Source organism: Mustela putorius, unplaced genomic scaffold (assembly GCF_011764305.1).
Source record: "Mustela putorius furo isolate JIRA1106 unplaced genomic scaffold, ASM1176430v1.1 tig00003834_pilon_pilon_pilon, whole genome shotgun sequence".
NCBI classification, from domain to species: Eukaryota; Metazoa; Chordata; class Mammalia; order Carnivora; family Mustelidae; genus Mustela; species Mustela putorius.
The window spans coordinates 91,185,287-91,308,850 of record NW_025421987.1 but is presented as its reverse complement, the minus strand read 5'-3'; the positions used below and the strand labels follow the sequence as shown (position 1 = coordinate 91,308,850).

The 123,564-nt window shown below is 34.6% G+C and overlaps 2 protein-coding genes and 1 pseudogene across 2 annotated transcripts; 2 read left to right on the top strand and 1 right to left on the bottom strand.

The window, feature by feature from the left end:
* Positions 1-3,076: 3,076 nt before the first annotated feature.
* LOC101671175 lies at positions 3,077-3,884 on the top strand (annotated as a pseudogene).
* A 1,805-nt stretch (positions 3,885-5,689) lies between these two features.
* On the top strand, positions 5,690-23,368 carry UTS2B (urotensin 2B). Its single transcript, XM_004745267.1, has 5 exons — positions 5,690-5,792; positions 10,708-10,806; positions 12,451-12,488; positions 13,760-13,853; positions 23,343-23,368. The coding sequence occupies exons 1-5, from the start codon at positions 5,690-5,692 to the stop codon at positions 23,366-23,368; spliced, it is 360 nt and encodes a 119-aa protein (XP_004745324.1).
* A 1,197-nt stretch (positions 23,369-24,565) lies between these two features.
* On the bottom strand, positions 24,566-66,235 carry OSTN (osteocrin). The gene is made up of 5 exons (XM_004745266.3): positions 66,125-66,235; positions 53,824-53,922; positions 51,350-51,564; positions 30,552-30,663; positions 24,566-26,670 (listed from the first exon to the last, which is right to left on the bottom strand). The coding sequence occupies exons 2-4, from the start codon at positions 53,920-53,922 to the stop codon at positions 30,579-30,581; spliced, it is 399 nt and encodes a 132-aa protein (XP_004745323.1). The 5' UTR covers positions 66,125-66,235; the 3' UTR covers positions 24,566-26,670; positions 30,552-30,578.
* Positions 66,236-123,564: the final 57,329 nt, after the last annotated feature.

Here is a 123,564-nt window from a genome sequence, read left to right as displayed (position 1 = left end):
ACAATGAAAATATAGAAAGAGAAATTAGAGAATTGATTCTGTTTACTATAGCACCAAGAACCATAAGATACCTGGGAATAAACCTAACCAAAGAGGTAAAGGATCTGTACTCTAGGAACTACAGAACACTCATGAAAGAAACTGAAGAAGACCCATAAAGATGGAAGACCATTCCATGCTGATGGATCAGAAGAATAAACATTGTTAAAATGTCTATACTGTCTAGAGCAATCTATATTTTCCTCTCTTTCTGTTCCCATGGACTGTGGTTTTTTTCACTTCGGTTACATTTTTTAAAGATGTTCTGTTTTGTATCATGTGTTGCAAGGGAAGAACTTTATATTTAAACCTTGATTTTTAAGCCTCCATTCTGACCAGAATCTAAACCTCTATTCACTTTTACTAAGAAACCTTCTATGCTTTCAACTATTATCAAAAGTGCTACGTGAAAACACACTAAACTCCTATATTATAGTATGTCTATGCCTGGAAATTTCTGTTGCCTTGCCCATCTACTGGTGTAAAGCCCTTTCTGTATGTTAACTCTTACTGGTGTTCAATATTAGGCGTATATGTTATTAGGATTATTACTCTTCCCTGGATTCTGCCAGAGATGTCTTTATTTCTCATGGTCCTTAGTAAAGAAGTGACAAAATATCTCAGTGTTTTATTTCTATAGCAAATAATAAATAAACAAATTCCATGGGTTGGCAATATTACTTGTTTACTAAAAACTATAAAACAGTTTTGAAAGAAATTAAACACATAAACAGAAGGACTATGTTCATGGATTGGAAGAGTTAATATTTTTAAGGTTGTAATATTTCCCAAATTGATCTAAAATTTAATGTAATCCCTATCAAAATCCCAGTTGCCCTTTGTATAGAAATTGATAAGCTCATTATAAAATTAATATGAAAATGAAAGAGATCCAGAAAAAAGGACAAAGTTGGAAGTCTCACATGTCCTGATTTCAAGGCTTACTACAGAGCTACATTAATCAAGATAATATGGTAGGGGCACCTAGCTAGCTTAGTTAGTAGAACATACAACTCTTGATCTCAGGGTTGTAAGTTCAAGTCCCAAGTTGGGTATAGAGATTACTTAAAAATAAAATATATTTTTTTAAAAAGGTAACATGGTGACATAAGGATAGACAGACTGATCAATGGAAAGAAATTGAGAGTCCAGAAATAAAACCACATATCAACGAAAGGTGATGGGACAATTAGATACCCACATTTAAAAGAATAAAGTAGGACCCATGTGGCACACCATATATTAAATTTAGTGCAAAATGTGTCAAAGTCCTACATTTTAAAGCTAAAGGCATAAAACTCTAAAAGAAAATGCAGTCGTGAGTCTTCATGACTTTGAATTAGGTAATGATTTTTAGATATACTAAAAATACACACACACAAAGAAAAGAAAATAAACAAATTGCAGTTTATCCAAATAAAAACCGTGCTTCAGAGGCCATATCAAGAAAGGGAAAAGACAGCCTATAGAATGTGGAAATATATTTGCAAATTTTATACTTAATAAGGGACTGGCATCCAGAATATAAGGAACTCTTACAACTAATAACAAAAAAAATAATAATCCAATTTAAAAAGTAATAAAGCTATTGGAATAGACATCTCTACTTTATTTTGACAAATAAAGTCTTTCTGAACTCTTTAAAATGAAAAAAAAAATCAATGCACACACTTATCACAGCCTCTACTTTTGCCTTCTTTCTTCTGTCTGCTGTTTTCTTTCACTCATTTAACTGTATGTTAGGAATTCTACTAAGAAATAATGGGGTCAGAGGAGGGTCAAAATAAAATTGTTTAATTTTTTTACTCACTGGAAAAAAAGCCCAACTGTTTAATAGAGTCAGAAAGTAATTATTCAAATGTATTTGAGTCACCATATGGACTCTGATTATCTGTGCTTTTCCTGTCACTCATTATGAGAATAGTTAAGATGTAAATGAATCTTAGAGTTATCTATACATTGTAATATAATGACAGTGTCTTCATTGACAAAATAGAAATGTTATTTAGAAGTAATGACTGAGATACAGACTAAGTGATCAAGAGGATTGCTTTTGAAAATTTGAAGCAAATTATTCGTGGAGCATAACCAATAGCATGGAGGACATGGGGAGTTAGAGAGGAGAAGGGAGTTGGGGGAAATTGCAAGGGGAGGTGAACCACGAGAGATTATGGACTCTGAAAAACAATCTGAGGGTTTTCAAGGGGTGGGGGAGGTGGGAGGTTGGAGTACCAGGTGGTGGGTATTATAGAGGGCACGGATTACATGGAGCACTGGTTGTGGTGAAAAATAATGAATATTGTTATGCTGAAAATAAATTTAAAAAAAGGGAAAAAAAGAAAATTTGAAGCAAAATGTTGTAAATTTCCTTTAAAATTTGGGATCTCTCTGATTGGAATGACCAATCACTTTCCATTTCTAGGTTTTCTCAGTTGTGGACAAGAGACAACGTGGATAAGGGTATGACTCTGAGGTAGATCTAGGTTTCCTTTTGGCTCCATTACTTTCTTCCTTTGCTGTAAAAGGTGAAAAATCAAAACAACTTTATAATTTTTGAGGCACTACTGTAAGAATTAAAAAAATAAATATGTGAAATGTTTAGAACAGAGCCTGGCTTAGATGATTGCTCAATTAGTGGCAACAATAACCTTGCTATGTACTATTACTGTGTATACTAATGACTCCAGAAACAAATATTCTAATTTCATTTATCTGTTTAATACAATCAATCTTGAAAATTTGTTTTCATTTAAACAACAAATTAGATTATATACTTAGCAGAGTTTAGTAAAGTATTTTGATTATTAAGAGAGAATGATTTAGTTAAGGATCTCTGTAGGCTTTTTTCCCAAAGTGGATAGAATGGTCACAGATAAGGAAGTTATTTTTCATCACTTCCTCAATATCAGATAAAATATGACAGGAGATTCAGGAGGTTACATGAGATTTCCTGATGCAAATGTTTGGGGAGCAAAAGTCATACATAAGATTTTGTTTAGAAATGAATCATCAGAGCTCTCTCTTCCAGCCATCTGAGATGCTGAAAGGACAGAAGACTAAGAGGAAGAAGCTGGCTCAAGCCCCTGCTATTGTAAAGAAGCAGGAGACCAAGAAGATGGTCAATCCCTTGTCTGAGATAAGACCCAAGAATTTTAGCATCAGACAGAACATCCTGCCCAAAAGAGACCTCATTTGACAAATAGTCCTACTACATCCGGCTGCAACGGCAAAGGGTTATTTTCTATAAATGTCTAAAAGTGCCTCTCATGATTAACCAGTTCACCCAGGCCTTGGATCACCAACAGCTACTCAGCTGCCTAAACTGGCCCACATATACAGACCAGAGACAAAGCAAAAGAAGAAGCAGAGATTGTGGTTCTGGGCTGAGAAGAAAGCTGCTGGCAAAGGGGATATCCCCACTAAAAGGCCTCCTGCCCTTCAAGCTGGAGTTAATCTTGTCACCACCTTGGTGGGAAACAAGAAGTCTCAGCTGGTAGTGATTACACATGATGTGGATCCCATTGAACTGGTTGTCTTCCTGCCTGCACTGTGTCCTAAGCTGTGGGCTTCCCTACGCATTACCAAGGGGAAGGCTAGGCTGGGGCATCTGGTTCATGGGAAGACCTGCACCACTGTTGCCTTCTCACAGGTTAATTCAGAAGACAGGGGAGCTCTGGCTAAGCTGGTAGAAGCCACCAGGACCAAGTACAATGACAGATATGATGAGATCCACCATCACGGTGGTGGGGGGAGAGAGGAGCAATGTCCTGTGTCCAAAGTCTGTGGCTCACATTGCCAAGTTGGAGAAGACAAAGGCTAAAGAACTACCCACCAAACTGGCCTGAGTGGATGCTGTTGAATTTTCTTTACAGAAAAGTAATAAAAAGTTCTCTTTCAGTCACTTAAAAAAAAAAAAAGGAAATGAGTCATCAGTACCCAACCTTATCACAGAAGGCAGTTAAATTAAGTTGCCTCTTTTAAGAAGCAAACCCTATGGGAATTGGGTTCCTTGTGCTGCTATTTAACATCAAATTTTTTAAAAATCCAAACAATCTTTTTTTATATTTAAAAACTTTTTTTTTTAAGTTAGGGAGCCATGATCTGAACATGTTTTTAATATTGACTCATATTTAACTTGCATTTTATTTGTTATTTTTTGCCATGCCTTCATTTTGGATTATTAGATTTATTATCCACATATTTTATATACAATTGATCAGATTTATTATCAGTGAATTTTATACTTTGTTTTTACTTTTTTCTTTACTAATTATTTGCAATTATACTATTTTTCATCATGGTTGTATATTCTTTGTCTACTAAGTAATACTCATTTGCTATTTTCCATATTGACATACTATAAAAATAATAGAGTTTAAAAACCTAATACAAATAACTTATTAAATAAGTAATGATGGTTTCGAGGTATGTTTGAATGATGGAATGTTTTGAAATACTGTGGTAGGATGAACTTTAAGGATCAACTTGCAAAGACACTGTTCTTGAATTTTTAGTCTCAGGAGAAAACACACTTAAGGAGGTGCAATTATTCTTTCCATTCACTTAGCTTGATATCCAAATATAAAGTCTAAAAACATTACTTGGGAATGTGTCAGGGACACTCTGAAGTGAGGAAGTGCAAGGCATGTCCAGGAATTGAAAGCCTATTGTGATTGGTGCAGAAGAACATGCAGTGGCAATGAGCCTGTGGAGGAAAAACAAGCCTGAATACCAAACTAAGTAGTTGAGACTTTATTCAGGGAATTTATTAAAGCAATGGGTTCGTGAAAAGTTGGATAATCGCATTTCTTTCACATTATCACGTGCTGCCCTTTATGCATGGGGAACTGAGTCAGTTTTAGAGCGAATGCATGGAATGTTCTTCTGACAGAGAAGTAAATGCCAAGGCCAGAGGTCATTAGCACATCTTCAGAGCCATAAAATTGGAATTGTGGATCTACTGAAAGACTTTGACTTAAAAAGAAAGCAGTTACAATTAAAGCAAGTATTAAAGAGTGTAATTGACGGGACATTTGCCAACTTTGAATTAATTAGATTTAGCTTTAATCTCTAGAAGTGCTGGTTGCAGCAAAATGAAACCATCCTTCTTCAATGTTGTAAGACATTAATGTTCCCATTATGATTCATTTACAGATTGAGCTCTTCCCAACTCTAATCTATCTGGTTGGTTAAAAATGAAGCGGTGGTTGCAAATAACCTGGGCTATTAGGAAGACCTCCATGGGATTCTAAATTAGTCAAGTGAAAGGCATTGCTCCCATTTCACTGTTACGAAAATGTAACCAACAAGTTCTACATTGCCAGGTTTTGCTCTGTGCTTGTGCATGGGTCTGAGTGCGTGAACATGCATAGGAATGCGTGCTTTTAGTGAAATGGGCAGGTATGAGATGTATTGATTGGGTTCTTCCTGTAATTGACTGAGTAGCAAACCTGTCACTTCTCCAAGTAGTGAATCATGTTGACAGAATTCATTACATTTTATAAGTTTTTGTCTTTGTCCACATCATTTGTAGTTGAAGCACATTTGGCATCTTTTAAAAGTGATCTCTGCAGCATTCCAGAGCCACTGAAGTATTTATCTTGACTTGGATAGTCCAGTTTCTCTGCTAGCACAGAAGAAGATTTTTAACATGAACAAGGTCCTTTCAACCACTCTTTGCTTTGGACTCCTAACTTTGTTAACTGTAATGATTTTTTTCGAATTGGTGCATGGACAGCCATATCTTACCCAAGGTATGTACAGATGAATCTAAAATCCTATAGATGGGTAAATAATCCCTATCTTCCTGTTTGCATTGTCTTAATTTTTCTGACATTATTAAAATAATGCTGTAAGGCATTACTATGATGTAATCATTAAACATCCCTTCAAAAGCTACTGTTTTAAATTAAATGTAATCTGTGGTGTTGTTCTGCTCAAGTAAATTAATTGTAACCACCACCGTACTAAATTTATTTTGATTACATTGTATTATTTTTTTTTCTAATCATGGGGCACCTTTTTCTTACATCTACTCTATGACCAAAGGTAGTGAATGTATAAATATTAACACAATCAATTAACTAACATGTGCATATTTTTAAAATACATTTGGGGAAAGAAAAATAATAGTTTTACCCAATAAGACTATAAATAAGTTACTTGTGAAAGAAGAACGGCTCAGAGAAGAACTCATTAAGGTGGAAATTTGTGTTTGCAGAGATTTGGAAGTAATAATGCACGGGGAAATCTACACAGTATTTTCAGGAGGATGATGCTAACACCTACATTATGCATTGACTGTATTTATCAGATTTCTAACATATTTAGGGTACTTACGTTAAATGAAATAATGTAATCTATGACATCTACAAATATTTACCATGTAAAGTTGGAGAAAATAAGTTCCTGCTTTTGTAGTATTGTAACTTATACTGATCTTTCTTTAAAATTTTCAATGCATTTTGTAGTGGAAATAACTCTTCATCTGAGAATCAGTAAAGCTAAATTTAATGTTGATTCATTAGGCAAACAACCTCATTGAAACTTTTACATAATTCTTTATGTTTGAAAAATAGTAACTTAAAATAGTGCTCTCTATTTTCCCTTCCAGCTTGGGATTTTGAGGTTACTGTCATCTAACTGACCCTCTTGATGGGCTGGAAAGAGCCTTTTGTCCTACTGGGTGTGCAACCAAATCAGAACATTATACATTTGGTTTATATAATATTGGACTGAGAAGGGGGCTCAAGTTTCTCTCCCTTTCAGAAGGAATTCAATTGTATTTGACCATGTTGCTTCAAATGCAGTTTTAAAAGTCAATGAAAAAGCAGTTCTTTTGGTAAAGAAACTAAAATTGCATAAATCCTTGTTATTTATTTATAGGGATTTTTCCATTGAAAAAAAAAATTGTCCCAGAGACATAAACAGAAACTTGGGAATCAAAAAGACTAGATTTTATCCATGGCTCACAGTTTGTCTTTGGCAGGTCAAAATCATTACACTTGGTAGGCCTCTATTGCTCTTCCTGTGAAATAATGAAATTTTCAATGTTCTTATCATAGCACAAACGTGTGGAAAAATGAGACCATTCATGAGGACTTTGCAAAATTAGGATGTTAGTGGTAAATGTACCTTCTGATTTCATATGCACGTGGGATACAGCAGAATCCAACTCTAAAGCATTTTTCTAGATTAAAATTGCATAACACCTCTGACCCCAGAATACCACACATTGATGTCCTTCTATCACTGGCAGCGCATTGGAAAGGTTTCTCTCTGGGACTCCCTTGGATCTGTTGCCTTGTATGTAAATGGAAAAGATGAAATTACTAGTAAGGTTATTTTCTGAACTAAATTGTATGTGATTAGAGTATGCCTCTCTCCATGCCCACATTTGTCAAAGCAGCCAAACATTTGACTTATTGTGGTTTTTTGACACATTTTTCAAATAAGCATTTGTCCACTGACAGAGAACAAAGTTGGGATTAATCATCTCTTGCTCTGTGTTAGACAATATTCAAGACAAATGTCACGGTCTGCCAGCTTTAATTTGGTGGGGGTTACAGAAAAGCCTGGCTCCATGGGTAAACCTGACAATGAGCAAACTACCTACCACAAAAGATGGAAGAGTGACTACCATGACCCGGAAGACTATGGAAAATTTATGAATTTTTGGTATTATCATTATGGGGGGGGGGGTTCAGGTTTCTTTCTGGTAAAAATTTCTCATCTGTCTCCACTAAAATGCTTCAAATTTGAACAAAAAGCAAGGAGACAACAAAATCTTTTAAGTCTATCTTAAGTAGTAATGAATCAATATTATCTGTGTCTTTGCAAAAGCATTTACTCAGTCACGTCTGGGTAACTTTGCCATCCTTTGTGCTAAGGGTGCATCTACACTCAGGGAGTTTTTATTCAAACATTTCCTTTATCAATATTAACCTTTATAATTCATTTTTTTAAAAATAACTGTAGCTCAAAGACAGAAACATAGTCAAAATATGTGTTTTTTTTTTCTTTTAAAACTGTAGCTGTTTTAAAACTAAAAATGAAAACTGCTGATTTCCTAACAGTGAACGGGAGAATAATGAGGCACAAAAAAGTCAGCAGTAAGAGAGAGGGGAGCAGAGGACCACAGCTGAAAGGACTGTCACGGGAACAACTTCTCAGTCCTGTATTTATTAGATACAAGATAGCAACAAAGGAGAAGAAAATAAGGCTATACAATAGCCATACGTCTAGTAGGTAAACAAGAAGGAATGTGAGTCACAAGTTGGTCCCAAGTCTTAGAGGTAAATGAGGTAGACAAGAAGAGGAGTAAGGTGTGTGGGGTCCAGCAGCAGGGAATTGTAGTTGAGCAAGTGCACTTAAAGGGATTGCCTTAACAGCAGGCTTTCTCTGAGGCAGGGGAGACCAGGAAACAGGGAAGCAGGCAGCCATTCCACCCTGAGTGGGCCTGGCATTCCCAGCTGCCCCGCTTCCATGAAGCAGGCGATGTCCCACTCTGGGTGAGCCAGGCATCCCCAGCTGCTCGGCTTCAAGGACATTTATCATCCCCTCCACCAGAGGCCTGCTGCTAGTACATGTTTTTCTCAAGGTCATCTTGGGCATGCTTGTGTGACCAGTACAACTCCTCATTAGTTGTTATATTTTAAGCAGTATCTTATTCTGAGGGATGGTTACAGAAAACAAGAATAAAAAAGGTTCATTTCCTATTATATATCTTAGACAATACTTTCTTAACTTTAAGAATAAAAAATATTAAAAAAAATTTTTTTTAAAGATTTTATTTATTTACTTGACAGAGATCACAAGTAGGCAGAGAGGCCGGCAGAGAGAGAAAGGAGGAAGCAGGCTCCCCACAGAGCAGAGAGCCCAATGTGGGGCTCGATCCCAGGACCCTGGGATCATGACCTGAGCCGAAGGCAGAGGCTTTTAACCCACTGAGTCACCCAGGCGCCCCTATTTTAAAAAATTTTTGAGAAAACTTTTTTCTTCAGAGAGTCCTGTAAACAGTGGTTGCCTTAACAGGTAGTGACAAGACTTTTTGAGGACACTTATGCAAGTGTAGTTACCGCAAGCAAAAGTGGTAAAGAAAGGCAAATAGGTTAATTTTCTTTTGTGAAAAATGTTCCACTTAAATATGCAGAAGTGGATTGTGAATTAAGCATATAAAATCTTCAGCTCTACTTTTCCTCCTTACTTCCTTCTTGTCTTATACTTTCTCTAGTTAAGGCAATGAAACAGTTGCTCTTATCACAGTTCTCTGACACAAGTAACCATTATCATCTGGCTATAAAATGTACCTTATGTCTTTTTCAAACAGAAACATTTTAAAGTTTATTATTTAATGTTTTCATAAACAACTGTAGTAACAATTATTGTATTGCATGGCCACGTCTTAAACTAAACTCTCTCTGAGGGTCTTCATTTAATTAATAGTAAGCAAAATTTCCATTGGTATTTTATTAGTGTTTTAATTAATCAATAGAAAAAACCCACAATGTCACAGATAATTTCCATGTTTATGATGTAAAGAAAATTGAAGAGCTGAGCACCAATGATCTATGTTTGGTCAGTGTGGAAACAATGCTGTCACTTGCCCCAAGTCATCCATTTGCTTCCTCACCAAGGCTTTTTATTTCCTTCATTAGCCTCTCAGTCCTTTGAGTTCATCAATAAACATTTTCTAGACACAGAAAAGGCAGATGGTTTTATGGAATAATATAGTCAAGTCATGAGCCATTTCTGTAGCTAAAACCACAATACTCTCGCTTCTAAACTTCAAACTTACAAATCTAGCTTCTGCTCACACTGTCAGCTTGTCTGAGGAAATAAAAAGTAGAGAAAAATGATCCAAATAAGTTCTATGATAAAGGTTTGATTTTTTATGCCACCTCACAAAAGTTTATTTTATTTGTAATACACTAGTTATTATTTCAATTGTGTTATTTGTTCATAGCTATCTTATTGGGTCTACGTGTTTTATAACTTGAGTAAAGGTTATTGTCCTGATTAAAAATATTTAATAAAATAAAAATATTTACAAAAAATTGGGTGATATTTCTGTTTTTAAGGTGCTGAAAGAGTTGGGCATCTGGTCAGTGAATGGAATGGGAGGGAAACTGACAAAGATAGAGGATGTCAATAGGGAGAAAATAGACATCATGCAACCTCATCCACAGGGTTCCTTAGATAATTTAAATGCAATCTCCAGAACACAAAATGGCTCATATTTTAATGTGTATAGCTCATAAAAATCTTAAAATTAAAAAAATATATAGATTTTTTCTTTAAAAACATACCTTTTATGTTTTTCATATTAAATACAAGAGTAGAAAATTTCAATAATGCAGGTAAAAAATAAGAAATTTACCTGTAATTCTACTACCTAGGAATGAAGGCAGGTAAATTTTAGGATTTCACCTTTCAGACATACTCTCTGTCTTTCCTTCTCCCTCTCTCACAGTCTGTCTTTGAGTGCTCCAATTCATTCATTGATTTTTTTTAACAGCCTGTTTTTTTTGATTACACACCTTTCTCCACATGCCTTTTAATGATGACTATATGCATTGATAGTTACCAGTAAAATGTATTTAATTAGAAATACTTCCAGTGATACAGATAGAAAATGGGAGTTTTATTACATTAAGGTGATTATTACAGGAAATGAACTATTTCCAGATAAGGAAGATACAAATCATGAGGAACTACTGCTGGCTCTACTAAATAAACATTTTGATTTCCAAAGACCTTCCAACATTGGTGAGTCAAGAATTTATTCTGTCTACTAGAACTAGAGGGTATCATGCTTAGCAAAATAAGTCAATTGGAGAAAGGCAACTATCATATGATCTCCCTGATATGAGGAAGTGGAGAAGCAGCATGAAGGGTTAAGGGGGTAGGAGAAGAATAAATGAAACAAGATGGGATTGGGAGGGAGACAAACCATAAGTGACTCTTAATCTCACAAAACAAACTGAGGGCTGCTGGGGGGACTGGGGTTGGGAGAAGGGGGTGGAGTTATGGACATTGAGGGGGGGTATGTGCTATGGTGAGTTATGTGAAATGTGTAAACCTCACAATTCACAGACCTGTACCCCTGAGGATAAAAAATATATGTTTATAAAAAATAAAAATAAAAAAATCATACAAAAAGAATTTATTCTGTCTTCTGATCTTTCTTTCTAAATATTTATTTATATTAAATAAAATAATAACTACTCCCTTTTATGCTGCACTGATGGCTTAAGTGTTTTTATTATTTCATATTCATGTAAAAGCAATGGCATTATTAACAAATATTAAAATCCTATTTTCTTCAATTAGAAGGTCCTAGTGGTATCGGTAACCATGTAGTTACACCATAGTGATCTTTACTCATATTTTCATATCTATGCAACTTCTTATTGGTATAGTTTATACACACACACACACACACTACACAGATATATATATATATATATATATATATATATACACACACATACACACACACATACACAGATATATATATATATATGTGTATATATATATATATATATTTTAGCTAAATGCTTCACATCCATTCATAGGTTTCCATTAGAAATTTCACAAATTAACAGAAGTCTCATAGCAGTTAAGTTAGCATATTTTGCAATCAAATTCTCCCAGTGTGAGAAATGGTTAAAGTAGAGACCATTGGGAAGTTTAGTCTACACCAACTGAGATTTTTTCTTTCTTTAAAGAACAGAAGAATCTAATTTATGTATCAGAATGTTCTCCAAGAAATGACAAATACTGTCAGAAACTTGGTAAGTCTAGCCTGAGAGAAAATGTGACAATATGTCAATGTGGTATACTCTCAGAAAACATCTGGTCTTCTAAAGAAAATGTCTATTCATGGGACAATGTGCTGACTACAACAATATTTTAATAAATATTTTTAAAATACAAGGTTTTAAAATTAGAAGTAAGATATTCTCTTTGAAAAAATGAATGAAATTATACAAGAGAAAAACTTATACTCAAATTTTAACGGGGGGAGTTATTATTCATATTTTAGGTGTTTATCAGTTGAATTACATAGATGCTTGTGTCCTGCTCTTTTTGCTTAAAATTGTTTTCTAAGATTTCCTCATATCAGTAAAATAGTTTATTTCTAAATAATAGCACGTGTTAGAACTATGGTCTTTTTTAGAAAGCTTTATGTTTATTACTAGAAATCAGATATTTTCTCATTACATAACTGGTTACAAGTCAATGTTATAGACATTGAGAAAGTATTTGGGTTTTATATTAGGAATGATGGGTGGTCTTAAATCATATGAAAAAAGACTTTGCCTTCCAGATAAGATCCTAATGCGTGTCCTGAAGTGAATAAAATATTACTTGCAATGAAATTTTTCATATGAAAAATGTATCTTGCAGATAGACAACTGGCTAGCAAATTGGAAGAACTTAAGCAGGTGAGAATGTGCAATACTTACATTTCAATTTTAATAATAATTATAAGGCATTTTTTTTTGGGTACAGTTTTGAAAAATTATTAGTGCTATACTCTTAAATTTTTTTATTCCTGCTAGAGAAAAAGTGAAGTAATTCACTAGGGAAAAAATAGTCAAATTACACTTAAGCTAAAAAAGAAAAGAAAAGAAAAGAAAAGAAAACCAAAATGAAACTATAGCTGAAGAGATCTTGAGATGAAATGCATCCCAGCTCTTCAATGACCTAACTATAAGACATGGATAAATTAAAATTCTCTGGATTTAAATCTTATCTGTAAAATGGGAGGCTATACTGAGATTGGTGATTTTTAATAACATAGTTATTATTTTAAAAAGTGAAAATACTTTTTCCCAAATAAATCGGATGTGGTGCTAGTAAGTGAAGCACATGAAGGTGGAGCTCTTCTGCTTCAATCACCTGGTTGCAGGCCTGAAGTGTCACCTTCCTGACCTGCTTTCAGCCCTTCTGATTGGGAACCCCTTAGCAGCCTTATTTCTCCACTGCTTGACAGGTTGGGAAGAAAATTCGAAAATCACCAGATTAGATGATTTCAAAACTTGTCCGCATACATGCATGCAAATTCATTATTGTAAAAACTGTGTGGCTGTTTGGGAGAGAGAATTGTACCCCATCATTTTGAGCAGGCTGGACATGGACACCTTCAGTAGCCAGGCTGAACTCTATTTTGGTAGAGTTAGGTCTTCAGGGCATGGGCAATCAGAGAGCTTGCTAAAAATTAACATGGGTTGAATACCAGGTAAAAGTCCTAAGGCCTCAAAATACCTCCCCTTTCCTTCTGGAAAGGAGAAATATTTCAGGAAATTCAAACATTTACATAACTCTTTGAAACTCCTTGAAAAGGAATGCTCATTATGGGTGACATAAAATCCAGTCCAGCAACACAGGCTGTGTTTATAAGCTCCCCATTAATTAACACCTGGAGTTGACTTCCTTCACTATAAACCTGTTTTTTCCTATCTCCTGTTGAGTCATGTACCTTTCCAAACCAGTCTCTAACTACAAGTTTCCTTGGATTTTCTATTTAATTATTTTTGTTTATTTTCTTTATTATTTTTCTCCTTTTCCATTCCTTTTTTCCCTCCTTTCTTACTGCCTTCTTCCATTTTTTTCCATGCTTTTTCTTTTCTTTTTCTAATTATTCCTCTTTTTCAATAGAAAGCAGCATCATTCTCATTAAATATTTATAATTTTTATATTTGATTTTTAACAGTTGGAAAAGCTAAAAGAGCAGTTTACGGAGGCAAAAGATGTTGAGCTATCCTATGCCATAGATGGTCCATCTTCTTCCCCTCCAAGCAAGCAAGGTAAATTTTAATTTCAAAGTTCTAAAATTGGCATCTGATAGATTACTTTCACAATTATTACTAAAAGGGAAAAGAGTAACTTGTCATTTCTTAATCCTATGGTGATTATTAAGATTGAGGTTCATATTTTTTAAAAAGATGCCAATGAATATGTTCCTTTGTGAATATATCTGAGCTCTGTCATGTTTACAGAAGTGGATAGTAAGGTCATATGTAAAATAGGCCCTTATTGCTAAAAATTGTAACCTACCCTTGTTATTCTGGTTAAAGACTGGAGTTGGGAGAATCATAAATAGAAGCAATCAAGTTTTAAGTCAATTCAAATTTTAGAAGATCTTTATTGAAGTAAGGTGAACCTTCATTGCTCTAACACTTGGTTCAAGTTTTGAATCATAACATTTAATTTTAGAAAGATTTGTCTTTTATATCCTTCTTGTTTTTTCATAACATTTCTTGGGAAATTCTTGTTTCTTGCTGAATTAGTTATATTTGAAAAAACTTTGTATATATTTCTCCTTAGTCCTTCCTAAGACTCCTTTTATTTATCTACATTTCTCCCCTCCTTCCAGATTTGTCTTTAACTTGTACAAAAACCTATTTCACAATGCTAGTAAGTGGGAAGAGGATGCACTGGTATTATTTAAACACTTAACATATTCAAGACATTTTGTACTTTAATATGTCAAAATATTGTGGTTAAATACACAGGCTCTAGAGATAAACTGCCTGGGTTCAAATCAGCATTGACATTTCCTACCTGTTTGAACTTGAGCAATTATAAAACATCTTGTGCCTCATTTTCTTTCCCCCCAATTGCAAATTATAATAATAATTATCTTTATGAGATTGTCGGGAAGATTTGATAGGTAAATATAGGAAAGACATTTAGAATAACGCCTGGTATATAGTAAGTACTAAGTAAGCCTAACTTGTTTTTTATGGTTTTGATCAATACTATAATTATTATTTTATTTTCATCATAAACACCATAGGATAACTATTACTATGCTTATTTTATAGATGAGGAAATTATATCTCAGAGAGGTGAAATTACATGCCAAAAATAACCCAACTGCTAAGTGACTCAAAGGAAAGTGTAGTAGAAGATGAATTGAAGATGTAAAGGAGAGAAACTTCAGGATTTTTAAGGACTTTAGCTTTTATTGAGTATCATATGGAATATCATTGGAAACTTGTAGCAAAATAGAAATATGAGATAAGTTTTAACAGAGCCACTCTGATGCTTCGTGGAGAATACACTGCAAAAGATGGGCAAAGGCAGAAGCAGAGAAACCATTAATGAGGAAAATTTAGTCATTCAGATGGTAAGTGGTAGTAGCTTGGATTAGGGTGGCAGTAGTGAATTGGTAAGAAGGGGTCTGATTCTGGATAGAAGTTGAACAAAAAAATCAACAAAATTTGTTGTAGAATTGCATGTTTGTTTGGTTTTTTAAAGGAAGACACCAAAAGTGATTTCAAAGTTTTTTTTTAATCAACTAGGAAAAGAGGGTAATTTCTATTTATTGAGTCAGAGATCGCTGGAAGAGGAGAACGTTTGGTGGTATAGAAGCACTGGGATAGACATTTATTAGGCCTTCCCACAATTAGCATAGTTTAGGTTATCTTGTGGTATCAGTTTTAATCCAAATCTCAGAGGCTTATTTTATAATAAAGTCCAATGCATGTTGCACAGCCCACTTCTATTTTCTGGCTATATCATCTAGAAGGTTGTTATAGCTTGACTGCCCCTAATATTTCCAAGACACAGGAAAGGGATAGAGGATACATCCCAGCTCTAAATTCCCTGAGTTCAGAACTCAGTTCAGTGACAGGTATCAGTTCTCCTGAAGTCTGTTGGGTAGAATTAGTCATGTGGACTGCCACCAAAATATTGGCAAGACAGGCTGAGACATTTTAGGAAGTACGTATAATACTTGGAAAGCTCTGCCTGTACCACACGCGGTCAATCCTTTGATCTCCCCTTAACCACATAGACTATACTCAATGCCTTCCCTTTAGAGACAATCCCAGATCTCTTTCAGTGACTGAACCCAGAAGTCAGTGAACAGGCTCTCCAGGAGGAGATACGTACCAGCCTTCATCAGCTACAGTGTGGCTTCTTCTTCTTCATTCACAGACCTGTTGGCTGAAAAGACAAATCCAAAAACTGGCAGAACCAGGACAGGATAATGAGAACTGATAATCCCTTTCATAAAGGAAACCAAGAGACACACAGAATGCTATCCTCCAGCAATTCTGAAATCCCACTGGGCAAATATTATAAAGGTCTCCTACCCTGGGGTTGGAAAAAGGTGTCTTGACTGGAGCCTGTATTATCTAAGAGGAGTCATTTGCCTATTGTGATGTTTCCACTGGCTGCACTGTTTGAAATTTTTGCTTTTTCGTTTTTATCTCGGACCCATTTTATGTGCCACTCGGGGATTATTCCTTTCTCCAGATGGCACAGTTTTCTCAGGTCTCGTCCTACTTTTGCAAAGTTGGAGGCATAAGGATTATTTTGTCTTTACGTGTTGAAGATATTTTTATTTTAGGATCTATGGTTTCTTTGACATTGATGTTCCTTCAAAAATTAGAAAGCTTCTCATGTACTTGCTCCATGCACACACTTTTTAAAAAATCAATTTTAATTATTCTGCGTTCTCACCCCCAATTTAGTAGCAGTTGCCTTCAAAGTATCTGGAACATACCTTAAAGACTACATTATCAGTCTGATTTTTGTCCTGAGTTCTTTATTCCAACTGCTATTTACAGAGGCTCTATCACTTAGAGTGTTTTTAAATCTCATAGTGTTTGGGACTTAGAAGAAGTTAGTTCTTTCAACATTTTGAGATTTTGTTTTCTGGACTCTCTTTATTCCCATTGTATTTGTTGTCAAATTGTATTTGGGGATAAATTAGGCAAACTCCATTAGCAAACTAACCTTACGATTTCAGTAATGAAGCTACTTTAAGATTTATGTTTTGATTACATGAAGCCTCGCATATGTTGGTCATTTTCCTTTACTCTGTATCTACTTTATGTGTTCCCGAGGTAGAACGGGAGAGAGATGGAGGTAAACACACTCTTAACTGCTAAAATTAGGCACATGATCTTAATTTAACTGAACAGGGTCAGGAAAGCACCTGGAAAATGTAAAAAAAAAAAAAAAAAAGCACAAGGGTTATTTGGAGAATCATATTTCTACCACAGACATCTTGAGCTTGTCATTACCATGCATAACAGTATCTCGACAGTATAGTAGCCTCCTCATGCATGTTTTGTAGTTTCAGTTACCTGTGCTCAGCCATGGTTCAGAAGCAAACAATCCTCCTCTGATATGTCAGCAGCATTTTGGTCAGTAGTAGCCTGATATTATGCCATAGAGCCTGTGTCATTCACCTCACTTCATGTCATCATGTAGGCATTGTATTATCTACATCATCATCAGAAGAAGGGCGACTAGAGTATAATAAGATATTTTGAGAGAAAGAGGCCACATTCACATAACTTTTATTGCAGTGTATTGTTATAATTGTTCTAGTTATTAGTTATTAGCTATTGTTATTAATCTCATTGTGCCCAGTTTATAAACTGAACTTTATTGTAGTATATATGCTTAGCAAAAAACATAGTATTTATAGCATTCTGCAGTATAGAAACTGCAATACTATCTGCAGTTTCAGACATCCACTGGGGGTCTTGAAACATGTCTCCCACAGATAAGGGGGGACTTCTTTAGTGATCTGAGTAGACCATTGAATATATAAATTTGAAGTTTAAGGAAGCAGCTCATATTGGAGATATAAATTTGACAGTTATCAGCATATCAATATTGCTTGCTATTGTGATCAAACCATCTAAGAAATGACTCTAGGTATAAAAGAGAAGACAGGGGCGCCTGGGTGGCTCAGTGGGTTGGGCTGCTGCCTTCGGCTCAGGTCATGATCTCAGGGTCCTGGGATCGAGTCCCACATCGGGCTCTCTGCTCAGCAGGGAGCCTGCTTCCCTCTCTTTCTCTCTCTGCCTGCCTCTCCATCTACTTGTGATTTCTCTCTGTCAAATGAATAAATAAAATCTTAAAAAAAAAAAAAAAAAAGAGAAGACAGCTCAGGTGATTCCAAGGTTAGAGGTTGGGAAGAAGAGAGAATCAGCAAAGGAGGCTTAATAGAGTGGCTACCAAGGAAGAAAGTCAATAAAGAAGACTTCACAGTTTCTAGGAAGTAGTGTAAGTGTATTTAAAGCTATAATAGGCCCATTAGTTGATGACTTCAACTTTCCTTCTGAACAGCAATAAAAGATAACGGCTTTGACAAGAATTGTTTTGTGGACTTTGGCTAAAGAGAATATGATAAAGCAATATTTTTATCATTTCTCTGGTACCACTGACAATAGACACCACTTTTGAGAAATTTTGTTCTAAAGGGTATAAAAAATTAGAATATTAGCTAGAGCACTTTGAAGTCTGATCAAAGAATCTTCTTTGTTTTTAAGCAAGGATATATTAAAATATATTTGTATGTAGTAGGAATAAAATAAATATTTGTGGTGATAAACATGAAGTAGATGCCCAGGTTAAGTCACAGAAACAACCCACCTTATAGTTAAAGTGTTGTTCTATTGTGTAACTAGAAGTTGTTCTACTATGAATTCCCTTGTGTGAAGGTAAAATGGACACAGAGATCCAGCTAATGCTAAAGTAAATTATACTTACCGGGAATATTATAATTTGCTTTAATCATTTAATATATAATTGATAGACACCTGCCAAATTCACTAAGAATGGTGCTGTCTAATGTGATAAAATACAACATCTTTTCATGATAAAAACCCTTAACAATATTGGGTATTGAAGGAACATGCCTGAACTTAGTAAAGGCCATATATAACCAACCCACAGCTAATATCATATTCAATGAAGAAAAATAGAAAGGGATTTCTCTGAGTTTGAGAACAAGACAAGGTTACCCACTCTCACTACTTCTATTAGGTATAGTACTGGAAGTCCCAGCTAGAGCAATTAGAAAAGACAAAGAAATAAAAGGCATCCAAATCAGGAAGGAAGAAGTAAAACTGTCACTAATTGCTGATGGTATGATCGTATGTATATAAAATCCTAAAAAGTCAATCAAAAACTTGTTGAAATTAATTAATGATTTCAATGAAGTGGCAGATTAAAGAATCAGCTTACAGAAATCAGTGGCATCCCCTTATGCTAATGATGAAGCATTGGGAAAAAAAATCCCAATCACAATAGCATCAAAAATAATAAAATACCTAGTTAATAAAATGTTATTGAATTAGAGTTGATATACAATATTATTTTAATTTCATGTATGCAGCATTATAATACAACATTAGGAAGTGGTCACCAAAATAAATCTACCTACCATCTGTTACCATATAAAGTGTTTAAATATTTTTAACTACATTCCTTATTTTGTACACTGTATCCCCATGTCTTACTTATTTTATAACTGGAAGTTTGTACATTTTAACTCCCTTCCTCTATTTCACTCCCTCCCCTCTAACAACTGCCAGATTATTCTCTGCATCTAAGGGTCAGTTTTTGTTTTCTTTTATTTATTCATTTGTTTTATTTTTTAGAGTCTACATATAAGTAAAATCATATGGTCTTTGTCTAACTTATTTTATTTGGCATAATACCGTTTAGGTCCATCCATGTTGTCATGAATGGCAAAATTTAATTTTTAATAGATATTCCATTGTGTGTGTGTATAATCAATCTTCTTTATTTATTCATCTATTGATGGACACAGGTTGTTTCTATATCTTTGCTATTGTAAATAAGGCTACAGTCAACATAGGAATGCATGTACCTTTTCAAATTACTGCTTCCATTTTCTTCAGTTAAATACTCAGAAGTAGAATTGTTGTACCATATTGTAGTTCTATTTTTAATTTTTGAGGAACATCCATACTTTTTCAGTACTGGCTACACCATTTTGCATTCCCACCTATAATGTACAAAGATTCCTTTTTCTCCACATCTTTGCCAACAGTTGTTATTTATTTATTTATTTTGATAACAGCCATTCTGACAGGTATGAGGTGATATCTCATTGTGGTTTTGATTTGCATTTTTTGGATTATTAGTGATGTTGAACATCTCTTCATATATCTGTTGGCCATTTGTATTACTTCTTTGGAGAAATGTTTACTCAGGTCCTCTGCCCATTTACTTAGGAAAAAATTTAATCAAGGGAGTGAAGGATCTGCACAATGACAACTATAAAACTGTGCTGAAAGAAATTGAAGAAGACACAAACAAATGGGAAGAAATCTGTGCTCATGGACTGGAATAATAAATATTGTTAAAATGGCCATATTCCCCTTAGCCCTCTACAGGCTCAATGCAATTCTCACCAAAATATCAAAGGCATTCTTCGCAGAAATAGAAGAAAGAATCTAAAGTTTATGTGGAACCATAAAAGACACCAAATAGCCAAAAAATATTCTGAGCATAAAAGAACAAAACCTGATTTTAAATTAAACTGTAAAGCCATAGTAATAAAAACTATGTGGTACTGACACAAAAATATACATATAGACCAATGAAACAGAACAGAAAGCCCAGAATTAAATCTCGGTATGTACAGTCAACTAATATTCAACAAGGGAGCCATGAACACCTCTGGGGGGAAGGATAGTCCTTCCACAAATAATGCTGGGAAAAACATGCAGAACAATGAAATTGGACCCTTATATCACATCACTCACAAAAATTCACTTGAAATGGATAAAAGACTTCAACATAGACTTGATAACATAAAACTCCTAGAAGAAAATATAGATCAGAGGCTTATAAATATTGGTCTCAGTAATGACTTTTTGCACATGACACCAAAAACACAAGCAACAAAAGGAAAAATTAACAAATGGGACCACATCAAACTCAAAAGTCCCTGCACAACAAAAGAAACAATGCAATGAAATGACAAATTATAGAATGGAAGAAAATTTTATTTTCTTGCAAATATGGAAGAAATGGAAGAAAATTTTGTCAAATTGTATATTGGATAAGAGGTTAACATCCAAAAAATATAAAGAATACAACTTAATAAAAAATATAACTTAATAACAACAGAAAACCCCTAAAAGCATCTAATTGAAAAATGGACAGAACTAGATTTTTTTTCTAAAAAGGATATCAAAATACCCAAAAAAAGCACATAAAAGATGTTCAACATCACTAATCAGCAGGAAATGCAAATCAGAACCACAATGAAATGTCATCTCACACCTGTTAGTATGGCTATCGTCAAGAAGACAAGAGACACTGAGTGAAGTTGAGAACATGGTAAAAGGGAGCTCTTATACACTGTTGATAGGAATGTAAATTCATCCAACTGCTATGGAAAACAATATGAGAGTTCCTCAAAAAAGTAAAAATATATGTACCATATGATCCAGCAATTCCACTTCCAGGTGGATCAATGGATGAATGGATAAAATTTATATATATATATATATATTTTTTTTCAGCCATGAGAAAGGAGGATATCCTGTCTTCTGCAACGACACAGATGACATCTGAGCCCATTATGGTAAGCAAGATAAGTCAGACAGAGAAAGACAAGAACCGTATGATATCACGTATACGTGGATCTAAAAAGGTGAAACGCATGAAAAAATGGAGTAAAATGGTGGTAATCAGTAGATCATGGAGGCAAGGGGCTTGGATAAGATTGATGGAGTTAAAGTATACAAACTTGTAATATACAGTAAATAAGTTACAGAAATCTAATGCACAATGCAATGAAAGGGGACAATAATATTGTACTCTAATGATGTAATCTGACATAGACTACTTCAATGGCAATCATATTACAAAACATAAATTTATCAAAGTAACACACTGTATACCTGTATACCTTAAATTTATGAAATATAATGTCAAATTTATTAAATTTTTTAAAAAGGAAGAAAAAAAAGTCTCCTTAGCTCTCACTCTGGTCTATTTACTTAGTTGTACTCCTAAGGACTTTAGTTTTTTGGATTCATAAGCTGATGTAGGATAGAAGCAGCTCATTTGAAGAAACCTGGGGATGGGAGGTGAAAAATAAACATATAGCTGTCTAACACATAGCATCCTGCTGAAAACAGGGTTACAAGAGTGAACCGGAGAGACGTCAAATGACACCAGAATGCTAGCAAGAAGTTTCCTTCAAACAGACTAAATATAGAATAGATAAGCATTGAAGAATTAAGCTCTACTAGGGATATAATTCATGACACTTCCTTTCATCCAGTTCCAGAAAGTTTCCCAAACTATATTCCATTGCATACTTAATCGAGCCACTCATGAGTAATTTTTGGATATGTGTGCATTTCTATTTTCCTGACAGATACTCAATGATATCTGAAGGGCCAGAAAAGGTAGTGATGGTAACTTTCCAAAGCACACTATAAAAAGAAGATTGGATTAATGGGCCAGGCTCCTCAGTTTAATGTCTGAAAATAAACTCCTTTCATAGGATTTGAATATGGTTTCATTTAAAGGAAGCTGTGGCTCTTGTAGAAATGAAAAGTAGACTCTGAGTGCTGTCACAACACTGGATGTGTAAGGGGTGATGAGCTTGAGGGTTACAGTTTACAGAGTGAATAGAGAGGGAGGGAAACCTGGCCAGCAGACAGACTTTTACCGTTTATTTCAAAGAGGATTTCAATGAGTATCTTTTTTTTTTAAGTCTTTTTCATCAATAGTAAATCAAAAACCTGTCTCTCTGAGGTCTTAATTTTATAAACCACTTAGACTGAAGGAAATTAAAGAAATTTATAATGAGTCTATGAAGTTACTTTAAGTCAGGCGATTGGGAATAACCTACAGAAGATTTAAAATGACTCAGTCCTGCATTTGAAGATTAAAATAATGTTAGAATTGGTTTGATTTTTCTGAAGCATCATTTCTATGATCAGAATGTGAAGACTGAATGTGACAATTAAATTACTTAAATAACAAATGACCTGCAAAGTGAACTTTAAACTCTCTCCCTACTTTTCCTCCCCCAGTAAGTTGAAACATATTTATCACAGTTTTTACTCATGTGACTTCCTTTTTGGGATTTCAGTTACCCCAGATATAAAACAGAGGGTTGTATCTAATAGGACAACTGTATTACACGCATTATCTGAACTGTATTACACACATTATCATGTAGAAGAGTACTATCCAATAGAACTTTCTGTGATGAGGTGACTACTCTGTAATGCAGGGCTCATTATGGTAGTCACTGGCTACAAATTACTAATGAGTAATCTAAATGTGGCTAGTGTGATGGAGAAGGTGAATTTTCAGGTTTTATTTAATATTTATCAATTTATAGATTCCCATGAGGCTGATAACAACTGTATTGAATGTTCCTTTTACAAAACTCTCTCATGCTGAGGCACACATAACCTATTTTATTCAAATGTAATGTTTCATCAAATATCCTCCTAATAAAGAATGTATTTTGCTTTCTTTTTTAGCATGCTTTTGGAAATACTGTGTCTGAAGTTTTTTCCTCTGGATACAAAAAGAGAACACTAGAAAAAAAGAGATACAAACATTCCCTACTGCTTAAGGGTTATAGCTATTTTAAGCATAAAGAAACAGTGGCATTTATTCTGCCTGTTATATACTTGAGGTTTAAGGTGTGAACAATGACAAATCAGTTGCACTTTTGCCTGGCATGGGCTACCAAATGGCCTTGTAGCGCTCAAGTTGGCAGTGTTGTATCTATTATTGTATGCTGTCTATAGATTCATCCTCTACATCTGATTTTGTCTGGTGATAACTATGTTATTGAATGAACAAAGTATTTTAAAAAGCATCTTGGAAAATTAAAATAAATTATATTGTCTCAATTTATGGAAAAATATGCATCATTGTCCTTTCTCTTTCTTGTGATTTTGCTAGCTATTATTTCTTTTCTGTTCATTTGGACAACTGTCACTGAAACTACTACAACCAAATGAATATATTACTAGCAGGCAGTAATATATGGTTTATTGGACTCTGAGAGAAAGTAATATTAGATGTCTCAGAGATAGATATTAAGAAAACTTTCTTACAAAGCAATTTGCCTTTTCATTTCTTAATTCTCTTCTTTGCCTCCACAGCATCATGAACTATTTGAGACACAGCATGTCTGGAAGAGATGACACTCATTGTGGTAAAAAATAAAACAAAGCAAAAACTCATTGGCTTTCTCTTGATTCTTTTTTTTTTCTTCTTTTTCACATCTGTGCATCAAACTGCTCGTGCTTTCATCTGCACAAGCTTATTTAATCAACTCAAGGCTGGGAGTTCAACTTCAATCTTGTCTGTTAACTGTGATAGCACAGAAACATCGCCAAAGTAACTTGAAAGAATATTAAGGGCTAGAATAGATGGTCAGATGAGCCTATACACAGTTCCTTAATACACAGTATGGGGGAAATGCAGCTTGTCTACATAATTCTAATTTTGTGGTGCTTAAAGAGAAAACTATCTCATAAGAGAGGATGAACAATATTAAGTTAAAAAAAATAAAACAAACCAAGTTGAGTCATATCTCTATAGTGCTATTTATATACTTGTTAAGAGCCACTCAAATGTGCATAAATACCAGTTGCTCAGTAATATCTAATTATTCTTATATATTTACATTTGTTGTAAACACAAATATAATATTGTTATAAAGAAAGACAAAAACTCCTGTGTTCACCATCTCATGTTTATTAACTTTGGAACAGTTAAACAATATGCAGGCATTTTGAACCTTCAAGGGTAAGGTCACTCAAAAAAGCTTTTGCTACTTCTTCCTTTTAGAAGAATCCATTAAATCAACTTTTAATAGTTTGCTTTGAGAAACTTAATTCCCTAAAACTATCTGTAGATTAAAGGTGTTGCTAGACTTTTTGTAGTGAAGATTTTAAGACGATGTAACCAGGAAAGAAATCCCTCATGAAAAATTAGTTATGTGATTGATGCCAGAACACGGAAATCCATGTTTACAATGTGTTCTGTGAGCTTCACAAATGAATGAGATGACTCATCATATCCTTAATCGAAATTATGTTTTAATTTCTTGCAGTGTTAAAAGAATGCCTTATTTCAAACAAGGGTACTGTTGACTTATTTTCTACTTTGTATAAAGTAGTGGTAAAAATTAAAATATGAAATTAAATGGTCTTAAGGGGAGAAAACATTTTTCTCATTTTGTTCATTGGAGACTTGAGTATATATTATGAGATAAATGCGTTATAGATTAGAATAGAGTATAAATCCATATAGTGTGACCTCTGATTTTAATTAGACTGAATGCCATAACTATAACTTTATTAAAAAATAAAGATGAGAGGAAATCAATTTATTTAATTTGACTTTAAATCTTCACCATGATAAAATTTTAGGCTGAAGTAGGCTTTAATACCTTTTGTCATTGCAGGAAGCAGCAGCATCCAGTTGGATTAGAACCTTACAAATATCCAGATGGAGAAAAAGGGAAGAAAGAACTTCCAAGGAATATAACATATTTCTATAATTCAATAAAGTTTGGGGAAAAGTGTCAAGAGACATTCTAACTTCTTAAATAGTTTTCAAATAATGAGTTCTACAGGATATTTGTCCCTGTGCTCCTGCTAAGTTTATAGTTTATGAAAAACAGAATTAGTTAGCGCTCTCAAAATTCATTTCTCTTTGCTATAGCCCATCTATTACAGTTAACAGAATTGTTCATTTATTGTGTTTTTTTGTAAACTTAAATTTGAAGATTTTCAGTAGTTGGAAGAATTTTCCCCCAAACACATTATACTTTGCAATGCCTTATTAAACAGAGTATATGAAACCAATCAGTTTCTTGAGTGAGTCAGTACCATCAAGATGACGGCTTATTGTACTATACCAAAAAGTACCATGCTAAAATTATATGTATTTAATTGCGTTCCAGACTATTCTAGTGGTTTACTACTGAGTGATTCTTTGCTTTTCCCCAATAATTTTATCTGTTACTCCTGTGTTCTTTACAATCTGCTGTTCTCGTAATTAGCCGCTGCTGCTCTTAATTAACTACCAGTTGTAATTTAGAGAAAAGAAAAGTTGTTAGAGGACATGAGATCTCCAAACTTGACAAATGAATGATATCCTTCACTTCCTAATTTGGTCAATATGCTCTGACCTTCAAGTATTTTCTCAATTGTTTCAAAGAATAACATTGATGGGTTTAATTACTAGCTGGGTTTTTTTTTCCTTGCTTATAAATCATTCTTCTTTTATTTCTTGAACTGGAGCTATGTTTTATGTGCCGGAACCTCACTGAAATGTGAATATGCGAAGACAAGCCTAATTTCATAATCATTACCCAAGAGGCTCACTGACAAAGTATACAAAAGAAATCAAATATATAAGAGAACATACACAACATTGTCTTTCCTCATCTCTCAGTAATGAGCAAACAGACTGTACCTAAGTTGTACAGAAAAAAAAAATCAGTCTTCAGTTATTATTCTTCAACTGCATAAATGTAAATGGTAAATGCATATAGAAAGCATTTCATGTATAGTGTGTTTTGACTGTTTCTTAGAAAAGCAAGGTTTGGAGCTAGGGAGCCATTCCCGTTAATTAAAATATATATTTAAAAAAAATCCATGCATTGAAGTGGTCTGCATAATTTAATTGAAGTTATAACAATACTGTGATATGACTGACTGAAGTTCTGACTGTGGAAAGTTTTGCAGAAGGTCAGTTCTTTGAATGTTGAATCATTACTGAGTGTAAAGAACTTCACTGAAGCATCTTCCATGTTTCTGTGACATTTCACCGGAGAGGCTGTGTCTGTAAAAAGGAAAGTTGAAATTGTTACAGCTACGGGAAACTCCATAGATAAGGGGAATACCATCAACTTCAGTTGAGAAGAGCTGAAACTCTAAATGATGTTTCATTATAGATTTTTTTCCTGGGACATATTTTAATTGCAAAGACAATAGTGCAAAGTGATCATTTCAGATCAAAACACATTAAAAACACCATCTTCAATGTATAAGCCATTTACTATTCTCAAGCCATGGTTCCTTTCTTTGGGTAACTGCTATATTCTATTTCTTTTCAGTTTTAAATCTTGGTTCAGGGATGTTGCCATGACATAAAAAGGAAATAAAGAAAATCTAACTATTACTTTGTTTATTGCTATAACACATTGATAATTTTATATATTTTGCTCTCCTTAAAGGAACCAAGTATAATGCTGGCATTTAAACATAATTTTTTCTGCTCTTCAAGAGTTCTGTTAATATGTTTGAATGATAGTGCGTCAATATTGGTCTAAAATTTAAAAAAATTATCAGTATAATACATCAACATGTGCCTTGTATTATTAAAAATCTTAGCGCATATGGTAGCAAGAGGTAGCATAATTAGTAGTCCTATTTCTACCCAATTTCGTCAGGAAGGTATCCTGTTTTCAATTGTAGAGACTTAGAACTTGTTAACCGCGTTTAGACAAGCTGCAAAATCTTAGACAAAATCCCTCTCTGAATTTGAGTTGCTTAGAGCTGACATCTATAAAAAAACTCAAAATTGTGGTCAAATACATTAATGATTTGAGGAAGACATTGTTGTAAATACCAGGTTATCTTCTTTTCCAAAACACATATTGAGAAGAGGTTAACATTTGTTCCGAAAACGAGGTAGCATACAGCAGCTGTATCTAGATCTAAACTCAAACCACACAAAACTTCCACGATTAGAACCAGTTTCACTTTTAGTGTGAAGACTTGTGAAACCCAGAAGGTGAAAACCCACAAATAAACCTTCTTTAAAAGAGTATACATTAACTCCCACAGAAGTGGAACAAAGATTTTCACAAAGTCTGACACACTGCTTCTGTTTGTTTTAGAAATGCGTAAGCCGAGAAGTTGGCATCCAGCAATGACAACTTAACCTCCCGAAGACCTCCTAGGTCATGAAGAGAATGCTGACTTAGAAGTCCAGAGACCTGGGCTCTGGATCTTGCCTGTCTGAGAGTGTAAAATTTTGAGCAAATCGTTTTCCTCTCACAGACTCAGTGTTCTCATTTATTAAAAAACAAAACAAAACAAAAGGGTAGGATTAAATGAGACTATGTTCTTGAATCTCTTAGTGATTTTATCAGTCATTAAGAATAAAAAACAGTGTATCAGAAAATGATTTTGAAAAGTTAAATGGAAATTAGACATATTTATTTATTTATTTTTATTATTCATAAACTGAAAACCTAAAACTTCATATGAGAAAGTAAGAAAGCGTCTGAAAAACCTCGGTGACAGTGGCAGGAAATAATGACTAGAAACCTAATGGTTGATGGGTGCCCCTGCAATGATCGACAAAGGGAAAGAAAAAAATACATGGTGTTAGGTTTTATTCTAAATCTATTATGTTGTGGTATGACTATCTTGAAACTTCAGTAATAAGGACAGTGGTTGTCATCATACTTACCAAAGCCTATTAGATGAAGGATATAATATATGAATTTGGATTTTGCCCATAGTGATCCAGGAGACATTATATTAATTCAAATACCTTGCCGTAGTTCAGTGGCTATCAGGAGTTTACATGGTCTGAAACTTCATATGAAAATGTAAATGAAAAGGAGTTTCCTGCATGTATTTTTTTAAATCATAACCTGTTTTGGTTTAATTCAGAAATACTAGAATGGTGATAATCCAGGGTATCCAAGGTGGTAGAGTTCCTATGGAAACTAATCAAACCTAATTGTTTTAATCTCAGTGTCAGAATGTTCTCAACACATCAAGAAACTGGAGGATTGTGATCCTGATTTCAAGGAATTACTCAGTTTTTAATAACAATTAATTAGATCCTACTCAAATATAATGTGGTGATTTTTAACAATACTAAAGAGTAACCATACTTGGTATATCTCTAGACAAAAAGAAAGTTCAGTCCGCATTTTGAAGATGGCACTACTCAAAATACATTGTTCTTCACATACTAAGTAAGTCCTCTTATATCAGTAACTTCATAACTTCATTGATCAAGAGCTCCATGGTGAAAAAAAATTCTTCTAACTAAGTCATTCTGAGAATAAGAAAGTTGAAGTAAAATATTCACTTCTCACTGTGGTTTAGGGCATTTGATGAAGAGAACAAACAGGCATGACCTAAACTGAGAGGTTCAGGGTTAATGTGATGTTTTGGGGGACTCTGCATCCTTGGTCAAAGGATCATCTGGAGAGAAATAAAAAGCATGAAAGTCATGCTTGAAACTGTCAAAACAGTTCCCATTTGTCTCATCTGCCTGGGATGGAGGATGCATCCTCTTGTAAGCTTTACTGAGAAAAAATACATTGCCTAGAATTTATGTTTAGCATTTCATGTTTAAAATATATAATATGGGGGTGCCTGGGTGGCTCAGTGGGTTAAGCCTCTGTCTTTGGCTCAGGTCATGATCCCAGGGTCCTGAGATCGAGCCTTGCATCTGGCTCTCTGCTCAGCGGGGAGCCTGCTTCCCCCTCTCTCTCTACCTGACTCTCTGACTACTTGTGATCTCTCTCTGTGACAAATTAAAAAAAAATCTAAAATATATAATATGTATGGCTAAATATACTTTTAAAAATATAAACTCAGAATTTGACCTTTCTGGATTTAAATGCTACTTATGTCACTAGCTATATGGCATTGTGAGTTAATATATCTACGCTTTCTATTATTGTATAATACTAATATTATATAATATAGTATAATAATAATGATGATTATTGAATATTTACATGTCAGACACTATTCTAAATGTTTAATACGTATCAATGCATTTAGTTCTCTGGACAATGTAGTGTGATGGAACTTCATTATTATCATCCGTTTATGGAGGGGAATTTTAGAATTTAACCAAGGTCCCACGGCTAACAGGTAGAACAACCGGGATTTGACCCACAACACTGGCCTCTCCTGCTGTCACTTTTACCCCTTACACTGTACTACTTCTCAAGATACTGGAGACAGCAACAGGATCTACTTTAGGGAAAAGGATGATTAAATGAAGCAGTATGTACATAGCACAAAGTATAGGGCCTAGCCCAGAGTAAATTTTCAGAACTATAAATCTAAGATTACTGGCATGTCCTGTGTGCCCAATACACATCTAATTTAATTCTCACGATACTAGTGTGTTACTATTTAAATGAACAAGATGTAGAGAAATAAGATATGGAAACAAGATAATGAACAAATGAGTGACAGAGCCAGGATTTGGAGTAGGTGTTATGATTCCATGACCAATACTCTTCTTGCTACACCATTCTCTCTCCTGTGTTCTGTGTTATCATAAATCTGGGAATGTAGTTATTGGCAACAAAATGCTGTGTGACACTGAAATGTGTCTTCCTTATAATAGAGGGGTTACTACACAGTTATGTGCATGTATGAAGGTGATTAATACATCAGTTAGAATTTTAACCATTGTTCATATATTAGTATCCCCTAATTGTATAAGAATCTGTGGGGATAATTGAATCTTCTTTTTAATGGTGAAGTAGATCTAGGACATTCCTTTGCTTTTTAAATGTCATTTAAGTTACTTGCATCAATATACTAATTGAGTACAGAAAAGCTGAAACAGTGAATTTATAAGCTAGGAAATTAAAAGGGAAATTTATAAATCAAGATGGATCAATGAACTCATTGTGAAATGTTAATCAGAAGCTTGAATATACTGTTACATACCCAAATTGTACTCATGGTTAGAATCAATTAGCCTCTGGAATTTGAGAGACGGCTTCCACCAATCCGATCCACAGGAATACCAAATCGTCTTTTTGGATGATCTACTACTTTCCTGAAACAAACCAAGGAGATTATTTTTAAGCTAAACTCCAAGTTATCAATTAATGAGTTTTGCTCTTTTATTTCTTGCAGATTTAGGTGTTTTATTTGGGAGTTGGAATACACATGATAGTTTTCATTCACTACCACCCACTATGTGCCAGACAGTATCTCTTATTCTTTGGATATCGGTCAAAGTGGGTCTAACTGCCTCCATTTTATATCTGAGGAATCTGAAGCTTTGAGAAATTAAGTTACTTATCCAAAATCAAACAGTGCAGATGAAAAGCGGGGTCTTATTAGCATACCAATCTGTTAAGTGTTTAGCTTGGGTAAGTCCCTTTCTCTCTTCAAATGTTGGTGTATTCCTCTGGTGATGGATGACAACTACACTAGCTCAGTGGTTTTCCCCAATCTCTGACTCAAAATGGTTCTTCTTGGCAAGAATGGTGGTGGGGGAGGAGAAAGTGCTGATGCCAAGACTGACTGTAGACGAAGTGTGCTTCTCAGGTCTTCACTTGGATTTTACCCAGGGAAGCTTTGTACACAATGGTCTCTGTCTGTCACATATTTTCTGTGTCAAATATTATTTGGAAAAAATTAGTTTCATTATTAAGATGGGAGGATTTCTGGCTTTTATGTTTTGTAAAATCTCCCTTTAGAAAGAAGAAACATATTCTTTTGATTTGCTATTGTCATCCCTTCGTTCTACCAAGTCAAAATCCTAGTCCTCTCAGATAAGTGATGATTTGATGTAAATAGGTAGAGGGGAAAAAAGCTCTCATTTTTACTGACACCAAGTTTTTACCTTAACTACCAGGTCTAATCAGTGTTCCTCATATCACTATTAGGTAAATAATTGATTTAAAAGCTTTGAGAAATATAGAGAAAAATGGAAGCATGGAATATTTTTATTACTGTATCTTACACATAGAACATTCCATAAACACAGTTTGACTGTACTCAAACTAATAAATTTGATGGTTATTAATATTTACTTAATGCTTTATATATGCCAGGCACTGTGCTTAGTACTGTGTATACAATGATGATAAAAATAGGCAAGAACCTGATATGGAACTTATCCCTCAATGATACTGCAGGAACCAGGCACAGGGTCATGTTATGTTTTTTATTTGTTTGATTGTTTGTTTGTTTTTACTTAATTCAGCATTCTTTTCTGTTGATTCATATCCATCTGCCTTTACACGCTGGCTCTTGGTTTTGCAAGTCAATGCAGATAGCATCATATATATGATTTTATAAGGCTGTCTGTTAAACAACAGTTTGATCAATAGAGGAAAATCCAGGAAAAAAATATTTAGTGTTTATCCTTAACTTAGTCATACCTCTGCTACTCTTCACATTTCTTTTTTTTTTAATTTTTTAAAATTTATTTATTTGACAGAGAGAGATCACAAGTAGGCAGAGAGGCAGGCAGAGAGAGAGAGGAGGAAGCAGGCTCCCCGATGAGCAGAGAGCTGGATGTGGGCCTCGATTCCAGGACTCCAAGATCATGACCTGAGCGGAAGGCAGAGGCTTAACCCAGTGAGCCACCCAGGTGCTCCTACTCTTCACATTTCTGAAAAACATACCTTCTTCAGTGAGGTCCATCATTTGTACTTCTGGATTTTTGGATACGATATGCACTACAAATTTTTCAACTTGATAATCAATGGGGATTAGTAAAATTAGTGTAAAATAAATGTGTAAACCTGGTGATTCACAGACCTGTACCCCTGGGGATAAAAATATATGTTTATAAAAAATAAAAAATTAAATGTTGATGAGACAGAGGAAATATGTATATCACCAGTGCTTAAGTATGCTGATGTAATTATAAATAATTATTACTGGAAAAAGAAAAAAACTCATACTTTTTATTTTTATTCATATAATTTATAGACTTTTATTTTAAACAGTTATTTTCTTTGTGGTAGTAAGAATAAGGTCTCCTCAAGGATGTCCACACCATAATCCACAGAATCCACAAGTATGTCACTTTACACAGCAAAAGAGACTTTACCGATAGAATTAAAAAGGACCTTGAGATGAAAAGATTATGCTGGGTTGTCTAGGTAGGTCCAATCTAGTCCAGTCTCTGTAACAGTGGAAGATGACTGAAGAAGAGTGGGTTGGTTGGAGAGCTGCACTCTGAGAAGGACTTAACCCACCATCCCTGGCCTTGAGGATGAAGGAAAGAATCAAGAACCAAGGAATGGTAGGTAGGAGCGCCAGGGTGGCTCAGTCAGTTTGGCCTCTGACTCTTGATTTCTGCTCAGGTCATGATCTCAGGGTCCCTGTGTCTGTTCTGCCCTCAGTGGGCAGTTGCTTGAGAATTCTCTCTCTCCCTTTCCTTCAGCCCCTTCCCCTCTTCTTGTATATGCTCTCTCTCTCAAATAAACAAATCTTAAAAAAAAAAAAGAAAGAAATGCTGTGACTGCTAGAAGTTCTCAAAAGAGAACCAAAACAGATGGAATCCTGTCCTATAACCAAAACAGACTGAAGTCTTCCAACAACCTGAATGAGTAGGAACTGGATTCTCCTCTAGAACCTCCAAGGAGAGCAGCCCAGTGACCTCTTGACTTCTTCCATAGCTAGCTGGCAAATCAGGCAAAAGAAAGCACAGAGCAGCTAGCAGGGACAATTTTAGAGGCTACAAAGTGCCTAACAATCAATCACATGGCTGTCCCTAATTGGAAAGGAGAAAAGTTGTATAGATTAGTATATGGCGACTACCATATACCATATTGGTATATGGACGTCCAGCCTATAGAATTGTGAGACAGTATACCACATCTTCTTGATCCATTCATCTGTTGATGGTATATATACACAATGGAATACTATGCAGCCATCAAAAGAAATGAAATCTTGCCATTTGCGACAACATGAATGGAACTAGAGTGTATCATGCTTAGCGAAATAAGTCAAGCAGAGAAAGACAACTATCATATGATCTCCCTGATATGAGGAAGTGGTGAAGCAACATGGGGGCTTAAGTGGGTAGGAGAAGAATCAATGAAACAAGATGGGATTAGGAGGGAGACAAACCATAAGTGACTCTTAATCTCACAAAACAAACTGAGGGTTGCTGGGGGGAAGGGGGTTGGGAGAAGAGGGTGGGATTATGGACATTGGGGAGGGTATGTGCTTTGATGAGTGCTGTGAAGTGTGTAAACCTGGTTATTCACAGACCTGTACCCCTGGGGATAAAAATATATGTTTATAAAAAATAAAAAATTAAAAAAAAAAAAAGAATTGTGAGACAGTAAATTTGTGTTGTTCTAAGTCCAGAAGCTTAAGGTAATTTATTACCATAGCAATAACTTATGAATATATCTGTGTAATTTAGAGCTTACGTCTGAGGGTAACATTGTTGATATATATTTTTAAAAAATCAGACTTGATAGGATTTTTTATTCCTTGAACCTTTCAATTCCTATACTGACTACCTCCATCGTAAGTCCAGGAAAAGGGTAAGATAGAAGCCGCCTCAGGGTGGAGGAGAGTGCTCAGGAGAAGTTCCAGACAAGTAAGAAGAGGAAGTGAGAAACCAACCCCTTTGGGTGTTTCAAGGACTGGTGTGAAGGGGAAGGAAATGCAGCTGGGATAAAGAGTAGTGCCGCACATGTGAACTAACCTCCCAAAGCACCTGCGGGTTGGATGGTGGCAGGAACAGTCACACTTCTGCTTCTTTAGAGGAAAGTATGATGGTCTCATGCATCATTATAAATTAGAACAGAACATTTACTGGTTAAGAGTACTAATGCACACTAATGAGGTACTACATCTTGGCTAATTGAATGTAAATAAAAAAAGAGTACCAATGCATTTTTTTCAAAAATAAAGGTAAAATAAATGAAAACAGCATTTTTTCTTTCTTTTCTACAATGGATCTTTTTTGCTCAAGCAACTAAGAGGCAGCTGTAGTGGTGGAAAGCAAAATAAATTATTTTTTCCCTCATTCTATCTTCCTTCCTTCCATTGTTCCCCCTAAATTTGATTAAGAACCAGGATATGAAAGACAGATTCTACCTGATTCTTCTACTGTAAGCATTTGTAGGACTGTTGTCATTCTGATCTTCTCTTTCTTTTTTGATGAGATTTAGATAATACCTGCTCTGCCTATCTTTCAGGCCAGTTTGTTTATTTAACACATTCCTTAAGTAAATTTGATTGCTTTATGTACAATCATTGATATTTTTTCTCTGTACTGGGGATACAGTGGTGAATAAGACATACATTACCTGATAAAAGCTAATGAGGTAACACACCTGAAATCATTCTACACATTTTAACCGATTCTACTATTATTTCCTAACAGTCCTGTCCACTGGTTTTAAAACTATTTGTAGTTTATTATGTCTACAAACAAAAGCTTTATAAAAGGGTTCAGTACCTAAAATGTTCAGTGAAGAGCCGTCCCTATAAAGAAATGCCCCACCTTCTCCTATATTGTGGACTCTGTAAGAGCTTCCAAAAACACTTAAGAGTGCTTAGAGCAGAGTTTGAAAACCACTGGTCACGTGGATATGAACGTTTTTGTCCTAACCATAGATCCATAATTACTTTGATTCATTTTCTAAAATTTGGAACTGGTTTCAAATGCTCACATGTATCTTGATATCAAATAAGAAAAGTAAATAAACAAATAAATGTGAAAAGCCATTCAGTATTTAAAATATTTAGCACTAATACAAAATGAAAACAATTATTCCTGTAAAGCAGTTAAAAAAAAAAAAGACCATAGCTCTGTAAGTTAAATAATTTCTATGCAGTCTCCATCCATTTAGAAGTAAAATGGCATACTAGTACTTATCTTAAGGTTTTTGCTGATATGAAATATATATCACAGTCCTATACTCTGTAACACATACCCTTATAGGAATAAACAGTGTGTAAAACATAAATGTTAAGACAGTGAAATATTCTTAAGACCAAAGGGGAAAACTACTTTCTGACTATCTAGTCCCTCTTGTGACAAAATAATGGTATGACATGGCTTATATGATATGTCAATGTTACCTTTTACATTTTAAAAGATTCTGAAATAGGTTAAGGATACAAAATACCTGCCAAACTAATAAAGAGAATGCATTGGTTATTTCAAATACTACCTTAAACTTTCCACTTAAATACACTTCTTGTGTTGATAGGATTTTTTAAGCATTTATATCCTTTGATAACCCAGATTCTGAAAAAATTCTTACATTCTAAAACAAGAGTTAGGAAATGTGTATTTAAATGTTTTATTGAGAATCACGTCACACATACAAAATAGCCTATAGATTTATCTATGATCAGTTAAATGAAAAATGAAATGAACATTCCTTTGGCACCAGATGAATAAATAGAATATTAGCGACACTATAGAACTCTCCAGTGTTCTTGCTCCCAAATTGCATCCTTTTTATGCCTCAGTCCCAGAAGTAATCTGTAGACTGAATTCTGGTCTAATTATCTATCCCCTTGCTTTTCCTTATAATCTCTATGTATTATTCAAAACTCTCTTGTTTTAGTGTAAATGGTTCTGTAATTTTATTTTTTAAAAAACCATGTATGAATTCTTCTTGACTTCTTTCAGCAAATATTTTGTTTTGATATTTGTCCATGTTGACATATACAGTTGCATTTCTTTATTTTCTCCGCTATATGATATTTTATTGTATTTATATACAATACCTTATTTAGACATTTTGCCATAGAGGGAAATTTGAGTTATTTTCTTTTATGGTGTTAAATATTCTTCAGATGAAAATTTTCTTAGGGTTGCCTTTAGTGCACATTTAAGGATTTCTCTCAAGTGTGTTTTTAGAAGTACAATCGTCAGCTATGCCTACACTTAATTATATTACATTGTGCCAGACTGTTCCAAAGTTGTACCAATTTACATATCCAAGAGCAGAGTATGGCAGTTCCTATTGTTTCAAATCTAGGCCAGCCCTTGCAATGTGCGGTTTTTGTTTTTCCTTCCCTTCCCCTATGTTCATCTGTTTTGTTTCTTAAATTCCACAATTGTGTGAGATCATATGAAATTTGCCTTCCTCTAATTTACTTCGATTAGTGTAATACCCTCTAGGTCCAATCACATTGCTGCAAATGGCAAAATCTCAAGCATTTGTAATTTTGTCTCACTGTGGTTTTAATTTGCTGTTTCTGAATAAGTTTCTCCTCTTCTCCTTTGTTTACTGATTACTTGGATTTCTTCTTTTGGAAGTGTCTGTTCAAGTCTGTTGCCTGTTTTCTATTGTTTAGTTTTTGTGTTGTTTTGTTCTGTGCTTTGTTTTTTTAGAAGTGAGAGAGGGAGAAACATGGTGGGGGACGGCAGCAGGCAAGGAAGAGACTCTTAAGCTGCTTCCACGCCCAGGGCTCAATTTGAGGACCCTAAAATCACGACTTGAGCCAAAATCAAAATTGGGATACTTCACAAAATGAGCCACCCAGTTACCCTCGTTAGTTTATCTTTTAAATTTTGATTTGTAGGAGAGTTACAAATACTCAGAATGTTAGATTTTGTCAGTTACATGCAAATATCCTTGTCCGTTTGTGGTTACTCTTTATTGTGTCTTTTATGAAAATCTTCACTATTTTTAAATTTAGTGGTATTTTTACTTTTTGTTTATTAATGACTTCTGCTCTAATGTTATGAGGATATTCTCCTATTTCATACTAAATTCTTTTTGTAGTTTTGTTTTTCACATTTATGTTCTTAATTCTTTTGAAATTGTATTTTTATTTATGGAATGAAACAAAGGTCTTTTTTATATTCATATTCAATTATTTATAAATGTTAGATTCAGCTTATTAAGTCTCATGGAATATCCTTTTGCAATTTTACTTTGGATTGTTTTGAATCTAAGGTATAAACAGGTCTGGAGAGATTTGAAATCTTAATGCTATCGAATCTTTCTATCTAAGATCTTTTCTTTAGGTTATCTGTCATGCCTTCTCAAGAATAATTGCAATTTTCTTCATAAAGACTTTCCATAGTTTATTGGATTTGTTGTTGTTGTGACACCATTTAAAAACATGTGCTGTAGGTTTTTTAATAGGTGTCCTTTACTTGGTTAAAAAAAAAAAGTTTCCTTATATTTCTTTTATTAGTTTATCAGTGATTTTGATCATGAATAGATGCTTAATTTTATTGAGTGCTTTTTCTGCATCTATTGAGTGATGTGGCTTTATTTCTTCAATCTATTAACGTTGTTAATTGACCTTCCAAAGCAAATCAACCTTATATTGTGTTTTTGTGATGAATTGGACAGGATAATGCTGTATTCTTCTTTTAATACATTACTTGAATTGTTTTGTTAATTTTTTTTTGTAGGAATTTGTATCTGCTCTCATTAATGAAATTGTCCTATAATTTTTTTTCTTGTTCTCTCCATATACGGTTTTGGTGATCAGATAATGCATTCTCATGAAGTGAGTTGAGGATTGCACCTTCTTTTTTGGTTATCTTATTGTTATTTAATTATATCATGGTGTGAAAATATGTTGCATATGGTAACCAGAACTTTAAAAATTTTAAGGCTTATTTTGTGGACTGGAACTTCATTGATTTTAATAGTTATTTCATGTGAATGTAAATTTTTTTCCCCAATTGTTGGTTACAACTACAACTTTTACTGATCCTGCTTATGACTTTGAGTTCCAAGGAAAGAAACCTAAGAATCAGAGTGTGGAGAATGTTCCTTAAAAACAACAGTCTGATTTGCCAGTACATCTTAAATGGGCAATAAAATGCTAGGCCCTGTCAACAAGGGCCTGCCCCTCCAGCAGCTTTGAGTAATATGTGGAAAGGGAAGATACGGTAATGGTTAATAGAGGATGTTCTTTTAAGTAGTTCAGTAATTTATTTTATTTTATATTTTTAAAGATTTCATTTATTTATCTGAGAGAGAGATAGAGGGAGGACAAACTCAGGAGAAGGGCAGAGGGAGAGGGATTAGCAAGCTCCCTGCTGAGCAGGGAGCCCAACACAGGGCTTGATCCCGAGACCGTGGGATCATGAGCTGAGCTGAATGCAGATGTTTAACTGACTGAGTCACCCAAGCGCCCCTTAAATAGTTCCATAATCTAGATTAGTAAAACATATTATTAAATTATTATACTATAAGCTTAGATGAGTACAGTAGCCAGGCTCCAACACGAACCCCAATAATATCACTATAATACAGTTTCCCTCTATACCGAGCAGGGTTGACCTCTGTAGCCAGCAGTATATTGTGACTGATGTGTGACTCCAAAGCTAAGTCATGAAAATATTGTAGCTTGCCCTGCTATTTTGGATCACTTACATTAGCGAAGTCATCTGCCTTTTCCAGAAGACACTCTAAGAGCCCTATAGAGAGGTTTATGTAGCAATTAACTAAAAGCCTCCTGCCAACTGCCAGTGAAGAACTAAGACTTCCTGCCATCAGCCATGTTGAGTGGGTCATTTTGGAAATGATTAATCCAGCCCTGGTATAGCCTCCAGATGACTGCAGCCCTAGCCAGCTTCTTCACGGAAACCCTTAGAGAGACCTTTAGCCAGATGCATTCAGACAAAAGTTTTCCGGATTCTGATGCACAGAAATTATGTGAGAACATCAATGTTGATTAGTGTTTTAAGATATCTAATACTGTGAAATTCGAAATGCTCTGGAATTCCACAAGAGAAGAGATCACATCTAGTTTGGGGGTTCCTGGAAGAATTTATGGAAAATGTGGAAACAGTAAAACAAATGATGGTCCCAATCTTGGTTATTGCAATTTATAATTAAGGCATAGAATTAAGTAATGACTGAACGAGGGGGCACCTGGCTGGCTCAGTTAGAAGAACATATGACTCTAGATTTCAGCGTCTTGAGTTCAAGCCACGCACTAGAGATAGAGATTACTTAAATAAATACATAAACTTAAAAAAAAAAAAAAGAAGAAATCACTATAGGAGGACAGCTATAACTATATGAACTTGGAAAGGAGGACTGATGTATGAGGACAAGCTAAAATGAAGGACTCAGCAAAGCCCTGTAAAGAATGAAAAAGCATTATCATCAAAGTCCAAAGAGTTGTGTTTAAAACAGAAAATTAGCCTTTTAAATTCAATTCCAGAATATCAGGATGAGGGACCACAATAAGTCTGAATGATGATGTAGTTTTTAGGGGCCAATATACAATGTCCCCTCCACCACAGAGTCCACATTCAGAAACAATAAAGAAATAAGCTATGATCAATGCATGAGAATCATGATGTCATTTTTATTAGTGATCCGACTGAACATAGGATGTGGTTTTACCACTTGCATTTGAAAGGGCTTCTTTCTATTTCCTGCATGGATTAGACCAATTTATATCACTAGTCATGGTTATCATGTAGCAACAGGAAGAAAGGCAATCAATGAAATATGCTTGACTCTTCCACAATAACTTGCCTGTTAGATAAATGACTGCTTTCTCTTCCAGAAGGGAGTGAATCAAGGGTAAGACAAGAAGTTAGTCTTTCCCTACCTGGAGTTCCTGTACATGTAAATTTGTGGCTTAATAAATGGGATCTGTTTAGGAAGATGGAAGAAAGTGCTACTCTTTGCTTAGCAGAAAGTTGATGTATGACTTGGAATTCTATTTCAAAGTAGTAATTCAATTTTAAATGGATTCTGTTAAATTTATGATGATGGTGCTTACTAAGCATAATGTCACCTTCTAAAGTATTATCCCAAGGAATGGGTGGAAACAAACCATGAGCACTGGAATAAATAACGAGATTGAGGTTTTTGTAAGGTAACATAGGCATGCTTGATTTGGAAATTGCCGTAAAGCACTAGGATAAGGCGTAGGGGGTCTTCATTTGCTTGGCTCATGAACCTCTGTGGAGGTCTAATGAAACTTTCAGAACTTCTACCCAGCAAATAGATTTACACAAAAATATCTTCTAGAATCTTCTTTTGGGGATGGGAGTAGATAAGGTACACATCAAAGCCTATCCATGGAATCAATATTGCTGAGAATCAATATTGGAGAAGGTTTTAAACTCATTCAGATACTAGTTAGGGTAGGGAGCAAAGGCAAAGGGACAATCTCAGTCTGTGGTATTGAGCTGCAGTGATGAGAGGCCAGCAACAGAGAACAGTTATGAACAATGGCCCTGGATCATTATGCTTGAGAGCATCTTCTATTACATAGCCAGGCTTTTCAAGTAGGAGGAAGGAAGTAGGGAAATGACACACCATTCTTTGAATCATTTTCTTGAATTTCTTCTCTGAAATGGAGCCCATTTTGAACTATATCTTTTGGGCATCACCAAATAAGAGCTGGAAAGGAATAGCAAAAACCATAAGATTTCTAGATTGGCTTAGGTCTGTAGCATTGCTTCTCAATTAATTAGGAAGGAATGTGAAATGTTAGGATTTTTATCTTTAATCTTTGGGACTGTCATCAAGAAGGGCAATCATATCTGACATGAAACTGCATTTGCAATTCTCAACTGTACTCTGAATTTAATGTCTGGCTTAGGATAGAAACCCATCTATCATTGGTATAAATTTTCTAAAACTATTTATTTAATGCATACATTCTAAGTGAACCTTGCTGTTCCAGTTCTTGGATAGGTGCCTTTTTGATGCAGAACTTTAATTTCTTCATCAGAAGAACTATTTATCTGGAAAGTCAATGGACTTGGACTTAAACATCTAACATTCTAGCTGATAATCTCAGGAAAATCATTTTTTTCTGCCTGAAAATATGCAAATAAAATGAGGATAATAATATCTTCTTAGGGAGTTATAGGGATTAGAAAAAAAATATATACCAGGATGTTAAAATGGGATTTTTTTTTCTATCTTAGTTTTGGCTGTGACCTCAAAAAGCTGAGGAAAAACAGAAGTAGGTGGCAAGCATTTCTTCTTGCATTCCAAAGTGAAACACTAGACTCTTGCAGTTGTTGAAAAGGGGTTTCCTAAATACTGATTATCCCAAATTGAATCCAATAAGAGGATAGATGTAGATAGAGTAGGTGAAGAAGGAGAATTTCTGTGGAATGAATTATTGGAGAACAGTGATAATTTTCCTCCTCTTTCCTCTTCTAGGGTGTGGGGGAGACTTCGAAAAAACAATTTAGATGCCTTGACATATGCCCATGGAAGAGGGCAGGCCTGAAAGAACAGCGTCAGTGAAATCTCAAGGGCAAGAAGCTGTGAGAGTTCGCTCCAGACAAGAATGAAGAGATGGGAAAAAAAAAAAAAAAAAAAAGAATGAAGAGATGGTAACATAAGGAACCATTTCAGTTTGTGACTGGAACCAAAGCAGTGGGTTTTCTGTGGAGCAGAGGCAGAGCAAGCTTGTGGATAGAGTTGGCCTTATGTTCACTATAAAAAACACCTTCCCTGAGGGCCTTGCTGCCAGGGGTGATGGTGAGGTGACCTCATCAGGGTGCTGGTGGTGATGTCATTTGAAGAAGTTGGGAAGGGAAGATGAGGATGAGGGGCAAGCTGACCTACCAGGGGAGAGCATTGCAAGAAGGAAGGATATTTATATGGATGTTCCTGATGGGGGTTATGTGATGACTGCTCCTCCCCCCAAAATAGCCCATGATAAGGAATCAGCTTTGAACATTTGCTGAGGCCAGAGAGCAGTAAAGCCAGGGTATAAGTCTCATTCGAGTCAGAGTTTTCTTTACCTCTCTGCACTGCCATCCTCAAGACCAGGGAAGCAGGAGGCAGCCCACTGTCCTAGGGGAAGGGGCAAGAAGAAATTGACTACAAGCAACCCCCTTCCCATTGCAACCTCACAACTTGAATGGGGCCTAAGCAGGGAAGAAGAGAAACTTTAATTATATTTATGGTTTGGGCTAAGATGTAAGAATAGTTATTTGAATGATTGATATATGGTTGTTTTGTAATAAAAACGGCAAGAGGGGTCTTTCTTATTTCAGTGGGACCAGTGGAGCCATAGTACCTGCCCTTATTTTTATCTAAGAGGTAGGAAGCAGCTCCTACTGAATGGGTTAGAATGCATGTAGGTGGGGATTAAAACTGTTTTTCTGAGTATGTCTCATGCAGTCCTTCTCTTTGAAGTAAGTGGTTATAATAACAGTGTACTGGAGCAAAGTTTATTGACCTGAATCTGTACAATGTGCATAATTACAATGAATGTAATTACACTTCCGTCTCGCTTGCCAGAGTCAATCTCTGCCTTTTCTCATTTGACTTTTAGTCCAGGAGGCTAACCTGTTTGGAAAAGATAAAAATTCCTCTGGTCTCTGGCTTCAGTTTGGGTCAGGCAATGGGCAACCTTGGAAAGAGACTAGAAGAACAGAGGAAGTGAGATCGGGATAATTCCCCCTGCCGCCCGCCTTGCCAAGTCACGTCCCCCAGTGAAGGTCACGCCTTCTCTCAACCCATTTAACTGTTCAGGACTGTCTCTTGGACTTCTGCAAACCTCTCTTCCTTGTCTCTTTAGACCCAGGTCTCAGGCTGTTGCACCTTCTATTACAATTCCCCTCTACTCAGTCTTTTGTAAAAAATCCTGTTGTGAGCAAACTCTTCTCAAATTTTCCATTTTTAAATGTGCTGCCTGTTTCCTGCAGAAATCCTAACTGACAAAATAATGCTGACCTCAAGATATTAATGAGAGAATTCAAGCAGTAAGAGTTATGAAGATGTTTATAGTAAGTAAATACAAATAATGAGTATTGTTTTCTTTTCCACAAGGTATTCTCAGCATTGCATGAAGGAGTGAGGGAAAAAAGTTTTTAGAGAAATTCCAGGCCAGTTATTAGCATCCTCCAATATTAAAAGGCCATTCATATAGTAGATGCTATTTTGCCCAGGATATAATCAGAGCTGCTCATTTTATTTGCATAAATGAGAAAACCATTCATTAACTGCAGGCTTTAAACAAATGAACTGAATGAGGAAAATACTTTGGACTTCAAAGCATGGTTAACTTTGCCCTGAGAATTAATTTGCACATCCATTTGATTAAGAAGCTGGTGTCAAATTGAGATAGAAAAAAAGTTAAGCACCATACAAAATAGGAACCAATAGGTGGTTCCTTGCATCATTTTAATATGATCTGAAATAGACTTTGTTCTGTTTTATCTTTTTCATGATTGTTTTTGTTTTTATTTTCCCCCAACAATTCATCTTTCCATTTCCATCTCTTAGGAAGTTTTTCAAAAACAAAGTGTAAAATTTTCTTTTCTGAATACTTTACAGTAATTGAAAATAAAATAATGTGTGTCATTTGCTTGAATGTTAGAGTTTTTAAATATGGAATTGTATGCCAATATAATTCAGGGATCCATACGTGTGATGCGAAAATGTTACATCTTTGGTTTCATTACCCTCTAACTGAAATATAGCAATTCCTTCACTTATGAATGCAGGGAACAAATCACAATAATATCAGGAGTACCTAGACCTTTGTTACAAATAGAAATCACGGATATATTCAGATTTCATTTGTTGTAGATATTTTGAAATTGCTTTTATGTTCAGCACTACTTGAAATGATTGTTTTTTGGACTTGTCTCTTAGAACTTATTATTCTATGGATTAACAAGTAAGCATATATGTTATTATATACTAATTAACTTTACATTTTTTGATAATTCTATTTCTATATATTGGTAATCTTTGAATTCTTTTTTTTAATGAATATTATCCACTTAAGAACAATAATATGAGAAGTAGTCCATAGGTTTCACCAAGCTACCAAAGTGGTCCATGACCCAAAGAAGTTTATGAGTCCCTGGATTAGGGGATGGATGAAATCTTGGGGCTTCAGTATGAAAATGGATCTTGGACCTATGCTCTTCTGTGGGTGATTACGAGAAAGTAGAGAATGCATGCCTGAGAAGGATACAATTTGAAGGGATACACATGAAAACCATGGATGTTTAAAAGCCACAAAGAAAGTGTGAACACTCATGCAAACTCATGTTAAAGTAATATGATAATTCTTAATTTTGTGAAAATTCCAAAAATAAATAGGAAAGAGGTTAAAGGTCCCTGTATTAGTGGACCAAGGCAATTGTCTCAAATATGATAACAGAGCAGCAAATAACCTTACATATGACTCTCCCGAGCAAAATTGCTATAATTTTTATGCACTTTTTATAAATTGGTGCAAAACTCTAACCTATGTCTTTTTATACAAAATATGGAAAAATACATATTTTTGTCCTGTCACTTTATTATACACATTTCAATGATACAAAGATGTTTTTGTAACAGATGATTGAAATTTTAATCTTCAATCTTGAGTTATCATTATGTCTTGAAAAACCTAAAATTGTTTTCCAATTAAAACTCAAGAAGGTGTAGAGAAATATTTTATGCAAGAATATATTTATTTTCCATTATTTCCCACCTTCCTAATATACAAACCAAATTTAATATTTACTTTGAGGCCAAGAATGGAACCCTTATTAAAAAAAAAAAAATCTTGTAAAAAACTTCCCACAAGATGTGCCCTTTGAATTTAATTTGAAAGATTAAAACATGAGCTATTGAAAATAAAAATATAAAATGCAAAAGTAACATATCTACATAAGAAAATTATTAATATGTATACATCATTCTAAATAAATTCTAAATAGAACAATCCTGACATTGGAGCTCACCTTTGTTGCTATGCCAGTGAGTACAGAAAAGCCTAGTCTCTGTATTCTAATTTCAGAGGTGAAGCAAGATTAAACAGTCTAGCTTAAGGGAAATCCTCAATTTTTCAAGCTCATGGGGAAACTACTGTACAAATGTATTAGTTCTACTTAACTCATTTCTAACTTCTGGAAGTAGTCAGAAGTAAAGGTAGAACAAAAAGGTAGAACAAATTGAAAACTACGATATTTGACCTTCTAAGATCATCAGTTACTCAACTAAAATCCTTTCTTGCTTTATACACATTGGATGTAGCAGTCATTGTCTAGCTTGAGAGATACTGATCGAGTTTATATGGGTTTTCCATAGTTTTGAAATGGCAGTTTTTGAACATGGCTTTTGAACACAGCTTTCCTGTGGGACCCCAAATCTCCTTCCCAAGTTCACTTCTTATCCTGCTTCTTATCTGTATCTGATACTAAGCCCACACCATGCTATTAAGCCCTTGCAAGAATGTGCCTCACAAGAACATTCAAGCCTGTGAACCATCTCTTTGATGAGTTCCTCTCCACAGAATAGTTGTTCTTAATCCACTTAACCTTTCAAAAGCAGTACTAGTTATTTCAGTCAAAATTTATTATTATTGCTGAATATGAAAAACTATCTTTTTTTTCTTCTAGAAAATTATTGAAAAACACACATCATCTACTCAAATAGTGCTTCCCTCTGTTCTATTTGTTCCCACTGAACTTTCATTAGATTAATATATATATTATAATCTCTCATTCTGTCCTCCATCTCTTTTGATATATTCTTCTTATATGATGAATTCATTTACTGTTTGGCCAGATCTAATCTGCTATTTCTCTCATTGCATAGTGTTTTGTTTTTCTCCTTCATTTTATCATGGGATATTTCAGACATCTGCCAAATAGAATTGTATAAAAAGCTCCCAAATATCCCTCATTCTACGTCAACAGTCATCAGTTAGGCAAATCTTGCTTCCTCCTTTCCATTTTCATTCCTATACTATTTTGAAGCAAGTCCAAGGTAAATACTTTCAATTAAACTTTTAAATGAGAATCTCTCTCATTTTTAATGTGACCACAGTACCATTTTCATATTTAAAATTACACTATAATTACTTCAAGTTGTCAAATAGCCCTTCTTCACATTCACAATTGTGTCTTACAAAATTATTATTATTTTTTTAATGTGACTGGTTAATAAATGCTTTATTCTGCTTTAATCTTTAGGATGTCCTTTCCCCTCCATCCCTTTCTTTTTCTTCAAAACCTTGTAATTCATTTATTGAAGAAGCTGTATTATTCATCTTGCAATTTCGTATAGTCTGACTCTTGCTGACTCCTTACAGTGTCTCTGAAGAGAAAACGAGTGAGGGGAGGGGCGGAAGCACAAGCAGACTCCCCACTGAGTGAGGAGCCATGGTGGCTCCCTCAATCCCAGGGCCCTGAGATCCTGACTTAAGCAAAATCAGACACTTAACCAACTGAGCCGCCCAAGTGCTCCCAACTTGTCATTTGTAAATAAACATAGTTTTACTTCTTTCTTTGCAATTCTTATGTCTCCAAATGTTTTCTCCTATCTTAACGCATTTTTGAATTGTAGCAAAAATAATAGGTATGATTTTCCTATTCCTCACTTTAAACTTCCAGTATATGTCACCATTAGGTTAGACATTGGCTTTGGGTTGAGGTATACACATACACACATACACACACCATATTAAGGAACTATCCATCAGTTCTCATTTTGTGGTACTTTAAAAAATATAATAAATGTTAGATTTTGTCAAATGCCTTTTCTGCAGATTCTTTTTAGCGGATTCTGTTTATTAACTTCATATCTATAGTTTTTGCATTGATATTCATATATGAGATGAGCCTAAAATTTCATTTTTAAAATGTAATGTTGTGATTTAGGGATTAATATTATATTTATATCAGGAAATGTACTTGGAAAGTTTACTTGGTTTACTAAGATCTGAAAAGGGAAAATAACCTTAGGGGTATTTGATAACTTAAGATTTGGTAAAATTCTTCCATGGAAATATTTAGGTCTGCTTTCTCTTAGCAAGCTCTTAAAAAAAAAAAAAATCTCCATGATAATTAAGCTATTTATCTTTTTGGGAGTCAATGTTTATAAATGATATTTTTCCAAAATTTTATCCTTTTTGTCCAGGTCTTCAATTTATTTATATACAGTTGAGCAAAGTTGTTCTCTTTTTTAAAGATTCTCTATTTTGGTTTTTCCATCTTGTCATTTCTAATTTTGTGAATTTGCTTTCTACTTTTTTCTTAATTAGATTAGGTTAACTAGTGGCTTATATTTTTCTTGATTTAAGAAACATGGCTTTACATTTGATTTCTTTTATCCTGTGTTTTGCTTCACAAACTTTGATTTCAACTTTTGTCATTGTTCCTAGTTTCTGCTCTTTTTTTTTCTCCCCTGGCTTTTCTTGACTTATTTTGTTGTTCTTTCTAGATTTTTTTGTGTGTCATTTGCTTTATCTTAACTTTTTATTTTTATCGGTATAATAATGGTTTTTATCTGGTATTTTCTTTATCAGCCCCTAATGTTACATTTTCATTATTATTATTTTCAATAAAGTATGTAATTTTATTTTGTATTCTTCTTTGACTCAACCGCTATTTAACGATACAGTTTATACTTCCTAGATAAAAGCGCTTCTTGTTTTCTGGTTTTGTTACTAAGTTCTAGTTTATTATATTTCAGTTAGTGAATGATTTTTTAGTGTATCTGTTCTTTAGAATTTCTAGAAGGTTTATCATCTCAGATACAGTAAATTTTGTAAATACATCATACGTACTTGAGAAGAATCTATATTTTTTTATTATTGAAATTCAGATTTCAAAGTATATTTACAAATTCTATTTTAAGGATTACATTATATATGTCTTCTATAAATTTTAAATATATAATCTGCCTTGGATTTTAAGAAATGAATTAAGTATATTTTTAATATGTTTCTATTTTTCTAGCACTCCCTGCAGTTTCTCTTTGATAAATATTGGTGCAGTCTTTTAAATTTTTTAATTTAATTTATTGTTTATTTATAATCTATTTTAATTTAATTTTCCTGATACAATTTGTCCATTCTTTTATTGCCAGCTTTTCTAAATATCTTTATTTGTAGTTCTATATTTTAAACACAGAAAAGTGTTGGGTTTACTTTATCAGACAATCTGAAAATACTGGCATTTTAATAGGCTAGTTATATCTATTTACATTTATTAATATAATCAGTATTTTTTGGACTCTATCATATTTTAAGTGTTATATTTATATATGTTATATATATAATATGTTATATGTTATTTATATATGTTATATATATATAATATGTTATATTTATATATGCTGATATTTTATATGAAGTTTTTCATATGTCATTTTTATGCTTTTATAGGAAAGTTTTGTTTTTTGTTCTAATGATTTTTATACTGATATTTTATATGAAAACCTTGGTCTTTGTTCTTTTCAGTTGTTTTCTTTTATTCTTTAGTAAAATATTCAGTAAGTTTAGTTTGTAATCTTTTTCTTTCCTTCTTCTCCATGTCTCCAAGCAACTATTTGTAGTGATAACTATGATTCCCAGTTAGTAACCATGAAACAATCAAGACTCATTCTAAATTGTAAATGTTCTCACTATTGTTCCTTAACTGTTAGAAATTTGATGGAACTGTGTTGCCAGATGGATCTGTGTAATCATAGCATGCTGTACTCTTCTTTGCAATTGTCATTTCACTTTAATTCCTCAGTTACACTCACCCCAATTCTTATAATGGTATCTCTCCAGTCATTTCGTTCAAGAAACTCATCTAGCAGCTTTCTCAAGAAGTGCTCATGGGAACAATATTCCCTAATTTTTAAATGCTTATAACAGCTTATTCATAGCCTTTATTTGTGAAAATCTGTTTACACGGTTATTAAATGCTTGCCAATCTCCCTTTTTTCTTACAAACTGAGCTATGTCAGATAGATTATATCTCCTAATATGGTCTCCCCTTATGATTGTAAGAAGTTGTAAGGATGAAACCTCAGTGTAGATGATACGTATTTATGATATTAATGCTTGTGTACTTGGTAAATATGCTATGTATTTATGCTATTATAAATTTATATTTAAATATTTACATATAAGATCTACATGTTGACTTTTCAGTTATTTAATAGACTATGTTAGAAGACCCAGGAGTCAAAGAAATCACATTTATTAGAAGACACAATATTTTTTCCTCTAAAATTCCACTGATTCCTTGGAATTGTCTTGCCTTCTTTAGATACTGTACCTATAAACATATCTCTTCTTGCTTTGCATTATAATTCATTAAAATATTTTGATATTTCTTATTGGAGTGTGATTTCTTCGAGAGAAAGAGATTACACTTTCCTCCTGTTTTTCCACCAGAGCCCAACACAATGCCTAGATTAATAAGTGGATCTGATTTGTATGTGTTTAATTGAAACAGGGCCTGAATTTCAAAATACAGGCAAAGGATTATTTTTCAAGTATAGGTGTGATAAATTATAGTCTCCAAGTGGTGATTTTATTTCCTCAGGTAGCTTGGAGACTCTCAAAAGAGAAATCTAGCAAATTGCATCCAGTATGAGGAATCTTGGAGCCCAGAGAAGTCAAGGGACTATGAACACACCATGGCAAGTCCCAGAGCTCCAAGTAAGAGGTGAGACTGGGGCGAAGACATGGACGCAAGTGCATGACAAAATGGGGTGCCAGATGTTGGAATTCTTTGTAGGGTTTGCTGAGGAGTTTTCTTTCATCTTGTAAACAATAGGAACATTTCACCAAAAGATTATAGTGTTAAATGATCCCCCTGGTAGCAGAGCAGAGGATACATTGGTGCTAAAGAGGTAATCATGATGGTAGAAGTGGAGATGAAGAAAGACTGGATGACAAAACAAATGTGAAAAAGAAAATGTAGGCCAGAATTAGGAAAGCCTTAAAGGGAAAATATATTTTGGAGATATTTGAAATACAAAGCAAATAGGATATGAAGAATTTCATGAAAAATGGGATGTTTAAAGTAAGCAAAAGGATTCCTAGTAAATTCCTCAGATTCCTGGCCTTGGTCGTTGGGTGGTCTCTTGTGCCTTTGCTAATATCAAATGTATGGCATTAGGAACAAAGACTAAGGAGGCAGAAGATGAATCAAGATCAAAACAACTGCTTTAAGTTGCTGATAGTTACACAATGATTAAAGGGAGATTTAATTACTCTAATTCTATTATAATAACAGCTTACAAAGTACTCATTTGAGTTTTTATAGAGGTTAAATAATTATCCCCGTTTTACAGATGAATAGGCTGAGGATCACAGAGAGTAAGATTTTTATACAAGTCATATGGCTAGAAATGATCAGAAATTTGATTTAAATGCACGTTTTCTGACTCCAAGTCCTGAGAGAACTTCACTACGTCTCAGTATTTGAGAGTGGGCTCATTCACATATTTGACAGCTTTGTATCATAGGTGAAAATAGAAATGGAATTTTGGTTACCTCTGTTAAATTGAGGACTCGAGTGGCTATAACATTTATCCCATAATACACACATTTCCCCCTCATCTCCCAATGCGGTAACGTCTTATAATGACTATTTCACATTTGCATGCAATGGAAGCTTCCTTAGGAAGGTATGACAAAATATTAATGCATACTGTAGCAGTCATTTTCCTTCCTAAATCATTATTTTCAAAATCATACTTTTAAATTCACAAGTTAGCTAAAATCCTGTCAAATATGTTTACCTACAAAGTTTTCATTATATTTTTAATGTGGAATTCTGTTTCTGAAGTTATAGCAGAAGAATTAAAAAATAAAAATATTCGGGGCACCTGGGTGGCTCAGTGGGTTAAAAACCTCTGCCCTCGGGTCATGGTCCCCGGGGTCCTGGGTTCGAGCCCCATGTTGGGCTCTCTGCTCTGTGGGGAGTCTGCTTCTTCCTCTCTCTCTGCCTGCTTGTGATCTCTGTCTGTCAAATAAATAAATAAAATCTTAAAAAAATAAAAAAATAAAAAAAAATAAAAATATTCTTCATCCAAGAGTTCACTTACCTCTGTTTACCTTTATGATCGACAGAGCCAGCAGAGAGTCTGTCCAGGGGAGACCCAAAACCCGAGAAGCTCCTTTTCTTCTTTGTTTCAATTACATCATTCTCCAAAGACACAAGTTCATCAAGAAGCAAGAGTTTTGCTGCCAGATTAGTAGCTGATTTCTCTTTCCTGACTGTGGATGGTGACTGCACATTTATGACTCCAGAATCAAAAGCCTATAGGGCAAGAAAGGTGATTCCATTTGTTCAGGAAAAATCCTCAAAATGTATATCATCTGCATTTGGGTTTTGCTATCTTTAGCTGACATGCCTGTCATGAAACTTGATTTTTTGTAGATTTATGTCCCAAGAAAAAACTTCTGAGGACAAAAATGTGTTCGGATGAGGTATATCTAAACACAATTAAAACAACACACATAGACACAGATGCACACACCCACGCAAACATCCAAGAGAAAGGGAAAAACCACAGACCTGCCTCTAAAATTTAGTACATTAACTAATCATTCTTTTAGATTCTTTCCCAGTAACAGCTGCATTTTTCCTTAACATTCCCATAGCACTTTACCTCTCTTTCATCATTGTATACATTACATTTTCCCTTATATTAGATTAGTTACAATATATTTGTATTACTTATTAGATTGTGAGTAACCTGAGGGCAATACCTATGTCTAATTAATCTTTTAAGCCAGTATTTTGCTCACAGTTAGTACTCAGTAAATTTCTGAATATTTACTGAATGAATTTTGAAAATGCAAATGTCAGTTATCTTTCACCAGTAATTCACACCTTATTGATTCAAGCCATTAAGTACCCACTGTGTACCAGGTTCTGCATTAGACCTGAGGGATACAAAAATGAACAAAATCCAGGCTCTGCCCTTAGGAAGCTTACCATCTCTCCATGTGATGTATTACCAAACGTTAATGAGTGTCTACAGTGAGTCAGAACTATCCCAACGACTGTCCTCCCACATAAAATTTCTTGTTTGTTACAGATATTGCCACTTCGCACTTCATTCAGGACATAAAAGTGTAGGTGTCACTTATGAAGTCTGTTTTTTTCCTTTTCTAAGCCTGATCACAGCATTAAAAAAAAAAGTTCCTATTAACGGTCTCTAGTCATTGTGGAGTCTGGGGGCTCTTGCTTCTTTCCTAAGAAAGTGAGAATATGGCCCTGTGGGAAGAAACTTGCTCCAGGGACCTCCTCCCTGCTTCCCTGTTAGTCACATTCCTCCTCGAGCCAGACTCTTAGTCTTGGAAAGACTCTTTTTCTTCACTTCCTGTCTTTCTTCTTGGATTATTTCTTCCATTCTATTTCTATGTTCTTCATTTTCCCCAGTAAAATGAAAGAGTGGCATTTCCAGACCTTTTCATCATGGGCTTCAGCAACTCTCTTGTGAAATACATACAGTCTGACACGGAGACCCAAAGCGATGGAGTCTAATGTTCCCTAAACCAATCAAACTTGTGCTAAGTCTGGTCAGTTCTTCCCAGTAAACCTCTCTTGCTCTTTCTGATTCCCTTCAGTAGTGAGTCATATGAGCTCCCCTTTGCTGCTTAGTGCATGTACACTCTTAATGACCTCATAACCTGCTTCTCTACCCCATCGTCCCTTTTCTCTTTTGCCGGAAGCTAATTATCCCCAACACACTCTCATCCAGTAGAACGAAAATCAGAAATCTCGCATAGCTCTTGTTATTTAAAATGTAGACTCCACAGGGTCCACAAACTCCTCTTAAAACCTCAACGTCTATCACTCTCCTACCTATGCTTGACAACAATGAAATTGGGGAAGGGAAAGACGCTGTAGTCATGAGAAAGAAACTTTAAAGAGCAGCAGACAATTTTCAAAGAGCAAAGATGGGAGATCTTTTATTATCTCTCAGCACATCCTCCAAAATGTCTGCTTCCATTCTTCCAACTCCTGCACATAGAAAATCGAGTTTGATCCCTTTTAAAGATAATCTTAATCCTCTGGGGGTAAAATCATGGAACTCAAGTAAAACACACTTCAGATTCTTACTTGTTTTTTGTGAAATACAGAGAATACTTTCTAACAAGATCAAATGAGCCAAATTAACATTTCTCTGTCTAGAGAAGTCCGGGTATTTATTTTTCTTTGTACTTTAGTCATGGCAGCAAGAAAACATTTGTATAGTCATACAAAGTTTGGCCAAAGCAACTGATTTAATTAAATATATGGTTGAAATGATCATGAATTTTCTTGTAATGCTTTTTCGTTCACGGAATACACATCTTTATTGCTTCCAGCTTATTTTTTGATATTCAGATAACTGGCCTTCACTGAATTTATAGGGAGGTCAAATCAATAGAATAAAAATGTATCTATTTCCTTGATTTTGTGTTATCAAGGCATCTCTCTATTTGTCAGCAACACCTACTTCTGACACTAGTAGAAATGGCTTATGTTCATAAAAAATACATGGTCCCTTAAGCTAATTTTCATTACCTCTGTTGCTACATCCACTGAGTGTACTTTTCCTGAACTCCACAGCATCAACGTCACAGCCAGAATAAAATGTGCGTTTGCCAATCTCCAGTCCGGCATCTGAGGGTCACATACATCAGGTCAACATTTATTACTTTGGCATATAAAGATAGAAAACAAAAGCTCCAGTAAAGCTTGTTAGTTGCAGGTGATAAACCAAATTATTCAGCTTCTAGGTGCTGGAGTACATCTCTGCAAAACTTAAATAATACTTAATAGAAACTGTCAGTCTCCTGGAATGAATTCTATTAAGGCTTCATTTCCATGGAAACCTAGGCTGGGGTTGTATAACTATAATCATAATTTGAACTAGCCAAAGTCTGAGAAATCTGGTTTGTATAATCTTATTCTTTAACTAATCCAAGAATTATAACCTCATATATCCAGGGGAAATGTATGAAATTGACCAGGTATTAGAAAATAAGGTCCAGTGAGGTCTGTGTGAATCTGAGAAAATGCACTGTGTCTAAAAGCATTTACATTCACAAATTCAAAAACACCACATATCCAATAGGCAAATATATTTATGTTCTTGTGTTATATAAGGATTTTTTAGATTCAAATGGTTCAAAAAGGAATATATTTTCAACATAATATATAAATGAGAGATTACCATTTGAAATACTTAAAAACTGATATATACAATTTTAAAAATAAGAGTGAATTAACGATTAATTAAAAACAGGACAAAGTTATGAATAGGTTTTTCATGGAAAAGAAAATAACCTCATGGAAAAATAAGCATCCAAAAAGACATCATCCAAAATCACATACAATTATTTAATGCAAAAAAAGAGAGACATACATCGGATTGGCAAAAATTCAAAGTGAACGTTGTGAATGTTAAAATGGTGTTTGGAAACAGAAAAACACAAGTGATGCTGGTGGGGTTGGAAATGAATGCAATCATTTGGAAAAAATTAGACAATATCCAGAAAAGTTGAAAATAATAATGTTCTACTTATAACCTATTTATTTTACTTCTTGATATATACTCCAAAGGAACTCTTACATGTTTTTATGGAGCTATATATATATCTTTACCTATATCTCTATCTATCTATCGATAGATGATAGTTAGATAGATAAAAACTAAGTCCCGGGGCACCTGGGTGGCCCAGATATCTATATCTATATCTATAGATCTATATCTATAGATATATCTATATCTCTATCTATAGATATCTATCTATATCTCTATAGATATAGATAGATAGATGATAGATAGATATAAATCTATAGATATATTTTAAAGCAGTTATGTCTAAATAACACATTTGTTACTTCCGTGTACTAATCACAAAGATATGTAATCCATACATTTATGATTTTTTATATTAAAAATCACTATATAGATAATTAAAGTGAATCTATGGTCTGTATTGGGTCTGCTAGATGCCAGTTTGACTGCTGGAAAGGGGAGGCGTTGCCCTGTTTAGGGAAGATCTCAGGCTGTGGGTTACAATACAATAGGCTTGACGTCACCACTTGGTACATGGTATGGAAAAAGTCTCCCCCCACAACCTGCCAACCAGGTCATACATTATGAATTAGAAGTTTCAGGAAACTTTTATTTCCAAAAAAAAAGTCATTTGGAAAGCTGCTGGGATCAAAAAGGATGGGCTGCTTAGATGGATCTGAGGAACTGGATTTGAGTCTCCTTGTGGCTTTAGTATTAGTGGTATTGGATGTGCGATACTTCATCTAACTGAGCTTTGTTTTTAGTATTCATGAAGCAAAGAGTAATTCTCACCTCCAAAGAACTTTGATAGGATTCTACTGATTTGTGTAAACTTATTTAGCTTGTAATATATTTATCATTTTAAGTGAAAGAACACTGATGAGGTATTACTAAGTATTTCTTTAGTAACTACATTTGCTTTGGTGTGACCCAAGATTTTTTTATGACTTCCTTATAATTCTGTTACTGTGAAATCTCATTGTAGATTTGGCAATAAAATGTTGTAACATTGTAAATTTGTTGTAAACAAAAATTGTTGTAAAATTGTAAAATGTTGTAACATTGTAGCAATAAAGACTATCTGCTAGAATATAGACAAATAAGTGTTTTCTTATAGACAGGGTTGCATCTGTGTGAACGGTCTCTATTAAAGTTTAAAATAAAAATGTATTTTAGCGATGTTGATAACATTTATCAAATATAATTTCAGTTTTCATGTTATGTTGTCTAAACTTAGTTCTTCAGTATGCCACCAATAAATATTTTGGGCTCTTGTAATGTCAATCACTAGTTACTTCTCTATATGCCACCCTTTCTAGAAGGGTGCAGTAAATTCTCTGTTCTCTTTCAGACAAATTGATAAATGAGCTGAGTATTCTTATAAGTATCAAAAAGTAATAAATCATGTAGATGACTCTATATTGAGAGAGTAGAAAAATAACAAGAAAGAATACAACAGTTATCTGGTAAAAAGATGAACAAAAAGTGCATTACCTATTCTTTAGAACATGTGTCACAGAATTATATTTTTTTCCCTTCTGATTATGCTGATGTCTCTTTAACTTTCTTCAATGTAAAGGAAGATCTATCAAAACTTTAATTATTTTTAAAATGATTTCATATTTCTGGCATATCTTTATTTCTTAAAAATAGCTCTTTCATTCAAAGATAAAGTACAATTGTGATGTTTTCCTCCCTCAATTTTTTTTATCACGTTGAAAACAGTTTACAAAGTGTAAAACTGCCCAGTTTTATAAGCCTTGCCATGCGGATTTCCTTTAACTATTTTTATGTATGTTTCACAAACCAGGTTTCTCTTCATTTCTTCAATATTATAAATGGCACAGGATGATGGACATTTATAATATTGATGATTATGTTTGAGGCATATATTTTTGTGCTTGGGTGTATACAGGAAAAAAGTTGTAATGTATCATCTTACAGATAACCACATCCTGATTATTTGGATAGGGGGATGTAAAAATAAGTGCCGAGTTTAAATACACACATTTAATGGTTTAAACCCATGCCTGTAGCCAGTTAACCAAAAGGCCAAGTTCCTAAATATGGCAGTTGGTACACTAATGAAAACAAACACCCTGGCACCTGCCACACAAAAGACATTTGATTAACTCGTTGAAACTTGATTGCCGCAAAATTAGAAACAGAGGAAATTATAGGGAGGGAAGGGAAAGAGTAGGTTCAGCTCCATTTCCCTATTTTGTTGATACTGGATAAATATAGCCTATGATTTAAAATCTAGTTGGCCCCATGTACACTCCAAATCACAGAAAGAACACTGAAGGATGTTCATTATAGGAATACACCAGAGTGACGATGTTTGCAAAGTTTTCAGGACATCAGTAATTTGGATTGAGTGATTTTTGAATAATATTCCTCTGGCTAGTGAGGAGCTTCAACAGAGACAGTGGGCATGGAATCTGCCTTACAGAATTAGGCACTTCTTCTACTTGTTGTTAGCCAACTGGTTTACTATGTTCTTGCATTTTCACTTTTTAAATAATATTGCTGAATAATTCAAATATTCACGTTGTGTAACTTCTTAACCTTTGTTTTAAAGACCTTTCCACATGTCAGAATTATAACCCAAAGGGATCCTCCAAACTCTAGCTGGAATGGCAGTGAGGAGAGCAAGGTTGTTGGTGTGTGTGTGCGTGTGTGTGTGTGTGCGTGAGAAGTTTTGTCATTTAAGTTTTGGAAGCAACGCATATTGTATACCCCTTAGAGGAACATTGAACATGCATACTGGCATATTAAACGCTCTGAAAGTACAGTAGCAAAGAAATTATTTAATTATATTTATTCTAGAATTAAATGAGAATTCTGTTAAAATGAGGAAAGATGTTTGCATTGTTAAGAATCAGTGAGGTAGGGGCGCCTGGGTGGCTCAGTGGGTTAAAGCCTCCACCTCCCGCTCAGTTCATGATCCCAGGGTCCTGGGATCGAGCCCCACATCGGACTCTCTGCTCAACAGGGAGCCTGCTTCCTCCTCTCTCTCTGCTTGCCTCTCTGCCTCTTTGTGATCTCTGTCTGTCAAATAAATAAATAAATATTAAAAAAAAAAAAGAATCAATGAGGTAATGAGTCATTGTTCTTACTAAAAGAAATCTCTCATGGGCAGAAAAGAAAGAAAAGATCAAGAACTACAGATCTAAAAGAGAGAGCAAACAGGAATGAGAGGAGGTGATAGAGTAAGAAGTTAAACTGAAAAGAGAAAGAGTGTGAGCCAATATCCGATTGCATGCAATTTTTAAAATTTTATTATTTTTTTAAATTAATTTTTTATTTTTTATAAACATATATTTTTATCCCCAGGGGTACAGGTGTGTGAATCACCAGGTTTACATTTTTAAACACACTTTTAAACTATCTGTCTTGAAGGTTGGTGTTGAAAAAACACAAACTCCTCTGGTGATTTAGAAGATTTCCCTTCAATCTGAGACCTTGTCATTATTGTCTGACTAATGGATGGTAGATCTATTAGAAAGTCTCAAGAGTACTGAGTTTGGGAATTTTTAGTTTACTCCAGTAACTTTTGGGATTTTTAAATTTACCCTAGTTACTTGATTGGAAATACTCAAAATAGACTTTACTGCACCCTTTTTTCAACAAAAAACTAAAAATAAAGGGCTTAAAGATAAAGGATAAAAGACTTACAGAGTAATTAAAACTTTATATTTTTTAAGTGTGATTTAATAGGACATGTAAAGTGTCCCTGTTCCGACACTATGAAATGACCCTATGTGCCTTGCCCCCACCCCCTCCACACACACACTACTCACTGTCTTCTTAGAAAATGATGGTGGGTATCTAAGCAATCGGTGTCAGCTTGGCTCTGAGTAAATCTATAAAACAGTAAGTTCAGTGTGCCCGGCACCAAGCTCCATAAGTCACCCAGGTCTTCTTATTAACAAAGGAAAGCTTCAGGAAGAGTAGATAACAGAGTGACTTTTTTTTGTTGTTGTTGTTAATTTCAAAAGAGGACCTAATAGGGACAATGCTTAACACAAAGTTCTTGTGGCTCACTGTCAATAGAAAGACCTGCTCCAGGTCTGGAGAGACTCAGGCTCTGCCTTGACTTGACCATATCGCTTAGGCAAACCCTTTCCTTTCTAGGCTGAGTGAAATGTGCTTGGTCTAAATGACTTCTAATGTTGCTTCCAACTTTTTAAAAGTCTGTTGGTGTATCTGGCTCTTTTCTGGTGTAAATGCAGACATTATACATAATGATAACAGTTGGTGCAGCTTTATCTAGAAAGGCCTTTCTTCTGTCCCTCAAATCAGCCAGTCTATGCATAAGATTGTCTCTAGGCTTCGACATGAACATGTTCCTCTTGAATTTAAAGTATTTCCAGCTGGAAAGGGGGAGGGCCTCCAAAGTTTTCATTTTAAATGTCATTTATAGTAAAAAAAAAAAAAAATCCCATTTTATGCATGTATTTTAGGAGGAAAAAAAATGCTGTGAATTATATTATGACATGCTATCAAGTGTAAGACTCATTCCAATTTCTGAGATGTTAAAATGTGCATCAGAATGGATGAAATATGATACATCTAATGTACTTTCAAACGCTTAAGTGTTTTTTTTTAATCATGCTTAAGTCATTATGCTGAGTATTTTTAAAAATATAACTCTTTCAGTCAATAAATAAGTATTCAATAACATCAGAAAAATATTTCTGTGATGATGAGGAAAAAGCTCAGAATTAGATTTGAAGGATAGAGAGAGGTGTCTTTGTTGTGTTATATATTGGTTTGGTGACCCTGAACAAGATGCTTAAATTGTCAAAATTATCTAATAAAACTCACTTTATGAATTCATATTTCAATTTCAGTTAATTGAAAATTATTTAATTAAATTACAAATAGCATAAATGTTACAGAGGTGGTTTTTAGGATTGTCACATACAGCAATAAGTGCCTTTAATCGTATATTTAATATTATTTACTGAAAATGTATAAAGATATAATTATTTATTTAAAAAACCCTTATCACTTTTATTCTTATTTTATGATAGGTAAAAAATTTTCAATGGGAATTTTAAATTGTCCATGAATAGCTTTGCAAACTATAAGATAATGTGAAAAAATTAATTATAGGGTATCAAGAGGGTTATAATTAGGCTGAAGGTAGATCTTTGAAGCCAAATCCTTCCAGGGAACATAAAGCTTGTACTCAACAACCCAATAGGGAACTGAAAATTTGGGAGCATTCATAAAGACAACCTGCAACACTTATTTTAAACAATCCAGAGGTGCAACATTTATGTTAAACAACCAAGAGCCATTTTACAGTTTGACATAATACAGATAATTCTGGTATTTCAATGAGTGGCGATATTTGAACAGAATGTTAAGAAGGCTGCTACTAGTTTTCTTTGAAGAGTGGAATAGCCAGGTGTTTGAGACACTTGTTAGCTGGAAGGCAGAGACTCAGACCAGATGAGCTGGAGGTCTCTTCCTTCCTGTAGCTTCAATTCCCCTGCCTCTGGCCAATTTAGCCCCACAAACAAGAGAACCCAGTGTAGCTGTGGCACTTAGAACTTTAGGAGTGGGGAATTGCTTTTGAATCCTCATAAATAAAAGACTTAAAATCACTAAGGATTTTTGCCCCAAAACAATTTGAATTAGTATGAATGAATGAAATAGTATAAACATATATAATCTATATCATCCTCACAAATATATTTCAGAGAAAAATGCTCATGTTGCTGAGAAGTTTATTTAAAATTCTTTCTGTAAAATTTGTTATTTTCAGTAAATTGTGTGGTGGGTATTTTGCTTTCTGTTTCCAGTATGATCCTGAAAGAAAGACGCAAATTGAGACAGCAGTTTAACATTTCCTTTTTTGTTTGTTCGTTTTTAATTAAAATATTAGGAACATGTTCTTTCTCATTTTTCATTGCTTTTCAGTCACCAATAGTAAGTTTTCCAAAATCACAGAGCCGGTTAGAAGAGCCAGAAAAGCAACTTACGTTTTCAGATTCTCAGTTTCATGCTCCTTCAAGTATAAACGATTTGTAAAAGTCTAAAATATTTTTCCATCTCCAAAACAAACTGCTTATAAAGTAAATTTTACTTATAAAGTAAAATGTTTATGAATGACGTGTTCTTCATGTGGCAGGCACCTGCATTTTAAAAGGACTTTCTCTGAATGCTGTGAATCAAGAAGAATGACAATTTACTTACTACTATACATGTGTTAATTGATTTTACTCTATTTGGCACCCTTTTCATCCTTTTGTTTTTTTGACACTATAACCTTCGAAAATTTCAGAATTCTGTTGTTAAATTTCTTTTTTGCTTAGTTAGAATTCTTAATCATACTACTAATCTCTTTCTTGCAAAAATTTAAGAAGGAAATCTATAATGACACTTTAAAGGAAGGAAGATTGCATCACTAAAAAGCTCACGTAAATATATTTAACAAGGTATTTAGATTCAACATGATGTGCTGAATGAATGAATGAATGAAGTAGCTTCATGTGGGAGGTAAATAGGAATGCAGAGCAGATATTAACATTCCAGCTTTATTAATATGGAAACTAAGGCTTGGATAAGGGAAGAAATTTGCCCAAATTGCACAATCACAGTAATATGTGGTGAAGTTCATGCCAGAATTCCAGTAAGTCCAGTAAGTCCATTAATGTTTCACATCTCAGATTCTCATTCTAACAAAAGGGACGTGAATCAATATTCTCCAATAATTTTCCCAGCTGTGTTTAAGATTTCTCCTTATCAAAACTTAATTTGTGCTTAGATCCCTGAATTAATGCAAGTTTCTTGAAATAAAATGATTGCACCGGAAATAGAAAAAAATTTTAGTGTGTGATTATATACAATTCTGCTAAGGGGATTTGTGGTTTAATTCTAATGCTTTATAATGAGAAAAACAAGAGTCGTTAAAATTATGGATGATCTGGTAGAGTTGTACATAAACGTGCTGCTTGGTCATTTGATACATGGGGAATTTTTTATCTGTCATGAAAAGACTTTCAACGGATAAATGTGATTAAAGATGGCACACATGAGCCTCAGGATATTGTGGAACATTACCACCTCTTTTACCTTTTACCCCATTTTGTACCTATGTATAATATTTAATTAAAATATTAACTAACAATTTAATTACATCAAACTAACCAATATAATCAATTAAAAAATACTGTCTAAAATGTACATGAAGGGCAAAAATATAATTATTACCATATTCCAAAGGATGCACTTATTAGGTATATACTATATATCAAGCTCCAGAAATATAAAAGTGAGTAAGACACCCTCCCTGCCTTCTAGCTGCTCCCAGCCTTGTCAAAGTAGAGACCCCTGGACTGCGAGCTCTGCCCTGGAATTTCTTCCTGCAACACCGGACTCTTCCTCGAATGTTTCCATTTCTTTCTAGCACAATTGTTGTAAGTAACCATTTTTAAACATTTGCATAGCACTTTATTATTTTGAAATTAATTTATCTCCTTTCATCACCACATCAATCATGCTTGATCTATATGAAAAATTGTACTTTTTAAAATAGATGTAATAAGATAAGCTGAGTTACTTTAGAATACTGGTAGTTACTTTAGAATACTGGTATCCTAATTCCTTGTCCAGCGTGTACACTTTCTTTTTTTTAAATATTTTATTTATTTATTTGTCAGAAGGAGAGAGTGCACAAAGCGGGGCAGGGGGTAGGCAGAAGGAGAAGGGGACTCCCCACTGAGCAGTGGACTCCCCACTGAGGAGGCAGCCTGAGGCTAGACTGGATCCCAGGGCGGGGATCATGACCTGAGCTGAGGATACACATTCAACTGACAGCTACTCAGGCGTCCTATATATATACTTTCTAACACAATGAAGTCAATTAGTAGAAAGAGGTCGGTCCTTAAGTTACATAGATATGGTTATGATTCTTGACTGGGCATGCTACTTAGCTTCTCTATCTTAATATTTTCATCAGGAAAATGGGGCACAGATTTACTCTGTGGTTTTATTATAAGGATTACAAATAGTACAAGTGACTAGCACAGATTAATTATGTAAAAATAATAGCTATCATTATCTTGATATTGCCTTCTAAATCTGGCCACTTAACAAAATATGTCCATGCTACTTTTTTGTTATGAAAAATATTTTCTTTATCCTTGTTCATTTTAAGAAACAAAGTTACTTGAAATCTAGAATTACGACAAGATGGTAGAAAATAAATTTTTAACAAAGTAATACTGAATGAGGGAAGAAATTTCACCAGCGTTATAAATGACAACCATTCCATCATTTGGTGTTACAGAATATTATGCATTATCATTAATTTCAGCAATAATATTTTAATGAAATGTATCTGTGAAAATATTAGCATACAACAGAATATCATAACGAGAAGAAAACAAAGGGAATTAACTCAGTTATACTCAAAACATAATTATTCAATTTCTAATTACAGTAACAAAAGTAAATTTTTAATTGAATTTTAATATAATTTTATATGATACATATTTTTGTTTTATAGTTCATAAGAAATCTTTATTGACTTTTTAAAAAAATTCTATGTTGTTAAGATGATGATTTTTGTGGTTTTTGTGATATTGATATTATAGCATAGTTATCTGTGTCATGAAAGCAAACCCATTATGGATATTATGGGAATGAAGGATCTTATCATTGGAACCAGACTTCGCAGGGAAGAGCTGGGAAGGAATGGACCACAGAGAAGACAGAGGAAGAGAGCATGCCTCCTAGAGCTCTGGTGTAGATAGACAAGTCAGCATTCACAGGGAAATGCAACCACCAAAGTGGTCCCATGGGAACCACAGTTCTGACTTGGTAGGTCAACAGCCAGGTTGCCATTAGTTGCATGGATGATATTTTAAAAGTTCATTTTTTTAAGGACAACTGGGTGCTCCATTGGTTAAATGTCTGCCTCCTGCTTAGTTCATGATCCCAAGGTCCTGGAATAGAGCCCCACATTGAGTGCCTTGCTCAGCGGGGAGCCTGCTTCTCCCTCTCCCATCTGTCTGCCACTTCCCTGCTTGTGCACTCTCTCTGTCAAATAAATGTAAAAAAAAAATTTTAAAAATAAAAAGAAATAAAAGTGGCTTTTCTACATGGTTACAGCCTTATGTGTCATGGGAACATAGAATTTCAGAAGGGAGGGGATGCTCTTTGGAAACTGTTGAATTTAACACTCTCAACAATGAGAGAGCAAGGCTCAGAGGCAGTTAAGTTGGCCAAGAGGGAAGAGATGAAGGTAAGATTTAAGATGGACAAAAAAGAGGAGGGAGCATGGTGAAGCTTAGTGGAGGAACTCTTCCTGTGGGAGCAGCATCCTGTGGAGAACTGAGTTGTTGAGACACTGAAAAGGGTAAGGCTGGGCGATAGCCAGTTCAAGCCCACCAAGGCACTGGGCAATTACTGGCAGGTGATGCTAACTACTGCTTCAGAGAGGTACCCTGACAACTATCTGGCAAAAGAAGAGGGAAGGCTCAGTTAAAAGAGACCTCCAAAGGAGAGAGAACTCAGCTACAGAGAAGTTGGCCTATGTAGAGAGGTATCCAGGGCTAAGAAAGAACTTAGGGCTCACCTTTATTACCTCCCAGTATCCAGGGGAAAAGAAGCACTGGGAAGGCTGAGTCAAAGGTGCTGAAGTCAGGACTGGGATTAGAAGTCTGTTTCCTAACCCCAAAACTATGTTCCTCTGAGGCCAGCAGAGTCTCGAAGCACAAGTTGTCCAGTAGGTAGAGATGCCAGTAGATGAAATACAGGCAAGAAGATTAAATTGAGTGGTATGTAAAGATGAAGCCCAAGATACTGTGAAACTGAGGCTTCATTCTCTATTATAGGAAAACAGGATGATGTGGGAGCTTCCCTTGGTCATTCTCCCACTCAATAGCCCTGGTACTTCCAGCTCTTTTGTCTCTTTCCTTAGTTAACAGGATATTATTGAGCCCAGCTCTGGGCTTAAGTCTTGCCTGAAGTTATAAACCACATAGTGACAAAGTTGGGACAGTGTTTTGGTACTGCTTACTTTGAGTTCTATTCCTTTGGGACAAGTTCAATTAATCTAATTTTATTAATCAAAAGTTCAAGTCATTGAAAGTATTTGAATAAGAAGTTAAAATTATATTTCTGAGGACCCTAAATCTAGTCTGCTAAATATATCTGCTTCTCTACTACCCATGATTTGTTATATAGGAATCACTTCAAAACTCTAAGAAAAAAAGGGGAGAAAAAAATGTCAACTTCAAATGCCTTATTGAATGATACCAAAGTGCAATTCACTTACAAAGAGGAGACTTGAATTCATAACCTCGGGAGAGTTTCTTTAGAAAAATTCCATAAGAGTGATAAAGAGTAGTATTACAGTAAAATGACACACACTGTGCCTGAAGTTTTTGGGGAGACCTCTCGATTTGTAGCTTATATGGGCATTAAAATCATCATAAATTATTGTTAAAATTATTTAACTTCTAGAAAGGTAACTTAGAAACAAATAATTACCACATTCCTAAACCTATAGTCTATCATTGTAATTTGAAGGAACAATATTTTGCATTGGCAAAACTGAATTAATTGAGTATACACTAATCCCACAGATCAAAACTTGAAATAAAGTTTTAAATTTGTTGTTAAACACAGCTCAAATATATGTGTCAGATTAACTCTCAATTCAATCATTCAATAGCAAAAGCACTTCAAATACAAAAGGGTAGACATGATTTCAGTCCACTCTAAACTGTTATTACTATCATGCTTGTGTATTTGAGTTTCACAAGAAGAAAAACAGAGGATACTTTAGGTTTGAAGAATATAGAATATTGACTTTATAATTTGATTAATTTAGGGCTATATCTTAAGCTCCAACTTTGATAGAAATAAAGATGAGAGAAACCTTTCTTTTCTACCTAGGCTTTTAAAAGTAGACCACTTTTATACATTTAAACATTTACTAAATTGGACATCTTCAATGAAAGAAAACTTAAGACTATTAGCATATATAGAGAATCATTATCTTGAGTTGTCCTTCTTTTTGTTTTGAAATGGTAAAGAAAAGCAATGAATAATCTAATAAATAACAAATGTCTGAACAATTAGCTCCTCCTTAATTTTGTATTAAAAATTATCTTCTTAGATTTTCTACTCATTTTAGAGAGGGAAATATTACCAAAAACATTCAAAATCAAGATATAATCAAAACATTTAAGAAGTATGTGAAAATAAAAAAAAAAAAACTAGCTCAAAGAAAAAAAAAACCTTAAATTTTTCTCATAGCTTTTAAATTTAACTTACCTTGTGAAAAATCAGGAGATTCTAACTTTAAATCCTCTCTGTGCAGTTTCTCCCAAACTCAGCCCTGATGGTGAGCTTTCTCTGAGTTTTTATAGTTTCAGTTATACACCCCTTACTCCAATCCCTGCCTTTGCTTTCTCTTACATCATTTCTAGATTTTCCACTGAACATTTTCCCAAGCCTCTCTTCAATCTCTCCCCCACTCTCTTATTTTATTTCTCTCAGTCTTTCCCTTTCCCTCTCCTACTCTTCTCCATATTTATTTTATCTATTGCTTTGATCACGGTATCTAAGTAGCACAGGATCTTGGGTTCTGGAAAATTTAAGTATACATTTATTATCGTGTTCAGCCCTAGACACATCACTTCTCCCTGAGGTTTTAGTCTAGCTTGGATAATTACAAATCATATTTGGGAACCAAAAATGCACTCGGATTTGTCAGAAAGAAACTCACTAGGGTATTTCAAAGTAAGATTTAGGGAGATTATAATCAGAAACCCAAACTGATTTACTGGTGTATTTTTTGGACTTTTAAGTGCAATGATCATCTATGGAAATGGTGAGTGGTTTCAGCCTCGGTCAGGTGCACAGTGCTGTGTCAGTGAAACTGACAGCGACTTCAGAATTAACATTGCTATACTGGGAAGGTTGTCACTAACAAACCTATAAATACTGAACTGTGACATGTGGGCTATAAATGCAGATGTTGTAATCATTCTTATCTTTCCCAGCTCTCCAGTATTTTAATTTCCTTTTCACCAAAACATTCCTGCCTCTGTCTGAAAGTTTTCTACTTTCCCATTTCCTACTAAGCACATTTGCAACCTTACCCACACAGATTGTAAAAAGATAAGTTATTAAGTCCTAGAGGTATTATGCTGTTAGATCATTATTATCATATTTGATTCAATGCTAGGTCTCCATCTGACAGAAAAGGAAACTGAGGCTAGATACATTAAGTGACTTTATAAGGCCACAGCTAGGAACTAGTAGTAGAACCAGATTTCAAATACATATCTTAATTCCATATCCAGTGCTTGTTCCGCAGCTTCATCCTGTCTCACTTTTTAAAAAGCTAGAAAAGGAATCCAAGCCAGATTATGTTTTGTGCAAATAGAAATAAAATTGCTCTTTTTGGTTTTGCTTTAAAAGCCATTTAAAATACTAGTCACCGGTGTAGAAACTATTACATGGTTAATTTGGATCTAGATGGGGAACTGACCAGAGCACACTGAATTGGTGGGACAGTAAAATACTTTTTTTTTTTTTGAAGGGTTTCCAGGGATAACATATGTCTCAACAAGCTTGAAATTTGAGTAGTTGGCAGTGATAGTTCACAAGTCAAGATAAAAATACAGCCTAATTGTGGACCCTTGTTTAAACATTACTGCCATAAAACGATTATGTGAGCTTGAATCCACATGATGGAAAACTCTCAGTATAGATTTAACGGATGCATCATAATGCTACAAGAAGCCAATATTCTTGACGTACCTTCTACCCTTATTTGAAATGCCTCTCTCAGCTTGCTGACAAGTGATATCTGCGGCTGATTTATTCCAGATCTGTCCCTGCTTAGACAGTCCAAAGATTCCACCCTATTTGTGGATTTTGTTGACCTAATTCAAAAGTTTGACTTAACTGTTCTGCAGTAGTAGAAATAGCAAGTTTATTCCAGGAACATAACCATGGTACATTTAAGCCATTCATACAGGGTTCTGCACATTATATATCCCTATGTAAATTGCTTATAAATTTATACATGATAGGGAAATTCTGTTACCTTGAAAGACAGCATAGAAACAGGAGCATATGAAGAAACTGAAAGAGAATATGCATCCAGGGATAGAGGGGAAAGACTAAGATGAGAAAGGGAGAAAATATTAATGAAAAAATTTCAGCTAGTGTATCATTATTTAATTTGTATAAAAACCTTGCCAAAGAGGTATTACTATTCATATTTAACAGACAAAAGAAACTAACGCTCAAATATGTGAAATGCATAGCCCAAGGGCTCACAGCTACAAAATGATGGAATCAGGAGTTGAACCTCACCTCTGTATCCGTCAGGATTGTGACAGTAAAGGGATGGCATGTTGAAATGGAATACTTTGAGGAGAATTTAATGTGGGCAAGGTGTAGAGGAATCAAAGACGATAGCAGAGTACACAGAACCAATAACAGCAGGTATCCCTAGTCTTGAAGGCTTAAAGGTAAGTAGACAGATATGGGTAGACAAAGTTGTTTGGTAGAAATGTGACCTTTCCTCAAGGGACACAGCCAGTCAGGAGCAAACTACAGGGGAGGGAACTTAAGAAATAAACACCAGAATTTCACTCTGCTTTCTCAGTATAATCTCCTGTTTTGTTTACCTTCAGTCAAACCCAAATGGAAAAGGGATTGAATGGGGGTAGATGAAAGAAGCAGCACATTATTTAACCTCAAAACTGTCTTAAAAGACATTCAAAATGAGTTCCTTTGTGAAGAGCAGCGTGACTGCAAAAGCCTCGATTTACCTGAATTAAAACCTGATACTTCTTAACATTTTTTGCAAGTCGAGTTTATTGAGATGCGATTTATACACACAAAATCTGACCTTTTAAAATGTGCAGTTTTAGGAGTTTTGACAAATGTAAACATTATGTAACCTCCACTAAAATCAAGATATAGACTTTGTCTATATGACCCCCACCAAATTTCCTTTCTGTCTCTTTACAGTCATACTGATACCCAACCTCCAGGTCCTGGTCACCACCGATTTGATTCTGTCCCTGTAATTTTGCCTTTTCGAGAAGGCTGTAGGAAATTATACAGTGTGTAGTCATTGGTGTCTGGCTTATTTCAGTTAGAATAAAGCTTCTGTGATTTATCCATGCTGCTAAATGTATCAACACATTTTTCTTCTTAACAAGAGTGTGTGCTATTGGATTGGGTGTACCACAATTTACTTATTCATTCATGAGCTGGTGAAAATTTGGGTAGTTTCCACTTTGGGGTGATTATGAATAAAGTTGCCGTAAACATTAATGTAGAAGTCCTTGAGTTGTTGATATTTATGTTTTCATTTCACCTGGACAACCTGGACAAATACAGATACTGGATTCCTAAATCATGTTGGGAGTGTATGTTTAACTTCATAGGAAATAGTGAACCTGATTTCCAAAGTGGTTCTATCGTTTTCATTCTTTTTTTTTTTTAATTTTTTTATTTTTTATAAACATATATTTTTATCGTTTTCATTCTTACGAGATATGTGTGAGAGTTGCATTTGCTCAGCACCCTTGCTACCATCCGATATTCATTACCATTTTCAAAAATTAAGCCATTGTAATAAATGCATCCTGGTATCTCACTGGGTTTTCATTTGTATTTTCTTAATGACTAATGCTGCTGAGAATCTTTTCATGTACTTATTTCCTATTTGTATATTCCTGAATGTTCAAATCTTTTGCTTAATATTCAGTTGTAAGAGTTCTTGAGCTATCTGGACACAAGAATTTTATAAGATTTGTTTCGCAATTTTTTTCACTCTGTGACTTTTCTTTTCATTGTCATGACATTTTCTCCCACAGAGTAGGTATTTTTAATTTGATAAAGTCCAATTAAGCATTTTTAATTGATCATGCTTTTTGTGTTCTAAGAAATCATTCTGATCCCTTTTATGTAGAGCTTTAATTTCCCCTGGCAATTTTTTAATTTTTAAAAGCATATAAATCTTGCACATATTTTGTTATATTTATTCCTGTTTAGTTTTTTTATTGAGGTATAATTGACATATATTAGTTTCAAGTGTGCAATGTAATGATTTGATATTTGTGTACAGTATGAAATGATCACAATAGTTATTATTGATCTCCACACAAAATCACAATTTTTTTGTTTTGATGAGATTTTCAAGAGTTACTTTCTTGGCAACTTCCAAATATGCAGTACAGTACTATTAACTATAGTCCCCTGCTGTATATTACATCCCCATAACTTATTTATTTTATAACTAGAAGTTTGTACCTCTTGACCCTTTGACCTGCTTTACCAGTTTTATCCACCTTCAACCCCTTACTCCCTAGTGAATTATAACCTTGATTCTACTTGGTCATGACATATTATCCTTTTCTGGATTTGATGTGATACTACTTTTTAAGGATCTTTATTGATGAGGGGTATATGTCCTTTATCTTTTTAAAATATATTTTTCAAGTTTGGTAACAATTCTCATAAAATGATTGGGAAGAACTACATGCTGCCTTAGTCCATTCAGACTGCTGTAACACAAATAATCGTAGACTAGGTGGCTTAACCAGCAAACATTAGTTTCCATGTTCTGGAAAATCCAAGATTAAGGGGTCTGCAGATTTGGTGTCTGGTGGGTACCTAATTTCTGGTTCCTAAATTGTGGTCTTCTTTTTTTTTTAAGATTTATTTATTTATTTATTTATTTGACAGAGATCACAAGCAGGCAGAGAGGCAGGCAGAGAGAGGAGGAAGGGAAGCAGGCTCCCCACTGAGCAGAGAGCCCGATGCAGGGCTTGATCCCAGGACCCTGAGATCATGGCCTGAGCTGAAGGCAGCGGCTTTAACCCACTGAGCCACCCAGGCGCCCCTAAATTGTCTTCATAACGTGTCCTCCCATGACAGGAAGAGTGAGAAAGCTCTCTGGAAGCTCCCTGATAAAGACAATATTTCATTCATGAGGGCTCTACTTTCATGACCCAATCACCTCCCAAAGGCTCCACCTTCAAATAACATCACATTGGGGGTTAGAGTTTCAATACACGAATTTTTCAGGGACATAGACAATCAGTCACTAACAACCTTCATCTATTTGCTGGAAGAGTTTGTGTGAGATTTATATTATTTCCTACTGAAATGTTTGGTAGAATTCTCCAAGTGAGGATATCTGTGCCAATAGATGCCTTCGTGGGAAGGATTTTAAGTAAAATTTCGAATTCTTTAATAAGTATAGGACTAATCATTGTAACTAATTTTCCTGAGTGTACTCTCTTGGCTTTCATCTTCCAAATAATATATTCATTTCATGAAATTATTGAAGTTATTTATACTTCTTTTTTCCTTTTGATATTTGTGCAATCTGTGGTGATGTTCCCCTATTTGATTCTTAACTCTGGTATTCTTTTTATTTTTATTTTGTCAGTCTTTTTTTTAAATTAGTCATTCTAAAATTCTATAAATTTTATTTATCTATTAAAAGAATCATAATTTGGTCATTTTATTTTAATGATTGCTACTTTGTATTGTTTTCTTCCTTTTTCCTAATTTGTGTTTAATTTGCTCATCATTTTCAATTTTCTTAATATGGATGATTAGATTATTGAATATAGATACTTATTTTCTTCTAACATAGGCATGTAGTACAATATATTTTCCTCTAGGCACTGCTCTAGTTATAGCCTATACATTCTGATATGCTTTGTTTTCATGTTTTATGTAATTCAGAATATTTTCTAATTTTCTTTAAAATTTTGACTACTGACTTTTTAGAATGTATGTCAGTTAATTTCAAAATATTTGCTTATTTTCATTTTTTTTAGTTATTGACTGCTAGTTTGTTTTCTATTAAGGAAACGTATTTTGCATTATTTTAAGTCCTCTGAATTTGTCAAGATTTGTCTAATCGCCAGTAATATAATTGTTGGCCTTGGTGAGGGTTCGTGTGTACTTTAAAAGAATGTATAGGGGACGCCTGGGTGGCTCAGTTGGTTAAGCGGCTGCCTTCGGCTCAGGTCCTGGGATCGAGTCCCATATCGGGCTCCTTGCTCCGCAGGGAGCCTGCTTCTCCGTCTGACTCTGCCTGCCACTCTGTCTGCCTGTGCTCGCTCTCGCTCGCTCTCTCTGACAAATAAATAAAATCTTTAAAAAAAAAAAAGAAAAAAGAATGTATATTCTATTATTATTGGCTGGAATATTCTAAATCTCAGCTAATTTGGCTGATAATGTTCAAATCTACACTTTTAATGATTTTTGTCTGCTTGTTCTTCCAATTACTGAGGAAAGATTGCCAATGTCTCCAAGTCTAAAATTTCTCTGTTTTTCTTTTTAGTTCTATCAGCTTTTGCCTTTCATGTTTATGCCTTTTATATCCCTTTATCATTATGTAACTTACCTCTGTATCCTTGGCAAAAATCTTTGTTTGGAAGTTTACTTTTTCTGACATTATTTAGACAGATATAAATTCACTAGAGCTTTCTTTTGATTACTGATGGCTTGGGGTATCTCTTCCCTACCTCCTTCCACCTTTAGTCAATCTATCCCACTGACACTCTGACAATCTCTAAATTTCAACTGGTGTGTTTTGACCTTTGCGTTTAATGTAGTTATTGATATATTTAAAACCCCAGTCTTTAAAATTATTTTGTTTTAGGGGCACCTGCGTGGCTAAAGCCTCTGACTTTAGCTCAGGTCATGATCCCAGGGTCCTGGGATCGAGCCCCACATCGGGTTCTCTGCTACGCAGGCAGCCGGCTACCTCCTCTTTCTCTCTGCCTGCTTCTGCCTACTTGTGGTCTCTGTCTGTCGAATAAACGAATAAAATCTTTAAAAAAAAAGTATTTTGTTTTGTTTCATCTGTTCCCTGTTGCCTCTCATTCTGCCTTATTTTGGATTATAATTTACACCTCTTGTTAATTATTTACATTGTTGCTACAGGCTTACAATTTGCATCATTATGTTGCTACAGTCTTCCTCAAATGTTTTTCCACTTCATACATAATGTAACAATCTTTCAGCAGTAGCCTTCCTCTTTATCCTCTCATTCTTTAGGGTATTACTGTCATGCATCTTAATTTTACCTGTTATGAGCCCCACAATTTTTTTTCTTTTTTTGTTTTGTACAGTTAATTATTTTTAATGATTTTTACAATGTTTAAAAATTCATATTAACTATATTTACTGTTGTTGATGCTGCTCTGTGTGTGTTTAGATTTACAGTTCCATGCAGTTCCATTTTCTTTTTGCTTGAAGAACTTCCTTTAACATTTCTTATAGCATTTTGTCCAAGGAAGTGCTTAATTCATTTTTATTTTTAAATGTTACTATTGCTCAGGATAGAATTCTGAGGTGATTGCTTTTCTTCTTTCAGTACTTTAATGTTCATGTTCTATTTTCTTTTGGATTGTATCATGTCTGATGAAAAGTCTACTATCATCTGTTTGTCTATGATGTGTTTGATTATAGTTTTATTTATATTTATCCTGAAGGTCTCCGAGTTTCTGGTTGGTTTCTTTCATTAAATTAGGGAGAAAGTTGACCATTATCTCTTCAAATATTTATTTTGTTCCATTCTCTTTTCTTCTTCTGTTATTCTAGTTACACATATATTAGATCCTTTGACATCTTCTATCTCCTGGAAGGTCTGAATTTTTTTTTTAATTCTTTTTCTTCTCTGTACTTCAGTAAAAATATTTTCTATAGATCTAACTTCAAATTTGTTTACTGTTTCCTATGCTGAATCCAGTCCCTGATACTTTTTGTTTTTAATTTTAGCACGTCATAGGCCTAGCAAATAAATGAGGATTTCGCTATGGCTTAAGCTTCTAAGAAATAAATTCTCATGTAGCCTACATATTTACTTAAAAATATTAAAATATCATTTTTTTAACCACTTTTATGGTGACCGCTTCCTTAGGTGTTCTACCAAAGGTTAAATAATTTGTGCACCCTCTTTTCTCTAAGAGGGGCTGTAACTATTTGGAATATCTACCCCTGGTTGTCTATTGACCTCGGGCTCCTGATGCACTGAAAAAAACTGTGGTTTTATTTGATGTTGGGAAAGTGACATTGTCATGTGGCTTCCTATATGCTAAGTGGAAACACAAGTCTTCTTCCTTACATTCTTTGTGTGTTTTGCAGTATAGGAATATTTTGATAATCTCTTTCTGTTTATTTTTTCTAACAATATTGTTTTTATCATCCCAATTTTGTGGAGATGCAGACAAGATGCATGTTTTTGTCGAAATGCAGACAAGATGCATGCAAGATTGCATGAGAGATGCAAAGCATGTCTTCCAGCTAGGTTCTTCCTTTTCTACTGCATTTACCATCTGTATAAAGCGTGCCTGTAACAAAATTCGTAAGTGGGAGAACTGCTTTCACGAGCTTCTCATATTTCCATTGATATTTATCTTGAAGTGAACTCCAGCAAGTCACATTTTCATTTCATATCATCTGCAGGGTCAGAAGACTGAACGCTACCTCTGCCCCCTGTAGAACTCTCCGTGTCACTCTGGTTTGTCTAAATTTTTGATTTATTCCACACCTAGGGCACACTGCACCTATATACTTTCTGTATAGTCTTCTACAACAGTCGAGAGCTTTACAGACCCCCTTTGAGGAAAGCACATTAACTTTATTTTATAGGGCTAAAACTTCAATTGGTCTGATTGGCTGTATTTCAAAATAGTTTTTACAGCCACACCATTTGCTGAGGCTGATGGAGTACCTTTGCTGTTTGGTACTCTGCTCATTACACCCTTCCCCATTAAGATCCCTCCCACTGGTTATGTTAATTACAGGATTCTGTCTGCTAGCAATTCTGTCTTCTAGCAGTTTAGACCACTAACTTAGTCAATTTAAGGACATGGAAATGCTGGGACACCAGAAATCCACTAGAAGACCAACTAATATATATACTAGTTTTCTCTCTCTCTCTCATGCACACACAGTACCTAAACATAGAATGATATAATGACCTGTCAGCATATTGCACTTCAGTATTTACAAGTTGTTATGTAATTTATATTACTGCTATTATAACTGTTCTCTTATGGATATGACAATACTCCTAGATAATAGGCAATTATTGTTATTAACACCATTATACACTTGAAAAAAAACTTGAAGTTTAAAGAATTATATTTACCTGTTGCATTAATATTCAGGTAGTTTTGCTGGGTTTGTGGAAGTCCTGACCCTGTTCTCAAGGCACCTATATTTGAATGGAGAAGACAAAATTGAAATTCAGATAACTCCAGGATGGTCTCCATATTACTTTGCGAATAATTCAGCTCTTTTTTTTTTTTTTTTAGCTTATTTACACTATTTTTATAAGGTAATTCCCTAAAGGGTCACCTGATACTCTGGAACATTTTCCAACATTATATGAAATGTTTTTCTCATGTTTTCTCATGTTGAGTCAGGCATTCTTTCTCTAAAAGTTATAGACAATTATAGGGGTAGACACTGATTAATAAGAATAATTTATTGATTATCTTTTTGATATAGACATTATGTTTTTGAGGTCATTATAAAATCAACATTAACTGAAAACTTACTATGTGACAGTGTTGTTTTTAAATCTCCAATTCTATACGGTGAAGGAGACATTATGATTATCTTCATTTTACAGAAGAAACCAAAACTTAGCTGAAGTCAAGAAACTAGTTAATAGTAAAGACAAGATTTCAGTCAAACTTTTCTAATTGTAAAGTTTTTGTTTCTAACAACTACTCTGTAGTGTCTCTCTATGTCATCCTAAAGAATACCTTAACAAGGTAGGTATTATCCAAAATTAAATCATGGGGAAACTTGGTTTGGAATATGTTCAAAGTCCTACAGGTATAAATGTGAGACTTGGGATTTGTGTGTCTGGAAGACTACTCCAAAACCTTTCCTCTAAACCCTACTCAAGACGGTTTTCCACTGCACTACACCAATGACACTGTACAACACCAATGATAGCTCTGGGCATCCCAGCCTTTCCTGTTATGCATCTATTTAGGCCATCAACTTCCATCACTGTGAAGAGGTAATGTCTCTGTGAATTATGCATCCCTCAAACTTGTTTCTGTGAATGCACACTGGGAAGGATCCCCAGACGTATCAAAATAAGTAAATTTTGTTCAGTATTTACACTGGGACCTCTCAAATAAGTAGGAAGTGTCACCCATAAAGTGATCCAATTCTTGAAGTAACTAGTAAAACAAGGCTTTACCCTAAGTAAACATACCCAGTGTAAATAAGCACTATGATATAGATGCCTAAAAGTGTTAAGAAAATTTTTAAACGTGGATATGATATCTAAAGGATGGAGGTAATAGTCTTATTCTATGTTGGTAAGATTGTACCATACTTTAACAGAGATACAAAGAAAGTAGAATGTTCTAATGGGGGCCCACCATACGGTTGGATCTAAGGATCATTAGAAGTATGGATTTTTTTAGGACAAATAAATCTAAAAAAAAAAATCATTATAATTATCTTGAATAGAAAATACAGGAAGATAGATTTGAATTCAGTAGGGAACAATGGATTATTTATCAGTAACATTTTTATTTAATACTTTTTGACAATAAAACTATTCCTTTCAAAAAACAGCCCCCACATCAAAAGCTACTTGGAAGAAACGGAAATATCAGATGTGCTGAAGAAAGGATTATCATATCAAAAGGGAGGTGAGATTAGGAAGTTTCTTCTAAGCTTTATGATTCAATAAACAAAAATGAAAAATGAATATATACTTATGTTTAAATAGATGAGAGAAAGGCTTGTTTAGATAATCTTCTATATAGTGATCAAAATTTAGGGCGCCTGGGTGGCTTAGTGGGTTAAGCCGCTGCCTTCGGCTCAGGTCATGATCTCAGGGTCCTGGGATCGAGTCCCACATTGGGCTATCTGCTCAGCAGGGAGCCTGCTTCCTCTTCTCTCTCTGCCTGCCTCTCTGCCTACTTGTGATCTCTGTCTGTCAAATAAATAAATAAAATCTTTAAAAAAAAAATTTATACATATGAGAGGTACCTGAGTGACTCACTTGGTTCAACTCTTGATTTTGGCTTTGATTTAAACTTATGTTTAAATAGATGAGAGAAAGGCTTGCTTAGATAATCTTCTATGTAGTGATCAAAATTCATACATATGAGAGGTACCTGAGTGACTCACTTGGTTCAACTCTTGATTTTGGCTCAGGTCATGATCTCAGGATCATGAGATTGAGCCTCACGTCAGGCTCTGCATTCAATGGGGAATCTACTTGAGATTCTCTCTCCCCTCCTCCCCCTACCCCCTGCTCACACATGCTCTCTCTCTCTAATAAATAAATACAATCTTTATATGTATATATTATATATATATATGAGAGATATATATCTCATATATATATATGAAAGTTTTAAAATATAAAACACATAACCTAGGGGTACCTGGGTGGCTCAGTGGGTCAAAGCCTCTGTCTTCAGCTTGGGTCATGATCCCAGGGTCCTGGGATCGAGCCCCATATTGGGCTCTCTGCTCAGTGGGGAGTGTGCTTCCCCCCTCTCTCTGCCTGCCTCTCTGTCTACTTGTGATCTCTGTCAAATAAATACATAAAAATTAAAAAAAAAACGAGTTAGTAAAGATAATGTTTTCCTTTCAACTTTTTTTTAGCAAGTCAAAATTTATATCTGAATGCTATATGTATTTTTATATTTTCATATAATTAATACTTCTTTGGCAATACTTTCTTATTCAAAGCCTACTCTCTTGCTATCCATTCTTCCTCTTAAATGCGTAAGTACCCACACTAGCATTTACAATGTCTTTAAGATTTTGTGTACTATAGGTGAACAGATATTCATCAGAGGCAAGCAAACTACCTTTTTCTTCATGCAGAATCTTCATGTCCCACAGCCTTCTGCAAAACTGGACTTCTGATGGCCAGGCATGATTTAATTTAGAAGTATCCCACAGTTTTTCCCTTTGTGGTTTAAAAGTCAGATACTCATTGGAACAATGACCCCCTGGCACCATTTTTGCCTCCATGACCTGGTGTAATTGGGATTCAGAAGTGCCAACTGGATCTTTACTATCCTAAACTGGTTTTGAACAAGTATCACATTTTTGAATTCCTGGGTTCTTTATCAGTGAAATAAGGAGCTTATTCAAATGATCGCTAAGTACTTTTCCAGTCTTCCAGACTCCCATTTACTAAATGAGGCAATTGCCTATTTGACCCTGTGTCTACATCATCTACACTGTTGTCAGCTTTCATTTCCATAAATATTTCTGGAGAATCTTCTATGTATCAGGTCCCAAGAAAGTCATCATGCAGGAAAAAGAGTTTGTAAAACATAGTCCTTGTCTTCCAGGAACTTAAGGTCTTACAGAGAAGAGGTTAATTTTTAAAAAATAGTGACATTTCAATGCAATTGGTACTATACAAATGGTATGACCAAAAGACTTTATGGAAGCCTACTTTAAACATGATTTGAGAGGTTTACCTTCTGTCATATTGTTTTAGTTGCCAGGATGCCTGAAGAGTGGCTGACGGATCTCACCCTAACATTAAATATGTGAGCACATGTGTTTTGTATAAGGAGGTATCTTACCATTCACAGGCCAACATTAGAGAAGTGACCTTTAAGGTCCACACTTAAAATCATAAATGCACAAAAGTAACTTTTTTTTTTTACATCCAACATTCACATCTTCTTTCAGTTTCCATGAATGTATATAAGAAAAAAGCAGTTATCAAAGTGCAGGCTTAAAATTATCTTACCTACAGCAATCACCATGAATTATTTCCTCTAGTAGGTATCATACATGCTTGTTTCTCTATATTTCTTAGAATATAAAAGAATGCTGTTTTTTTCACTTCACATTGAGTCTCTGTTTCAGCATTTACACTGACTGCTCATTACCTGAAATAAACTCTCACTCATTTGTCTGCCAAGTTACTAGAATTCACTGACCTGCCAAACGGAATCAAAACCAGATACCTCTCATTAAAATGTATATTTTAGCCATGAATCTAATTATAAATGTGGGTATGGTAATATGAAGTTGAATGTGAAGTTGGGGTTTAATTTTGTGCGGAGTTAACAAATAGAAGTTCTGTGGGTGTGAGCAAAGCCATCCTTTTCACAGTCTGCCCCATGATACTCTCTAGTTTCATCGGGCCATCTCAGAGCAGCAGTGGGGTGTTGCTATTGTGTTAATTTTTCCTTCATGTTTAAAGCCTAGCATGAAATAGCAACAAAAACGCATTAAATTATTGGAAAAGATTTCATTATTTTATAAAAGAAACAGAATGAACTAAAAAATCACAGAAAAAGAGAAACATTGAAGTTCAAATATTGAAGTACTTAATTGCTTAATTAAAAATTATAAAGGATAAGGTGTTTTAAAACTTAATAAGTCACTGTTCAAAGACTCCGAGTTCATTAAGCAACAAAACTCCCAATAAATTGTTTCCCTTAATTATTTTATTTGCAGCTTCTTTGGCTTAATGATATTAGGTAATTAGGACATATTGAAACTTTTCTCATTGAGGAAAAAGCACCTATTTCATTTTTTATTATTTGTGATTAACTGATCTAAACAACTAGATAGGCTTGCATTCCTATGAAGGTAGGAATGAAGACGGGTGATATTTATGTGAAGGTAAAGGAAATTGGAACAAAGAATGGGCCACATTACTAATGTGAGATCTAATAATAACAATACCTGCTAACATTCACTCAGTGCTTCCTCAGTGCCAGCCCTCTTGTCTAATCTTCACGGTAATACTAAGAATCAGGCATTATTATTAACCATAAGTTTAAAAAGAAGTGACTTAGGCAGAAGTGTTTCCATGACTTAAGATAGGTCACCCAAGTGGAAGTGATAGCGGTGGGTTTTCAACCTGATGTGTTCAGAGCCCACCATTCCAACTATATACCATGTGCCTTCTGAATATAAGTAATTTCTGTTCACCCTTTAATTAGAGCTAGTGACCTTGACTTACACACCTCTCTTTTCATTCTTTCTTTTCTTTTGTTTTTTCCCCTGGAACCTTGCTAGGTAAAGAAAGTATTTGGGAAAATTCAGAGAAAGCGTATGGAACAAGTTATACTAACCACATGTCTATTAAAAAAAGAAGAAACTTTTCTCTTTAGAAGTAGGGCTAGGTAGATTAAGAAAGGAATAATCAGATGCAGGGCTATAGACTCTGGCCCAGCCTTTGTTCCCTTAGTCCAGAGAATTCCAGATCCCAGGGAGAAGGCTCCGTGTGAACTAGGGATTTAGAATGCAATGCTATTGATGTATCAAACTATTCTGAAATGTCTTTTGGAAATGTTTTTCTAGATCTAATGACTTAAAATTAAAGTACTATCCATTTATAAATGCAAGCCAAATTGATTTATTTAACTCTATTTTTTGAGTTGATTTTAAAATATTGATTCTGGATACCTAGTACACAATTTTGTACTTAAATTCAAGAGCATTATAAATGAATTAAAGATGAAAAGCAGTACAATTCTATTATCATCTCATCTGATTTAGACAATCTTTAGAAATTAGCTTTCATTTTCTCAAAGGCCTCATTTTCTCTTCCTTATCAACTCATTATTATTGGGGCAGAGAGAAAACTTTGATTTTCCAAATGTTTCTCTTCAGAGAGGTTTATCTCTGCTATTAGGAGATTTGCATCTAGGGACCTTGTGGACAGACCAGATAGACTTCAGCTACTATTTGAAAACTAGAGTTTTAAAAGTATGCATCATTCATATCCTCTGGTGTAAAGGGATGGCTGCTCTTTCATTTCAGTCTCTATCAGATACTCCTGATATACAAACCTGACCAAACCTGTGTTTGGCTTACTGGAGTTATTTTTTATCCATTTCAGGAACATTTGTAGACCACTTCCTTTCTACAAATTCCTTTCTATACTTCCTTTCCTGTTCACTCCATGACTTTGATGCTTAGTTTTTCTGGTTTCTCAAACCAGTTAGTTTTATATACTGACTCCTACTGATCACCTCATCATTTAATTTGACTATCTGATTTTTAAAATTTCCATTTGATTTAATATTTGATGCATAGCTTCTGACATCTGTTCTCTATTTCCAATCTATGTCCCCACTTCTGAGCTCTATTTCAGAACACATCCTAAATAGGAATTGCTTTTCATTCAGAATACTCCTCCTGACCAGGGGTAGAAATTACTATTTTCCTTTATGAAGATGAAGTGAGATATGGAGAGAAAGTAGGGAAATTGTGATTAGAAAAAGAAATATTCATAGAAATGATATGAAAGTATAATTTACTAAGTATTAAATTAGAATTATAGACTTTAATTAGAATAATGAAATTTCATTCAATTCCATAATTAGTTTATTTTCAAAGACACTCTTCTCATTTCCTATTGCATAGATTTTTTCAAAGAGGAATGAAGTATGATTGTTTTGCATTCAGATTTGGCTAAATTTCAGGAAGAAATGGAAAACATGAGCTAATTTCTATCTTTACAGGTTTTGCTGCTGTCTGTGGACATACTATCTGGGGACATAAATTATAAACCAGTGTTTTATATTATTGTTTGAATTCTGATGATTAATGTGTATTGGTCATATGACAAAACTTGCTCAGAATTTAGCTTCCATTTTTGGGACACATGTCTTTTGGATACTTGTTAACTAAAATAGAACATCTCAATATTTTCCAAATAAACTAGACCCTCAAGGTAATCTTTCTAAATAGTACATGATACCCTTATGTTAAATATCCTTTCTTCCCCATCTTTCAACTGTTACTTAGCTTCCAAAGACCACAAAAATGATAACTCTTCTGCAAACCCTTTCCTAATCTCTCCAGTTGGGTTAATTTTTCTCTTTCTGTGACATTCCATAATACAAGTGCCCTTTCCTTCACTATTAATTTAAAATTTGATTGCATCTCAGATTCTCCCACTGGACTGTAAGGTCTTTGACAGTAACAATAGCACATAATCACCTTCGCTTCTAGCATAGAGGTCTAGCTTGATATCTGACTTGTGTTGGGCAGTGGTAAGTTTTCCTTTAACTGAGCTGACAATTTGTTTTAGCTTTATCAGGATCATATGGCCTCTTCAGAAATTTCATCTCATGAGCCCTTTTTGGTTATTTGCAAAAATATTCTTAGATTTTAAAATTTTTGTTAGAAATACCAGTTCCTTTTTGAAAGCTGATTGCTGGTTTATGTCTTAATAATCTCATTAAACTTCATGAGCATCCATATTAACTGAACAGTCTTATTTTCTTGTTCTAGCTGTTCACTTTTTGCATTTCAAATAACTCTCATCAGATTACTGCACTAGATATGTTCTCTGCAACACACACACACACACACACACAGACATTTGGGCAAATTTCTTGTAGAAAGGGACACTAATGCCTATTGTGTAATGCTGTAGGGATGATTAAATTTAATAATGTATGTAAAGCAAGTGTAAATGCTTAATATGTATTCAATAAATGTTGACCATCATTATAGTTTCACATTCGATTGAATTTTATAAAATAGTGATATTTCAAAGTGTTTATGATCATTATTACAATTTTTCAGTTGAGAACTTACAACAAACAGATGTTAAGTGACAGCCTCCAAATCCATATCAGGTACACTCTAGGGGTTGTGCTGAACCTCTAATTCTCAGATAATTGGCACATTGGAGAATATCAGCACACTAACATGAAGAGAGATTAATAGTAGATCTTTTTCAGAAGTATTTGGAGGTTCAGATAGGACTGAGCAGTGATATAAGTGAAGATACTCTGATGCTAGAGGTTTTGACAGTTGAGGAAGTTCTCAGGAGCCCCTTAAGACATGACAGAGAACACAGTGACAGGTTGCTGTGTTGGGTATCTGTGAAAGTCTTCTGTTTCAACCAAGAGATGGCCCATGTAGATTGATACAAATCGTTGAACAAGGCCATTGTAACAGAAATTATGAAAGATTTTAAAATGGTAAACAGTCCTCTGTGTCTGAAACATAACAAAACGCCTATATATTAGTGGGATGAGGTATTAGAGCAGAGAAGATCCAGAAGGCAGATAAACTCATTTAACAAGTTATCATTTTTCTCAATTATGTTCCAGAACTGGACTAAATAACAGAGGCCTAAAGAGGCAAGACATGCTACTCCTGTGCTTGAAAAACTCATTCTCAGACAGGAGATTGAAAAACAAGTTAAGTGGGCTACAGTAACTTCAGTGGGAACATACAGGAAGGAAGTAACCTAGTTGCCTCTGCCTGGGGGAGATATTTGAATTAAGATTTGAAGAATGTGTGAAAATACTAAGTGATGAGGAAACACTGTATGTAAAGTCATTCATGGATTAAAATGTGTGCTCTGGGAAAAGTGAATATTAAATTGGGGCCAGAATACATAGTAATTAGGGATGTCCTTTTAATCTTAGATATGGAAAATTTTATAAATCTGAATAACAAGGTGATAGTTTCATATTTAAATTACATTAAGTACAGCTCTTCTATCAAGTCCAGATTTAACACATATTCACCTTATGCCTGTTATCAGAGCATATTGGCATAGACCTGGGTTTTCAAACGAACATATGAACTATTTAATAATCACAGTTTTCTTGTTTTCATTGAGCTATTATATTTATTCTGTTCTGAAGTAAGGAGATTAGAGAAGTATGAGCTATATATAGTCAGAAGAACTAAAAACTTCTGTAACTAGAACAGACATTTGCTTATTGGCATAGGTACACTGAAGGATGTCCTCTCCTCACATTACCAACATGTCAGGATTTTTAACAGATGTTATTAGGACACCACAGTAATGCAGAGATGTATGTAAGCTGAGAGCATAATCACTATGAGGACTGAAGGCTGATGATTTGACTGTGTTGAAATTACTCGGTGTCCCTCTAATTTGTCACATGACTTAATGTTTAACTCCGTTATATGGTTTTCAAATCTGGGTTCTTGATGATTTCTTTTCTTTTTCTTTTCATGAAGTGGATGATGATTTGTAAACTGACTCTTTATGTTCCTAAACCACTGAGCATTTTAAAAATTAGTTTCCATGAAATAGAAGTGGTTTCAAAGGAACTCTTGGCTCAAGTAGCTTCTGTTTGGGGATTTTGACTGCCAGGATATCCATTCAAAGAAAGATGGTGATTTCTAAATTATTCTATTTTTACTTTGATATCCTCCCTATAACTCTACAGTTTTCTCCATGTTGCTTCCCAGGATTTCCCTCCTGTTTATCCTCAGGATATGTTACCATTAGCAACAGCTATTACTGGGCCCTTCTTTTCCATTGGTTTCCAAATCTTGGTGTAAAAGTGGAAAAAACATCCAAATATAATTGCTTAAGGAAATAGTTCCACACATATTACCAAGGGTAATCTTTTCTAATCTTTTTTTTTTAACATGTTGATATATGAAAAGCAGATGAGAATCAGTAAATGTAAACTAAGCCAAAACAATGAACCTTAAAAATATGGAGACAACATTGGATTTTTCACTTAATTTGTTAATTCAGTCCATTGCTATGCAAACTTGAACAACAAATATTAGTTGAATGCCTATTTGTGCTAGGCACTGTGTTAAGTGCTTACAAAATGACTAGAAAATCAGAATAACAATTCTGTCTCTGAGAAATTCACCAGCTAGAGGGAGAAACACTTAAGATTATTTTTTGGTAATAGCAAAATTCACATGACAAATGTTAAATCTCCATTTTTGGGAGTGGAAAAACAAACTTAATTTTTATGCCTTAGGGACTCACTGTAACTATAGGTTTTAGATATGTTTAAGACATGTCTGGAAGTTTAAGAGTAGGGGCTCACCTGGAATTTCTTTGCATGAGAAACCAAAAAACTTTATGGGAATGAACTCTGAGTAGCAGAGTAGGTTAAGGTACATAAAAAATGTATTCTCATTAAAAAAAAAAAAGTTCATAGATCATTGGAAGAGGGGATTTTTCTTCAGCCCTTCTCTTGTGGACATGTCCTTGAGTCCTAATGAGAACAGAAAAAAAAAAAAGATGTGAGTCTCTAACTTTCTGTTAAAGGCATGTGGTGTATAGCATGCATGTAAAAAATAATGGTGGTGGTGGACACAGTAGTTTAAGTGGGCAACGCCCTCCAGTAATGGAGAGTAAAAGTGAGGGAAGATGCTATGCTTTGGCATATATATTGGCAACTCTGACTACAGCATAGACATCATACCATCTTCTGTCTAGGCATCAGCAATTTTGGCGTGGGCACTAGTGCACTAGCTGCCTTCGTAGTGCCTCTCTGGCTTCTGGTGATTTCAACATTCTCAGCAGCCCTTTCCTTTACATTGGTCTGGAGAAGTACAGGAGAAAAATGGCAGATAATACTGAGAGGAATTATTTGTGAGCAAATGTTTGACATGTTTTGGGAACAGAAAAATAAGTTGGTAGAATTTGAAGGGATCTAGAAGTACTTACAATACTGGCTAAAAACAGAATAGAGAGCATCATTTGGTATTGTTATTTTAATACCAACTGGAGCTCATTTTAAATTTCTTATTTTAGGTAACTTTTCTCTAGAGAAAAAATGGTCTACAATTAAAGCAATATTTATTCTAAACATGCTTCCAACTCACTCTTCTATATCCTCTAGACAGCATCCTATTATCAACTTTGATCAGTAAGAAGCAGCTAGCCTGTGTCTCAAAAATTTAGCTTTCTGATAGAAAAATGCCTTTACTGAATCTGATATAATCTTATGACAAATGTTAATTGAGTCTATTTTTAAAAGACCCATACAAGACACTTATGTACGTTCTGTAAACTTGTACTTCCATACAGGTGCCAGTGTCCCACTTCCTGTTTCTCAGTTTCACACCTACCCTTCTTTGCCCTACTGGATTGTGGGGATCTTGGGAGATAGAGAATGTAAACCTTCATCAACAAAGGGCACAGGAGTGAAATGCAAGGTGATGGAGGCAGGAAGACTCTCTCTATTGGATCCCTACCTGTTCTCTATTATGATTACTATTCAGTGAGAGAGAATTAGTTCCATCCTCAGCCCTACTTCCTTAGAATCAATCACTTGCAAGCAGCTCGGGCCTGCCATACCCATTGTCTGCAATATGATTCTTTTATTAGTTAATTACCTTCTACAGATGGAAAATCCTTCATATTAATTTTCCCTGTTTAAATGACTGATATGATATTTACCTTGATTGGCCCTTGATTGATAATATGCCTTTTTCTATCTTATTATTGAAAGTAACAAAAATGGGCACCTGGGTGGCTCAGTCAGTTAAGCATCTGCCTTTGGCTCAGGTCATGATCCTAGGGTCTTGAGATCGAGTCCCACATAAGGCTCTTCTTAGAAGGAGCCTGCTTCTCCCTCTGTACCTCCCCCTGCTTGTGAATGCTTGCTTTCTCTCTTTCTCTGACAAATAAGTAAATAAAATCTTAAAAAAAAATTTTTTTTAAAGTAAAGCTACTAGAACTCACAGTAATTCAGTAATGTGGCAAGATACAAACTCAATGCACAGAAGTCAGTTGCTTTCTTATACACTAACAATGAAAATATAGAAAGGGAAATTAGAGAATTGATTCCATTTACTATAGCACCAAGAACCATAAGATATCTGGAATAAACCTGACCAAAGAGATAAAGGATCTGACTCAAGAAACTACAGAACACTCATGAAAGAAATTGAAGAAGACACAAAAAGATCGAAAAGCATTCCATGCTCGTGGATTGGAAGAATAAACATTGTTAAAATGTCTGTACTGCCCAGAGCAATCGATACTTCCAATGCCATCCCGATCAAAATTCCACCAACATTTTTCAAAGTGTGGGAGTAAACAATCCAAAATTTGTTTGGAACCATAAAAGACCCTGAATTGATAAGGAAATGTTGAAAAAGAAAAAGAAAGCTGGGGGCAGCATGTTGCTTGACTTCAAGCTTTACTACAAAGGTGTGATCACCAAGACAGCATGGTACTTACACAAAAACAGACACATAGACCAATGGAACACAGTAGAGAGGCCAAATATGGATCCTCAACTCTATAGTCAAATAATCTTCGACAAAGCAGAAAAGATATCCAGTGGAGAAAAGATGGTCTCTTCAATAAATGGTGCTGGGAAAATTGAACTGCTATATAGAGAGGAATGAAACTTGACCATTCTCTCACACTGCACACAAAGATTAAACTCAAAATAGATGAAAGACCTCAATGTGAGGCAGGTATCTATCAAAATCCTTGAGGAGAGCATAGGCAGTAACCTCTTCAGCATCTGCCACAGCAACTTCTTTCAAGTTATGTCTCCAAAGGCAAAGGAAACAAAAGCTAAAGTGAACTTTTGGGACTTCAACAAGATCAAAAGCTTCTGCACAACAAAGGAAACAGTCAATAAAACAAAGAGGCAACCCACAGAATGGGAGAGATATTTGCAAAAACACTACAGACAAAGGGTTGATATCCAAGATCTATAAAGAACTCCTCAATCTCAACACCCAAAAAACAGATAATCATGTCAAAAAATGGGCAGAAGACCTGAACAGACACTTCTCCAAAGAAGACATGGAAATGGCTAACAGACACAGGAAAAAATGTTCATCATCATTAGCCATCAGGGAAATCAAATCAAAACCACATTGAGATGCCAGCTTACACCAGTTAGAATGACCAAAATTAACAGGACAGGAAACAACAAGTGTTGAAGAGGATGTAGAGAAAGGGGACCTCTCATACACTGTTAGTGGGAATGCAAGTTGGTGCAGCCACTTTGGAAAACAGTGTGGAGATTCCTTAAGAAATTAAAAATAGAGCGACCCTATGACCCTGCAATTGCACTACTGGGTATTTACCCCAAAGATACAGATGTAGTGAAAAGAAGGGCCCTCTGTACCCCAATGTTCATAGCAGCAATGGCCACAATCACCAAACTGGAAAGAGCAAAGATGCCCTTCAATAGACCAACGGATAAAGAAGATGTGGTCCATATATACAATGGAATATTACACAACAGTCAGAAAGGATGAATACCCAACTTTTGTATCAACATGGACAGGACTGGAGGAGATGATGCTGAGTGAAATAATTCAAGCAGATTATCATATAGTTTATGATAATTATATAAATTATCTAAATTATCATATAGTTTCACTTACTTGTGGAGCATAAGGAATAACACAGAGGATGTTAGGAGAAGGAAAGGAGAAGTGAGTTGGTATAAATCAGAGGGGGAGATGAAGCATGAGAGACTGTGGACTCTGAGAAACAAACTCAGAGTGGGGGTATTGGTGAGCCTGGTGATGGGTATTAAAAAGGGCATGTATTGCATGGAACACTGGGTGTGGTGCATAAACAATGAATCTTGGAACACTGAAAACAATAAAATTAAATTAAGATGTTAAAAAAATGGGAATATACTTGTAAAGAAAAAAAGAAAGGAACAGAAATATAAAAATGGCAAACATCAGTTCTAAAAATAGTTACTTTTCCCTTTAATATATAATAAAAATCCATGTTTTACTTTTTATTTTGGTGTACAGGAAACTCAGAGAATACAATATACATTATTAGAAAATAATGGATCCTTATACTAGAGTTAGCAATTTTTTTTTTCTATAAAGAGCCAGAGAGTAAAGAATTTGGCTTTGTGGGTCATATGGTGTCTGTTGCTGTTGTAGTGCTAAACTGCTGTTGTGCTGCTTAACCAACCAAAATAAAACAAAAATTAAGGGGAGTGATTATGTTCCAGTAAAACTTCATTTACAAAAACAGGCATCTGGCCAGATTTGGCCTTCAGACAGTCGTTTGCCAACTACTTCTTTAGACAATAATGTCAGAACACTGATACACAGTAAAAATATCACATACTAAAAATATGATCTGTGAAATGTATTATTCTTATTTTAAAGCCATAGCATTATAGAAAAAAAATGTAAAGAGTTGAATTGACCTTCAGGCTTATCTAAAATGATTTTTTATTTAGAAAGGGTACAAATTTGGTAGACAGAGTCTTTAGCTATTAAATCAGACTTTGAATATGACCTCTGTCATTTTCTACTTGTGAACCCATGAGTAGTTCAATTTCTCTCTGTAAACTTTATTTTCTTCTAATACAACATGGAGATATTAATATTTTACCTTAAAAGTATATGATAATGGTGAATGTGACACAATAATTTAATGAATTCCTGGTTTTGGAGTACATTATTTTGGGCAGAGGAAGCAAAAAGAGAAACAAAATGAAACTTAGAAGGCTACTTTTGATGGAAATAATAGTGATTTGGGGAATAAAACTGAAGCATGAGGATAGTTTATATAAAGACCCAACTAAGTCATGTAGTATATTATAAAGTCTACTGTTTTAGCAGTTGTTAAATATTATATCCTTTAAATAATTGCTTACTATTAATTTAGAGGAGATGCTAACCACTGTGTCAGGGGAGGAATCTGGGTCAAAGAAGAGAGGACAGCTGCTGTTATATCCAGTCTAGCTACCCAAAATAGACTACTTTAAAAAAGAAGAGGCTGAGTTACCTTTATTTGTCAAGTCCCAGTTCTGCCATTATGAATGATTATAGGAGTTATAAAGTTAACTTCAATTAGAGAACATAATGTTTACTCATACTCCAATTTTTAATTATGTATACACATATATTTATGTGTGCTTGTATATGCATATACAATTATGCTTTCTTATATATAATTATGCAAATATTATAATATACAATAAATATGTAATGTGTAACACATATATGGAGAAAAATATAAAGAAAACACATCTGCAGATTTTTCTTTATTACCACAAAGAGAACATCTCTGTAATCATCACACAGTTCCAGAAGTGGGATATGGCTTGCACTCATTCTCCTCCTGCTCACTATTTCTTCCTTCCTAACAAACATAATGATAATACCAATTTCTATTATTACCCTTTAGTTTTGTTTTTATTATCCTTTACTCCTTAAATTTCATATAAATGGAAACATACAGCATCTATTATCCTTGACTCAGTTCTTTTGATCAATGTTAGGTTAGTGATAATCAAATATTTTTTTTCTTTTTTTTTTATTGTGTTAAGTTAGTCACCATACATTACATTATTAATTTTTGGTGTAGCATTCCATGATTCATTGCTTTCATATAACACCCAGTGCTCCATGCAATCCATGGCCTCCTTAATACCTGTCACTGGGCTCACTCATCCCCCAATCCCTTCTAAAACTCTCCATTTGTTTCCTGGAGTTCATAGTCTCTCATGGTTTGTCTTCCACTCCCATTTCTCCCTCTTCATTTTTTTCCCTCTCCTAATATCCTCCATGCTATTCTTTATGTTTCACAAATAAGTGAAACCAGATGATAATTGACTTTCTCTGTTTGACTTATTTGACTTAGCATAATCAAATATTTCATTCACTTCAGCTGTAGTCTTTTTCATTTTCAGACCACACAATATTCCGGTGTATAAATAATAAATATATTGTCAGTTAAACATCCGTTCTTCTGCTATTGGGTTTTTCTGAGTTTGGGGTTATTATAAAACACTGCTATGAATAATTATATGTGTCTTCAGGTTCATATATCTATGACTTTTTTGCATATGTAATACTAAGCAAAATTCTTGTCATAAGGTATGTTTCTTTGACCAGCTGATGGGTTTGTCCTTATTCCCAAAGATGAATTTTTTGTACCAAGGTTTTCTTTGTGTGATACTGATAGAACCTAAAAACTTTCTGTTAATGTTAACATTTCCATTCCCAAATTTTTAACTTCAACCACGTTGTACTCTTATATTTTAGAATGTTTTTTTGTAGGCAGTATGTTACCTTTTTGTTCTTTATATTTCCTTTAATTAGAGCTCTTAGTTCAGTCATAAGTACTATAACTATTGGTATAGTTTTATTAAACTCTCATCTCTCTATTTGCTTTCTATTTATCTCTCATCTCTCGTTTAATTCTCACCATTTGCTTTTTTGGAGGGTACATTGCATATTATTTCATTACATTTTTTCCTTTATTGGATGAAATTCATTTACTTTTTTTATACATGCTCTTTTTCATGAATACAATTTTCTTGACTTAGTCTAATATTAATTCGTGCTTTACCTTAAAGAAGTTTAAGTATTTAAAATTCTACATTTTTACCACTACATTTCCAGATATCTGCAATTTTGTATATTTTAATTCTCTTTCTTTTGATATGTGAATGCGTACATACACACATATCCTAAGACATTGTGATTTGACATAGTAATTATTATCATTTGATAAAATTAACATTTATTTAGATTCACCTTGATATTGACTATCTTTCTTGCTTTTCTAATCTTGCATCTGATCTAATCTTACATCTGAGATCCTTTCCTTTTTCTTGAAAAATGCTCCTTATAATTCATCTTGTCTGTTGGGAAAGATTATGTTAATCTTTATTTATATGAATGTAATTTTATATCACATGAACTCTTGACGATGTTTACCATTTTGTTTTTCTGGGTATAGCATTCTAGGTTTGTATGTACTTTGTTTAAGCACTATAAAGATACACTTGCAGGTTTTATTTTTTTAATTTCTGTTAAGGATCCAGCTCTCATTCCAAATGTTGTTTCTTTAAAAATATTCTATGTGATTTTAGCTTATTTTACATGTTACTATTGTTCCAAGTTTTTAGGGTTATCAGTAAAATAATTTGGTAATAATTTGCTTGGATCTCATATACTTCCTTAAATTTAATGTATTTTATCATTGGATACATTTCATCCAATATCTATTCACATATTGCTACTACTTCTTTCCCTCTCTTCTGAGACTCCAATTATAAATATATTCGTCTAAAATAAATAAATAAATAAATAAATAAATAGATTTGTCTGTCTTGCTGTATTTTTCATGTATCTTATCCAACTGTTCTGTTTTTTTTCATTCATTTTCTTCCATGATTCATTAAGAGTTTTCTTCTGACCCATTTTCAATGTCACTGATTCTCTCTTCTACTACATCTAAGCTGTTAAATCCTATCATTAAATTATCAATTTCAGTTTTAAAATCTTTCAGTTGCAGAATTTCTACCCTATAGGTTTTCAGTCTTTTATTTACTTAAATATAGTAAACATAATTACTTTGAAGCTTAGTCTGGCAACTTCAATATCTAGCATTCCATTGAATTGACTTCTGTTGTATTTTGTTTCTGCTGGATTTAATTCATGTATTCTTGTCACCATGTGTTCCTGATTGTTTTTGATTAAGTATATTTGTAAATTTTTGATATGATTTGAAGAGTGGGGCTGTAGTCTCTGAAAGTGACAGTTTATATTCAGTACACATTTTCTCCTAGTATATATGCCTTTTAAATTTCAACTAAAAATATACAGAAGTTTATCAGAGAACTGCTACCTTAGCTGATCCTTAAGTCCAATTTTTATCCACCCAATTCTGTAAGGTTGTCAAAAATATGACTCCAATTGTATTCTTCTTAGAAGTCTTTAACAGTACTGGTAGATACCTCTAGGGTCAAAGTGTCTAAAATTCTAGGCTCACCTTCCAGAGCCACATTTCCTTCTCTTTTTCATAGTCACAGTGAATAGGAAATTCTTCACTGCCTTACTAGCTCTTCAAAGACTCTCCAAAAAATTATCTATCCATATCTATCTATCTATCTATCTATCTATCATCATATATCTATATAGTCTTTATCACTTATTTATCCCAGTGACTCTAGTTATCTTTAGTAGAAGGGTTGGTCTAAATTAACCAAGTATACTTAATCAAAAATGGGCCCTTAATTGCCAAAATGCCTTTGTTTACTATTTTTCTTTGAAAGGTCAATTTTAAAATGTTCTGTTATGCTATCACACTATTTTGTGAAAAAATTATTTTTAAGAAGAATTATTCTCGTTTAATTTTTTAATTCTAAAAATAACCATGTAATTGTTAATACAGCTTAAACTATTAACTTTGAAATAAGGTAAACTTAAATTATTTTTTGTTAATAATTGATTTTTTGTTATTTACTAAGATATTGTTCCCCTTTTAAGAAGATTTAAGGTGTCTTAGGATAATGAGAAACTTCTATGATTTGAAGCCAACACTATATTTTTAGGCATAACATTTACAAAGGACTTGTTTAATTATTACTTTGAAGATTTGTTTAAATAGCACTAAATTAAAAGTTATAAAATTACTAAATACTACTAAAATATCTTCCTAAAACCACCCTGTATTAGGCAGTGTTAAGCAGAATAATAATCAAAGGTGCCCATGCCATAATTCTTTGAAACCCATAAATGTGCTACCTTACATGGGAAAAGGGACCTTGTAAATATAAATAAAAGCACAGACCTTGAAGAGATTGATCTGCATTATCTGGGAGAGTCCAAACTAATTATATGAGTCCTTGAACGTAGAGCATCTTTCCCAGCTATAGTTAGAGAGATATAATGTGAGAAGGCATGAACTTTTCTTGCTGCCTTTGAAGGCAGAAGGGGGCCATGAGCCACAGACTGCAGGAATGCAGGTGGCATCTAGAAATTGGAAATAGCAAGGGAGTGAATTTTCTCCTAGAGTTTCTAGAAGGGAAAGCAGCCCTGCCAAACACCTTGATTTTTAGCCCAGTGAAACCTATGTTTGACTTCTGATCTACAGAATGAAAATATAATAATTGTGTTGTTTCAAATCACTATGTTTGTGGTAGCTTGTTATGCTACCAATAGACACTAATGCAACCTCCAGAGGAGTTCAACATTTCTTTTTTTTTTTTTTTAAGATTTTATTTATTTATTTGACAGGGATCACAAGTAGGCAAAGAGGCAGGCAGAGAGAGAGAGAGAGAGAGGAGGAAGCAGGCTCCCCACCCAGCAGAGAGCCCGATGAGGGGCTTGATCCCAGTACCCTGGGATCATGACCTGAGCTGAAGGCAGAGATTTAATCTACTGAGCCACCCGGGTGCCCCAACATTTCTACTTTCTTTCATGCAATTATTTCTTTATATTGCTCCCATGTGATTTTTTTTTTTTTTTTAGATTTTTAATTATTTATTAGAGGGAGTCAAGCCTGGGGCATGGTAGGCAGAGACAGAGAGGGAGGGGGAAGCAGGCTCCCCACTGAGCAGGGAACCAGATGCAGGGCTCCATCCCAAGACCCTGGAATCATGACCCGAGCCGAAGGCAGAGGCTTGACCCACTGAGCCATCCAGGTGCCCTGCGTGTGATCTTTTTAAAAAGAAATAAGGTAGCTACCAATAGTCTGCACTCATATAAAGTAAATAGATCATGTTATACTTAACTCTATTTGATGGAAAGTGAGGCTAGAAATTTAAGTGAGTTGTCTAAGATAACACAGCTAATAGTTTTTGGTGCTTATGGCTCCAAAAAGTCAGGCTTTTAACACCTACCTCATACTACCTTCCTTCATTTTAAATTCTTGATCAAAATCCTTTAGAGACTTCACAACTCACATAGAACTGAATTTGAACTGCTGACCATGGATACATTATCTGTTATCTGCCTATCTCATACTTCTCTTGATTACTTTGTTTCAACTAAAATGGCCTAACCCATCTCCCACCTTAGAGCTTTTGCATTCACTATTTAGAGGCATGGAAGACTATTTCTTCAGATCTTTGCAAGTTGAATCCTTCTTACCCTTTAGCTTTCTGGCTCAAATGGACCATACTCAAGGAGGCTTCCCATGGCCAGTCAATCTAATAGTTACTTGGCCATACTTATGTAGTTTAATTTTCTTCTTGGATTTTTTCTGTATTAGCACTGACTTTTAAATTTATTTTTCAGTTTATGTATTTTCTCTCTTCTTACTAGAAAGAAATCTCCACAAAATGTGGGATCATGCATCTCTTGCTTACTTCTGTATTCACCAAACTGGAATAGTGCCTGGCACACAAAGGGCACATATTTTTTTTTTTTGAATGAATAAATGATCTCATGCACACTCATAAGCATTTCAGTGCACTTTCTTCAGTACTTGAGGAAGAGATGGGGCTCTAGGAATTACACAAACAGCTTTTTCATTTGCTTTAATTTCAATCAATAATTGCAGAAATTGCATATTATTATAAGGCTTTTCAAATATATTTACAGTATTTTGAATACCTGCACTTTCTATTTAAGGTGGATAGATTAGAAGGCAGATATAATTTTCTTTCTTAAGAAAGGCCATGAACAGGACTAAATTATCCTATAAAAAACCAGGGCTCAAGTTACCTGAAAGGAAGAGAGAGAGAGAGGGAGAAAGACAGGAAGAGAATGTTGATTTAACAGTAGCTGCCAGGCCACAGGAGAGAAATGTCAAGAAAGTTTCATTGAGGTATGCACAATTTCATTCCTTTTCTTTGTCTCCCCACCCCTCAAAAATACTCAATAAAAGCCTGTTTATTTCAAAATATTTTAAGAGTTATGTTTCGGTTTTGATTTGTTTTTTAATTTTTTTTCTATTTTATTTTTTTAAATGTAATTGACCTTTTTTTTTTTTTTTAAAGATTTTATTTATTTATTTGACAGACAGAGATCACAAGTAGGCAGAGAGGCAGGCAGAGAGGGAGAGAGGAGGAAGCAGGCTCCCTGCTAAGCAGAGAGCCTGATGTGGGGCTTGATCCCAGGACCTTGGAATCATGACCTGAGCTGAAGGCAGAGACTTTAACCCACTGAGCCATCCAGGCACCCCTTTTTTTCTATTTTAATTATTATTCTTCTAACATTTGAGACTGGACTGCATAAGAGTCAAATGCTATATGAGTAAGGCTGTGCATCTAGGCTCCATTAAGCTTATATTTGCTTCTGCACAATTTATCACATATGTTATTAATAAAAAACAAAAAACAAAAACAGAACCAAAATTCTTTAGAGAGTCTATTTCAGTAACTAAAGAATGTTAGAACATAAGTGTAAATCTTCCAAACACAGTATAGTCTCCAGTGCTTTGGTTAATCAAATGTTCCAGTTATTTTATCAATCATACACATAATATACAGACATCTCATTTCATTTCCAAGAAAAAAAATCCAAAAATCAGAATAAATTAGAAATTCTAAAACCATATTGCTGAGTCTGTGGGAGATGGAGAAAAGACCTCAGGAATAAGCTACAAAGGTCTAACTATAGCTGTCATTTATAGGCCAGAAGTATAGATGGAAGGATTGGTATAGGCATTTCCAGTAATTACCTTATTTATACATATATGTAAGTTAACATTATATATACATAAAAAGACTTGTTTTAAGTTTTAATTACCATTCTCCGACCTACTATCTGTCTGCCCAGGCCAATCATTTATTTGAATGAGTTAAGAACTGAGACACAGCCAAGTCAACAGTCCATATTCTACATGACTTACAGGGTTGTTGTGAAAATAACAAAGATCGTAGATATGACAGTGCTTGGTAAATTGTAAGGGATTATGTGATTCTAAGGTTTTTGTGACATACCAGTTAAAAAATAGGCAACTCTACATAATAGAATACTAGGTAAAACAGTTTATTGCACTCATTAAGTATAAAATAATTCATTAAGTATAAAATAATACTGTGTCCAGTACTATACTAAATGCTTTATAGATGAGTTCATTTGATTCTCCCCAAACCCTAAATAGTAGGTAACACACCGATGTGCAAACAGATGGAATCTACATGAGGACATATTTTATCATAAGTCATCGATATAGATTGGTTTAATTTTTATGAAAAAAAAAGAAAAAAAGAAAGAAAGAAAAAGTTAAAAAATCCCATCCAGAGGTGCCTGGGTGGCTCAGTGGGTTAAACTCTCTCTGCCTTCTTCTGAGATCATGATCCCAGGGTCCTGGAATCCAGCCCCGTGTCAGGCTCTCTGCTCAGCAGGGAGCCTACTGCCTCCTCTCTCTGCCTGCCTCTCTGCCTGCTTGTGATCTCTGTCTGTCAAATAAATAAATAAAATCTTGAAAAAAAATCTCATCCAATTCTATCAAATTAAGATAGCATTGGTATTAAATTACTTCTCAAAGTTTCAGGAATTTTGAAGTATTTGCCTGGATCAACTGAGACAGTCACTTTAGATGAGCCACATGTATTCAAACAAATATTTTTTTAAGACTTGCTATATGTCAGATACTGGGCCATGTTGGTTATTAAGATAAGCACAAGTTCTGTCTTCATGAGGCTATTTAGCAGCTGATGATTAAAAGTTAAAATAATAATGATAGAAAACTATAAAATATTTTTATATTAAGGAAGTTTTATGATTGGAGAGATGAAAAGTGCTAAGGAAGCAGAAGAGAAGGATCTAACCTATTCTTGAAATGTCTCCCTAAAAAAGTCCAGGTTAAGTCAGCTATAAAGTGAGAGGTGGGTGATATGCATTCCTAGCAGCAGAGGTAATGTATAGAAAATTGGACTGATGAGAGTATAGGAAATTTGAGGAGCTTGGTATATACTCAGACATTGCCAGAGGATGGGGAGCGAGGAGGGATGAGTGACTTTAAGATGTTAAAGAGACTTGCAGAGGAAAGATCATTGGAGCCTTATTGGTCTAAGAAATTGGTATTTAGCCACCCAGGTGGCTCAGTCACTTAAGCATCTGCCTCTGGCTCAGGTCATGATCCCAGGATCCTGGGATCGAGCCCTGTATCCCCGTATCCAGCTCCCTGCTCAGCGAGAAGCCTGCTTCTCCCTCTCCCTCTGCTGCTCTCTCTGCTCCTGCTTTCTCTGTCTCTCAAATAAATAAAATCTTTTTTAAAAAAAGAAATTGGTATTTATTATTAAGGTAATAGGAATCTATTGGAAGTTTTTAAGCAGAGGAAAGAGATGGTACCATACGTGATTTATAAAGACTGCACAGCTGGTTGAAAAATAAATGAGAAGAAATGTACTGGATAGAAATGTACCCTTATAAAGCTGGTATACAGGGGGCACATGTTAGTGATAGGTGAGGGTATTGGAATGGAACACAAAAGAGTGGATTGACCTGAGAGCTATTTAAGAAATGGAATGACAGGATGAGGTGTTTTATTGGTGCAGCAGAGACTCCTGAATTCACTTTTTAGGGAGTATTACCCCTGCTCTAGCTGGGAAGAGCTCCCTTGACCAAGGCTGTACCCCTTCCTAGGGTGGCCCTCATCTAATGATCAATCAATCTGAATATGCAAATGTTCATTCAAGAATAACCATAGGATATCGGCTGAGGGGTCCTACATCTCAACCCAGCTTTTCCCTCTACACAATCCTGTTTCCATCTCTTCCCTTCCACAGCTGTTGATCCCAAGAGCACTTCCTACTAAACTTGTGAGCACTGATTACTGCCTCAGAGTTTCATTCCCAGGGAACCCAATCTGTAGTGGTTGGCTAAGTACTTGGTGCGTGTAATGAAGAATGATAATTCATAGACTACTAGGCTTATGTCTTGAAAACTGGGTAATAAAGATAGGGAATCCCAGAGGGATAGCATATTTTAAGCAGTAAGAAGTTGTATGTGTCAATGTGACACGTAAGTGAAGCTATTCAGGTATCTCTGAATTTCTCAGATTTGCATCCTGGAAGATGAACCATAGAGGTTGAGGAAAAAAGGGAGTAGGTAAGGGAATTAAAGAATTGACTAGAGTGTTTGAAATCATGACTGAGTAGGTGGGAAAATAAATAGACTAGACTATGGAAATATAAGCTCTAAACTCTTCTGTGAGGAACCATAATTCAACACATGTTTTGCATGAATTCTTATAAAAAAGAAAGGAGTTAAGAAACGGTATCACGGTATGCTACTTTTTAACATGAAACATAAAGTTCAATTTGTTGGTGAGGATATTTTCTATGCTACACTCTCTGCCTGTCTTGGGATCAGCTGAAAATGTTTCTGCAGAGCTCAAATTTAACCAGTTAAGAGGGATTATGAAAGTATTTCAGCACATTTGACAGAAATCTAACAAAAAGAATGATTCTTAAAATAAATATCTCTGGATGAAAAAAATATTATAGTAGAGTGGAAGTTTAATCCTGTCTTTTAAGGTCAAGAGCACAGTTTGGCTTTTGTGTGATCCTCAATTCAAAACATCTGTCCTTATTAATGATGTGGTAAAAAGGATCATGTAAGATTTGGCATCAAATGATTGGCTATCATAAAAGCCAACAAATAAGACACTCTTTAGGTGCTTCTTTGGATCTGCTTTGCAGAGAAATAAATCCATCTTTGCTGTGCTGAAAATTGCCTGGTCAGAAAAATTGTTGCTGAATAGAAAACTATCTGTCACTCATGACTTATTTTTTATTGACCAGAAGCAAAATTATAGATCCAATTCTCTAATGCAGGGAAAACCAAGTAAGACTTGTGGCTGAGAATACTTGAGTGAACAGAATGTAGATTTTCCAGTTTATTTGAGAAGATATTAGATCCACCGAAGATAGAGAATATAATTATGGGTCGAACAGAAGCTCAGAATCAACCACATGGCATTTATTAATACAAAAAATATTTATCTGCCTACCGCAGGAAAGAATTGACATAGGCTATATTCATACAGTTTTGGGAAATAGAGAGTTTCTGTGCCAGATTATCTGTTTGCCCCTCTAGAGCTTCTGCTGCCCTTTCACAACCTGTGCTCTTTCCAGGAGAATGACCTTAAGTGCTCCATCAGCTGGCTCCTTGTCTTCTAGCATTCACTTGGTTTTGACCAATAGAAGGCACTTCCAGGAGATTCTGTGAGAGGGAAGTCAAGTCAGGGTTTTATTTTCCCAATCACTCTTCCTCAGAGGTTGTTAGGGCTCTCCATATGGCAGGTCTTAGCTTCTGTCAGGTGGCCTTTCTCCCTCTACCCAAAACTGCTCTTTACTCCTTCAGGACTTGGGACGGTGGCAGTACTCTGCTGTTACTATACCTAGGGTACTGAGCTAGCTCTTATGGTTTCCCTATACCAGACTCACAGCTTTGCCAGGAATCCACTTTTGAAACCCCCTTGCCGGTTACTCAATTTGTGCCATTTTTTCCCTGCAGAGACTCTAAACTGAACCCCTCAAGCAAAGGTTAATACATGATTAATTGTTCTTCAATCTTTCTCAAAATATTGGCATCAGAAGTAGGATTTAATCAACCTTAAATGATTCTGTTAAAGTCTTCTATAACCTTGTAGTTAGGATTCTAAATGTATACATTCCTTATAATTGAGAATTTATTTTTTAGTGCCTAATGTGTGCATGGAACTGGGCACAGAGATGAATCAAACACTAAGTCAACTTTCAAGGTGCTGGCCATGAAAAGAAAACACAGAGCATATTAGAAACGTGGATAACAGGCTTTGGAAAATTAACACATACACCATTTTTATGATTTCTAATTTTATATTTGATTTTATTTTCAACATTTCTTTTGAATTCTTCATGTAGTCTACATTTGGTTTGTTTTATGCACTTTTGTTTTCATAGTCTGGTAATTTAGAGAGCTATGTTTGTTATGATTGCAAATGATCACAATCATTTCTTTACCTAATAATGTTTCTCAGTTTATAAACTTGGCATATTATCTATTGTCTCCTTGCTATAAAGAATAAGAAATTTGTGTACATATGTCTTCCTACTTCCTCTGCTGGTTTCCATTATTTCAATTTTTATTGTGTGGTATTTATACAGTGTAAAGATTTACAACTTTACATTCTCCTCAGTAACCATAATTTTCAAAATGGTTTAATGTTATTTATATTTAAAATGATTTAGTGTTCACAGAATTTTCTTTTATAGCATAACTTCTGCCATTTAGAGTTATTTTGGGTCATTGCTTATTTTGGTGGGTTTTGATATTAATAACTTTTACATGTTCTTTTTATAGTCTAAAGATACCTTTTAGTATTGGGTATTGCAAATATCTCCTTGCTTTTAACTTTTTGTTAAAGATTTGTGTATCATAAACACAAATTTCAAATTTCAATGTAATCAACTTTATCAACTGCTTATCCTATGATTTATACTTTAAAAATTAGAAAAGATCCTTTTTATTAGTTTTATAATTTTATTTTTCATGTTTAATACTTAAAAACACACCTGGAGTTCTGAGAGTATTTTTTACCAGATGGTGAACCAGTATCCACAACCCTACTAAGGAGAGCATGTTTTCCTTTCTGCTTTGTGTTAATAACTAATCTTTTTTTTTTTTAATTTTTTATTTTTGATAAACATATATTTTTATCCCCAGGGGTACAGGTCTGTGAATCACCAGGTTTACACACTTCACAGCACTCACCAAATCACATACCCTCCCCAATGTCCATAATCCCACCCCCTTCTCCCAAACCCCCTGCCCCCGGCAACCCTCAGTTTGTTTTGTGAGATTAAGAGTCACTTATGGTTTGTCTCCCTCCCAATCCCATCTTGTTTCATTTATTCTTCTTCTGCCCACTTAAGCCTCCATGTTGTATCACCACTTCCTCATATCAGGGAGATCATATGATAGTTGTCTTTCTCTGCTTGACTTTAATAACTAATCTTTATTGAGTACTTACCCAATGCCCATTGTGTTCTGAGTGCTTTACTCAACTAATCTTTACAACAACCCTATTAAGGAGATACTTTTTTGGGTTTAAAATATCTATTTTTAAAATTTTACTGGGGTATAATTAACATGTACAGTTTATAAGGTTTATAAAAATGTTCACTGTGGTGATCTGATACACACATACACTGTGGAAGGATTCCTCCCATCTTTTACCACACACATCCACCGCCTTGCATTAAGTTACCTTAGGAACATTAGGCTAAGTGAAATAAGTCAGACAAAGAAAGACAAATACTGGAGCACCTGGGTGGCTCAGTGGATTGAGCATCTGCCTTTGGCTCAGGTCATGGTCTCACGGTCCTGGCATGGAGCCTTCCATAGAGCTCTCTGCTCAGCAGGGAGCCTGCTTCCCACCCCCCTCTCTGCCTGCCTCTCTGCCTACTTGTCATCTCTCTCTCTCTCTGTCAAATAAATAAATAAAATCTTAAAAAAAAAAAGACAAATACTGAATGATATATTTTATCTATGGAATCTAAAATTTTAAAAAAAAGGTCAGAATAGAAAAGTAGTTGTCAGGGGCTTTGGGGGTGGGGGAATTAGGGACCATTTGATAAAAGGGTATAAACTTTCAGCTCTAAGATTAATAATGTTTGGGGATCTAATGTGTAACACAGTGTCTATGGTTGATAACACTGTATTACATAATTGGAATTTGTTAAGAGAGAATTTAAATGTTTTCACTAAAGTAAATGAATAGATAAATAAATAAATAAATGTACTATTTTAATTTCCTATTTTACAGAAGAAGAAACTCAGGCATAGAAAGGTAAACAACTAGGTCAAGGTCACATACCTATTAAGTACCAGAACCATGTTTTGGTTGCAGGCAATGGGTTTTCATTTTCCATACTTTTAGCCCCTCCATTACACTCATTTTTACTCCGTATGTGCAGGAGTATTACTCGAAGCTCTCCGGGTGTTTTGTTTGGGTTTTTTGTTTGTTTGTTTGGTGGGGTAGTTATTTGTATTTGTAGTGGTCCCACAATATTTTTTTGTTACTGTGTCTCGCAGTGTATTTTATAATCTAGCAGGTTGAGTCTTTGTTCACTTTCCAAACTGAAATAACCATCCGTGGACATTATTCTTCAAGATAAAATTTTCAGTAGTTTTCCTTAGTTTCTCAAAACAAAAACAAAACAAAACAACAACAAAAAACATTTTTGGAGTTTGATCCAAATTTGTGTTGGATTTATAGATTAATCAGAGGAGGCATTATAGATCTTTGTAATGTTAAAATTTCCATCCATAAACATGAAATTAATCTCTGAATTTAGCTCATGTTTTATGTCCTTTATATCCTTTAATATAACTAAAATTTTTTCTCCATAAGTTTCTTGTGCAAGGTAAATTCTTTGTTAGATGAATTCCTATCTCCCCCTTCCCCACTACTGTGAATTGCTTCTAATGTATACTCCAGTTAGATATTACCATATAGATAAATGCTTATATTTTGTATGTTGACCCTGTATTTAGAATCCCAAGTGAACTCTCTTATTTTTTTTTATTATACTGAGTTTTCTATGTACTTAATTCTATCATCTGTACATAAAGACAGCTTAGTCTCTCTTCTTTTCCTTAAATCACCTATTAGTTTTTTTCAATCATAGGCCTGTGTAACCAGGCCTTTTCATTATATTTCTGATCTTTAAGATAATATGTCTAACTAAAGATATTTCATGAGTCATGAAATTTCCCATAAGTTTTTGATCAAATTAAGGAAGTTCCAGTCTAGTTCTAGCTTTTTGTTCTATTTCCAAATATAAATGCTTGTCAATATTTATCAAATGCTTTGTTTGTATCTATCAACTGTTTGATTTTTTTCCTTCACTAATGTGATAGATCATCTGAATTTCTGAATTAAATCTACTGAACAAAGTATGTTATTTGTAAGACACTTTTGCTTTTGATTACCAGACATTTTATTTAGGACTTTGACAACTATATTCATATATGAAAGATACCTATGATTTTTGTGCTATTCTTATTCTAGTTTGGGGCTTAGTTTTATATGGCCTCATTAGCTTTCCCTCTATTTTTATTTTTTTTATACAGTGTGCTAAAGCAAGTTTATGAGAATTAATTATACTATTTTCATTTGGAGAGGTTTTTTGGAGGATGGGGAAGAGTTGTCCTATGATTCCCATTTTAGTTTTTTAAAATGATTATTGGTTGTGGCAGGTTTTTAGATTTTGTGTCAATTTTTCCATTGTATAGCTTTCTATTATGTCCATCTAGGTTTTTAAATTTTGCAAATTTTCATTGAAACCTATTATCATATTATTGATGATATTCCTTTACTAACATATAAAATAATAAAATTATCAGGAATATTTTGCTTTTATGTTTCCATTATTACATTTTTTATGTTAAAATTTATATTTATCTTTGAGATTTATATTTATTTATAAAACCTTTAATGTCCTGTATATATCTGCTATGACAACATTCATTATCTTTTTTCCTTATTTTATCATTTGGGATTTGTAAATTTTCTTACCCCCTTCCCTGTTTAATCTGTAACTTTAATGTGTTAAAGGGAGCCAGGGATCCTTGTCAATTTGCCACATTGAGCAACATCTCTCTTAATGTAGATATTTTTCTTTCCATGGGTGTATTTTTCTCTTCTTCAGGAATACCAGTTATATCTAGATTGGATTTGCTTTTCATTGCTGTGTCTTTCAGCATTTTATTCACTGTCTTGCCCATTTAGTATTGCATGTCTACATCTGCCCCCTACTTCCTTACTTCAGTTTTCATGATATCAATCATATGGCTTGCAAATATTAATGTATTTTCAAATTTTAGTAATGCTTTTCATTGGGATTTTTGAATGGTCTTCCTGATCTCTTCTGGCTTACCTTTCATCTTCCACTGTCTTAACTTTTTTTCTTTCTCTTGTGTTATTCTTTAAAGTCTCTTTGCAAATTATTTATGTTTTCTTTTATTATAATGAACTCAGAAATTTATTTTAGAAAAGTTCATTTTCCAGCAGCATTCTTTATTTCATGTTATTTACTTGTTTTATTACCTTTTTTAAAAAATGTAAATCCTATGTTGCATACTTCATACTTATTGTGATGTCTCAATGTTGGCAATACCTTCCAGATTATTCACTCAGTGGCATAGCAAAGGGCTGAAAGTGGGTTTGATAGTCAGTGAGAGCTAATGCACATTTTTAGAATATGTTTTCATGTTATTTGTGATGTATTCTACTCTGAATATGTTTCATTTGAGTCCTCTCTAGGTATGCAGATTGTTAGTAAGGACATTATTTTTCAACGAAGTATCCTAGTTCAGAGTTCTCTCATTTATTTAATGAATATCTTAGCTCAGAGTGACGTAGCTGAGTTAAGCTGAAGATGTTTATCTTTTCTCTCCTTTGGCTTCACCTTCCCTAATTCTCTACTGAGTAGGGAGTGAGTAGGAAATCGATTTTCTTCTTTTGAGGCTCACTGATATATATGTTATATGTTATATATCTGTATATATAATATATATATAGATATAAATATATAGATATATAGACATCTATCTATGTTTTCATTACTCAAACAAAAGAATCTTGATTATGTTATTTAGGAAGTTCTCACAAACTTTTAGTGAAATCTGTACATTGCCTAATTCTAAATGTGAGTATCTCTTCTGTTGTTTTCTTCTGATTTGGTTCAAATACTGAAACATTTTGCAAGGGTTCTTCCTAGCGTGTGGTTTGGCAAAATCATCACTTCCTGGTTTTATTAAAGAAGAGACATATGCATTTCTTTTTGTGGTAAGGGTTGAATTCCTTTGTGTATTTTCTTATAACATATTCTTAATATAAAAAAAACAGCACTAGTATATCTGCATAAATATTTTTGTCTGAACTGAGAGGATTCAGAATTTATATTAATTAAATCAGATCTACTTTCAAATTTGCCTTTTTAATTACCCCCCACGTCCCCTTTTTCATTCCAAAAATGAGTGTAGAAGTTTATTAATAGTTTTAGGAAGATTCGGTACCATATTTCACTTTAACTTTTTCTTAAAACTTTAAGTTAATTAACTGTGTTTGTGTTTACTAGCTGACAATTCTTTAGCACTTATAATATGCTGCAAACTACATTAATGGTGCATCACACATCAGCTTATTTAATTTTAACAACTACCTCATAAGGTGTATACTGTAGTTAATTCCAATTTACAAGTGAAGAAATTAAGGCATAGAAAGATGAAGCTATTCCCTTAATGTCACACAGTTAATAAGCAAAGTACCTGGGTGATAATATTTGCTAATCAAGAAGGATTCTTGCTGGTTATTGGCATTTACAGCTATAATTTATAAACTTAAATTAGTATAATTGCATTCTTATTTTCAATATTTCAGAGTTCCAATGATTTTTTTTTAAATTACAATCACCAATTTGTAGACAATCAGCAAGAATGCATCTTAGAAACCGTCAGACCCAGTTCCTTGATTTTGCAAGTGAGGGAAACAAGCCAGAGATCCCTGTCTTGGGTGCTGAACCATCTATCCTTGCTACTCCATCTGTGGTTCTTTGAGATAATCAAAGCTTCTGCAATTTGTGAATCACTTTGAGATACATAAGTGTTGAGAAATAAAATCCATCTGTCCGTCCATCCATCCATCTTTCCTCCTCCTTTAAACACTGTAATAAAAACGTCGGCTAGATGGTATATGTAAAAATCAGGAGATAATTTTGACCTAATGTGTAGTCTAAATGTACTTTCATAAAATAATTTGCTATCTCCTAAATATCTGTATACTCCAAAACTTTTTTAATATGATTTAAAGTGAGCAAGCGTGCCTGCCTAGACCAAGAAATAAAATTTTTAATATAATTCAGGATCATAATTTTTTTCTCTTCTGTATATAGTTAATGCATGCTAAGTTCCAGGCATTGTCAAAGGACTAACTCACAGCAGTGAACAGTGCTGCTTTTAAGGCTCAGCCCCCATGGAATTTGCAGATATAAAAGGAAATAAACTAAGATTTAATAAAAAGCATGCAGGGAGGGCCAGGAAGGGAATGGAGTGATGAGGCTAGTCGTGGTTTTTAAGTGAGTTAGTGAGGAGAGGCCTCTCTAAGGAGGTCTATATGGAGACTTCAGTGAAATGATGAATTGAAACATTGAACAATCCAAGGGAAGAGCTTTTCAGGCAGAGCATCAGCTGGGCGAATTTGAGGGGGAGCAGTGATTGAAGTGGGTGGAAACTGAAGTCATCATGAGGGCGATGGGGGGAGATGCTATCATATCTCTAGCTAGCTCACATAGAGCTTAGCAGAACCTCACAAGGAGGGGGATACATTCCCTCTCCTTGCAAGGAGAGGGAAGGGTAAGGGCTAGCTCACACAGAGCTTAGCAGAACTTCACAAGGAGAGGGACACATTCTAAATGTGACTGAAGCCCTAGAGCATTATAAGCCTGGAAATGGTATGATTCATGTGTTTAAAAGATCACTCTATTGCTGTTTGGAGAAGAAGATATGAGAATAAGAAAGGAAATCAAATTGTTTGACAGAACAGCATTCAAGACTATAAAGTCACAAATTGTAAATGGACAATCAAGTCAAGCTGAACAAAATAACTGTTTTAACTAGACACTGCTTATTGCCTTCTAATTCTCATTAAACCTCACTGGAATATAGTTCGGTATATTCTGCACATTCCAAACCTATGTAAGAGAAGGGAACTCGGAATTTTATGTAAAGGACATTTACTTTGAGCTGCTATGTCCTGTGCCACCACTTCTAAATAGATTGGTTCCTCTGCCCTAAAATATAGTCTGATATAGTCTGGCCTAGGGCACCAAAATCATACCATTTAAGTTTAAATCCCAGTATTATTTGCCAGCTTTGCCTCTGGCCAGTTCCATAACATTTTTCAAGTTACTTAAGTTTTTTCAGGTTCCTTATGGATATAATTAATAGTACCCACTTATTAAGGTTGCTTTGATGATTAAAGACTCTATGGAAGGATTTTTAACAAAGAATTTAATGCAGAAAAATACGCAATAAAGGGTGCTGGTCAGTTGCTGTGTTGTTTTTCACTCTGATCCCACCAAACATTTTTTACATTATTAGTCTTTTCCTAGCTCTATCTGTTTCCATGACTTTATATTTGCTTGTAGGAATATGGGTTGAGAGTTAATTTTATGGGATAAATTGAAAAATAACTTAGTAATGAAGATTTCAACAAAAATGTTCTCCAAGATTAAGCTTGAGTATATGTGAATTTATTAATTCATTTCTTTAAAAAAAATAACAGAAAACACTTATGTCAACAACAGTAAGTTGTTGCATGGGCAGGAAGAAAGATTCAAAGAACAAAGAAAAAAGGAACATGTTTAAAAATTGCTTTCTGATCTGCATAAATTAATATGCAAATAATACACAAATCTTAAAATTTAGGTATGATTCTTTAAGAGTTAATTTGATTTCAGATGAAGCTATAGAATTCGGAGTATGAATGACTTTCAATTAGAAAAATTCAAAATGAATAAAAGAATTAGAAAAACTCTGAATTAATTTCTTTATTTTACTCCTTAGTATCCTCTATTGTGGAAAATGGAACTACAGAACTTACCTCTTACTCTAATTTAGCACAGCCATGATAAGAAACTTACTGTCTTTGTGTGTTTGTACTTTAGAAAAACATATTATCCTCTTTATTTTTTAATTTCTTACAGATTTTATTTATTAGAGAGAGAGAGAGCAAAGGAGAGCACGAGTGGGAAGGAGCAGGAGAAGCAGGCTCCCTACAGTCAAGAACCTGACACCGGGTTCCATCTCAGGATCCCAGGATCATGACCTGAGTCAAAGGCAGATGCTTAAATGACAGAGGCATCCAGTCATCCCAAGATATCCTCTTTAATTGGCTTTTATTTTTAATTCAAGTGCAATTATGTTAGTTTCAGGTGCACAATATAGTGATTTAACAAATATATACATTACAAAATACCACAATAAGAGTAGCTACCTCTCTATCAACTGCTCTTGCTATGAGGAAAAGTCCCTTCTCTGTGGAATCATTACTCTGAAGCAACATATTCTTAAACAGTCTCAGGTTTTTCTGAAAATTCTCATGGGAATTTATGTTTCAAGTTTAAAAAAACAGAACAAAACTTTTCAGGCTCATTATTTTGAAAAATGTAGCCATACAGATGGCTTGAACATAAGTGCAAAAAAAAAAAAAAAAAAAAAAGGGAAGAGAAAGGAAGAGAAAAGATTAAATTTGCAATAAGTATTTACCATTTCAAACGGGCAATTTATAACTTTAGCAGATTATAAAAGAACAAATAAAAATAGGATTATACTCTAGTTGGTAAAAAAAAAAAAATCATCCTCTGTGGTATTTATTGCTGTGACTTGCTCCTCATCTCAATCCTTCCAAGATAAGAAATTGATTTGACTTTGAGTAAGTTCGAATCCAAATCAAGCTGGATAATACATGGTCAAATAATTGAGTGAATCTAAAATTTGACTTATTTAGCTATAAATTATCAAAACAATCTTTGCCTCATTTATTGTTCAACATGGCATTTTAAATCCACGAAGCGAAATAGTAGAAGCTAGTAAGCTGGGAAACTCAGTGTGAAGCCATTTCCTTCCAAGTTTTTCTATCATTTCTAGGTACATACATAGACAGGGCTTGTAAAAGGTGCCTGTTTACATTTGAATAAATATCCCTAGAAGGCTACTTGATTCATTTTATTCCTTCCGTATTTTCCTCTCATACTTGAAATACATTAAGGGTGTTAAACACAACTGATGAACTACTGAACTCTACATCTGAAACTAATGATGTACTCTATGTTGGCTAATTGAATTTAAATAAAAAATTAAAAAAAGAAATCTATCACTGTAAAATGATTTTATTAGAATTCAAATAATTTGGTTGCTTTTTTCTTAATCAGTGAGAATATTAATGATTAAATGATTAAATATGTGTTAGAAATTATTCACAGTTTTCTTTCAAAAGTTTATTTACCTTACACTTGACCAAAAAAAAAAAAAAAAAGAATTTGCCTCATTTAATAGTTGCTATACCAGAACTAGAGGTTGAGATGCTATATTCTTATAGATCCACACATTTATATAGGTACATGTATGTGTCATTAAGCTTGGTATGATCTGGGGTGCAGTTGAAAGAACACCGGGTATAGGAAAGTTGTGTTCTATTCTTAGCTCTGCGGTCAATTTCTTTATAACCATATTATCCACTTCCTCCTTAGGTCTCAGTTTTCTCACATGAAAAATAGAGAGTGGGTCAGGTGGTATCTGAATCCATTCCTGCTCTTAACTCTATATAATTATACTGTGGAATTGCAAGAAAAATGATCAAATAAGATTTGATTTTGTTTCCTTGAAAATTCAGTCGGCATAATTTTATATTGAATATACAAGATTTAAAGTTAGCAGGCAATTGCCTGGAACATTTAGCACACTGTTTTAGCTATCAAATATACATGGTGAGATTTTCCTGGAATAAAATCTGCTTAAATAAATTTCCAAATCACTCTATGGGATTCTAATCTGATGTCCATAAATTATTATACAGACCTAAGTGTTTAAGAGTCCAAGTTATTTTTACAAGTTGAGTTGACATTCATAAGTATGCGATGCTCACAAGCCAGTCAGCTCAATGGACAACAGCATGCACAGAACTGTTATTAACCCTTTTTATTCACTGTTCAGACCACCAAAACACTTGCATCCTAAATGTTGTGCTTGACATTATAAGCCAATTTAGAAATCTTTAACTAGCAGAAATAATGACTGTCCTGGCGAAGACATAAAAGTTAAATGGGTTTCCTCATAAAATCATTTCTAGGGTTGACATGTTCTGGCACCCAGAGACCTACCGTATAAACTGACAAGCAAGACTAACTAGGTGTTAAGGATTGTTCCAAAAAGATATCCAGCCCAAAACATTCCAACTAATTGAAGAACAAGAACCAGGTAACTTCTCTGCTATTCCTGAAATTACATTTTTATTGTTTGAAAGCTTATGCATGATCTGTAATCTGTGTATGGTACAGTCATTTCAGAGTCCTGAGGGGAATCAGAAAGAATGAGTACTATACCAGTTACTTTCTTGTTTCCCAAATATGGGACAGAATTATAAGGTAAAACAAACCTAGACAATAACGTGAAAAAAACTGGCCCCCTTTCCAGTTTTTTTTTTGTTTTTTGGGTTTTTAGTTGTTTTTTTTTTTTTTTAATTTGGGCTTTGTAGAGGTTCTAGACAATTATTAAATCTTTGAGAGTATCACTTTAATTGATGATGCATATAAGGACAAAGTGGCATGCTTAAAGTTAAACACTAAGTTTAATAATCAGAGTTGTAATTTTATCTTGCTTTGATGAGGCATTGCAGGGCCCCTATAATAGGAGTCATTGCCTAAGACTTGCATAGACCTGGACAAATGCATGTGGTCCTGTTATTCCTTCCAGCCCATTGTCCTGGTGCTTTCAGGTCACTAGCTAATCTCTGAATTTCTCTTTGGATGGGACTCAGGTATCCAAATTTAGTAGATTTACCCATGTCCTTTTCCAAATCTCCTCTAGGTTGATCCTTCTCACTTATGTCCTAACTAAAGAGAGCTTTCAGCTTATTGTCCATCATCAGGAGAGGGCTCAGCTCTTAACACCTCATAAAAATAATTTGCCTTCGTGCTGAAGTAAAGGAGCACCAGTCCTTAGAAACACAACAACATATCTTTTCTCTGAGGAGAAGAGAAAGATAATTTCTTTCATGATCTCCTCCTCTGCAAATACAAAACTAGGCTGAGATACAATGATAAGGAATTAGCAAATTGTAGAGAACAAGGAAGTCTTTCCAAGCACAGGGAATGGTATATGTGAAAACTCTAAGACTAGTATGTGAGAAGCAAAAAGGAATCTACAAATGGTTAAATCAGGGAAAGTGAGGGCAAGTTAGAAGGAAGTAAGATTAGAGGAATAGTATACAAGGTCAATAGTATACAGCATCATTCAGAGCCTTGTAGAAAGAGTAACGGTTTATATTTTAGCTTAAATGAGATGGAAAAATATCAAGGGCTTTAAGAATATAGAGTAGTGATAGGAGATCACTTGTAATTTTAAAAGATAAGCCCCAATGTTGCAGAAAATTGATAAAAAGGATGGGAAATAGAAGAGGGATCAACCCTTAGGAGGTCGTTGTGTAAGTCCTGGTGAAAGGCTTACAGTAGGTTCAAAAGACAGAAGTGAATGTGTTGAAAACAATATATGATGATATTCACAAAAAATACACAGTATGTTTCTATATGAGTAAAGCAACCCATTATAACATCAGAAATAGGGAACATAATATTCAACATAATAGTTGAAGAATTATGAAAAGGAGGAAAAGAAATGTCATTGAAATGAGACTAGAGAAAATCATAACCCCAAAACATGTAAGAGGATAATTTCGAGGCAGTCGGAAGTTGGGTATATTCTGGTAAATTAGACACTGAATAGTTTTATAGAGTGCTCACTTTAATGTACACTTACTAACATGGAGGCAATACAAAACAATATCCCTACTCTGTGTAAGAATACTTTAAATATTTTGTATAGTAGCAAAATCTGTTGGAAAAGCCTAGTTGTCCACTCAAAAGAAAATATATTTGGACAATAATGTATATTTATATCATGGAATAGCATATAATATTTAAAATGACTGATGTATATAAAATAGCTAGATATTGAAATGCAATATTGAATAAAAAAAGATGCAAACAATATATATTGTAAAATGATAGTTGTATAATTTAAAAGACACACTATATATTATTTATGGATATACACCTAGGTAAAAGTAACTAAAAGTGGCTTGAAGAAGGGGCATTTGGGTGACCCAGTCAATCAAGCTTTGGAATCTTGGTTTTGGTTCAGGTCATGATCACAGGGTTGGGAGAATGAGTCCTGTGTCAGGCGCTGTGCTCAGCATGGAGCCTGCTTGAGATTCTCCATCTCTCTCTCTCTGCCACTCCTACTCATGCTCTCCCACAAACACACACACTCTCTCTCTCTCAAATAAATAAACAAATCTTTAAAAAAAAATAACTTGAGTGCCATACCATCTCATGATAGTATGATAGTAGTTGCCTCAGTAAATGAAGGAAGAGAATGAAGAAGGTGAGTAGAAACGACTTCAAGTCTATCTGTGAAAGAGAAATGCAGGAAAATGTGAGAAAATATTTTGTGTTTGGTGAGAATATTAGTGCTAATTTTTATTTTCTTTTAACTTTTCTATAGTTACATAAAAAAATCAAGATCTTAAAACTAAGCTGATTTTCAGAATAGACACAATTTAAAAAAACAAAACAATAACCACAACATTGGGCCTCCACACTAAACACCAAAAACCCTGAGAGCTAAAGAGAAAAATTAGAATACATGGAGCATCCATCCTGATATTTCAACATCAGCCACATGGAGTTTTGTAAGGAGAGAGTAGAGATAATGTAGAAGAGAAAATCATTAATAGTGAGAAAAAGAGAAAAACAACAACACGGTTGATGACACAGATGGTAAATGCCAAGCACTTCCCCAGTTTCACTCTTGAGTTCATTTATTAAGCTTGGCAGGAAGCCCCAGAGTGTGTGGAAAAACACAATAGCAATCACGGCGACGGCAGTAACGGTACGCTGCCTACAGAAGAAGCAGATTGGCATTGGTTTTTAACGTTTGACATTTGACACATATCTTTAACATTATGAAAAGCTATGCTTTTGAAATGGAAATCATTCACATCAACTAGCAACCTAGAGGAGAGGCAAAACAAACAAACACACACTTTCAGATAATATTTTTGGGTTCAGGATTCAGACAATTTTAAAAGATTTGATTGAAATTATATTTTAATGATATAAAATACGAATGCAAAAAAGGGAAGATGTAGGATACAACACACTAGTGAAGAAAGCACTAACACCACGGTTTATATAAATGCTGATGAACATTGTAAAAATTGAGATATAAATAAAAATCTGCAATTAAATTTCCAGATTCTCTAGAATGAGAGATAACTGAGTTGGGGTGAAGGGGGAAGGAAAGTAAAATAGGGCTCAGGTTTCTTTTGTTCACCAAGTGGATATAGATATTAAGCAAATATAGATGCTTATAAGACATGTTTAAATTTAATTTGAAATATTAAAACAGGAAAAACAAATTTTAAATAATGAGAGGTAAAAATATTAAAAATAAAATTCTAACTTCAACAAAACATAGGGGGAAAAAAACACATAATGTCCTACCCAATTTACCATACAATTAGAGGGGAAAAGGTGGGAGTAATAGTACCAACAGGTAAGGATCACAATAAATATAAAGGAAGAATTCTCCCCTCTAAAAGATACATACTTTCAAATTAGGTAAAATAAAACTAACAAATTATTTTTAAAAAGCTAACAAAACGATTCAGTTTAATACTATACTGAAGAGACATTTAAAACTTTTAAGAGCCTAGGGGTGCCTGGGTAGCTCAGTGGGTTAAAGCCTCTGCCTTTGGCTCAGGTCATGATCCCAGGGTCCTGGGATGAGCCCCTCATTGAGCTCTCTGCTCAGCAGGGAGCCTGATTCCCTTCCTCTCTCTGTCTGCCTCTCTGCCTACTTGTGATCTCTGTCTGTCAAATAAATAAATAAATAAATAAATAAAATCTTTACAAAAAAGAAAAAAGCTTTTAAGAGTCTCATCCTCTAATAACTCAGCTAGCTGGGCTCTGATCATTTAAAACTTTAAGAGTTGAAAATGAAGTTGAAATATATCAAGCAAATCATAACAAATTCTAAACAAATTCTAGCAAAATAAATAAACAGCAAGTGAGGCAAAGATTTTTATTGTATTCTTGGGAAGTTTTTCATTTTTTCAGAATATATTACTCTTTCAGTTTATTGTCAGATTTTTAAATATATTATTTAGGAGATTTTGAATCAGCATATAAACTTTTTTTAGAGTGTGTGTGTTCCAGAGGGCAGTTTTGGTGTCTAGTTTCCTACAGCAAATTGAGACGTTTTCCGTCTACATCTTATGCTTTTGAGGATTTTGCATGACATAGGAAATATTTGTTCGTCTGTATCAGAATAGATCTTTGAATATACTTTCCCATTTCTTCTATAGTGTTAGTTTTGTTTATAACCTTTTCTTGTATATACACTGATTTATATCTACATATGCTTAAATATATATATAAAAGATCACTATTAATATAGTTTCAAAATCTATTTTTCTAGATTTTAAGGTGCATTAGAATCAAGTTTAAAGGACCAATGCCTCATTTGTCCATTTGTAATTTCATATAGAACCTGTATTCTAAAGAACAAATTGTACCTCTCCTTAGAGAAATGGAAGAATGATAATTTATGTATTTTCATTTCATTTCACTTGCTATCCTTGGGATTTGGAATTTTATATAAATCAACTAATTTATGAAATCTTTATTCAGGGAGCATTTGATCATAGCAACTGAATTTTTGCCTTATGGAAATAAGGTTTTATTTATTTATTTATTTATTTATTTTCTGCTTTGCTTATAGATTAATGAGTGCAAGTTAAAATTCTATTCTTTGGTTCACTGAGTATTCTGGAATTGCTGTTATGCCAACCCTTAAAAGAAAAAATTTTTTTTTCATTTTTATATTCTTAGAACCTAGCTCGGTTACTGGCATATATTAGGTGATCAATACATGTTTACTATTTGAGTCAAAGTTGTTGATTCAGGTCTGATTCCATATTTGTTGAGAGTACTAGCAAATACAAGTGGTAATACTGGTACCTATTAAAATTAAAAATTCAGAGAATGGAAAAATCATCATGGAAGAAATGAGAAGTCAGTTCACTGAAATAATAATCCTTGCTTCCAAAGGCCTCTTATGTGACCTTTCCTCAGTGTTGATGATCTTATTACCTTAAGTCCTGAGATCCCAACGGGTGCCAATCTTGGCGTTTATTTAAATCTGCTGATTTAATGAAGGGCTATGCATGGAAGCCAATCATCCTTAGGGAAGTCAGGAAGCCAATCACTTGGGAGCTTTTTCGGAGTTTGGGTTAGAAAGTGCTTGAGATCTGCACTTCCTGAATATACGACAACACGTCTTTTAAAGGAAGTAAGAAAGCTGGCTCGTTTAGGGATGTTTAGATGCTGCTTAGATGTCCTAATTCCATGCTATGTCCCATAGGCTTTTATGTCTTTCAGGAAAGGAAACCAAAACTGTGTTCTATTTCTCAGAGCTCTTCACTGATTACAACCTTAAAAGGAACTTGTCACCACTGTAGAGAGGAGACGGAGGAGATGCTGGTCAGTTTTTGGCTGGGAAACTGCAACTATCGGCAATGCTTGTCACACTTGGAGGAGGAGAGGGAACATCGGTGGTTTCAGACTGGAAAAGCTGGCTTTCTGACCTCAGCTTGTGTGCAAGATGGTCTTCTAGGATTTTTTACTCTACCTTTTTGAGTTTTAGTTGTTAGTTTATATGATATGTGAGATACACACACACACACACACATACACACGTGGAAATTGTAGACCACTGGGTTATTTTCTATCCTAGATCACTACTCCATTCCAAGTGACCTGACATTACCTATGTTGAAATCTTCATTCCTATCAAGGAAACAGTAGATTTTATCTTGCTATCCTTGCTATCTTGCTATCATTGATAAGGAGTTGGAAAATCTGAGGTGTTTGAATAACACAAGAATAAAGGTAATGTATGGTGCTATAGTAGAGAATCTATCAAATCAAAGTGCTAGTTTCAGATCTTGGAAGATTTAAAAACCCTGACAGTGGTGCTGCTCTCTCCCATCTTTCTGAATCTATGAAGAAAGCCTAGGTAGCTTCCCCAAGACGCAACATGGGATTCTGTTGTGTACAAACGGAATGTTGTCTTTCTCTCGTTAAGATAAGTGTTATTTGTGCTGTAATTAAACTGTAGGAACTTAGAGGAGTTAGAAACTGCCAGTAAATGGTATGCCTGCCAAATCTTTATATAGTCACATTTTTTTAATTTAATTTTTTACTTTTTATAAACATGTATTTTTATCCCCAGGGGTACAGGTCTGTGAATCAGCACTCACCAAAGCACATTATAGTCACATTTTTATATAGAATAATATAATAAACATATCTCTGGGATATATTTCCACATTTACATTTTTATATAGAATAATATAATAAACATATCTCTGGGACATATTTCCACATTTATAAAGTAAGGGGGTTAGAGGAGCATTACATGATCTCTAAAGATCATGGCAAGTGTGATTTCATAAATGAATATGAGCTGAATCAGGAGTGATAGGCAGAAATGAAACTAAAGAGGAGAAAGAGAAGATAGACTCGTGGGGGATATAAAAGGGGCAGAATATGAAAATGCTTATGAGTACAGTGTTTGTAGAAGATGAAGAGATCTCAGCACGGTTAATCACCAGGCTCTGTGTGTTTTGGTCAATACCTAACAGTGTCCTCTAGAACCTAAAGTGCTAATGCTTCATGCTAATCCCTCAATGACTGAATTCTTTGCTGGTCCAGGATTCAATTCCAATTCGCAATGAAGACAAGTTTCAAACGGACCTTTGCTGATCCTTGAAACACATCATTTTGGTGTTCTGCAGAGACGAAGACAGTGACAGTGGTTTTGGTTTGGTTTTGTAATACAGCATTTGGTCACCTCACCCGTCCTCACAGCTGCTTCCAGTTTGAGATGAAACCACTTAAACCTCATGCACCCACTTCGAGCCATGGGTTTGTCACAACATTTTGTCACAAGAATTACATAAACATATAAACAGAGGGAAGACTTTCTGGCTTTGTCTTAACATTTTGGTTTATTCCCTTGGATTCAAATGAAACACATTCAGTAAGAATTGAATATTAAAAAAAAAAATGCTAACCAGACCAGATGGCAATGTTCCATGTTATCCTTGAAAATGAGTATAGATGTACCAGCAGTCAACACCATTGTTCCCTTACTAGGTGTTGAGCTACTAGTATATCGACCAACTGTAGTTTTGGGCAATCAGACTTTAGATTTTATTCCTGAGCTGATAAAAGAGGAGAGCCACTTTTATTTTTTGATATACAAATGTTCACAGTGGCATTTTCGTTACAGTTTGCTTTTTTATTTCTTAACACAGTCACAGACCTGGAATGAGATTTGGAGTTATCAAATATGCCATCCTGCAAACGTGGCCCTTACACAGACCTGCCATCATCCTGGAGAAAAACACACACTTTACTCAATGATACCACTTTTAAATGCATACCTGCTAATCCCAAGCAGACATTTTATCCTGACTCCTAATCCATTTAGCGATTATTTTCTCTCCTAATCTCTTACACTTTTAAATCTCTTCTCCAACCACTACAATCACCTTCTTTCCTGTACTTTCAGCCAATTAAATTGATTTCTATTTCACTGAGAAGAACAAAGCAATTAAAAAAGACTTTCGAGGGGTACCTGCGTGGCTCAGTGGATTGAGGGGCCAAATCCTGATTTCCGCTCAGGCCACGATCTTGTGTCATGGGATCTAGCCCGGCTCAGTGGGGGATCTGCTCCAGGATTCTTTCCCCTTTTGCTCTTCCCCTCCCTCTGCTGACTGTCTCTCTAAATAAGTAAATGAGCAAATCTTAAAATAAAGACTTTCTATAGGTTTCTACTACCACGTCTACTCCCTTATAAATATTAGTATCAATATACTTGGCTTTCCTTCCTACTAGTATGGATAAACCATCAAGGCCCTAGACGCCAACTCTCTGGAGAACTCAAATGCATCATTTCTGTGGTTTTCTTTCTCTGTTCTATCTCATCAATTTCTCTTTCTCATCTGGACCATGGCCCAGCAGCACACAGCTAGACTAAATTTTCTCCCGTCTCAGGCAAACCTTTTTTTGGCCCTATGTCATCCTCCTGCTGCTGTTCTGTTTCTTTGCCACCTTTCACAACAGAACTTCTCAGAGGAGTTAACCTTTGCTAATTCTTTTCCATCTTTTCCTCTCTTGATCCTACTTTGATGAGGTTTTAATTATTTCCAATCTACTCAAACTGCTCTTGTCAAGGTTACTAATTACTCCCCATTGCTAAATCCAATTGTCACGTTCTATTTTATTCTATATTTTAAAGATTTATTTATTTATTTATTTGACAGAGAGAGAGAGAGAGATATCACAAGAAGGCAGAGAGGCAGGCGGAGCAGGGAGCCTAATGCAGGGCTCAATCCCAGGACCCTGAGATCATGAACTGAGCCAAAGGCAGAGGCCTAACCTACTGAGCCACTCAGGCACAACAATTGTCACTTTTTAGTTCTCAAATTATTTGAAAGTATTTGTCACAGTTGATTACTCTTTCTTTGCTTCATTTAGTTATTGGGGCACTAATTCCTTTTGACTCTCTTATTTTCTTCCTCATTAGCACTCTCTCCTTGGCTGCTTTCTATCTCCTCTCCCTGGACTCTTAATTTTGCACTGCTTCAGGTTTCAGTCTTTGACCTTTTTTTCTCATGTAGACTTACCCTGTGGTTTTCTTTCTTTCTTTCTTTTTTTTTTTTAAAGATTTTTATTTATTTATTTGACAAAAAGAGATTGCAAGTAGGTAGAGAGGCAGGCAGAGAGAGAGAGAGGAGAAAGCAGGCTCCCTGCTAAGCAGAGAGCCCGAAGTGGGGCTAGATCCCAGGAACCTGGGATCATGACCTGAGCCAAAGGTAGAGGCTTTAACCCACTGAGCCACCCAGGTGCCCCAACTCTGTGGTTATTATACTCCAGTCACAAGGCTTATTAAATATCATGTAACTCCTGATGACTCCCGAATTTTTATTTGCAGCCCATCTTCCCTGAACTCTAGATGAATAGATTCAGCTATCTTGTTACAGATAGGCATCTCAAAACTTAATATGTCTGAAAATGACATCTAGACATTCTAATAAATACTTGTTCTTCCTAGAGTCTTCTTCATCTGAATGAATGTCAACCCTTTTCTTCCAGTTACTTGGGCGAAAAAATATTGGTGTCAGTTTGACTTCTCTTTTTGCATTATCAAATCCTATCAGTTTAGTGTTTTCAGAATTTGTTCCATTCTTATCACTTCTTCCATAAAGACCCAGCCGCAGGCCACCATCACTCACCTTGATTACTGCAATAGCCTCCTATGTGCGCCATTTGATTCTGTTCTACCATTTTTGGTTCTTCTCAACACAACAGTCACAGTGTCTCTTGAAAATGAAATATTCTACTATTCATTATCCTCCTGGGGCTTCTCAACTTGTTATCATCTTTGAGGTGCTATATAGCCCATGTCTGGATCCTGTCCCTTCCCCCTCACCTTTCTGACCTCATCTCCTAACCCTTTACAGCTCATTCACAGTATTTCAGTTATCCCAATCTCTATACTTTTTCTTTCTTGAATATTTCACTCTTCCTTCTGGGGTTTTCTGCCTATAGCCTCTTCTGCTGTGATGACTCTTACTGAGATGTTTGCATGAGTTACTCTCCTGTGTCCTTCAGGTCTCTGCTATAATGTCACTTTTTAGAGAGGCCTTTCTTGATCACTCTTTGTGCAAGTTTAACCGTTTATTGAACTGCCTTTCCTTTGTCTCAGTTTTATTTTCCTCCAAAGCACTCATCACAGCTTTGTGGTCTGTACTTCACTTGTTTAATGTCTGTCGCCCCCTACTGGACTGCTCCATAAAAACAACGACTCTCTTCACTACTGTTCACCAGTACCTAGTTTGGAACCTCCCACATTGTACTTGCTCAATAAATATTCTCTGAATAAATGAATGGATGGATTTCCCCTCATTGCTTCATATATGGGCACTGTATCAACAACTTTATTGTAATTGCTGTTCGCTGTGTTCCAGAAAAGGTTCTGTATTTTTCTCTTCCTTTCTTTTTTTTTTTTTTTTTAGGTTTTATTATTTATTTGACAGACAGAGATCACAAGTAGGCAGAGAGGCAGGCAGAGAGAGAGGAAGGGAAGCAGGCTCCCCGCTGAGCAGAGAACCTAATGCGGTTCTCCATCCCAGGACCCTGGGATCATGACCTGAGCCGAAGGCAGAGGCTTAACCCACTGAGCCACACAGGTGCCCTGTATTTTTCTTTCTGTCTTAATCCCATTTTTAAGCATCTTCCACCTTCTATTTCCACACACTTAATTCATAACTATATTTCCAGGCTCAATTTACATGCTATGCTATATGCAAGGATATTACCAACTAGAAAATAGATCAGTCCTTAAAATATCTACAGTATTTTATAAATGTAATATACCCAGGGCTTCCAGGGCTTTCTCTTCTATCACTGTATACATTCTTACACAGTAAGTATCAAGTCTGTCCTCTTGTTTACTTTCTCTCCCCGAACTCCAGACTCTAGCATGTATGTGTTCCTCAAAAATGGATGGCTTTTTGAATAAATATAAAAATGAAATAGTCATTTCACTAATACATACAAAGGTATACAGAAATCCTTACCATGGTTTCAAATCAGGGCTTTGAGAAATAAAATCCAGAATACTTATATACACTACACAAACCTAAATGATCTTCCTTAACCCTACAGATTCAATTTGTAGTATCCAAAGCCTCAGTCACCATTCCTCTCTTATCTTAGCCTTCTTTTTTTTTTTTTCCTTCTAGAATCTTCCAAACTGTTTCTACCTCAGGATCTTTCCCCTAATTGCTTTTCTGCTTAGATTTTTACATAGCTTGTTGTTTTGTAAATTGAAAACCTACAAATCAGGTCAAATATCACCTTTTATATATGCCTCCTTTCCTTGCCCACCTAAAGTTCCTTCCAATTCTTTATCAAGTCACCTTCCATTACTGTCTTCATAGCACTTATCACTATTTGAAATTATGTTTTAAAATTTGTTTACTTGTTAATCAAATGTATTTTACCTCCTCTCCTACCTGTTGTATGCCCTCTGCCCATAACCCATATCTCACATATCTAGAACATGAGATGCATGGAGAACAAAGACATTGTTTGCCTTTTTCATGGCTGTGTCCACTGAGCCTCAAACTGTGGAGACTTATAGAAACTAAATAAACATATATTAATTTTTAAAAAATTAATTGCTTAGCTTCACTTTTAAAATAACTACTATATTTATTAATAATAGCATTCCAGGATTTATTAATTGAACAGGATTTCTTTGTTGCTTTGTCTTCACCACAAGAATCCATACATTCATCTAAAAAAGGAAAGTACAGCTTCTGGAGTATGTCTTTTCAGAGATACCCAAAGGCAGGAAACATCCTGAAATAAACTGCAATTGGTTCATAAACTGACCTCTAGGCCTTCTAATTTGTGAAAGACAAAACTTAGCTCCTGAAATAAGCACCTTCCTACTCATGAAACTATTTTGTGCTGATGAAATCATACAGCATCAGTAGTTTCCAAGGAGGAATAGTCTGAAAATAATTCCCCAAGTCTCTAAGAAAGAGGTAGTTCGGGGTGGGAATATACACTATGACCTTCCAAATCACTAATATCTAAGAACATGAGTGCTTTGTGGCAAATGTGGCTTTCACTGCTTTTGTTTGCATAGATTTATTAAAATGTTTTTCATGAGACCAAGAAAAAGATCTATATAAACATATAGAATTGGCACCATGGAAACAGATTCATGCTGAAGGGTTTTATACTTAGCTGTCTTAATGTGTTTCCATTGTGGTTGACATTTGCTGAAGACAAATGGAAACATCTTGTTTTAACATGAAACTTGAACATGAAACTTTCTGAGATCCTCCTAGCTGACACAACCTCTCTTCTTCCTTTTAGCTGCACAGCCATCTCTCTTTTTACAATGTGTCACTTTTGACCTTTTATTATGGTTATGCCTCTTTACTCCTAAAGAATGGAATTCATAACTGACCTCTGTATTTTTCCATCACTTCCATTGCCTTCTATAATTTTAGGTATATACATGGTATTCAATAAGTGTTTGTGGAATAAACAAACAACAATATTTTATATACACAGTTTCTTTTTACTCTTTCCGGATCAAAATTTCTAGAGGAACAAACTGACAATGATTGATTTTTTTTTCATTAAGCTTTTTTTACTTCCGGAAAGATTCACATACATAGAATTGTGTAGAATATAGATTTCCAGATTCTTAGGCAGCTGAAATGTCTTTCTTTCTTCCTATTTGTATGCTTTTAATAAATACCATAGAGTATGTAGTATTAAATTATAATCAAATGGTAGAAAGACACTATAATATAGATCCTCTTATACTCTAGTATGATACTAAGCAAGATGATTATAGTGTATGGCGTGTAGAAGAGTGGAATTTAGATACATAGGGTTATATTCAGTCAGGTAGAGTGACTAGGTCTAGGTATTGGAAATTCGGGTGCTTCTTCAAGAATGACAGGTTGGTAGTTCTATTTGGAGGGGACGCCGAATAAAGAATTAGAATGCAAGACAGTTTGAGAAAAAATTTGCAGATTGGATGGAAGTCCTGGACTGTTTGGATGAGGTCTTTTCAGAAGCTGGGGCGGTATTCTAAGTAATTTTTTTCCTATGGGAACATATGTAAACTGAAATTTTGTTGCTTCTTGACACCTAAGATGAAAAGGATGATCAGAAAATGAATGGGTCACATATGTGTAATTTTTCTCTATTTATGCATATATTTTTTGTGAGAAATATTGCTGTTTAGATTTATATACTATATCAGGCAGTGTTTCAGATTTAGATCCTCAGTATCAATATCAGAATGGGTTTTTGTTTGTTTGTTTTATTAGATCCTGTGACTCAGAGCCCTGGTCACAAAATAAATTTTAAATTTCATCTGATTTTTTTTAGGAACTTCCATTATAAATTTACTAATGGCAATTGATCTAAAATAATTTCTAATTTAACATTATGTGGCTACAGTGAATGTGATGTTTACTATCAGAATAACAGATTTCCACATCTTTTTTTTTAAAGATCCTACTATCAGAAGAAAGCAGGTAGCGGGAAAAATTTAGTTAACAATACAAATTAACTCTACCATATCCAGGGTGATAATACTTGAAAATCATCTGAAAGGATCACCATATTACAAGACAAGACAAATTACAAGATTTTAGTTATTTTACAGCACAAAGCAGAGACCCAGGTACCTAGGAGTAACTCCTTATTAAACTCTTATTGAATCACTAGTACATTCTGAGCCCTTGTTGGGTATAAAGTACAAAATAAATCTTGCCAATGGTGAAGACACAAGGGGAGAAG

Bases quoted from the DNA above. Each gene is read 5' to 3' on its own strand.
- UTS2B (XM_004745267.1), top strand. From the start codon at position 5,690: ATGAACAAGGTCCTTTCAACCACTCTTTGCTTTGGACTCCTAACTTTG. The intron at 5,793-10,707 runs GTATGTACAGAT...TGATTATTACAG, and splicing joins ACAGCCATATCTTACCCAAG to GAAATGAACTATTTCCAGAT. The intron at 12,489-13,759 runs GTGAGAATGTGC...GATTTTTAACAG, and splicing joins AATTGGAAGAACTTAAGCAG to TTGGAAAAGCTAAAAGAGCA.
- OSTN (XM_004745266.3), bottom strand. From the start codon at position 53,922: ATGCCGGACTGGAGATTGGCAAACGCACATTTTATTCTGGCTGTGACG. The intron at 51,565-53,823 runs GTAATGAAAATT...CTTGCCCTATAG, and splicing joins CAGTGGATGTAGCAACAGAG to GCTTTTGATTCTGGAGTCAT. The intron at 30,664-51,349 runs GTAAGTGAACTC...GGTTTGTTTCAG, and splicing joins GATCATAAAGGTAAACAGAG to GAAAGTAGTAGATCATCCAA.